Source organism: Oncorhynchus mykiss, chromosome 5, assembly GCF_057628025.1.
Source record: "Oncorhynchus mykiss isolate SJ-2025 chromosome 5, ASM5762802v1, whole genome shotgun sequence".
NCBI lineage: Eukaryota > Metazoa > Chordata > Actinopteri > Salmoniformes > Salmonidae > Oncorhynchus > Oncorhynchus mykiss.
This window is the reverse complement of record NC_143026.1, coordinates 23,788,260-23,932,438: the sequence shown is the minus strand read 5'-3', so window position 1 is coordinate 23,932,438 and position 144,179 is coordinate 23,788,260. Positions and strand designations below refer to the sequence as shown.

The window sequence follows — 144,179 nt, the reverse complement described above, 5'->3', positions numbered from 1 at the left end:
CATCAACTCACCAGGCATCGCTACGCAAAGTCGAAGATACAGTTGCAGTCCAGCTGTGCGCATATGACTGTGCCTGCTTGTGTATGCCTGCCCGTTTGTATGCTGCTGACCCCCAAGCCAGGGAGGTTACACAGCGGTTTGTGTGTGCTTTTTAACTGTCTGTTGTGCGGTGTGGCCTGAGTTCCTCTGTTTCAGACCCAATCTTAATTAAATGACTTAGCAGAGGACACAAGACTGACGACCAAAAAGCCAGGAGAAGACAGCTTGACGATGTCCCACCAGACCGTTAGACGAGGCAGTAAATCCAGACACTGTATAGGAGCAGGACAGGCTCAGAGGTTAACTGTCTGTGGTGACCTGGTCTGGGGAAAGAACTACTGTATACCACCAGAGGGGCCTTAAACTTTTTACATAGCTAAATAAATCATGAGTCACACATTTGTCTAGTAGTTTGGTCATGTTATGGTTACCACTGATCACTGCCCTAGCGACAGACACTAGACCCTTGTTCTAACTAAAACCAAAGATTTTCTTCTCCAAGTCTAAACAATGCTAAGCCCTAATGTGGGCAGCGTGGAGCTAGTACGGGATATGGCTCGAAATCGTTCCTTAATCCTGTAACAAGTGCGCTGAGAGTTGGGAAGTAAGTTCAGGGAGTGAGTGATTTAATTAAAAAAATAAAACACGAATCACAAACAACTCATCGACATGAACACAGAGTCAATAACACCTGAGGAAAGAACCAAGGGGAGTGACCGATATAGAGAAGATAATCAAGGAGGTGATGGAGTCCAGGTGAGTATCATGAGGCGCAGGTGCGCGAGACTATGGTGACAGGTGTGCGAGATAATCAGCAGCCTGATGACCTAGAGGCCGGAGAGGGAGTATACGTGACAAATCCAGGGATGGAATATGTTGCTGTACTCCTAATTATCCCATTATCCGAACTAACAAATCGATAAGATTGAAATACGGCTCGTTTTTTATTAAACTGCCTTTTTTGTCCTCATGCTATGCTAGCTAGGCTAAAGCAGCCCATTGGATTCCATGAAAATCTGAAGTGTTGGGGTGAGTGGCTATCAGAAGTGTTGTGCAATCAAATTAGTTGCTTTTACATACATTTTGTGCTAATTAAACTCATGATACTATTACTATTTTAGGCTATTTGTTGATGTAAAACAAATCTTAATTGCATCCCCTTTTGTGGTGTATGTTTAATTCTTGTGTGGTCGGATCCATCGGTTGTTGGTAGGCCTATGTGTCCTATGGGACCATTTCCTGTTTCAAGCTATTTAACCAAAGATTCTCTTCCTCTCTGATTTAACCCATTTGCTCAGATCAATCGGGTCGGTTGATCCATAGTAGGCCTACTACTTACAGTGCCTTGTGAAATTATTTACCCCCTTGGCATTTTTCCTATTTTGTTGCCTTACAACCTGGAATTAGGGTTTGTATCATTTGATTTACACAACATGCCTACTACTTTGAAGATGCTAAATATTTTTTCTTGTGAAGCAAACAAGAAATAATACAAAAAAACTGAACTTGAGCGTGCATAAGTATTAACCCCCCAAAGTCAATACTTTGTAGAACCACCTTTTTCAGCAATTACAGCTGCAAGTCTCATGGGATATGTCTCTATAAGCTTGACACATCTAGCCACTGGGATTTTTGCCCATTCTTCAAGGCAAAACTGCTCCAGCTCCTTCAAGTTGGATGGTTCCTGCTGATGTACAGCAATCTTTAAGTCATACCACATATTCTCAATTGGATTGAGGTCTGGGCTTTGACTAGGCCATTCCAAGACATTTAAAGGTTTCCCCTTAAACCACTTGAGTGTTGCTTTAGCAGTATGCTTAGGGTCATTGTCCTGCTGGAAGGTGAACCTCCGTCCCAGTCTCAAATCTCTGGAAGACTGAAACAGGTTTCCCTCAAGAATTTCCCTGTATTTAGCACAATCCATCATTCCTTCAATTCTGACCAGTTTCCCAGTACCTGCCGATGGAAAACATCCCCACCGCATGATGCTGCCACCACCATGCTTCACTGTGGGGATTGTGTTCTCGGGGTGATGGGAGGTGTTGTGTTTGTGCCACAGCATTTTCTTTGATGGCCAAAAAGCTCAATTTTAGTCTCATCTGACCAGAGTACCTTCTTCCATATGTTTGGGGAGTCTCCCACATGCCTTTTGGCAAACACCAAACATGTTTGCTTATTTTTTTCTTTAAGCAATGGCTTTTTTTCTGTCCGCTTCAGTAAAGCCCAGCTCTGTGGAGTGTGCAGCTTAAAGTGGTCCTATGGACCGATACTCCAATCTCCGCTGTGGAGCTTTGCAGCTCCTCCAAGGTTATCTTTGGTCTCTTTGTTGCCTCTCTGATTAAATGCCCTCCTTGCCTGGTCTGTGAGCTTTGGTGGGCGGCCCACTCTTGGCAGGCTTGTTGTGGTGCCATATTCTTTCCATTTTTTAATCATGCATTTAATGGTGCTCTGGGATGTTGAAAGTTTCTGATATTTTTTTATAACCCAACCCTGATTTGTACTTCTGTACTTCTCCACAACTTTGGCCCTGACCTGTTTGGAGAGCTCCTTGGTCTTCTTGGTGCCCCTTGCTTAGTGGTATTGCAGACTCTGGGGCCTATCAGAACAGGTGTGTATATATACTTGTTAGATTAATTTAGTTCTTATGTGTTCATTAACCAATTCAATTTAAAACACTCTGTCCGTTTCTAAGAATTTGTAAGATCCTTAATTGCATAAAATAGACAGAGACCAGTCAACTGAAATTAGCCAATATAGTTTATTCTCGAGAGCTCTGGTCATAATACAATATACTGTACATTGGTTTATATACCACACATTTCGTCATAGAGTCTTGAAGACTCCTCCTACTCTCCGACAAGGACAAAGCAGATTCAAAAGTCCATTGCAACCCACTAACGCACAGATTATATCTGGATTATCTCCTGAAGTCTCACCACAGTTTATTACCACTTAGCTGACAGTTCCAGTCCCCCCCCAGATACGGAAAACCTGGAGGGGCTCTCGCTGTCTTATTTTATCGCCACAGAGTTATAGCCAGGTCGGTTCAAACATAGGTTAAGGATTCTCTTTTCTTACTTTAGGCACACACATGCCTTCCTCCCTCCCTGTAAGGTCCTGGGTGTCGTGAGGGTGAAATCAGGCGCAGGAAAGCAGAGTTCAATAAAGTGCTTTCTTTTTTTAATGCACACACGGTGAACTACGGTCACCCCACTTACGGGTGCTCAAACCAAATGCCCCAGACACAGGGAAACGAAAACAGTCTAGCACTAAATACACGAACATGTACATCTAATGCAAACACCAGGGTTACAATAATCAATCCCGCACAAAGAACCAGGCGGGCCGGCTGACTAATAAAGCCTCACTAATTATAACCAACTCAAAACAGGTGACCTCAATAAACACATAAGGAGGGGGAGAAAATAATCAGTGGCAGCTAGTAGGCCGGCGACGACGAACGCCGAGCGCCACCCGAACGGGAAGGGGAGCCACCTTCGGTCGGAGTCGTGACACTCCCCCCCTCCAACCTAGTTGGAGCTGTGTTTATTATTTTTAATTACTCCTTGTTCATGCTACATAACCTCTAATCCTAATGGTTAAGTTTCTGGGTAGAATTATTTAATCATTTATCTTAAACCTTGATAAAATATCTTAACAATACTGAGATCATGTGACACTTAGATTGCACACAGGTGGACTTGAATTAATTATGTGACTTTTGAAGGTAATTGGTTGCACCAGAGCTTATCTAGGGGCTTCTTAGCAAAGGGGGTGAATACATATGGACGTACTACTTCTCCGTATTAATCATTTAGAATTTTCAGAAACAAGTTATTTTTTTCACTTCACCAATTTGGACTATTTTGTGTATGTCCATTACATGAAATCCAAATAAAAATAAATTTAAATTACAGGTTGTAATGCAACAAAATAGTAAAAATGGCAAGGTGGGTGAATACTTCTGCAAGGCACTGTGAGCTCTCAGGTATTATCTTGAGCTTCATGCTACTTACGGTCAATTAGGCAGGCAATGGGAATAGGGCTACACACATTCATTTGAACTTGAATTGAAAAGTGTGGCATTCAATTCTAATTGAATACGACTAGCTAGCTATTTCAAGCGTTTAAAAGGCCATTTTCGGCCCGTCATTGGACACTGTGCTATCTAACCTCCAAACAAGCTTCAATGCCATACAACACTCCTTCCGTGGCCTCCGACTGCTCTTAAACGCTAGTAAAACCAAATGCATGCTTTTCAACCGATCGCTGCCTGCACCCGCATGCCCGCCTAGCATCACCACCCTGGATGGTTCCGACCTAGAATATGTGGACATCTATAAGTACCTAGGTGTCTGGCTAGACTGCAAACTCTCCTTCCAGACTCATATCAAACATCTCCAATCGAAAATCAAATCAAGAGTCGGCTTTCTATTCCGCAACAAAGCCTCCTTCACTCACGCCGCCAAGCTTACCCTAGTAAAACTGACTATCCTACCGATCCTCGACTTTGGCGATGTCATCTACAAAATGGCTTCCAACACTCTACTCAGCAAACTGGATGCAGTCTATCACAGTGCCATCCGTTTTGTCACTAAAGCACCTTATACCACCCACCACTGCGACTTGTATGCTCTAGTCGGCTGGCCCTCGCTACATATTCGTCGCCAGACCCACTGGCTCCAGGTCATCTATAAATCTATGCTAGGTAAAGCTCCGCCTTATCTCAGCTCACTGGTCACGATGGCAACACCCATCCGTAGCACGTGCTCCAGCAGGTGTATCTCACTGATCATCCCTAAAGCCAACACCTCATTTGGCCGCCTTTCGTTCCAGTACTCTGCTGCCTGTGACTGGAACGAATTGCAAAAATCGCTGAAGTTGGAGACTTATCTCCCTCACCAACTTCAAACATCAGCTATCTGAGCAGCTAACCGATCGCTGCAGCTGTACATAGTCTATTGGTAAATAGCCCACCCATTTTCACCTACCTCATCCCCATACTGCTTTTATTTATTTACTTTTCTGCTCTTTTGCACACCAATATCTCTACCTGTACATGACCATCTGATCATTTATCACTCCAGTGTTAATCTTCAAAATTGTAATTATTCGCCTACCTCATGCCTTTTGCACACATTGTATATAGACTCCCCCTTTGTTTTCTACTGTGTTATTGACTTGTTAATTGTTTACTCCATGTGTAACTCTGTGTTGTCTGCTCATACTGCTATGCTTTATCTTGGCCAGGTCGCAGTTGCAAATGAGAACTTGTTCTCAACTAGCCTACCTGGTTAAATAAAGGTGAAATAAAATAAAAAAAAAAAAAAAACATTTTCATTCAAATAGCGAACAGCACTTGTCCCTGGCCTGTTCGGTGAAATTGACGGTTACCAGCTGAGTGTTGTGGGCCAATGTTGTCTTTTGACGTTGAGAATCTGTCAGCAGCGATAGACGGTTGGGGCTTGATTGTCACAGTCAAGCATTGTTGCCTCTCCTCCTCGCACTCGTTCTGTCAAAACATAAATTACTGCCGAAGATGTGACACAAAGCCTAGTCAAATATTTTTACTAACCCATTGTTCTATCTGTGGCTTAGTTATAGCAGGCCTAGCTAAAATGTTGTTGGCAATGCTGTTTACCAAAAAAAATCTAAATCCATGGCAATATGAGTTTTACAGATGATCACGTGCTGTCCTATCAAAAACATTTGCATTCATTAACCAGGTCCTGGCAGAGTTTTGCAGACTCAGGACAACTGAGCTTTGGAGGAATACGCAGATTTAAAGAGGAGTCTGTAATTTGCTTTCTAATGATCATGATCTTTTCATCAAAGAAGTTCATGAATTTATCACTGCTGAAGTGAAAGCTATCTTCTCTTGGGGAATGCTGCTTTTTAGTTAGCTTTGCGACAGTATCAAAAATACATTTTGGATTCTCAATTAAGTTGGAAAAATAGGATGATCGAGCAGCAGTGAGGGCTCTTCGATACTGCATGGTACTGTCTTTCCAAGCTAGTCGGAAGACTTCCAGTTTGGTGTGGCGCCATTTCCGTTCCAATTTTCTGGAAGCTGGCTTCAGAGCTGGGGTATTTTCTGTATACCAGGGAGCTAGTTTCTTATGACAAATGTTTTTAGGGGTGCGTCTACATCTAGGGTATTACACATGGTTAAATTGAGTTCCTCAGTTAGGTGGTTAACTGATGTTTGTACTCTGACATCCTTGGGTAAGTGGCGGGAGTCTGGAAGGGCATCTAGGAATCTTTGGGTTGTCCGAGAATTTATAGCACGGCTTTTGATGATCCTTGGTTGGGGTCTGAGCCGATTATTTGTTGCGATTGCAAGCATAATAAAATGGTGGTCCGATAGTCCAGGATTATGAGGAAAAACATTAAGCTCCACAACATTTATTCCACGGGACAAAACTAGGTCCAGAGTATGACTGTGGCAGTGAGTAGGTCCGGAGACATGTTGGACAAAACCCACTGAGTCGATGATGGCTCCGACTTTTCCATGTGAATATTAAAGTCACCAAAAATGTGAATATTTTCTGCCATGACTACAAGGTCCGATAGGAATTCAGGGAACTCATTGAGGAACGCTTTATATTGCCCAGGAGGCCTGTAAACTGTAGCTATAAAAAGTGATTCAGTAGGTATTGTGAATTTTCCAGTACGTATGTGGCAATTATTTATTTCAGAAGGAGTCAGCAAAACTAGTATGAATTTATGATTAGTTCATTGACTATAACTGTCTTGGAAGTGAGGGATTTAACATTAAGTAGCCCTATTTTGAGATGTGAGATATCACAATCTCTTTCAATAATGACAGGAATGGAGGAGGTCTTTATTCCAGTGAGATTGCTAAAATGAACACCGCCATGTTTAGTTTTGCCCAACCTAAATTGAGGCACAGACGCGGTCTCAATGGGGATAGCTGAGCTGACTACACTGACTGTGCTAGTGTCACACTCCACTAAGCTGGCAGGCTGGCTAACAACAGCTTGCTGCCTGGCCTGTACCCTATCTCATTGTGAAGCTGGGGGAGTTACAGCCCTGTCTGTGTTCATAGATAAGATGAGAGCACCCCTCCAGCTAGGATGGAGTCCGTCACTCCTCAGCAGGCCAGACTCGGTCCTGTTTGTGGTTGAGTCCCAGAAAGAGGACCATTTATCTGCAAATTCTATCTTTCGGGAGTCAGAAAACAGTTTTCAACCAGCAATTGAGTTGTGAGACTCAAAAAAAACTGCCTGAGACAATTACTCGATGCTGACACATCTTTCTCGCTGATTTACATGCTGAAGCTATGTTGCGCTTGGTGACCTCTGACTGTTTGATCCTAACATTGTTGGTGCTGATGTGCATAACAATATCTCTATACTCTCTACACTCACCAGTTTTAGCTTTAGCCAGCACCATATTCAGATTAGCCTTAACATCGGTAGCCCTGCCCCCTGGTAAACAGTGTATGATCTCTGGATGATTAATTTTTAGTCTAATACTGCGCTAATGGAGTCGCCAATGACTAGGGTTTTCAATTTGTCAGAGTTAATGGTGGGAGGCTTTGGCATCTCAGACCCCATAATGGGAGGAGGATAGACCCGAGAAGGCTCGGCCTCTGACTCCGACCCGTTGATTAATGGGGAGAACTGGTTGAAAGTTTGGCTGAATGAGCGACACCAGTTGAGCATTCCTACAGCATTTCCTTCCAGAAGCCATGTGAAAATTGTCCGGCTGCGGGGATTGTGAGAGGGGATTTATACTACTATCTGTACGTATTGGTGGCACAGATGCTGTTTCATCCTTTCCTACACTTAAATTACCCTTGCCTAACGATTACGTCTGAAGCTGGGCTTGCAGCACAGCTATCCGTGCCATAAGGCGATCGTTCTCCTGTATATTATGAGTACTGCAATTAGAAGGCACAATGTTACTACTTAGCTTTGGCTGGTGAAGGCCCTGACGAACCACGTCCAGATAAAGCGTCCTGAGTGAAAAAGTTTAATGAAACTACAAGAAATGTATCCACCCCTTCTATCCCTCTGTGTGTGTGTGTGTGCACTTCTGTCCGTGTGTGTGGAAACAAATTGAGTGAGTAATGCAGAGAGACAATGTTTCGCTAAGCTGTTGAGTAGATTTGTCATGCTGGTGTTTAGCAGTGGCGTTAATATGACCATATTTTCTATTCTCCCCCTGCTAGACCTCCCTCGTTCATCATGACAGGAATCTCTTTCAAAAGAGATTAGATGATAGTACTGTATCTAAACACTATAACCTGGATGAAAAATAAAACGGGGCTAATCTTAGAACTAAGACATGGACAAAAGTGTGAATCACTTGACTATTTCAGGTCCAGGCATACCATCAACTGAATAAGTACACAGGTATTTTTCCTGACATCATAGGCCATTTATTTTTGGACTTCATTGGTTTGACGCACCAAACAGAGAGTGTTGGGTTGCGTGATTGTAGGGGAGAGTGGGGTAAGTTGACAATTCATGTAGACATAACAGTTTTGAAAACAGCTTGTCCCTGGTATGGGGTAAGTTGAGCATAGTAAGTTGAGCAACCCTTGTCGGGAGTTGTCTGACAGTAATTCCCCGGTTCTCAGGCATTACTGCTTGTTTCTTTATCTTAAGTGAATGCCTACATTCAGATATAGATCTCTCTGTTCAATATCACTTACCCTTGCATTTCTTTATCCTACCGGTTGAATCTACTACACCGGCTGTGACACTCGTCGGATGTGGCAGGGCTTGCAAACTATTACGGACTACAAAGGGAAGCCCAGTGACGCGAGCCTAACAGATGAGCTAAATGCCTTTGCATGCTCGCTTCGAGGCAAGCAACACTGAAGCATGCATGAGAGCACCAGCTGTTCCCGGACGATGGTGTGATCATTCTCTCCGTAGCCGATGTGAGCAAGACTTTTAAACAGGTCAACATTCACAAGGCCATGGGGCCAGATGGATTACCAGGGTGTGTACTCCGAGCATGCCCAAACTAACTGGAAAGTGTCTTCGATGCCATTTTCACCCATGTTTCAAGCAGACCACAATAGTGCCCAAAAAAGTGAAGGTAATCTGCCTAAATGACTAACGTTGGTAGCCGTGAAGTGCTTTGAAAGGCTGGTCATTGGTCACATCAACACCATCATCCCGGAAACCCTAGACCCACTCCAATTTGCATACTGCCCCAACAGATCCACAGATGACGCAATATCAATCGCAATCCACACTGCCCTTTCCCACCTGGACAAAAGGAACACCTACAGTATGTGAGAATGCTGTTCATTGATTACAGCTCAGCGATCAACACCATAGTGCCCACAAAGTTCATCACTAAGCTAAAGACCCTGGGAGTAAACCTCTCCCTCTGCAACTGCATCCTGGACTTCCTGATGAGCTGCCCCCCTAGGTTGTAAGTGTAGGCAACAGCACATCTGCCACGCTGATCCTTAACACCGGGGCCCCCCAGGGGTTCATGCTTAGTCCCCTCCTGTACTCTCTGTTCACCCACGACTGCGTGGCCAAGCACAACTCCAACACCATTAAGTTTGATGACACAACAGTGGTAGGCTTGATCACCGACAACGATGAGGCAACCTATAGGGAGGAGGTCAGAGACCTGGCAGTGTGGTGCCAGGACAATAACCTCTCCCTCAATGTGACAAAGGAGATGATCATGGACTACAGGAAAATAAACGGACATATTGGTTGATAAACTGACACCCTGTAAGCAGTCTATGGACAAGGAAGGACATGATGCACAAAAAATGCTAAGATCGGTCCCATGAGTTGAATGGGATTTGTGCAAAAAATGCAAACCTTTAGCATGTGGAAACGGTGCCAGAAAAACTAAACCATAGCATGGATTGTTATATCTTGTCTGTAGACTGCTTACAGGGTAAAGAAACCAATGTGTCATTTTGTAATTTGGGTGCCTTTAATTATCTTCAATTGCACACTTTCATTCAAGCTCACATCACTTCAACAAAGTGCTTAAGGTCCAATTTGAGCAGCCAAACAAGTTGGTCTGACACTTTTTCTGAGTGTTTTTCTGAATCTCCTATTCTTCTTGACAGCAGTGTCTGACAGTGTGTGTTTTTCTGTCTTGATGTGCAGTAATTGTGTGTGACAATGATGGACCAGTGGTGACTGCGGCAGGCTATAAGGAGGCCTTGAAACTAGATTAAGGAGGCCTTGAAACCAGACCTGCTGTAAGAGGTGACTGTTTACTTCTGCCTTCCAGACAGCCATGGTAAAATAAGCCAATCTACACACAGGTTTTCATTCCAACCCTGTTTGATTATGTTCACTGCTAATTGACTAATGATCTGTTAGTTAGTAGACTTGTGGTGTGGTAACAGCGTAGACAACTTTACTCATACACAGTAGTAGTTAGAACCTGTTACACAATGAATGGCTTTCATTATTTCAGTAGTATAGACTGGGATACAGAGTATTCCTAATTCAGTCACACATGGTAGTAGATAAATGCGGGAAATACTTTCTGAATAGCACAGTGAGAAAGATGAATAGGATCTCGGAGAAGGAGAGCAGGGAAAAGGGGTAGGGAATTGACAGAAAGAGGGATATTCTTTCATTGCACTGTGTTAATGAACAGTCCATTTCCCTGTGGAAAGAGAATGAGCTTGATAAGTTGTTAGAAAGGATTCTCTGTGAGAGGGGACTCCCTCTCTCTCTCCGGGCCGTCATTACACAGCGACGTGGTGATCATCGCTGATTTGCATATCACTGAGGATTTTTCCTCCGAGCAATATGGAGAAAGGGGGAGGAGAGGGAATGAGAGGGAGTGGAAGCCTGACGCATAATGGCACACACGACGGAAATGAAACGCGCTCTGCAATTTCCATCTTGTGATTCTCGCAGGTCAGATCCTCCCACCCACTCCACTCACGACGCACAGGGACCATGTTGGGTCACATCTCACCACAGGAGATGGACACACACACACACACACACAACTTGACCCTACAGAGAGAATTCCATTGGAAAATCTCACTATTTTAATATGGCTTCCTCTTCTGATCTCCTCTAGTTCACCTGCTCTGACCTGAAGACTCACCTCCTGACCTCACATATAACATTTATCAGACATGACATCTGTCCCTAATGCTCTTTACAAGGCATTATTTCATTGACTATGACGATGAAGATGATGAATATCATAACGACTGCCATTATTCTCATTAGAGCGTCTTGGGAGATGACTCAACCAAAGACACACGGAAGCACACACACACAGTCGCCATGACAACATTGAGGTTAAAGTCACCTCGACACTCATCGGTAGCAATTGATCAATGCCAGGAGCTAAATATGGCAGTAGACTCTTTTTCTTGTCTGTCTGTCTGTCTGTCTCAAGACAATGTCATACCTTGTCTGTCTGTCTGTCTCAAGACAATGTCATACCTTGTCTGTCTGTCTGTCTGTCTGTCTGTCTGTCTGTCTCAATGTCATACCTTGTCTGTCTGTCTGTCTGTCTGTCTGTCTGTCTGTCTGTCTGTCTGTCTGTCTGTCTCAATGTCATACCTTGTCTGTCTGTCTGTCTGTCTGTCTCAATGTCATACCTTGTCTGTCTGTCTGTCTGTCTGTCTGTCTGTCTGTCTGTCTGTCTGTCTGTCTGTCTGTCTGTCTGTCTCAATGTCATACCTCTGTCTGTCTGTCTGTCTGTCTGTCTGTCTGTCTGTCTGTCTGTCTGTCTGTCTGTCTGTCTGTCTGTCTCAAGACAATGTCTGTCTGTCTGTCTCAAGACAATGTCTGTCTGTCTGTCTCAAGACAATGTCTGTCTGTCTGTCTGTCTCAAGACAATGTCTCTCTGTCTGTCTCTCTGTCTGTCTGTCTCAAGACAATGTCTCTCTGTCTGTCTCTCTGTCTGTCTGTCTCAAGACAATGTCATACCTTGTCTGTCTCTCTGTCTGTCTGTCTCAAGACAATGTCATACCTTGTCTGTCTCTCTGTCTGTCTGTCTCAAGACAATGTCATACCTTGTCTGTCTCTCTGTCTGTCTGTCTCAAGACAATGTCATACCTTGTCTGTCTCTCTGTCTGTCTGTCTCAAGACAATGTCATACCTTGTCTGTCTGTCTGTCTCAAGACAATGTCATACCTTGTCTGTCTCTCTGTCTGTCTGTCTCAAGACAATGTCATACCTTTTCTTTCTGTCTGTCTGCCTTATGACAATTTGACAATGTCAGGTCAAGGAGGCTGTTATAAAGAGCGGGAGTGGCATGGTGTGTGTGAGTGTCTATGTGGCGATTGGGCTGTGTTAGAAGAGCTGGATTAGCAACGTAATCAGATTAGTCATGTCAGGATGAATGCACCTTTCCAGAGAGCTCTCTACAGGTTGCACATCCATGCATGTATGCTCACACGAACACACACTGATTGCTCTCTGCTCTTCAATCTGATAAGACACACACACTCTGACTCATTTCCTGAGCAGGAAATGGAGCTAATTGATGACAACAGCTCTCTCCTCTTCCCTGTCCTTCTTTCACCTCTCTCTCTCTCGCCTTCATTTCTCTCTGAAGATTAATATTGTACCTCACTACGGCACTCCCTATCTATCATCAGCTGATCTTTCTCCTCATCCACCTTCTCCTCAGTCCCCCCACCACCACCACTCTCCTCCCCCACCATGTCTCCCCCCTCCACCGCCACCTATATGTCTCAGTGTGTAAATCAGGTGTGAGTCTCAGTGAGGACTGAGGAGTGGTGAATACCTCATACAGCTGCTGACATCCTGCTGCTAGCCAAATCAAATGTATTTATATAGCCCTTCATACATTAGCTGATATCTCAAAGTGCTGTACAGAAACCCAGCCTAAAACCCCAAACAGCAAGCAATGCAGGTGTAGAAGCATGGTGGCTAGGAATAACTGCCCAGAAAGGCCAAAACCTAGGAAGAAACCTAGAGCGGAACCAGGCTATGTGGGGTGGCCAGTCCTCTTCTGGCTGTGCCGGGTGGAGATTATAACAGAATATGGCCATGTTAAAATGTTCATACATGACCAGCATGGTCAAATAATAATAATCACAGGCAGAACAGTTGAAACTGGAGCAGCAGCACGGCCAGGTGGACTGGAGACAGCAAGGAGTCATCATGTCAGGTAGTCCTGAGGCATGGTCCTAGGGCTCAGGTCCTCCGAGAGAAAGAAAGAGAGTATTAGAGAGAGCATACTTAAATTCACACAGGACACAGAATAGGACAGGAGAAGTACTCCAGACATAACAAACTGACCCTAGCCACCCGACACAAACTACTGCAGCATAAATACTGGAGGCTGAGACAGGACAGACATATACAGTATCAACCCTGGGCTTGCAGTGTTCTTAACCTCTCTCTCTCTGCCTCTTTTTGGCAATGCACTACTACGGCATGTTCTATAAATAGGCCTAACACCCAGCTAATGTGTTGCTGTCCATCTGTATACAAAATGTTGGAAATTCCAGCCTAAAGGTAAATCATATGTTGTTCCTGGGCCAATTTGATGTGAGTATGCTGTTTTCAAGTTTACTACCCTGAAATGTAATATTCTATGGGTCGTGAATTTACACACCAGGACCTCTGTGAGAGGTACACCTGCCCCAATGCATAGTGCCAACTGTAAAGTTTGGTTGAGGATGAATAATGGTCTCGGGCTGTTTTTTATGGTTCCAGCTAATCTTAACGCCACAGCGTACAATGACATTCTAGACGATTCTGTGCTTCCAACTTTGTGGCAATAGTTTGGGGAAGGCCCTTTCCTGTTTCAGCATTACAATACCCCCGTGAGTAAGAGCTGTTTGAAAACATCACCTGAAATTTCAGGTGTAGTTTTCGCCAGCCTCCCAGACAGTCCTATCAAACTTCTTACTCGAGAAATTGCTCTTTGCTAAGAAGTCATTTTTTAGTGTATTGAGGGCTGGATGATTAGTTGACAAGTTGAATCAGGTGTTCTTTTCCAGGGTTACAGTAAAAATGTGTACTGTTGGGGGTACTGGAGGACCAGGGTTACAGTAAAAATGTGTACTGTTGGGGGTACTGGAGGACCAGGGTTACAGTAAAAATGTGTACTGTTGGGGGTACTGGAGGACCAGGGTTACAGTAAAAATGTGTACTGTTGGGGGTACTGGAGGACCAGGGTTACAGTAAAAATGTGTACTGTTGGGGGTACTGGATGACCAGGGTTGGGAGACACTGCAGTAAGATACTTCATTGTTACCCAGAAATGTTTTGATATTGAGAAAACATTTGCATTGGACCTTAAAGGAAAAAAGCCTTTGATTAATGGTCTGTTTCTGTCATACATCCTGTATCTGATAATTCCCAATTCACTCAAGTCTCCCCATGGCTGTCTGGTTTCATTACCCACAGCTCAGTCAGAAAGGCAGGCAGAGCCACTGAAAGATGGGCGCAGCCACCACTGGGTCCATTATGGCTCAAAAAGGCTGCAGTGCACCATTGGATTTGCAGCCATGTCCTATCAATGACAACAGCGGGGAGATTCACTGTGCTCTGTCATGTTGACAGCCCTTAGAACTGTAAGGAAGAGGGGAGCAACTGAGAAATCCATGTGACCGTGGCTGGGTCCATTTCGGCTCAAACAGGTGCAGTGTCATGTTGGGTGCTGTTTAGAGCCGACATACGCAATGACCCAATAACAGTCCTCCTCATTATATTTGTCAACAGGCCCCAGACAGAGAGGTGAGGTGCTCTGAAGCCACCACTACTGTACCTCACCAACTACAGCCAACCACGCTAAACTCTCTCCCAAGACAACGATGGAGACCCATACCATTGGCATAGCAACCCGACATCCAGACAGCAGCTACACATAAAGGAACTGATTTTAGATCTGTGCCTAAGGCGCATGAGCACTCACACACACTCATACAGCCATTCACAGACTTAGAGGGGTACTTCATGATTTTATCTACTTCTCCACAGTCAGATGAACTCATGGATACCATTATTATGTCTCTGCGTTCAGTTTGAAGGAAGTTGCTATATCACGTTAGCATAATGTTTGATCCAGCCAACAAGGTGAAGGAGCGTGCGTGAGTGTGATTATGTCGGCTTCAGTGTAAGGTTGAGTGACAGGATCTAACCACATCATAGTTGTGTTGTCATAAATCAAGTAGACACTCTTGGAAGCAGGTTTGATGTGCTTTAGAAACAAGTAAAACTGTCACATCAACCACCACCTTCTGGTAGTTGCAAAAATCATGACCTGAATCTACAGTAGGAATTGTGTAGGAATTGTATGTGTTTTAGTGACTGTACAGTCCTCCCATTGACTGTCCCAAGTAGCACCCTATTCCCTATGTAGTGCAAAAGTAGTGCAAGTAGACCAAAAGTAGTGCACTACATAGGGAGTAGGGTGCCATATAGGATGTAACCATGGTCTCCCCCTTCCTGTCTAGCTCCCTGACACAGGAAGCATCACTCCTTAAGGTCAAGTGAAGAGATCTAATGTGATGAATGATGTGTGCCTCGTAGTACTAGAAGCCACACCGCCCACTCCTGCCTCAGTGCATTACATTTCACATGACAACACTCACTACTCTACACCCACACACATTATATTGTGGTGCTGACTGGGAAACCCTGGGGGAATCACACATGTACAGGCATGGATGGGCACACACACGTATACACACACACACACACACTGCAGCAGTAGTTTTCTACCTGTAGGTCATACATTAAGATAAGTGCTTCCCGTGGTTATTGGAGTTTGTAAAGGCAGACTGGACAGCCTGAGGTAGATTCTTCTCCTTTCCTCTTCCATCCTCTTTTCCATCCCTCCTTCCATCCCCCCTCTCTCCATGTTCCCTCTACTCCCTTCCTCTCGACTTGCCTCCTCTTTTTTATCCCCTCTCCTCCAACCTCTCACTGGTGAAAAGGTGGAGAAAGGAAGCAAGTGGAAGAGAGCGAAGGGAAGAAGAGAAAGGATGAGAGGGGAAGACAGTGAAATAGGGGATGCGAGAAGAAGAGAGGGTGATGGGATGATATGGAATAGAGAAATAAAGGAGAGGGGGAGAGGGGAGACAAGAGGGAGAGAGAGAGATGTTATCCCCTGGGGAGATGTTTGCGCATCATCAGGTTTGTGTCGCAGTGAGAGATGGTCCTTTCACAGATCACAGTACAATCCCTAATAGTCTTCCATTGGGATAACATTAGAAAGGACAGGCACATTATAGGCTACATTAGTTGATATACATCATACTGTAGCTATAGAACAAGACTGACAAGCCAGCACTGTTATTTCATAGTTTTGATGTATTCACTATTATTGTACAATGTAGAAAATAGTAAAAATAAAGAAAAACTCCTGAATGAGTAGGTGTGTCCAAACTTTTGACTTGTACTGTGCTGTAGGTTCTTTGGATACTGTGTTAACTAACCTCCAGACGAGCTTCAATGCCATACAACTCGCCTTCCGTGGCCTCCAACTGCTCTTAAATGCAAGTATAACTAAATGCATGCTCTTCAACTGATCGCTGCCCTCACTTGCCCGCCCGTCCAGCATCACTACTCTGGACGGCTCTGACTTAGATTATGTGGACAACTACAAATACCTAGGTGTCTGGTTAGACTGTAAACTCTCCTTCCAGACTCATATTAAGCATCTCCAATCCAAAATTAAATCTAGAATTGGCTTCCTATTTCACAAACAAAGCATCCTTCACTCATGCTGCCAAACATACCCTCGTAAAACTGACTATCCTACCGATCCTCGACTTCGGCGACGTCATTTACAAAATAGCCTCCAACACTCTACTCAGCAAATTGGATGCAGTCTATCACAGTGCCATCTGTTTGGTCACCAAAGCTCCATATACTACCCACCACTGTGACATGCACGCTCTTGTTGGCTGGCCCTCGCGTCATACTCATCGCCAAACCCACTGGCTCCAGGTCATCTACAAGTCTCTGCTAGGTAAAGCCCCGCCTTATCTCAGCTCACTGGTCACCATAGCAGCACCCACCCGTAGCACGCGCTCCAGAAGGTATATCTCACTGGTCATCCCCAAAGCCAATTCTTCCTTTGGCCACCTTTCCTTCCAGTTCTCTGCTGCCAATGACTGGAACGAACTGCAAAAATGACTGAATCTGGAGACTCATATCTCCCTCACTAGCTTTAAACACCAGCTGTCAGAGCAGCTCACAGATCACTGCACCTGTACATAGCCCATCCAACCACCTCATTCTGTACTGTATTTATTTATTTATCTTGCTCCTTTGCACCCCAGTATCTCTACTTGCACATTAATCTTCTGCTCATCTGATGTGAGCCAGCCTTTCAAAGCGCTTCATGGCTACCAACGTGAGTGCTACGGAGCGGTAGTCATTTAGGCAGGTTACCTCCGCTTTCTTGGGCACACTGGTCTGCGTGAAACATGTAGGCATTACAGGGAGAGGTTGAAAATGTCAGTGAAGACACTTGCCAGTTGGTCTGGGAATGCTCTGAGTACACGTCCTGGTAATCCGTCTGACCCTGTGGCCTTGTGACCTGTTTAAAGGTCTTGCTCACATCGGCTATGGAGAGCGTGATCACACAGTTGTCCAGAACAGCCGGTGCTCTCATGCATACTTCAGTGTTGCTTGCCTCGAAGCGAGCATAAAAGGCATTTAGCCCGTCCCATGATATTATTCAGGAGTGTGCAACATCACAATTGTTAGATAGAAATAGATTCACCCATGTTATTGTTGATCATGCAGGACACTGTAATTTATGACGCTCATTCTAAAATACATATGGGATTTCTGTCCCAGGGGATTGCACTCTATGCAAGTCTTCAATTTAGACCACAATTAGGTGTTAGTGAAGGGCTGGAACAAAAACCTGGGGCTGTTATAACTAAATTTGCCCTCATGTACTGAACAGGCTTATGAATGTTGGAGCTTAATCTTCTTGATATCCCTCACTTGGGAATTACTTTTTTTGTACAATGCACAATGCTTTGACATGCACAAATACAGGAAAACCAATAACACTTGAACATTTATTCAAAATTACAAGTGTTGATATCTCCACATGTTTTGAGGTTTGGGTATCTGGTGACTGCAGCTCATCTGTCCCTGCAGTGAGCTAGAAAGGCATCAATAATATGACAATGCTGAATTAATTTCATAAAATATACAGACAACTGTGCTACAGAAGTTCACAATGCTCCAGCAACCGTGATAATACTTGATGATACTTGATGGTATGAGGTTGGTTGGTTTGCAGAGCCTTACCCATACGATAACCCGCTAGGTACGGTACTGCATTGAATAGCCTACAAACACCGCTTCCAGCTGCCCCTTGGCTGCGATTCTAAATATTCATTCAAATCCTCCTGCTGCAGGATCATTTTCCTCCTGCATTGAAATGGGTAATTTTAAGATCTGACATCTGTATGTAAATGTCTTTAAGAGAGTATGGTTATCGACCACCTCACATTTGGGTGTGATGTTTTTGTGTATATCCTGCTATTTTAGGCAATGATGGATAATTAATAGAGGAAGATGTTCAGTTCTCTCTTTGGTGAGTAAAATAAACAAAGACAACGAACCTGCCACCTTGACCTTAACTTACTGCAGCTCACACACTCACACACGCATACACGCATACACACACACATACACACATATACATGTATATATATATATATATATGTGTGTGTGTGTGTGTGTGTATATATATATATATATATACGTGTGTATGTATGTATGTGTGTATGTATATATATATATATATATATATATATATATATATATATATATATATATATATATATATATATATATATATATATATATATATATACATACATACAGTGCCTTGCGAAAGTATTCGGCCCCCTTGAACTTTGCGACCTTTTGCCACATTTCAGGCTTCAAACATAAAGATATAAAACTGTATTTTTTTGTGAAGAATCAACAACAAGTGGGACACAATCATGAAGTGGAACGACATTTATTGGATATTTCAAACTTTTTTAACATATCAAAAACTGAAAAATTGGGCGTGCAAAATTATTCAGCCCCTTTACTTTCAGTGCAGCAAACTCTCTCCAGAAGTTCAGTGAGGATCTCTGAATGATCCAATGTTGAGCTAAATGACTAATGATGATAAATACAATCCACCTGTGTGTAATCAAGTCTCCGTATAAATGCACCTGCACTGTGATAGTCTCAGAGGTCCGTTAAAAGCGCAGAGAGCATCATGAAGAACAAGGAACACACCAGGCAGGTCCGAGATACTGTTGTGAAGAAGTTTAAAGCCGGATTTGGATACAAAAAGATTTCCCAAGCTTTAAACATCCCAAGGAGCACTGTGCAAGCGATAATATTGAAATGGAAGGAGTATCAGACCACTGCAAATCTACCAAGACCTGGCCGTCCCTCTAAACTTTCAGCTCATACAAGGAGAAGACTGATCAGAGATGCAGCCAAGAGGCCCATGATCACTCTGGATGAACTGCAGAGATCTACAGCTGAGGTGGGAGACTGTCCATAGGACAACAATCAGTCGTATATTGCACAAATCTGGCCTTTATGGAAGAGTGGCAAGAAGAAAGCCATTTCTTAAAGATATCCATAAAAAGTGTCGTTTAAAGTTTGCCACAAGCCACCTGGGAGACACACCAAACATGTGGAAGAAGGTGCTCTGGTCAGATGAAACCAAAATTGAACTTTTTGGCAACAATGCCAAACGTTATGTTTGGCGTAAAAGCAACACAGCTCATCACTCTGAACACACCATCCCCACTGTCAAACAGGGTGGCAGCAGCATCATGGTTTGGGCCTTCTTTTCTTCAGCAGGGACAGGGAAGATGGTTAAAATTGATGGGAAGATGAATGGAGCCAAATACAGGACCATTCTGGAAGAAAACCTGATGGAGTCTGCAAAAGACCTGAGACTGGGACGGAGATTTGTCTTCCAACAAGACAATGATCCAAAACATAAAGCAAAATCTACAATGGAATGGTTCAAAAATAAACATATCCAGGTGTTAGAATGGCCAAGTCAAAGTCCAGACCTGAATCCAATTGAGAATCTGTGGAAAGAACTGAAAACTGCTGTTCACAAATGCTCTCCATCCAACCTCACTGAGCTCGAGCTGTTTTGAAAGGAGGAATGGGAAAAAATGTCAGTCTCTCGATGTGCAAAACTGATAGAGACATACCCCAAGCGACTTACAGCTGTAATCGCAGAAAAAGGTGGCGCTACAAAGTATTAACTTAAGGGGGCTGAATAATTTTGCACGCCCAATTTTTCAGTTTTTGATTTGTTAAAAAAGTTTGAAATATCCAATAAATGTCGTTCCACTTCATGATTGTGTCCCACTTGTTGTTGATTCTTCACAAAAAAAATACAGTTTTATATCTTTATGTTTGAAGCCTGAAATGTGGCAAAAGGTCGCAAAGTTCAAGGGGACCGAATACTTTCGCAAGGCACTGTATATGTGTATATACATGTATGTGTGTGTATATGTATATATATATATATACACATATAGTCCTCAGTGAAATTTCATACAAATTAAAATAGTGAAACACTAAGTTATTCTTTTCAGATAAAACTACTAAATATATTCATGTCACCAAATAATTGATTTAAATCACACTGTTTTTCAATGAAGGTCTATAGTAACTTCAACAACACTCTCTGGGGTAGCACCATGGTCTAGCCTGAGGACAGCTAACTTCTGTCCTCCTCTGGGTACTTTAATACAAAACCAATACAAAACCTAGGAGGCTCTTAGGCCTCACCCCCTTCCATAGACCTACATGGTAATTATGACCACTTCCAGAGGACGACCTCCAAACAATCAAAGCCTTTTCAGTATGAACCGACATGTTGTCCATCCAATCATAGGATTAGGATCAGAGAATGAACCTAGTGTGTTGTATTGGGGTTGTGCCACAGATCGTAATGGGGGGCGGGGGGGGTTCTATGTGTTGAGAAGTTTGGCGAGTTGGTGACATTGGATAGAGATTGAAAAGTGATAATTAAGCATTTAAAAAAAATATTATTCCATAAAAATTAGTTTCTTCAAATTACAGGAGACAGAGGAGGTAGATGATACATTGTTTTCTTGGTTTTAGAATTTTATTTTTGTGTCCAGTTAATGCAATTTATTTCAATTTGCCTTGCTAACTTCAGTAGCTAGCTACCAGCTCGAGTGAAAACTGCTACCAGCAGTTTTCGCCACCAAGGCTACCGCAAATGTAGTTTTACTTTTTGTTGAAGAACCCCTTTCATTTTTGGGGTACACGGAAAAGTTGCGAATTAAAACTTGAGGGTCAACTTCTGCCTGAGGTCAGTCTCATGAAGAAGGATGAAAAGGTGAGGGAGTTCAATACCAACTGATATCAAAAGTATAGCTGTTTAACAGGGAGCCTTTCATCAAAATATGATGAAAAGTCTGAGCCTTAAAGTCTGAGCCTTGGGGCGAAGAGGGGTACAGTGACCTGAAGAACATTGATCGTTCAGCTAAACGGCAAAACAAAAGCAGGGAGCATATAAATGTCCACACCAGATTAAACTTTCTGAGAAAAAGCTGCATTGATCATGACAAAAGGTCTGCGTATTCAAACTGAGCAACACAACAAGGAAGTAAGAAGAAACAGGGATGTTCTCAAGCGGCTTATCAACACCACTGCGTTTTTTTAGAGGACACGACCATCCTCCTCAATTTTTCAAGTCCCCAGCCTCCATTGATGTTTATATAACAGTATAGTGGCCATAAGATTAGCCAATTATTCTAAGCAACACATACAATTAGGCAGGTTTATCCTTGCATCTGTTAAAGTATATTTGTTTTTATTTCTGGACCAGTAGCTGCTGACATCAATCTCTCTGTCTGGAGGGCAACCTCTGGGAGTGGTGTGACATTTTGGCATTTGAAGAGCCAGGAGGCTCTTGGGCAAAAGTATTCTCTCTCGTCCACGTTTAGAAAATGCGGTGATGCTAAATATCACAGGGTTGGATATGAATCGGAGTGAATTATTTGTTGTCATGGAACTTTCCTGAAGGAGCGTGAATAAGCATTTTTCTTCAAGATTCACATCCAAATTAATATTTTATCCAGCCTCACAGGCGTTCAATGACAAGTATATGCGGGGAGACTGTGTATATCAACCATTGTAATCTTTCGCTGTCTCTGTAAGTCTGTGTAAGTTCTCTGTGTCTTAATTCATAGCATGTCCTCAACATAGGAGGTTGGTGACACCTTAATTTGGGAGAACAGGCTTGTGGTAATGAATGGAGCTTGGTTAGTGGAATGGCATTGTGATGACCGGTTAGTGACAGTATCAAATACATCAAATACATGGTTTCCAGATGTTTGATGCCATTCCATTTGCTCTGTTCCGGCCATTATTATGACCTGTTCTCCCCTCAGCAGCCTCCTGTGGTCCTTAAATGTAAAGGGTTAGAGAGAGTTACAAACACACACGCGCACACACACACTTTGACTATATTAAAGAGCAGAGCTACTTTGTGTTGTGTAGTGAGGCTGCCCCTTAAGTCTGTTTTTTAAAAGACCTGTGTTCTCTGTGGGAGAGAGAAAGTGTGAGAGAGAGAGATTCTCCAGATCTTCCTCCCTCCTCCACAGTCCTCCTTTCTTTCCCCCTCCTCACTCCTCCTCCTCTCCTCACTTCTCACACATGACCCTCACCCCTCCTTTTCTTCTCTCCCTACTCCCCCCTTCCTCCCACTCCTCTCCCCTCCTCCTCCGTGACTCTGGACCTCTGTGTGTTAACAGATGTAATTAACCTTGCTGTAAACGCCCCCCCCCCCCCCCCCCCCCCCCCCCCCCCGATAGTGCCGCTTGTCTCGCTACTTTAGGCCCTGTTCTGGGAACTGTTGAAGGAGGATAGGGAATGACAATGTCAAACAATGTTTTCTTTATGATTTAAATGAAATATCCTTGGAATGTTCTGACATTCACTAAAACATCTGTAACAACCACCATAGAACATTTCCCTAGGTTTCCAAGTAATGTAAAAACACAATGTCCCAGGAATGTTTTTAGAACAACAAAATGTGGGAGCAACAGAAATGGTTCTGAGGGAAAACATTACAAGAATCTTCTCCTAACGTTCCCACAACGTTGGAACCTTTAAATAACAGACTAAATGTGTTCGGAACGTTCTTGCAACATCAGATGGTGGTCTCATCCCAAGAGGCCTGTGTCTGTCAGTTTAGTGCACACATTACAGTATCACAGAGTCAGAGGTGACCTGCTGGAAGCCTCCTCTTCGCATTAAGTGGAAGGAAAACCCCATTCACAGATGAACAGAGATCAAACACATTGGCAATATTAACATATGGAGAGCTGATATATGGACGTATTAAAGAATGGAGAGCTCTATATACATGAACTGGTTTTCATGAAGGATATAGGATTTCTGAAGGCTGCAGTTATGATGAAGCTAATGGTATTGATGACCTGGAACTTTTTAGTTTGATGGATTGAGAGTTGTGTGAGTTTTCCATTGTTATTTGTTTATTATGCGCAGTGACTATGTGAGTGTGGTGGGTTGGAAGTAAAGAGAGACATGAAGAAAGTTTTTGGCAAACGAGGACCAACAATGTATAATTATTGCCCACTCTTTTTACACCCACAGGTGTGTGTGTGTGTGCGTGTCAGCATCCCTTTTAAAAAATGGCCTCCTATGCAGCATTTCAAGCCTACTCTCTCACACTCACACACACACACATACGGCCTGATCGGGAGGGGAGAAGAGAGATGATTGGAGTGTGTAATTATTGTGAAGAATAAAGAGATGCATGCTAAAGCTGACCTTGTTAAACAACCTTTTGTTTTCAGACTTATCTGAATGGAATGATTTGCCCACTAAACCATGTAATTAGTCATCAATTCAATTCCATAGCACACATCCACCTCCACGGATGAAGCAGCTTTAAGACTATCACCTACACAAGCTGGCCTCAGGGCCTCCAGGAACCACTTTGGAAATGTCAATGTTCTATTGTAATAATGGAATTTTAACTACTGGAAAATAAAAGTGAGTTGTTGGAAAGAAAATGCTTTTGTTAATATCATCCACTTCTGGCCCTTCTTTGGACACTATGTTAACAACCCTCCAGACGAGCTTCAATGCCATACAACTCTCCTTCCGTGGCCTCCAATTACTCTTAAATACAAGTAAAACTAAATCCATGCTCTTCAACCGATTGTTGCCTGCACCTGCCCGCCCGCCCGTCCAACATCACTACTCTGGACGGCTCTGACTTAGAATATGTGGACACCTACAAATACCTAGGTGTTTGGTTAGACTGTAAACTCTCCTTCCAGACTCATATCAAACATCTCCAATCCAAAGTTAAATCTAGAATTGGCTTCCTATGTCGCAACAAAGCATCCTTAACTCATGCTGCCAAACATACCCTTGTAAAACTGACCATCCTACCGATCCTCGACTTCGGCGATGTCATTTACAAAATAGCCTCCAACACCCTACTCAATAAATTGGATGCAGTCTATCACAGTGCCATCCGTTTTGTCACCAATGCCCCATATATTACCCATCACTGCGACCTGTACGCTCTCGTTGGCTGGCCCTTGCTTCATACTCCTTGCCAAACCCACTGGCTCCAGGTCATCTACAAGACCCTGCTAGGTAAAGTCCCCTCTTATCTCAGCTTATCTCAGCTCAGGCCCCATGTCATTCTGGATGCACAAGAAATGCCTCTCTCTTTCTCTCTCTCTCTCTCTCTCTCTCTGTCTTTCTCTCTCTGTGTCTTTCTCTCTTTCCATCTCTATTTGTATCTCTATGGACTACAACTCTCTATCTGTATCTCTGTATAATCTAGATTTATGGGCTATAGCTGGCAATATTGCTGCATAGGCATGTATTGTATGTGTTCATGGCCATGTGCCATAGGAAGGGGGGTGGTGGTGGATGAGGTAGGACAGTGGGGGGGGGGGGGGGGGGGGGGGGGGGTGATGATCAAATCAAAAGGAGCAGGATGTCTAATAAAGATGCTGTGAAACACACCAGCAGCCCAGAGCCTGACTTCTAACATGGACACATTACACAGCTCGTATTATTTTAATGATACTGGAGCAATTAGTGGCAGGAGATGTGTGTGTGCGTGTGTGCGTGTGTGTGTGTGTGTGTGTGTTTGTGCATGGCATGCGTGTATGAGAGAGTTTGTGTGTGTACACATGGTGTGTGTGTGTGTGCGCGCATCTGTGCATAGTGTGTGGATTCATTTCAAACCGTGGATGAAACAGCAGCTGGTGCATATAAATGCAAATGTATTAGCATTTTCATTTGAGTTTGAAAAAAAAGGGAGGACCTTCCGGGCTCCCTTCCTCTACTTGAGATTTCTCCCTCTAATGGTTATTTCTGAGAGGAGAAAAACAGTGGAAAAAAATATGATAAAAGAGGAGAGGGGGATCCATTCAGCAGAGTTGATAATGGCTGTTGTTCAGCCAAGCACACAATAGGATGGTGCTTTTTGGGGATGATGGGATTTTTTACCTACAAGTCTCTGGGGACCTCTTCAGGCCCTAAAAAAATATAAAAAAGAAACACACACACACACACACACACACACACACACACACACACACAGAGAGAGTTTGTCTGTTCATTCTCAATTGCCAAATGATGAAGGATAAACCTATTATGTATGGCAGGGCAAGTAGACCAGTGGTTTGATTGTTGGGCCAGTAATCAAAAGGTTGCTGAATCGAATCCCTGAGCTGACAAGGAGAAAATCTGCCGTTCTACCCTTGAACAAGGCAGTTCACCCACTGTTCCCCAGTAGGCGTCATTGTAAATAAGAATTTGTTCTTAACTGACTTGCCTAGTTAAATAAAGGTACAAAGAAAAATGTGTCATTAAGGGTACAATATATTTGTTTTGTTTCTCTGGGACAGCCCTCTTCGGCCCTTCTGAATAAAACCCTCACTAGGGTTTTCGATCAGCAGACCAAGCTTACCTCAATTACGAGATGGCTATAGGTTGCAGACCATGTTTTTCTCCATTAGGAGGGGGACAAAGGTTGTAGACCATTGCTGAATCTTTTAACCATACCACGTGGTTAAACTCTTAGACGATCGATACCGACCAAAATACAGTGCCTTGCGAAAGTATTCGGCCCCCTTGAACTTTGCGACCTTTTGCCACATTTCAGGCTTCAAACATAAAGATATAAAACTGTATTTTTTTGTGAAGAATCAACAACAAGTGGGACACAATCATGAAGAGGAACGACAATTATTGGATATTTCAAACTTTTTTAACAAATCAAAAACTGAAAAATTGGGCGTGCAAAATTATTCAGCCCCCTTACTTTCAGTGCAGCAAACTCTCTCCAGAAGTTCAGTGAGGATCTCTGAATGATCCAATGTTGACCTAAATGACTAATGATGATAAATACAATCCACCTGTGTGTAATCAAGTCTCCGTATAAATGCACCTGCACTGTGATAGTCTCAGAGGTCCGTCAAAAGCGCAGAGAGCATCATGAAGAACAAGGAACACACCAGGCAAGTCCGAGATACTGTTGTGAAGAAGTTTAAAGCCAGATTTGGATACAAAAAGATTTCCCAAGCTTTAAACATCCCAAAGAGCACTGTGCAAGCGATAATATTGAAATGGAAGGAGTATCAGACCACTGCAAATCTACCAAGACCTGGCCGTCCCTCTAAACTTTCAGCTCATACAAGGAGAAGACTGATCAGAGATGCAGCCAAGAGGCCCATGATCACTCTGGATGAACTGCAGAGATCTACAGCTGAGGTGGGAGACTCTGTCCATAGGACAACAATCAGTCGTATATTGCACAAATCTGGCCTTTATGGAAGAGTGGCAAGAAGAAAGCCATTTCTTAAAGATATCCATAAAAAGTGTTGTTTAAAGTTTGCCACAAGCCACCTGGGAGACACACCAAACATGTGGAAGAAGGTGCTCTGGTCAGATGAAACCAAAATGAAACTTTTTGGCAACAATGCAAAACGTTATGTTTGGCGTAAAAGCAACACAGCTCATCACCCTGAACACACCATGCCCACAGTCAAACATGGTGGTGGCAGGATCATGGTTTGGGCCTGCTTTTCTTCAGCAGGGACAGGGAAGATGGTTAAAATTGATGGGAAGATGGATGGAGCCAAATACAGGACCATTCTGGAAGAAAACCTGATGGAGTCTGCAAAAGACCTGAGACAGGGAAGGAGATTTGTCTTCCAACAAGACAATGATCCAAAACATAAAGCAACATCTACAATGGAATGGTTCAATAATAAACATATCCAGGTGTTAGAATGGCCAAGTCAAAGTCCAGACCTGAATCCAATCGAGAATCTGTGGAAAGAACTGAAAACTGCTGTTCACAAATGCTCTCCATCCAACCTCACTGAGCTCGAGCTGTTTTGCAAGGAGGAATGGGAAAAAAATTCAGTCTCTCGATGTGCAAAACTGATAGACATACCCCAAGCGACTTACAGCTGTAATCGCAGCAAAAGGTGGCGCTACAAAGTATTAACTTAAGGGGGCTGAATAATTTTGCACGCCCAATTTTTCAGTTTTTGATTTGTTAAAAAAGTTTGAAATATCCAATAAATGTCGTTACACTTCATGATTGTGTCCCACTTGTTGTTGATTCTTCACAAAAAAATACAGTTTTATATCTTTGTTTGAAGCCTGAAATGTGGCAAAAGGTCGCAAAGTTCAAGGGGCCCCGAATACTTTCGCAAGGCACTGTAAGAACAAGTCTTTGATATTGATTACTAGTCTGCAGCTAGGAATTCGGTATCATCGAATGAAAAGAACAACAACCGCCGAAACATCCATTTTATAACAAATGAATTAATGTCACTTTGAACTATTCCCTCTAACCACAACCGAGAGAGAGAGGGAGAGAGACGGACAATTCTACAAAAGACACAAACTTTTCACCAGCGATCAAGATGACACACTGAGCGTAAATATATATATTGATTGCAATTGTTCCTGAAAGAGTGAGCGTTCATGTGGAAAGGATTAGCATTTCAATTGTTATAATCATTAACTGTAGTGACTTCTTAGTCGACCCCCACTTCACCTTTTGTCTAACAAGCCGCCATGCCGGTTTAGCCCACTAGGGCACATTCTCCTATCATTACATTTACCTTGTTTGTTTGTTTGTTTATGCATTTCTGTGAATTAGTTAGTTAGTAATAAATAAATGATTTAAGACAATTGATGTATGGATGACTCATAGGGAAGACTGGATTCGTGCAGATAACCAACAATATATGACGTTTGGAATGAGACTTACGTGAGGTAAAGTAAATAATTCATTAATTCGAAGACTAATTGATCAGATAAAATATCTGAAAAGTTATTTTAGGAAATTATAACTTTGTAATCTGAATATTTTTCCTTGGTGCCCCGACTTCCTAGTTAATTAGTTACGTGATGAATCAGTTGATCGCTTAATAACTAATTACAGAGAATGTTTGATAAAAACTATCCGTCTTCAGTTAATGATAGTAAAGACACGACACCTATGTGTTCCTCAGTGTTGTCCCTCAGTATTCTCAGAAACCTTGAGTCAAAACGTGACAGAAGGACATGTCAGGGCAAGGATGAAGCGGGTTAGTCTATGAAATATAATTCAACAGTGTTAGCTAGCCCACTGAATAGCATTTCAAGACTATTACACCACACAGTCTTAGAAAATAGGTGCTGAACAAAAATATGAATGCAACATGCAACAATTTCAAAGATTTGACTGAGTTACAGTTCCTATAAGGAAATTAATTAATTAATAAGTCCTTAATCTATGGATTTCACATGACTGTCGGTTACAGATATCTGTGTGCTCGTCCAACACCACGGTCTTGACCTGACTGCTGTTTGGCCTTGCAACCCACTTCTGTGGGCAAATGCTTACCTTCGATGCCCACTGGCACACTGGAGAAGTGTGCTCTTCACAGATGAATCCCGGTTTTAACTGTACTTGGCAGATGGCAGACAGCATGTATGGAGTCATGTGGGCGAGCGGTTTTTCTGATGTCAACGTTGTGAACAGAGTGCCCCATGGTGGCGGTGGGGTTGTGGTATGGGTAGGCATAAGCTACAAACAATGAACACAATTGCATTTTATTGATGGCATGTAGCAAGGATCTGTACACAATTCTTGGAAGCTGAAAATGTCCCAGTTCTTCTATGGCCTGCATACGCACCAGACATGTCACCCATTGAACATGTTTGGGATGCTCTAGATCGCTGTGTACACCAGCGTTTTCCAGTTCCAGCCAATATCCAGCAACTTCACACAGCCTTTGAAGAGGAATGGGACAACATTCCACAGGCCACAATCAACAGCCTGATCAACTCTATGCGAGGGAGATGTGTCCCGCTGCATGAGGCAAATGGTGTTCAAACCAGATAAGGACTGTTTTTCTGGTCCACGCCCATTTTTTAAGGTATCTGTGACCAGCAGATGCAAATCTGTATTCCCATTCATATGAAATCCATATATTAGGGCCTCTATCAGCATAGTAGTGGCCAAGCTGCTGGAGTGACTTCTCTCAAAATATATTTGTATACATTTCGCAAGTTGTATGATTCAGATTGAGTTTCAGCCAACTTGAATAGGTCTACTTAAACAAATTGTAAAAAGGAATGCACAACCAGTCTGATAGTTTATGCAGTTATCATTTGACCTCAAGACCAACTGTTCGATGTTGCAGCCTATCCTCTTATTTATCTGCCTCATTATATTTCTTTATTTTTTTAATATACTCGCAACGTAACCGACAGTGTTCCCTCCAACACTCAACCCTCCCCAGCATCAGATACCATACAGATTGTTCCATTACACGGTATTACCCATTTCACTGGTATACGATTATTGATTTCATTCTTCCTAGTCCCTCATATACAGCACACCCCCATCCCCTCTCTCTTTCTCTCTCATGGTCCTCTCCTCTTTCTTTGAGTACTGCAGAGGAACGGTTGCATCTCGGAAGAGAGGAGAGCGGGAGAAAAGAGAGAGAACCCTCAGCGCGCGGGCGCTAACTACCGACATTGCTGTGTCGCGAGGGAAACTAGGGCATATCGACTGGAAAAGCACACAGCTGGCTCCCTGCGATGATGTAACGAACTGCCCGTTTTCTGTAGTCGGTGAGTATCTCCCCCCGTCTATATACTTTAATTTGACTTAATCTCTTTGATGCAAACCCTGTGTATTGTGAGTGGGCTATCCCCGTGATCTTTGCTCGGTTTACAGTAGGATAAATGTAGATTTGAAATGTGTATCGAACCGTACTCACATTAGATTAGCTCATCAATAACTATACATATTTGCTATGTATACTACGACATGTATAGAATACGATATCATTAATAAACAGGCTTCGCGTTTGCATATTTGAGGGAAACTTAAAAGGTGTCACGTCTCTGAACTTCAAGCGTTGTAGGTATTTGCGCATGCTGTGCCCTCGATGTAACTGCTGTTGGAGTGGGACACCTGATCAACAAGTTTCATCCAGTTGAGATCACATCACCGCGCATGAATGAATTAGATATTTAGCTGTACTCATGTAGGCTACTCTAGGATACATGGAATACTTAATTAAATTTATTCAGTAGGATTATATTTATGTTGATTAGACTAACGGTTCTACAAAAATGTAGTTGATCAATTAACGAATGCGCACAACCCTTTCAAATAAATACACTTTTTGACTGAAAGATAAAGAGTTAAAAAACACAACACATACAGTGCCTTGCGAAAGTATTCGGCCCCCTTGAACTTTGCGACCTTTTGCCACATTTCAGGCTTCAAACATAAAGATATAAAACTGTATTTTTTTGTGAAGAATCAACAACAAGTGGGACACAATCATGAAGTGGAACGACATTTATTGGATATTTCAAACTTTTTTAACAAATCAAAAACTGAAAATTGGGCGTACCCCAAATGACACCCTATTCCCCATATAGTGCCCTACTTTTGACCAGAGCCCTATGTGCTCTGGTCAAAAGTAGTACACTACAGTACATAGGGATCAGGGTGCTTTGGGACAGAACCAACCTTAACTCAATGTTGACTTCAGGTTGGAATAAAGGGAATGTGTATTTTCACCTGCTTATCTTTGGAGTTCATGCATCATAAAAGAAAATCTTATCCAGCTCATTTATTTTATTTCAACAAAGCCTTAATAGCAGTAAATTATCAATAGCCTATCGGTAGCTAGATGTAACAGCCTGCAATTTATTGGTTTGAAAAATGTGTAATTTATCAACTCATGAGTAGATTGTTCCATTGATATAGTCACATTTAATGTAATTACTTTTGCAAACTGATATAAAAGCCATATGTCATGGTCTTTATGTCAGTATACTGATTGCATAACAGAACTACAAGCCCAAAAAATAAATAAATAAATAAATATTTCAGGCATTGGGAGTTCTCCCAAATTCATGTCATCCAACCCACAACATGTTTTTTTAATGTAGAATAATCTGTATACATACAAGTGTACAGATAGACAATGATAACATATGCTAGGGGGTACAACAAATTACAGATTATACAAATACCTTAAAAGAAATACACACATGGATTGTTTTAACAGCTTTCTTATTAGAAGAATGTTGAATGGTCTTAATGTACTGCTCAAATTCCTTATAGAAAACACAGAGGAGTGTTTTTTTATTACTGAATTTACATTTATGAATATGATAATTTGACCTTAGCACAATTAGATTAATGAGGTAAAATTGTTTTTATTTATCTTTGTTATACTTAAGGAAACCGAGCAGCACATTCTCCCATAACAAACAAAAGTTATCAAGAATATTAACAATTATAAAACTGTGAATATCTTTCCATAATTGTTTTACATGTAGACAATGCCAAAATAAATACGAAACTGTTTCTGGATGCTCATCACAAAATGTACAGTTAATGTTAATGTCTTTTTTGAGTTTCTTCAAGTAATGATTCGCAGGGTAATACTTATGGATCATTCTGAAAGAGACCTCTTTGACCTGGTTAACTAGCAGGTATTTGTGTGGTAATAACCAGACTTTTTTCCAACAGATATTAGCGACCAATGTATTCCAGTAAGTTGTGACATAAGGAATGGATACAATATCCCTTTGAAATAAAGCACGTTGTAATGGCTGTCTTCGGGTGAAGTAGAGGCGGACCAAAACGCAGCGTGGCGATGATTCATGTTTGTTTAATAAAGGAAAACTATACATGAATAAACTACAAAACAATGAAATGTGAAAACCTAAACAGTCCTATCTGGTGCAAACACAGAGACAGGAACAATCACCCACGAAACACTCAAAGAATATGGCTGCCTAAATATGGTTCCCAATCAGAGACAACGATAAACACCTGCCTCTGATTGAGAACCACTCCAGACAGCCATAGACTATGCTAGAAAACCCTACTATAATACAAACCCAATACCTAACAAAAACCCCAAGACAAAACACACCACACACACAAAACCCATGTCACACCCTGGCCTGACCAAATTAATAAAGAAAACACCAAATACTAAGACCAGGGCGTGACACACGTATAGATCTGTTGTTCTGAGGGAGCAAGGAGAAACATATTTTCCCTATTGGAGAGTCAACTGGATTAAGCGAGGGTAGGTCAAGAAGGTGAGGTCTGGCTACACCTCTAAATAACATGAGAGTTCCAGATGGAATAGCGTCAAGGACTATGGCGAACTCTCTAGGTGTTACAAGGATATTGTAACGAGATAAAAATTCCTCATAATTAATTGAGTAACAATCCTTCTGCATTAAAATATTGACTCACCAGCAGGATATGATTATTGAACCAGTTCTTGAAAAATAAAGACTTGTTTCTATACAAAATGTCCTTATTGTTCCAAATGAAATGTGGGGAAAAATTATGTTTATATATTAATGACCACGCTAAGAATACTTGTCTATGAAAAGGAGATCATTTAGCAGGAATTTTATCAATGTTATAGTTACAAAGTAACATAAAATTGAGGCCACCAAGACAGGAGAAGATATGAGGGATGAAATTCCAAATTGAAGTTGGATTCTTTAAGAAATATTTAGCCCAATTTATCTTAAAAGTATTATTCAAAGTAGGAAAATCAAATAAATGGAGACCACCATATTCATATGAGTTCATAACGACAGATTTTCGAATAAAATGTGTACGATTTTTCCAGATGAAAAGCACCTGGTCAACCGCTTTACCTATTTTGTTGTCAAGATATAGGGACTGGGCTGCATAAGAAAGTCTGGCGATACCTTCAGCTTTAGAAAGCAATACTCAACCTTTCAAGGATAAATCCCTCTGCAACCAATGGTTCAACTTCTTTTTGATTTTTTCAATAATAGGTATAACATTTTATGAGCATCTTTCCTGTTGATCCTTACATCCCAAGGTATCCTAAGTAATCCCAAGGGATGTTACTTTTTCCTTGACTGGAATATTGCACATAGAGGGTATCACATGCATGATGTCTTTAACAGCAAACAATTCATACTTATTAATGTTACGGTGCGTGAATGAGGACCCAAAAGCGAATTAACTTAAACAGAGCTTCTTTAATTACCAAACATAGGTAGGCTCAGACGGACCGGCAGATTCCGACAGGACAAGACAAGGTTACAGCAAACATGACGACAGTCTGGTTCAGGCATGAAACACAACAAACAAGAATCCGACAAGGACAGGAACAAAAACAGAGAGAGATATAGGGGACTAATCAGAGGGAAAAGGGGAACAGGTGGGAGAAGGGGTGACGAGGTAGTCAAGAGGAGACAAGGAACAGCTGGGGGAAAGCGGGGGAGAAAAGGTAACCTAATACGACCAGCAGAGGGAGACAGGGTGAAAGGAAAGGACAGAAAGACACAACATGACAGTACCCCCCCACTCACCGAGCGCCTCCTGGCGCACTCGAGGAGGAAACCTGGCGGCAACGGAGGAAATCCTCGATCAGCGCACGGTCCAGCACGTCCCGAGAGGGAACCCAACTCCTCTCCTCAGGACCGTACCCCTCCCAATCTACGAGGTACTGGTGACCACGGCCCCGAGGACGCATGTCCAAAATTCTACGGACCCTGTAGATGGGTGCGCCCTCGACAAGGATGGGGGGGGGGGAGACGAGCGGGGGCGCGAAGGACGGGCTTGATGCAGGAGACATGGAAGACCGGGTGGACGCGACGAAGGTATCGCGGAAGAAGAAGTCGAACTGCGACAGGATTAATGACCCGAGAAATACGGAACGGACCAATGAACCGCGGGGTCAACTTGCGAGAAGCCGTCTTAAGGGGAAGGTTCTGAGTGGAGAGCCAAACTCTCTGACCGCGACAATATCTAGGACTCTTAGTTCTACGCTTATTAGCAGCCCTCACAGTCTGCGTCCTATAACGGCAAAGTGCAGACCTGACCCTCTTCCAGGTGCGCTCGCAACGTTGGACAAAAGCCTGAGCGGAGGGGACGCTGGACTCGGCGAACTGAGATGAGAACAGCGGAGGCTGGTACCCGAGGCTACTCTGAAAAGGAGATAGCCCGGTCGCAGACGAAGGAAGCGAGTTGTGGGCGTATTCTGCCCAGGGGAGCTGTTCTGACCAAGACGCAGGGTTGCGAAAAGAAAGACTGCGTAAGATGCGACCAATAGTCTGATTGGCCCGTTCTGCTTGACCGTTAGACTGGGGGTGAAAGCCGGAAGAGAGACTGACGGAAGCCCCAATCAAACGGCAAAACTCCCTCCAAAATTGAGACGTGAATTGCGGACCTCTGTCCGAAACGACGTCTGACGGAAGGCCATGAATTCTGAAAACATTCTCGATGATGATTTGTGCCGTCTCTTTAGCAGAAGGAAGCTTAGCAAGGGGAATGAAATGAGCCGCCTTAGAGAACCTATCGACAACCGTAAGAATAACAGTCTTCCCCGCTGACGAAGGCAGTCCGGTGACAAAATCTAAGGCGATGTGAGACCACGGTCGAGAGGGAATAGGAAGCGGCCTGAGACGGCCGGCAGGAGGGGAGTTACCGGACTTAGTCTGCGCGCAGACCGAACAAGCAGCCACGAAACGACGCGTGTCATGCTCCCGGGTGGGCCACCAAAAACGCTGGCGAATGGAAGCAAGCGTACCCCGAACGCCAGGGTGGCCGGCTAACTTGGCAGAGTGAGCCCACTGAAGAACGGCCAGACGAGTAGGAACGGGAACGAAAAGAAGGTTCCTAGGACAAGCGCGCGGCGACGGAGTGTGAGTGAGCGCTTGCTTTACCTGCCTCTCAATTCCCCAGACAGTCAACCCGACAACACGCCCCTCAGGGAGAATCCCCTCGGGGTCAGTGGAGGCTACTGAAGAACTGAAGAGACGAGACAAAGCATCAGGCTTGGTGTTCTTAGAGCCCGGACGATAAGAAATCACGAACTCGAAACGAGCGAAAAACAGCGCCCAACGCGCCTGACGCGCATTAAGTCGTTTGGCAGAACGGATGTACTCAAGGTTCCTATGGTCAGTCCAAACGACAAAAGGAACGGTCGCCCCCTCCAACCACTGTCGCCATTCGCCTAGGGCTAACCGGATGGCGAGCAGTTCGCGGTTACCCACATCATAGTTACGTTCCGACGGCGACAGGCGATGAGAAAAATACGCGCATGGGTGGACCTTGTCGTCAGAGAGGGAGCGCTGAGAAAGAATGGCTCCCACGCCCACCTCTGACGCGTCAACCTCGACAACAAACTGTCTAGAGACGTCAGGTGTAACAAGGATAGGAGCGGATGTAAAACGATTCTTGAGGAGATCAAAAGCTCCCTGGGCGGAAACGGACCACTTAAAGCACGTCTTGACAGAAGTAAGGGCTGTGAGAGGAGCTGCCACCTGACCGAAATTACGGATGAAACGACGATAGAAGTTCGCGAAGCCGAGAAAGCGCTGCAGCTCGACGCGTGACTTAGGGACGGGCCAATCAATGACAGCTTGGACCTTAGCGGGATCCATCTTAATGCCTTCAGCGGAAATAACAGAACCGAGAAATGTGACGGAGGAGGCATGAAAAGTGCACTTCTCAGCCTTCACAAAAAGACAATTCTCTAAAAGGCGCTGGAGGACACGTCGAACGTGCTGAACATGAATCTGGAGTGACGGTGAAAAAATCAGGATATCGTCAAGGTAAACGAAAACAAAGATGTTCAGCATGTCTCTCAGGACATCATTGACTAATGCCTGAAAGACAGCTGGAGCGTTAGCGAGGCCGAAAGGAAGAACCCGGTATTCAAAGTGCCCTAACGGAGTGTTAAACGCCGTCTTCCACTCGTCCCCCTCCCTGATGCGCACGAGATGGTAAGCGTTACGAAGGTCCAACTTAGTGAAAAACCTGGCTCCCTGCAGGATCTCGAAGGCTGAAGACATAAGAGGAAGCGGATAACGATTCTTCACTGTTATGTCATTCAGCCCTCGATAATCTATGCAGGGGCGCAGAGACCCGTCCTTCTTCTTGACAAAAAAAAACCCCGCTCTGGCGGGAGAGGAGGAGGGGACTATGGTACCGGCGTCAAGAGCTACAGACAAATAATCTTCGAGAGCCTTACGTTCGGGAGCCGACAGAGAGTATAGTCTACCCCGGGGGGGGGTGGTTCCCGGAAGGAGATCAATACTACAATCATACGACCGGTGTGGAGGAAGAGAGGTGGCCCTGGACCGACTGAACACCGTGCGCAGATCGTGATATTCCTCCGGCACCCCTGTCAAATCACCAGGCTCCTCCTGTGAAGAAGAGACAGAGGAAACAGGAGGGATAGCAGACATTAAACATTTCACATGACAAGAGACGTTCCAGGAGAGGATAGAATTACTAGACCAATTAATGGAAGGATTATGACAAACTAGCCAGGGATGGCCCAAAACAACAGGTGTAAAAGGTGAACGAAAAATTAAAAAAGAAATGGTTTCACTATGATTACCAGAAACAGTGAGGGTTAAAGGTAGCGTCTCACGCTGAATCCTGGGGAGAGGACTACCATCCAGGGCGAACAAGGCCGTGGGCTCCTTTAACTGTCTGAGAGGAATGTCATGTTCCCGAGCCCAGGTCTCGTCCATAAAACAGCCCTCCGCCCCAGAGTCTATTAAGGCACTGCAGGAAGCTGACGAACCGGTCCAGCGTAGATGGACCGACAAGGTAGTGCAGGATCTTGAAGGAGAGACAGGAGTAGTAGCGCTCACCAGTAGCCCTCCGCTTACTGACGAGCTCTGGCCTTTTACTGGACATGAAGTGACAAAATGACCAGCGGAACCGCAATAGAGACAGAGGCGGTTGGTGATTCTCCGTTCCCTCTCCTTAGTCGAGATGCGGATACCTCCCAGCTGCATGGGCTCAGCACCCGAGCCGGCAGAGGAAGATGGTAGTGATGCGGAGAGGGGGGCGACGGAGAGCGCGAGCTCCTTTCCACGAGCTCGGTGACGAAGATCAACCCGTCGCTCAATGCGAATAGCGAGTTCAATCAAGGAATCCACGCTGGAAGGAACCTCCCGGGAGAGAATCTCATCCTTTACCTCTGCGCGGAGACCCTCCAGAAGACGAGCGAGCAAGGCCGGCTCGTTCCAGCCACTGGAGACAGCAAGAGTGCGAAACTCAATAGAGTAGTCTGTTATGGATCGATTGCCTTGACATAGGGAAGACAGGGCCCTGGAAGCCTCCTCCCCAAAAACAGATCGATCAAAAACCCGTATCATCTCCTCCTTAAAGTCCTGATACTGGTTAGTACACTCAGCCCTTGCCTCCCAGATTGCCGTGCCCCACTCACGAGCCCGTCCAATAAGGAGAGATATGACGTAGGCGACACGAGCAGTGCTCCTGGAGTAAGTGTTGGGCTGGAGAGAAAACACAATATCACACTGGGTGAGGAACGAGCGGCATTCAGTGGGCTCCCCAGAGTAACACGGCGGGTTATTGATTCTGGGCTCCGGAGATTCGAAAGCCCTGGAAGTGGCCGGTGGATCGAGGCGGAGATGGTGAACCTGTTCTGTGAGGTTGGAGACTTGGGTGGCCAGGGTCTCAACGGCATGTCGAGCAGCAGACACTTCCTGCTCGTGTCTGCCTAGCATCGCTCCCTGGATCCCGACGGCTGAGTGGAGAGGATCCGAAGTCGCTGGGTCCATTCTTGGTCGGATTCTTCTGTTACGGTGCGTGAATGAGGACCCAAAAGCGAATTAACTTAAACAGAGCTTCTTTAATTACCAAACATAGGTAGGCTCAGACGGACCGGCAGATTCCGACAGGACAAGACAAGGTTACAGCAAACATGACGACAGTCTGGTTCAGGCATGAAACACAACAAACAAGAATCCGACAAGGACAGGAACAAAAACAGAGAGAGATATAGGGGACTAATCAGAGGGAAAAGGGGAACAGGTGGGAGAAGGGGTGACGAGGTAGTCAAGAGGAGACAAGGAACAGCTGGGGGAAAGCGGGGGAGAAAAGGTAACCTAATACGACCAGCAGAGGGAGACAGGGTGAAAGGAAAGGACAGAAAGACACAACATGACAATTAAGGTTTAGGCAAAGACCAGATGCTTTGGAAAATATATTTATCACACCGACTGCTCTAGGAATCTGGTCAGCATCTTTCAAAAAGAGGGTTGTGTCATCTGCAAGCTGATTTATGATAATATCTCTGTCAGCAATAGAGATCCCTTTATATCGCTGGATTTAACAGAACTTGTAAGAAGTTGGGTTGCAAGCAGGAAGAGGTAATTTTCAAATCAAATCTAGAAGTGCCATGCTTTAATTGATTTGAACTGTTCCCATTCATATAGAGCTTTAATGGTACTACAAAATAATTCCCCAAAACCAAATTTCTCAAGGGAGAGAAATAGAAACTCATGTTCCACTGTATCGAAGTTCTTAGGCTTTATAAAAGTCTAAGAAGACAATCTTTGAAGATTAGATTAGATCATAATAGTCAATAAGGTCTAAAAACCAGTTGGATATTATTAGATATGTCTATTCCTCATGAATCCAGATTGGGTCTCTTCTATAATTGAGTCACTAGAGGTTTTAACTGACTTGCCTAGTTAAATAAAGGTATAAAAATTATTATATATATTTTTTTAAATCGGAAATCGGCCGATTTCCGATTGTTATGAAAACTTGAAATCGGCCCTAATTAATCAGCCATTCCGATTAATCGGTCGACCTCTACTTTGTTCCAAAAGTGTGTAATTAAATTGTTTATCTCCATCTTGACCAACTCATGTTTTAATATAGAGTTATTAAGCTTCCAGTAGGATGCTCTGCCAAGGCCATTATTGGAGAAAAGTTTAATGTCAATATAAATAGCTCTAAGGGGAGTGTCAAGGATGTTAACAGAAATACCCTGTTAATCAAAACATTTAGACACCAGCCAAAAATCTATGCGTGATTGTGTGGAGCTGCCTTATTACTCCAAGTGAAAGACTTGTCATTAGGAAACTTTACTCTCCAAAGATCTATAATATCAAACCTTTCCATAACCTGCCTCAAACTTGTATTCATAGCAGTGGACTGTCCCGGAGGCCATCTATCAATTAAATTATTCGGCAAAATATTAAAATCCCCACCTACTATAAGTAAAGCATTCGGGAACTTGGTTAGCCAAGCAAAGTGATCATTTTCAAGTTTGGAATTGTAACCATAAATGTTGGTAATAATAAGGATGATGTTGTTACAGTTGATAACAAGACAAAGTAAGTGACCAAAAGGGTCACAGTCGGAGTGCAAAATACTTCCATTGAAATGATTCTTTAGAGTGATAACTCCAGCAAAGCGTTCAGAGCCATGAGAGAGCCATACATCATTACCCCACTGAGACCTCCAGAAGTTGACGTCGGTAGCAACTAAATGAGACTCTTGAAAAAAACATAAATCTGTTACTATGAGCTAAACAGCAATCGCAAATCGAAAAAGAATGAAACGAAACCAGCGTTGCACACCAAATAGATATAAATAATTGAGTGAGAATAGTTTAGCATAACAAAGCTAACTGCCAGAACAAGAAACAACAAAGAGCTTGCTCACTGCCTATACTACAGGTAAAAATATCAGAAGTGAGAGAACAAATAAAATAGTAAATATCCATTACTCCAGTAGTCCTGTGCAGTTAGAGCGAAGGTTAAATCACCTTAGAGCCGGGAGTGGGATCTGCTCACATCAGAGGTAGCTATCTAGGTAGCCTATGTTGACCACCAAGCACAGCCTATGACAGTCCTCAAGGAGGAAGGTTGATTTCGGATCCTTTGATGAAGGCGCGCCCTCCGATGAAGTAAGCCGCTTTCCCTTCTTTCGTGCTTTTTCCACAGCTGGCCACAGTTTCTCTTTCCATTCTCTATTCTGCTTTCGAGAGGTATTCAGCAAACCGCAGGTTGTTGTCACGTAGGAAAGTAGATTTCTTGGCTGCTTTCCAAATGGCTTCCCTGTAGATCTGTGATGTGAACTGGAGAATGACACATCTGGGCTTGGAGTCACCCTGCCTTCTCGTGCCGAGACGATGTACAGTGTCGACAAACTCTGCTAGCTTAGACTTCTCCACAGGTAGGATAGCTTGGCAGACTTTGATGGCCTCTTGCCGGAACGTTCTCCCCATCTGCTTTGGGAACTCCATACAGTCTCAGATTCCTCCATCTGGAGTAGCTTTCGATTTCCGCGATTCTTCTTTGGCACAAGTCTATCTTTCCCTCCTCCTTTTCGACACGCTTTTCGATGTGGGCGACCTTCTTCTTAACAGCCCTGATTTCCATGCATGCAAAGTCAACTGTTTTTTTTAAGCCCTCGATTTTCATTGCGTTGTCGCCAACCATTTTCTCTATGGCATCGGACCTTGCATTGATGAGCCTGGAAAGAGTGGCGATAACATCATTATTGTCAGTGGCATCTGGGCCCAGTTCAAACATGCCTTTCTTGGAAGCTGGAGGTTTGCTTGGGGTTATAGGCAAAGAAGGAAAATCCTCGTCTGATACTTTAAGTGTCATAGAGTCTGTCAGACCAGTATAGTTGTGTCAATCAAAGCATTTGCCTCCTGTGTAACGACATTGGATGATTCCTGAGCATTGCTAGCTGACGAGGAAGCCATAAGATTTCTCTTCTGTCAGAGCGCTGTGACATTTTGGAAAATCTAATCTTAAATCATCAATAACCTGGTGTTTTTAGCAAGCAAAGTATTAGTTTGGTAGTTCAAAACAATACACTTTTCACTATCTTTCAAAAGTTGGTATGCAGCTCCAGGATCACGACCTCATGATGTCACAACCTGCCAGCTGACCACTGGACTGGAACCAAGATGTCTCTCCCCTGCTGATAGAGAGGTCATGAACTCTGAGACACACACACGCACACGCGCGCACACACACACACACACACACACACACACACACAGACACACACGGTCCTCAGTGCCTCTATGAAACCGGCTAGGGCATCCGTGCTGGGTCTCCTACAGTCAACCCACACAGCCATCCATCACTAAATTGTTGCACTTAGCCAGGCAGCTGGGTGGGTTTGTCTGTGTGTGTTTGTTTGGGTGTGTGCGCACTTGCGTGTGTACAATTAGGACTTACAATAAATGTTATACTGGTGTGCGTTTCTGTGTGAGACTGCGTGTTTTTGTCAACAGAGGGACTTGTCAGTGTGTGTGTGTGTCTGTGCCTGTCTATAGCAGAACGTAAATTATAAACTGCTGCATGTGTATGTGTGTGTCCGTGCGTGAGTGGAGTTCGGAGTTGGCAGCTCGAGCGGGAGCGGTTAGCACGGGGAAACCATTTCGGATGCTACTGCCGTATCCTGCAGCTACCTAGATTAGAGGATGGTGTCGTTCCTTCCTGAAACATCCTTATAAGGAAATATCTCCCCCTTGCACACACACACCACATTCTCTCCCTGAGGAATACCTGGGTAGTGTTCAGAAAGCACCAAACAGGAGAAAATGTTTTTAAATGGAGGAGGTAATACATTGCCACTCCTGATTTTTTATTTAAAATAAATAAATACGTTTTTTTATCATGCTCCGTTTTCGTGTTTACTGATCATGCTATGTTTTCCTGTTTACTGATCATGCTATGTTTTCCTGTTTACTGATCATGCTATGTTTTCCTGTTTACTGATCATGCTATGTTTTCCTGTTTACTGATCATGCTATGTTTTCCTGTTTACTGATCATGCTATGTTTTCCTGTTTACTGATCATGCTATGTTTTCCTGTTTACTGATCACAACCCTGGTTGGATCTGGAAATATGTCATGCCCGTACCACCTGTCCTGAACTGTTGTCTGTTCTATATCACAGTGCAGATGAAGGCCTTTTTATTTTTATTCAGCTTTACATTTTATGACCCATAAATGGGACAAATCTCTCCTTCTCTGTGATTCACTGTGTGTGTGTGTGTGTGTGTGTGCGCGAGCTTGTGCTTTTGTGCATGCACGTGTGTGATTAATGAAGATGGCTGTGTGGCGTCAGCGGGCCATGACAGCCCCACTAGGGGGAAATCATTTGTACCTCTTAGCAGGCTCCTGATTCCAGCCAGCAGGAAATTTGCATATTGCGGAAAACGCACCGTGAGCCTATAATAACCATAATCACTGTGCTAGGCACAGCAGCTACGCTACGCAGGGACAGAAATGTGGAAAGGCATTTGACTGGATTTGTGGGTGGATGTGTGTGTGAAATCTGCATAAGTGATTTTGTGACCATAACTTTGTCAGTGTGTGTGTTTATGCTGATGTACCATATACAGTACATTCACAGTGTTATCTGTGAATCTCAAGGTGCACAGCGGCGACTTATGTCAACATTAAGGGCCATTAGCATATTAACTATGTGTAGGAAGGGATGGATCCACCATCATACAGTGAAATTAAATGAAATGCCAACAGACCAAGGCCTTTTAAGTTGCGGGTCGCCTTCTGAGCAGCTAACCGATCGCTTTATACGGAGACTTGATTACACACAGGTGGAGGTTAGCACAAACACCCTGGTGGAGGTTAGACCCCCAGCCCTGGGGGTCTAGACCAAACTCAACCAGCCCTGGGGTCTAGACCAAACTCATTTAGGTCAACATTGGATCATTCAGAGATCCTCACTGAACTTCTGGAGAGAGTTTGCTGCACTGAAAGTAAAGGGGCTGAATAATTTTGCACGCCCAATTTTTCAGTTTTTGATTTGTTAAAAAAGTTTGAAATATCCAATAAATGTCGTTCCACTTCATGATTGTGTCCCACTTGTTGTTGATTCTTCACAAAAAAATACAGTTTTAGATCTTTATGTTTGAAGCCTGAAATGTGGCAAAAGGTCGCAAAGTTCAAGGGGGCCGAATACTTTCGCAAGGCACTGTATAGCGTGCACTGAAGGCCTCAAGGGTTCCTCACTAACTACCGGCAGAAATAGAACACTCTGCAGAAAACCTGATTGTGGAAACTTATATTGACAAAGGGAACCTGAACACTGCTGTATCCAAATCATTGTCCAGTTCAAAGAAGGTGATATGGGTTCAGTTTAGGGTATTAAGGTAAGTCTTAAATGTATTACTCTCTCTCCACAGACAGATGAGCTGTGACCAGATCTAACCACAGTCTGCATGGTGATCTCTGTTACTGGAACTCAGCTGTCTTCACTGCTCAACCTTGTGACTGCTCCCATCCCACTGCCATAGAGATCTGCTCTCCCTCACCACAGCAGCAACAGCTAGCGACCCAACGCTAGCAGCATTTGAACCACCTCCAAACTAACTGTGGTTTGCTGCAACTGAATTGCCATTCAGTAACTTACACTGATACGTCAGAAGAAAGTAAGCAAGTAGGCTAACGTAAGTTAAGTCTCTGACAGTTAAGTTGTCCTCTACTGCAGTTTTTGGCAGAAATTCTTGCCAATGAGAATTGGTTCCCAACTGACCTAGCAGGTTAGATAAAGGACAAATAAAGACAAATAGATAGATAGATAACTAATCAGAGTTAGTGAGATGGATGAGTCGTACAACAACAGGATGTCGCTGGTGAAGGGCGCCAAGGACATCGCCAAAGAGGCCAAACGCCACGCCGCCAAGAAGGTCAGCAAGATTGTGAACCGCGCCACGGAAGAGTACTCCTCCCAACGCAACTACAGCCAGTTCCAGAACGAGGACAAAGACAATGACTACACGTTCTACACACAGCCCGACAGCAATGGCCACTTTCCCTGCAGCCGCACCGCCAACGACGAAGATGGCGAACACTACGCCAGTGACGCCACAGAGGGTCACGATGATGAAGATGAGATCTACGAGGGGGAGTACCAGGGGGTGCCTGCTTACACTGACAGGAAGCCCAGGGATGGGCAGGATTCTCTGGGTCAACCTGTCTCAGACAGCCTGAGGGACCATAAGGAGCTGGAGCTGGAGAGGCAGGCGGACGAGGAGGAGCTGGCCCAGCAGTATGAGCTGATCATGCAGGAGTGTGGCCACGGCAGGTTCCAGTGGCAGTTGTTCTTCGTGCTGGGCATGGCGCTGATGTCAGACGGTGTTGAGGTGTTTGTGGTGGGTTTCGTCCTGCCCAGCGCCGAGACTGACATGTGTGTTCCCAACTCTGGAGCTGGGTGGCTAGGTAAGTGTGTGTGTGTGTGTGTGTGTGTGCGTGCGTGCGTGCGTGCGTGTGTGCGTGCGTTTGTGTTGGTAGAAATAGGGGCAGTGAGGACGTTGGATGACATTTACAAATGTACTCTCATTACGTTAGAACAGGTTGGGTTGTCATGGCACCAGGTATTTGGATGCCTGAGAAGAGAGCTGTGTGTCCTCTAAGTGTTTACAGAACCAGAAATTCCAAGGCCACACAAACCCATATGCAGTTAACATGTTTTCTTGCTCACTTTTACTGTCTGTCACCGTCATCATTCTGAGGTAGTGGTGACTCACCCTAAAGAAACAGAGAAACCATTTGCAGGCTTTGGAACCCTGAAATAGCCTTCTGGTGCAGTGTAGGTCTGATTGTCTTGCCTCATCAGGGCTCTGTATGAAGGTCATCCACACTGTTAGTGGAGAAGAGCTCCTAATTGACTGTCTGGTTAAGGGGAAAGAGAAAGAGAGAGGGAACAATAGAGAGAGAGAGAGAGAGAGAGGGGGAATGATAGAGAGAGTCAGAGAGAGAGAGAGGGGGAATGAGAGAGAGGGAACGATAGAAAGAGAGGGAACGATAGAGAAAGAGAGGGAACGATAGAGTCAGAGAGAGAGGGAACGATAGTCAGAGAGAGAGAGAAAGAGAGAGAGAGTGAAAGAGAGAGAGAAAGAGAGAGAGGGAACGATAGAGAGATTCAGAGAGAGTGAAAGAGCGAGGGAACAATAGTCAGAGAGAGGGAACGATAGAGATTCAGAGATAGAAAGAGAGAGGGAATGATAGTCAGAGAGAGAGAAAGAAAGAGAAAACAGTCAGGTTTATATAGTTCTGAAATGGCTTGAGACAAAGAGAGGCATAATGACTGACACCTGCAGGAAAACACTTTTCTTTACCTGCTATTCTTCATTCTTTCCATCCATTCCCATCCCTCTCTCTTTGTTTCCTCCCTCTCTCTTCCTATCTCATTACCTCTTTATTACATCTCCTCTCTATGTTTTTCATTGCTTTGGGATATGATTGTGAGGTAGTATAATCTCTGCAGCATTATGCCTCTCTGCAGTTTAACCATGCTAAACTGTCTCAGGACACCCACAGCAGGGTATGTGTAAGGGGGTATGGAAAGCCACTGGGGCAGTTGACTCCTTTGGGTTTCCATAAAAACGGGAAAAAATGCTTCTCATCTCTGTCATAGGCTAAGTGAATAATGTGAGGGGGGCCTGCAGGAGTGTCTGCCCTATGATGGGGTGTGTGAGGTTTTCATCCCGTTATTGACTGACACTGAATTGATTATGACCGGAGGTATCATGTGTAGATTGATGAGGGGAAAAAAAATATTTTATAATAATCCAAGGAGTCTGAATACTTTCCGAATGCACTGTAATTCAAATGCAAGAAAACCAAAAATGTTTGCCCCCTCTCCGATTTCAACTGCCCCCTTAGTCACTTCTTCCTGGCACCGGGTCAGGGGCATGAAAAGCTGATAATTTAAATTGGCACCGGCCAATTGTCTGGGAGAAGAAAAAAAATCCCATTATGAAATAATGCATTTTAGCCTATTCATTGATTGAAATACCAGTCGACGTAGCTGCTGGATGGAGTGCTTTTACAAGGACATGTTAAAAACTAAAAGACACAATTAAAAAGAGCTACTATTTTTTTTTTCTCAACTGGTAATTGAAGCATGCTTCCCATTCGCCATTCAAGTGTATAGGAAACTAGGCAGGCTTCAGCGCCTCACACACCACTTTGCAATGAGCTGGAGGCATTAACATTTTGGAAACATATAGTTAATTATTTGAAACCTGAACCTCTTACTACATATTATGAGGCATGTCTTACCATGCTTCAAAGTATTTTAGCCATAATCCAACCAAATGTGCAGGCAATTATTGTATTATTTCATATGCCACTGAAACCAGTAGCCTGTTTCTCTCATTTTCAAATAAACTTTATTTCATTGTCCAGTAGCCAAAGGCACAATCCTAGTCATATTAGCAGCCCATGCTAGTTGTTGCATATGTAGATCACCACTTTTTCGAAATATCGAAGGATATTTTAATCTCGGTCTCATGAAATGCTTGCGATGTTTTCTGCTTATTGCGTTATGAATCTGACATTTGCGTGCAGCCTACTGCCTTGTGCACATTGCTGTGTTAGAATTTGAAGAAATAATAGTTGATCAACATTTTAAGTTAAATGTTTTGATCTGTTGTTTGAGCCGCCCCCTTTTTGACGTCTTTGGAAGTAGCCAGGTTTACTGGTTGTATGAATGTGGAATGTATCGTCCCACAACTGTCCCAGGGTCTGTTTGGAATAGGCTATTTCTTTCTCGCACAGAACGACTATCTAACCAATAGAATAGGTTCACTTTTGGGGGACAGTAGATTGACAGGCTAGTGATTTAGCTGTTTGTTACTCGTCTTTTTGGCTGAGGAAAAGTACACGTGGACAGTTATTCTAACATCTTCAAACTGGGATCGGAATTCAGTAAGAAGGACAAATGCCGTTGTATTCTTCAGTTGCATGTTCTGTTAAGATCAATTACCATCGTCTACAGTGAGCTCCGAAATTATTGGGACAGTGATATTACAAAAAATAAATCTCAACAGTTTACCGATATGGATGAAAATACCCTCATATTAGAGCAGTCTGCACTTTAACCTCATAGTCATTGTATCATTTAAATTTCAAAGTGCTGGAGTACAGAGCCAAAACAATAAAAAATGTGTCACTGTCCCAATACCTTTGGAGCTCACTGTAAATGGGATTTCTGTCATCCTGAGCACTGTGGGTGGACGTCCTAAACGGGTTAAGAACTCAATGCAGGCCTCCCGGGTGGCGCAGTGGTTAAGGGCGCTGTACTGCAGCGCCAGCTGTGCCATCAGAGACTCTGGGTTCGCGCCCAGGCTCTGTCGTAACCGGCCGCGACCGGGAGGTCAATAGGGCGACGCACAATTGGCCTAGCGTCGTTAGGGAGGGCTTGGTCGGTAGGGATGTCCTTGTCTCATCGCTCACCAGTGACTCCTGTGGCGGGCCGGGCGCAGTGCGCGCTAGCCAAGGTTGCCGGGTGCACGGTGTTGGATGCGCGCTGTGTTAAGAAGCAGTGCGGCTAGGTTGGGTTGTGTATCGGAGGACGCATGACTTTCAACCTTCGTCCGGTACATTTTGTAAATGCTCAGTGAATTAAAATGCTGCTGGTCAAATGTCCAGCGCAAAATTTTCCAAAACGGAAACCCTGACCCACAGGACCAAGGAGAGCAGAGGATAGAGAGGAGGAGGAGAGAGAGAGAGAAGACAACAGTTGAGTCTGCCTCCCTATAAAACACTCCCCCACACACTGTTTTAACTCGGGGTCAGGGATGGAAGCAGAGAGCATGTTTGGAGGAGTGTGTGTGTGTGTGTGTGTGTGTGTGTGTGCGTTGCTACAAACACATGGGCAGCTAAGTTTAATCAACACAATGGGCTGATAGATTGGCTGAGCTGGAGCTTGAGGTCAGCTAATTAAAACACTGTCAGTGTGTGTTTGGTTTTACTAATCAAAAGTGAACCATGTTGCTCTCCTAAAAGCTTGGCTGGTGCATAAAACCTGCAAATTCAGACAAACAAAGAGGTGTACTGGGTTCACACTAAAGAAATATGTGGCATCAAGCATACTTCTTATTCAATGTTAGAATTTTTTTGGTTTTACTAAGTAAAATCAATTCAAATCAAATTTAATTAGTCACATGCGCCGAATTCAACTGGTGTAGCCTTTACCGGGAAATACATGCTTAACGAACCCTTCTCTTAAAAAAACAAAACATATTCAAATAAAATAGTTAGGGCATAGGGTTAGGGGTTAAGGGTAGGGTTAGGGGTTAGGGTTAGGGTTAGGGGTTAGGGTTAGTGTTAGGGGTTAGGGATTAGGGGTTAGGGGTTAGGGTTAGGGGTTAGGGGTTAGGGATTGGGTTAGGGTTAGGGGTTAGGGTTAGGGGTTAGGGGTTGGGGTTAGGGGTTAGGGTTAGGGTTTAGGGGTTAGGGTTAGGGTTAGGGGTTAGGGAAAATACCATTTTGAATGGGAATCAATTGTTTGGTCCCTACAAGGATAGTAAATAAACATTGTGTGTGTGTGTGTGTGTGTGTGTGTGTGTCTGTGCCCTTTCCCAGTCTCCAAACACACACTTGTCTTTTCCCAGTCCCTCCTTTTGTCCCACAGTCTGATATCAAGTGTTCTGTCCCCCCTGGCATGCCCTCTACTGTCAGAAGAGTGGTGAAGACTGCAAGCAAGCAGGAGGCAGGCTGCTAATACAAGTGTCTGCCTCAACATGATCATTGACTGCTTTGTCCTCTGACAGTCCTACTGTCTCTGGCCTACAGCTGGAGTTTCTGTGTGTGTGTATGTGCGTGTGTGTGTGTGTGTGTGTGTGTGTGTGTGTGTGTGGTATGTGCGCGTACGTGTGCTACTGTGTGCGTGCGATTGTGAAACTGCCATTTGCTCAAATGAATAGAAATAGTTGTAATTAGTCTACTAAAATGAGAGGTCTGTATTCCTGTTGTACATCAGTGTTACTGTAATTTAATGATGCCAATGTGTTTTCATTAATTGAAAACCCTTAATCTATTTTATGAGAATTTGTAAGATTCTTGTTTGGATAAAATAGATGGAGACCAGTCTTTTCAATAATAGGTAACAGAATGTATTCTCGGAGCACGCTCCCATTTCACCACGAGCAACAGTTTATATACAAATTATGACGTCATTTCATTGCTTTAACAGAATCCTCTCCTCTCGACGGGGACAAAGTGAGGTGAAAAGTTCATTCTAACTTACTAACACACTCCCAGGTAACTTTTGACCCCTCAACATTATCAATCACCACTGAGCTGACAGTTCTAATTAACAGAAAACTCAGGAATGCACTCACTGTCTTATCTAAAAACCCCAGAGCTCAGTTCTGTAGGTTCAACCATAGGTTAACGACCTTATGTGTTTACACAGTCTACAACCCATTTGTTTCTTCCTAGTTGGAATGGTGTTCATTAACTTTAATTACTCCTTGTCTGTGTCACACAATCCCATCGTATGAACTCATATTGTTAATCAGATATAATAAAACAGAGTATAAGTTTACTTAGTTACAGTTCCATTTAAAATGATTTGTTCAGTCATTTAATCATAATTTTACCAACAATCCACCCTAAAAATGACTTAACAACTCCTACCATCATTAAACACTACATGGAAATATCAATAATATACTAGAAGAAGACAACCCAATACATGTACGTACACAATCATCTTCAATGACTGTTCTAACCTACATCAGAATCTTAATTCTACTTATCAGGATTTTCTGTTAATCTTCATGAAAAAACAGTCTATACATTGAAACAAGAAACCATCTAAATTTCCTAAACATCAAATATGGTCTCCTCGCGAGTGAAAGGATCTGGATTCTTCTATTACGTCCAAGCCATGTATTTTGTATTCCACTGGTCAGAGCTTAGGATTGGTCCATGTATCACCATCTGAAGTGTCATTGATTTCTCCAGAGTCCTGGAAATGATAACTTTCATACACGCAATCAAACACATCCGCACAAAACTAACACAGTCACACAGGTGAAGGTAGCCCATAACACAGTAATCATAAAAATTTTCCATCTTCCAAACACACTGTCAACCCAATAAGTCAGAGAAGTATCCACCCCTGAGTTTACTGCCAACTCGTGAACTAGGCTGTGTAAACCAGATAAGGCCTTGGTCACTGATCCATCCGAAACTGTATCCTCCGCGTCCAAATCAAATCAAATCAAATGTATTTATATAGCCCTTCGTACATCAGCTGATATCTCAAAGTGCTGTACAGAAACCCAGCCTAAAACCCCAAACAGCAAGCAATGCAGGTGTAGAAGCACAGTAGGTTGGAAAAAACTCCCTAGAAAGGCCAAAACCTAGGAAGAAACCTAGAGAGGAACCAGGCTATGTGGGGTGGCCAGTCCTCTTCTGGCTGTGCCGGGTGGAGATTATAACAAAACATGGTCAAGATGTTCAAATGTTCATAAATGACCAACATGGTCGAATAATAAGGCAGAATAGTTGAAACTGGAGCAGCAGCACAGTCAGGTGGACTGGGGACAGCAAGGAGTCATCATGTCAGGTATTCCTGGGGCATGGTCCTAGGGCTCAGGTCCTCGAGAGAGAGAAAGAAAGAGAGAATTAGAGAGAGCATATGTGGGATGGCCAGTCCTCTTCTGGCTGTGCCGGGTGGAGATTATAACAGAACATGGCCAAGATGTTCAAATGTTCATAAATGACCAGCATGGTCGAATAATAATAAGGCAGAACAGTTGAAACTGGAGCAGCAGCACAGCCAGGTGGACTGGGGACAGCAAGGAGTCATCATGTCAGGTAGTCCTGGGGCATGGTCCTAGGGCTCAGGTCCTCCTAGAGAGAGAAAGAGAGAAGGAGAGAATTAGAGAACGCACACTTAGATTCACACAGGACACCAAATAGGACAGGAGAAGTACTCCAGATATAACAAACTGACCCTAGCCCCCCGACACATAAACTACTGCAGCATAAATACTGGAGGCTGAGACAGGAGGGGTCAGGAGACACTGTGGCCCACTCCGAGGACACCCCCGGACAGGGCCAAACAGGAAGGATATAACCCCACCCACTTTGCCAAAGCACAGCCCCCACACCACTAGAGGGATATCTTCAACCACCAACTTACCATCCTGAGACAAGGCTGAGTATAGCCCACAAAGACCTCCGCCACGGCACAACCCAAGGGGGGGGGGGGGGGCGCCAACCCAGACAGGATGACCACATCAGTGACTCAACCCACTCAGGTGACGCACCCCCTCCAGGGACGGCATGAGAGAGCCCCAGTAAAGCCAGTGACTCAGCCCCTGTAATAGGGTTAGAGGCAGAGAATCCCAGTGGAAAGAGGGGAACCGGCCAGGCAACGACAGCAAGGGCGGTTCGTTGCTCCAGAGCCTTTCCGTTCACCCTCCCACTCCTGGGCCAGACTACACTCAATCATATGACCCACTGAAGAGATGAGTCTTCAGTAGAGACTTAAAGGTTGAGACCGAGTTTGCGTCTCTGACATGGGTAGGCAGACCGTTCCATAAAAATGGAGCTCTATAGGAGAAAGCCCTGCCTCCAGCTGTTTGCTTAAAAATTCTAGGGCCAATTAGGAGGCCTGCGTCTTGTGACCGTAGCGTACGTGTAGGTATGTACGGCAGGACCAAATCAGAGAGATAGGTAGGAGCAAGCCCATGTAATGCTTTGTAGGTTAGCAGTAAAACCTTGAAATCAGCCCTTGCTTTGACAGGAAGCCAGTGTAGAGAGGCTAGCACTGGAGTAATATGATCAAATTTTTTGGTTCTAGTCAGGATTCTAGCAGCCGTATTTAGCACTAACTGAAGTTTATTTAGTGCTTTATCCGGGTAGCCGGAAAGTAGAGCATTGCAGTAGTCTAACCTAGAAGTGACAAAAGCATGGATTAATTTTTCTGCATCATTTTTGGACAGAAAGTTTCTGATTTTTGCAATGTTACGTAGATGGAAAAAAGCTGTCCTTGAAATGGTCTTGATATGTTCTTCAAAAGAGAGATCAGGGTCCAGAGTAACGCCGAGGTCCTTCACAGTTTTATTTGAGACGACTGTACAACCATTAAGATTAATTGTCAGATTCAACAGAAGATCTCTTTGTTTCTTGGGACCTAGAACAAGCATCTCTGTTTTGTCCGAGTTTAAAAGTAGAAAGTTTGCAGCCATCCACTTCCTTATGTCTGAAACACATTCTTCTAGCAAGGGCAATTTTGGGGCTTCACCATGTTTAATTGAGATGTACAGCTGTGTGTCATCCGCATAGCAGTGAAAGTTAACATTATGTTTTCGAATAACATCCCCAAGAGGTAAAATATATAGTGAAAACAATAGTGGTCCTAAAACGGAACCTTGAGGAACACCGAAATTTACAGTTGATTTGTCAGAGGACAAACCATTCACAGAGACAAACTGATATCTTTCCGACAGATAAGATCTAAACCAGGCCAGAACTTGTCCGTGTAGACCAATTTGGGTTTCCAATCTCTCCAAAAGAATGTGGTGATCGATGGTATCAAAAGCAGCACTAAGGTCTAGGAGCACGAGGACAGATGCAGAGCCTCGGTCCGATGCCATTAAAATGTAATTTACCACCTTCACAAGTGCCGTCTCAGTGCTATGATGGGGTCTAAAACCAGACTGAAGCATTTCGTATACATTGTTTGTCTTCAGGAAGGCAGTGAGTTGTTGCGCAACAGCCTTTTCTAAAATTTTTGAGAGGAATGGAAGATTCGATATAGGCCGATAGTTTTTTATATTTTCTGGGTCAAGGTTTGGCTTTTTCAAGAGAGGCTTTATTACTGCCACTTTTAGTGAGTTTGGTACACATCCGGTGGATAGAGAGCTGTTTATTATGTTCAACATAGGAATTCAGGGAACTCAGTGAGGAACGCTGTATATGGCCCAGGAGGCCTGTAAACAGTAGCTATAAAAAGTGATTGAGTAGGCTGCATAGATTTCATGACTAGAAGCTCAAAAGACGAAAACGTCATTTTTTTTTTTGTAAATTGAAATTTGCTATCGTAAATGTTAGCAACACCTCCGCCTTTGCGGGATGCACGGGGGATATGGTCACTAGTGTAGCCAGGAGGTGAGGCCTCATTTAACACAGTAAATTCATCATGCTTAAGCCATGTTTCAGTCAGGCCAATCACATCAAGATTATGATCAGTGATTAGTTCATTGACTATAATTGCCTTTGAAGTAAGGGATCTAACATTAAGTAGCCCTATTTTGAGATGTGAGGTATCATGATCTCTTTCAATAATGACAGGAATGGAGGTGGTCTTTATCCTAGTGAGATTGCTAAGGCGAACACCGCCATGTTTAGTTTTGCCCAACCTAGGTCGAGGCACAGACACGGTCTCAATGGTGATAGCTGAGCTGACTACACTGACTGTGCTAGTGGCAGACTCCACTATGCTGGCAGGCTGGCTAACAGCCTGCTGCCTGGCCTGCACCCTATTTCATTGTGGAGCTAGAGGAGTTAGAGCCCTGTCTATGTTGGTAGATAAAATGAGAGCACCCCTCCAGCTAGGATGGAGTCCGTCACTCCTCAGCAGGTCAGGCTTGGTCCTGTTTGTGGGTGAGTCCCAGAAAGAGGGCCAATTATCTACAAATTCTATATTTTGGGAGGGGCAGAAAACAGTTTTCAACCAGCGATTGAGTTGTGAGACTCTGCTGTAGAGCTCATCACTCCCCCTAACTGGGAGGGGGCCAGAGACAATTACTCGATGCCGACACATCTTTCTAGCTGATTTACACGCAGAAGCTATGTTGCGCTTGGTGATCTCTGACTGTTTCATCCTAACATCGTTGGTGCCGACGTGGATAACAATATCTCTATACTCTCTACACTCGCCAGTTTTAGCGTTAGCCAGCACCATCTTCAGATTAGCCTTAACGTCGGTAGCCCTGCCCCCCGGTAAACAGTGTATGATCGCTGGATGATTCGTTTTAAGTCTAATACTGCGGGTAATGGAGTCGCCAATGACTAGAGTTTTCAATTTGTCAGAGCTAATGGTGGGAAGCTTCGGCGTCTCAGACCCCGTAACGGGAGGAGTAGAGACCAGAGAAGACTCGGCCTCTGACTCCGACCCGCTGCTTAATGGGGAAAACCGGTTGAAAGTTTCTGTCGGCTGAATGAGCGACACCGGTTGAGCGTTCCTACAGCATTTCCTTACAGAAACCGTGAGAAAGTTGTCCGGCTGCGGGGACTGTGCCAGGGGATTTATACTACTATCTGTACTTACTGGTGGCACAGACGCGGTTTCATCCTTTCCTACACTGAAATTACCCTTGCCTAGCGATTGCGTCTGAAGCTGGGCTTGTAGCACAGCTATCCTCGCCGTAAGGCGAGTACAGCGACTGCAATTAGAAGGCATCATGTTAATGTTACTACTTAGCTTCGGCTGTTGGAGATCCTGACGAACCGTGTCCAGATAAAGCGTCCGGAGTGAAAAAGTTGAGTAGGAAAAAACACAAATATAAACGGTAATTAAAAAGTAAAAACCGTAAATTTGTCAGGTAGCAAAACAGGTTGGCAACAAAACGCACAGCAACTCGAAAACAAGTCTGCAAGTCGTGACCGGAAATGACGTCAACTTTCGGACTGAGCAGTTTGACACCACCCCCGTCTCTCTAGGACATGGAAGTTATCTCCATACACTCCCACCCTTTTCAGCCAGCAAACATCCAAGACTATTCTATTCTGCCAAGTCATTCATTACATCTCTGATATAATTGGTGAAGCGCTGTTGATTTTTAATAGATATAATTGATCCAATCCACATTCTCATTGAGAGTGGACCACCAAAAAATACTTGACTCCAATCCTGCCAGGATCTAATTTAAAGCTTTGATCTCATCTGCCCCCCCGTGGAACCACAATGTTATTAATACAAACCCTATCATCAGAAGACCCAGACTGCGTACTTCTTTTCTCCCGTTTAGTCAACATCATGTCATGGTGTTGAATGAGTATGAAAGGCATTCTCAAATGTACCAGTACACATACCCCTGTCCAATTAGCCAATAATGCTCGGCCATAACGTCGTTCCCCCACACAACCAACAGATGTGAACCCTGGGCCTCCTTATCTTACTGAAATCCCCAGATCTCAACCAGCCTGCCAAATCACTCATTGGTCGCATCAGAAGTAACATTATATGTCCTATTGCAAGTACTGATTTCCCCCACATATTTCCCAGAAGTACTATACTGAATCAAACAGTAAACAGTCTCCCCTTGCCTCTGTGAAAGGAGGAAGCTCAGATTTCAGAGGAACATGTGGATATAAATAGTACAAATCCATACAACTGTCATTATCTGGCTTTCCTGCTTCCATGAATAGCTTTACCATACAGGCCATTCCCTTAAGTGAATTAATTCCATTTAATGGAAAAGGGATGGTTGTCAACTGAGGTTTGCTGTGGCACCCGCATAGCGTTTTTCTTTAGATATTGATCTGGCCGTATATTGAATTCACTCTAACCAGATGTTAGAATCCTCATAACCAGTTTCCCTTTCCTTAAGATCGTTCATCTAAACTATCCACACCGGCTCTTGGCTCTGGACAACTCCACAGTCAGTATCTGCTTTGTCAGGGACTCTGCTTGTAGTCTGCTGACTATAGAGCAATCAGCTGCTTTAACTCTTTCTACCTGGAATGCACTAGGTTATCAACTGAAACCCTTACTTTCACTACACTCCATCTTCTTCCATGCTGGGTATGTAGATTTATGTAGCCCTCTCACATGATGTGAGCTATAACCTGTTTCCATGAACTACACAGCGACTTGCATAGATGTCTTCCATAATAGCCACTCTTAGTCCTGAACTGCCAAGGAGTCAGAGGCCCCACTTGGTCTACATAGAACTCCACTGAGACATCCTTCCCAATCCCACTCTCACTTCCTGTTTATCTAGATCAAGTGATCTCTTATGCTTGGTTAATACTAAATCCTCATTGTTTAACTATGTCAATATTACCCCCTTCTCGGTGTTCATGGTGTATCAGGAATATGGTCAGGAATTAGGTCCCCCAACCATACAGTTTAGGATGGACAGCTCACCTATAAAGCCCCACCCTCTTCCAGAAAACACATCATTAGCAAGAGTCAGACACACTTTCACTTCTATGAACAAGATCAGGGAGGAAATTACAGAAAGGGAATCTTCATTCGAGAGATGGCCCCCAGAATTCTGTTAATTCCAGTTCTCCTCTCGAACACTGTTATTGTTCGACAGTGCCAATGTGTCTTACCCTCCCGCAGTGTGATATGAATCCGGGTAGTTCTTTCAGCTACCTGTCACCAGGAGTCCTTGGTACGGTCCCCCCACCAGGCCTCAGGGACTGGATTGAGTGACTTCACCTGTAATTCACCTGTAGTGCATAAAATCTTGGACATACAGGTTTGGTAACAAACAGCTTCTCATTTGTTCTATCTGATTATATCTTTAACTTCTATACCTACTTGTTAGCAATTTCTTTAATTTTATTAGTTAATTATCCCGTAGGTCACATCCTATCCTAGAACACAATTTACCCATCCCCCCTTTGTTACCTGGCTCTGCCCAGGTAACAACCTTGCCTACTCTAAACAATGACTTAGGTAAGATTAGTAAATTATCCTTATGTCTGACATCATCATGTAGGAGCGCCCGTTTCATTTTCCACATGTCCAATTCTCCCTTGGGCGTCCATGCATGTCAATCCTGTACCAATTCTCTGTCAAGTGTCTTATCTACTTTAAGAAGTATCTGTGCTACTTATATACTTTATTAAATATATATATTTACTGATTTAAACAGTAACCCTTTTCTCTCCTATCTCTCAAATACCACTAAGCGTCTCACTGTTTGACTTTATCTAAAATCATTGATTTTAGAAAAAACATGTCTATAAGTAGCAATCTCTAAAGTCCTTACATTTCCTTAATCAATCTATCTTAATCCTAACAATAATCCTAAATCATCACAGATGTCCTATATTCCTGTTAAATGTAATACTATTTAAAAAAACCTCCTAATAGTCAAACAAAGCCAAAACAAATGCTAACCATATCAAAATCCTTCCTAGCTCTTTCCTTCAGGGATCCTCAGTATTCTATCTGACAATAACATGAATTTAATATATGTTGCATAGTGTGGAATACCTACAGTAATATATCACCCCTAAGAACTGAAACTTATTTTTCTATGTAATTCCCTGCCCTATCGGCTTAATATATCTCCTATCCAAACCTCAATGTATTTTATCTCCCCCTATTTATTCTCAATGATAAATAGGATTTTTTTTCTGTTGTAATACCAAATCAATAATAGCCAATTCAAAAACTTCACAGCTAATATTGTAAAACAGAATCCTGAAACACTTTCTCATCAGTGATTCAAACAATAATTCTAACCCCAAACTAAAACTCCATTATAATTAATTTACCTTAAAACTAGTAACCCAAATGACCACAAATTCATTATACAAATGGCTCTCCCCTGAGGCTGATCAGACCCCAAAATCAAATCAAATCAAATTTTATTTGTCACATACACATGGTTAGCAGATGTTAATGTGAGTGTAGCGAAATGCTTGTGCTTCTAGTTCCGACAATGCAGTAATAACCAACAAGTAATCTAACTAACAATTCCAAAACTACTGTCTTATACACAGTGTAAGGGGATAAAGAATATGTACATAAGGATATATGAATGAGTGATGGTACAGAGCAGCATAGGCAAGATACAGTAGATGGTATCGAGTACAGTATATACATATGAGATGAGTATGTAAACAAAGTGGCATAGTTAAAGTGGCTAGTGATACATGTATTACATAAGGATACAGTCGATGATATAGAGTACAGTATATACCTATGCATATGAGATGAATAATGTAGGGTAAGTAACATTATATAAGGTAGCATTGTTTAAAGTGGCTAGTGATATATTTACCTCATTTCCCATCAATTCCCATTATTAAAGTGGCTGGAGTTGAGTCAGTGTCAGTGTGTTGGCAGCAGCCACTCAATGTTAGTGGTGGCTGTTTAACAGTCTGATGGCCTTGAGATAGAAGCTGTTTTTCAGTCTCTCGGTCCCAGCTTTGATGCACCTGTACTGACCTCGCCTTCTGGATGATAGCGGGGTGAACAGGCAGTGGCTCGGGTGGTTGATGTCCTTGATGATCTTTATGGCCTTCCTGTAACATCGGGTGGTGTAGGTGTCCTGGAGGGCAGGTAGTTTGCCCCCGGTGATGCGTTGTGCAGACCTCACTACCCTCTGGAGAGACTTACGGTTGAGGGCGAAGCAGTTGCCGTACCAGGCGGTGATACAGCCCGCCAGGATGCTCTCGATTGTGCATCTGTAGAAGTTTGTGAGTGCTTTTGGTGACAAGCCAAATTTCTTCAGCCTCCTGAGGTTGAAGAGGCGCTGCTGCGCCTTCTTCACAATGCTGTCTGTGTGAGTGGACCAATTCAGTTTGTCTGTGATGTGTATGCCGAGGAACTTAAAACTTGCTACCCTCTCCACTACTGTTCCATCGATGTGGATAGGGGGGTGTTCCCTCTGCTGTTTCCTGAAGTCCACAATCATCTCCTTAGTTTTGTTGACGTTGAGTGTGAGGTTATTTTCCTGACACCACACTCTGAGGGCCCTCACCTCCTCCCTGTAGGCCATCTCGTCGTTGTTGGTAATCAAGCCTACCACTGTTGTGTCGTCCGCAAACTTGATGATTGAGTTGGAGGCGTGCGTGGCCACGCAGTCGTGGGTGAACAGGGAGTACAGGAGAGGGCTCAGAACGCACCCTTGTGGGGCCCCAGTGTTGAGGATCAGCGGGGAGGAGATGTTGTTGCCTACCCTCACCACCTGGGGGCGGCCCGTCAGGAAGTCCAGTACCCAGTTGCACAGGGCGGGGTCGAGACCCAGGGTCTCGAGCTTGATGACGAGCTTGGAGGGTACTATGGTGTTGAATGCCGAGCTGTAGTCAATGAACAGCATTCTCACATAGGTATTCCTCTTGTCCAGATGGGTTAGGGCAGTGTGCAGTGTGGTTGAGATTGCATCGTCTGTGGACCTATTTGGGCGGTAAGCAAATTGGAGTGGGTCTAGGGTGTCAGGTAGGGTGGAGGTGATATGGTCCTTGACTAGTCTCTCAAAGCACTTCATGATGACGGAAGTGAGTGCTACGGGGCGGTAGTCGTTTAGCTCAGTTACCTTAGCTTTCTTGGGAACAGGAACAATGGTGGCCCTCTTGAAGCATGTGGGAACAGCAGACTGGTATAGGGATTGATTGAATATGTCCGTAAACACACCGGCCAGCTGGTCTGCGCATGCTCTGAGGGCGCGGCTGGGGATGCCGTCTGGGCCTGCAGCCTTGCGAGGGTTAACACGTTTAAATGTCTTACTCACCTCGGCTGCAGTGAAGGAGAGACCGCATGTTTTCGTTGCAGGCCGTGTCAGTGGCACTGTATTGTCCTCAAAGCGGGCAAAAAAGTTATTTAGTCTGCCTGGGAGCAAGACATCCTGGTCCGTGACTGGGCTGGCGAAAAAGGGGTAAAAAAAAGAAAGAAAAAAAAAGAACCAAAATGCATAGGGGTCCGGTACATTTTGTAAATGCTCAGTGAATTAAAATGCTGCTGGTCAAATGTCCAGCGCAAAATTTTCCAAAACGGAAACCCTGACCCACAGGACCAAGGAGAGCAGAGGATAGAGAGGAGGAGGAGAGAGAGAGAGAAGACAACAGTTGAGTCTGCCTCCCTATAAAACACTCCCCCACACACTGTTTTAACTCGGGGTCAGGGATGGAAGCAGAGAGCATGTTTGGAGGAGTGTGTGTGTGTGTGTGTGTGTGTGTGTGTGTGTGTGTGTGTGTGCGTTGCTACAAACACATGGGCAGCTAAGTTTAATCAACACAATGGGCTGATAGATTGGCTGAGCTGGAGCTTGAGGTCAGCTAATTAAAACACTGTCAGTGTGTGTTTGGTTTTACTAATCAAAAGAGAACCATGTTGCTCTCCTAAAAGCTTGGCTGGTGCATAAAACCTGCAAATTCAGACAAACAAAGAGGTGTACTGGGTTCACACTAAAGAAATATGTGGCATCAAGCATACTTCTTATTCAATGTTAGAATTTTTTTGGTTTTACTAAGTAAAATCAATTCAAATCAAATTTAATTTGTCACATGCGCCGAATTCAACTGGTGTAGCCTTTACCGGGAAATACATGCTTAACGAACCCTTCTCTTAAAAAAACAAAACATATTAAAATAAAATATTTAGGGCATAGGGTTAGGGGTTAAGGGTAGGTTTAGGGGTTAGGGGTTAGGGTTAGGGGTTAGGGTTAGTGTTAGGGGTTTAGGGTTAGGGGTTAGGGGTTAGGGATTGGGGTTAGGGTTAGGGGTTAGGGGTTAGGGTTAGGGGTTAGGGGTTAGGGTTAGCGTTAGGGTTTAGGGTTAGGGGTTAGGGGTTAGGGTTAGGGTTAGGGGTTAGGGGTTAGGGAAAATACCATTTTGAATGGGAATCAATTGTTTGGTCCCTACAAGGATAGTAAATAAACATTGTGTGTGTGTGTGTGTGTGTGTGTGTGTGTGTGTGTGTGTCTGTGCCCTTTCCCAGTCTCCAAACACACACTTGTCTTTTCCCAGTCCCTCCTTTGGTCCCACAGTCTGATATCAAGTGTTCTGTCCCCCCTGGCATGCCCTCTACTGTCAGAAGAGTGGTGAAGACTGCAAGCAAGCAGGAGGCAGGCTGCTAATACAAGTGTCTGCCTCAACATGATCATTGACTGCTTTGTCCTCTGACAGTCCTACTGTCTCTGGCCTACAGCTGGAGTTTCTGTGTGTGTGTATGTGCGTGTGTGTGTGTGTGTGTGTGTGGTATGTGCGCGTACGTGTGCTACTGTGTGCGTGCGATTGTGAAACTGCCATTTGCTCAAATGAATAGAAATAGTTGTAATTAGTCTACTAAAATGAGAGGTCTGTATTCCTGTTGTACATCAGTGTTACTGTAATTTAATGATGCCAATGTGTTTTCATTAATTGAAAACCCTTAATCTATTTTATGAGAATTTGTAAGATTCTTGTTTGGATAAAATAGATGGAGACCAGTCTTTTCAATAATAGGTAACAGAATGTATTCTCGGAGCACGCTCCCATTTCACCACGAGCAACAGTTTATATACAAATTATGACGTCATTTCATTGCTTTAACAGAATCCTCTCCTCTCGACGGGGACAAAGTGAGGTGAAAAGTTCATTCTAACTTACTAACACACTCCCAGGTAACTTTTGACCCCTCAACATTATCAATCACCACTGAGCTGACGGTTCTAATTAACAGAAAACTTAGGAATGCACTCACTGTCTTATCTAAAAACCCCAGAGCTCAGTTCTGTAGGTTCAACCATAGGTTAACGACCTTATGTGTGAGAAAGTTGTCCGGCTGCGGGGACTGTGCCAGGGGATATATACTACTATCTGTACTTACTGGTGGCACAGACGCGGTTTCATCCTTTCCTACACTGAAATTACCCTTGCCTAGCGATTGCGTCTGAAGCTGGGCTTGTAGCACAGCTATCCTCGCCGTAAGGCGAGTACAGCGACTGCAATTAGAAGGCATCATGTTAATGTTACTACTTAGCTTCGGCTGTTGGAGATCCTGACGAACCGTGTCCAGATAAAGCGTCCGGAGTGAAAAAGTTGAGTAGGAAAAAACACAAATATAAACGGTAATTAAAAAGTAAAAACCGTAAATTTGTCAGGTAGCAAAACAGGTTGGCAACAAAACGCACAGCAACTCGAAAACAAGTCTGCAAGTCGTGACCGGAAATGACGTCAACTTTCGGACTGAGCAGTTTGACACCACCCCCGTCTCTCTAGGACATGGAAGTTACCTCCATACACTCCCACCCTTTTCAGCCAGCAAACATCCAAGACTATTCTATTCTGCCAAGTCATTCATTACATCTCTGATATAATTGGTGAAGCGCTGTTGATTTTTAATAGATATAATTGATCCAATCCACATTCTCATTGAGAGTGGACCACCAAAAAATACTTGACTCCAATCCTGCCAGGATCTAATTTAAAGCTTTGATCTCATCTGCCCCCCCCGTGGAACCACAATGTTATTAATACAAACCCTATCATCAGAAGACCCAGACTGCGTACTTCTTTTCTCCCGTTTAGTCAACATCATGTCATGGTGTTGAATGAGTATGAAAGGCATTCTCAAATGTACCAGTAGACATACCCCTGTCCAATTAGCCAGTAATGCTCGGCCATAACGTCGTTCCCCCACACAACCAACAGATGTGAACCCTGGGCCTCCTTATCTTACTGAAATCCCCAGATCTCAACCAGCCTGCCAAATCACTCATTGGTCGCATCAGAAGTAACATTATATGTCCTATTGCAAGTACTGATTTCCCCCACATATTTCCCAGAAGTACTATACTGAATCAAACAGTAAACAGTCTCCCCTTGCCTCTGTGAAAGGAGGAAGCTCAGATTTCAGAGGAACATGTGGATATAAATAGTACAAATCCATACAACTGTCATTATCTGGCTTTCCTGCTTCCATGAATAGCTTTACCATACAGGCCATTCCCTTAAGTGAATTAATTCCATTTAATGGAAAAGGGATGGTTGTCAACTGAGGTTTGCTGTGGCACCCGCATAGCGTTTTTCTTTAGATATTGATCTGGCCGTATATTGAATTCACTCTAACCAGATGTTAGAATCCTCATAACCAGTTTCCCTTTCCTTAAGATCGTTCATCTAAACTATCCACACCGGCTCTTGGCTCTGGACAACTCCACAGTCAGTATCTGCTTTGTCAGGGACTCTGCTTGTAGTCTGCTGACTATAGAGCAATCAGCTGCTTTAACTCTTTCTACCTGGAATGCACTAGGTTATCAACTGAAACCCTTACTTTCACTACACTCCATCTTCTTCCATGCTGGGTATGTAGATTTATGTAGCCCTCTCACATGATGTGAGCTATAACCTGTTTCCATGAACTACACAGCGACTTGCATAGATGTCTTCCATAATAGCCACTCTTAGTCCTGAACTGCCAAGGAGTCAGAGGCCCCACTTGGTCTACATAGAACTCCACTGAGACATCCTTCCCAATCCCACTCTCACTTCCTGTTTATCTAGATCAAGTGATCTCTTATGCTTGGTTAATACTAAATCCTCATTGTTTAACTATGTCAATATTACCCCCTTCTCGGTGTTCATGGTGTATCAGGAATATGGTCAGGAATTAGGTCCCCCAACCATACAGTTTAGGATGGACAGCTCACCTATAAAGCCCCACCCTCTTCCAGAAAACACATCATTAGCAAGAGTCAGACACACTTTCACTTCTATGAACAAGATCAGGGAGGAAATTACAGAAAGGGAATCTTCATTCGAGAGATGGCCCCCAGAATTCTGTTAATTCCAGTTCTCCTCTCGAACACTGTTATTGTTCGACAGTGCCAATGTGTCTTACCCTCCCGCAGTGTGATATGAATCCGGGTAGTTCTTTCAGCTACCTGTCACCAGGAGTCCTTGGTACGGTCCCCCCACCAGGCCTCAGGGACTGGATTGAGTGACTTCACCTGTAATTCACCTGTAGTGCATAAAATCTTGGACATACAGGTTTGGTAACAAACAGCTTCTCATTTGTTCTATCTGATTATATCTTTAACTTCTATACCTACTTGTTAGCAATTTCTTTAATTTTATTAGTTAATTATCCCGTAGGTCACATCCTATCCTAGAACACAATTTACCCATCCCCCCTTTGTTACCTGGCTCTGCCCAGGTAACAACCTTGCCTACTCTAAACAATGACTTAGGTAAGATTAGTAAATTATCCTTATGTCTGACATCATCATGTAGGAGCGCCCGTTTCATTTTCCACATGTCCAATTCTCCCTTGGGCGTCCATGCATGTCAATCCTGTACCAATTCTCTGTCAAGTGTCTTATCTACTTTAAGAAGTATCTGTGCTACTTATATACTTTATTAAATATATATATTTACTGATTTAAACAGTAACCCTTTTCTCTCCTATCTCTCAAATACCACTAAGCGTCTCACTGTTTGACTTTATCTAAAATCATTGATTTTAGAAAAAACATGTCTATAAGTGGCAATCTCTAAAGTCCTTACATTTCCTTAATCAATCTATCTTAATCCTAACAATAATCCTAAATCATCACAGATGTCCTATATTCCTGTTAAATGTAATACTATTTAAAAAAACCTCCTAATAGTCAAACAAAGCCAAAACAAATGCTAACCATATCAAAATCCTTCCTAGCTCTTTCCTTCAGGGATCCTCAGTATTCTATCTGACAATAACATGAATTTAATATATGTTGCATAGTGTGGAATACCTACAGTAATATATCACCCCTAAGAACTGAAACTTATTTTTCTATGTAATTCCCTGCCCTATCGGCTTAATATATCTCCTATCCAAACCTCAATGTATTTTATCTCCCCCTATTTATTCTCAATGATAAATAGGATTTTTTTTCTGTTGTAATACCAAATCAATAATAGCCAATTCAAAAACTTCACAGCTAATATTGTAAAACAGAATCCTGAAACACTTTCTCATCAGTGATTCAAACAATAATTCTAACCCCAAACTAAAACTCCATTATAATTAATTTACCTTAAAACTAGTAACCCAAATGACCACAAATTCATTATACAAATGGCTCTCCCCTGAGGCTGATCAGACCCCAAAATCAAATCAAATAAAATTTTATTTGTCACATACACATGGTTAGCAGATGTTAATGTGAGTGTAGCGAAATGCTTGTGCTTCTAGTTCCGACAATGCAGTAATAACCAACAAGTAATCTAACTAACAATTCCAAAACTACTGTCTTATACACAGTGTAAGGGGATAAAGAATATGTACATAAGGATATATGAATGAGTGATGGTACAGAGCAGCATAGGCAAGATACAGTAGATGGTATCGAGTACAGTATATACATATGAGATGAGTATGTAAACAAAGTGGCATAGTTAAAGTGGCTAGTGATACATGTATTACATAAGGATACAGTCGATGATATAGAGTACAGTATATACCTATGCATATGAGATGAATAATGTAGGGTAAGTAACATTATATAAGGTAGCATTGTTTAAAGTGGCTAGTGATATATTTACCTCATTTCCCATCAATTCCCATTATTAAAGTGGCTGGAGTTGAGTCAGTGTCAGTGTGTTGGCAGCAGCCACTCAATGTTAGTGGTGGCTGTTTAACAGTCTGATGGCCTTGAGATAGAAGCTGTTTTTCAGTCTCTCGGTCCCAGCTTTGATGCACCTGTACTGACCTCGCCTTCTGGATGATAGCGGGGTGAACAGGCAGTGGCTCGGGTGGTTGATGTCCTTGATGATCTTTATGGCCTTCCTGTAACATCGGGTGGTGTAGGTGTCCTGGAGGGCAGGTAGTTTGCCCCCGGTGATGCGTTGTGCAGACCTCACTACCCTCTGGAGAGACTTACGGTTGAGGGCGAAGCAGTTGCCGTACCAGGCGGTGATACAGCCCGCCAGGATGCTCTCGATTGTGCATCTGTAGAAGTTTGTGAGTGCTTTTGGTGACAAGCCAAATTTCTTCAGCCTCCTGAGGTTGAAGAGGCGCTGCTGCGCCTTCTTCACAATGCTGTCTGTGTGAGTGGACCAATTCAGTTTGTCTGTGATGTGTATGCCGAGGAACTTAAAACTTGCTACCCTCTCCACTACTGTTCCATCGATGTGGATAGGGGGGTGTTCCCTCTGCTGTTTCCTGAAGTCCACAATCATCTCCTTAGTTTTGTTGACGTTGAGTGTGAGGTTATTTTCCTGACACCACACTCCGAGGGCCCTCACCTCCTCCCTGTAGGCCATCTCGTCGTTGTTGGTAATCAAGCCTACCACTGTTGTGTCGTCCGCAAACTTGATGATTGAGTTGGAGGCGTGCGTGGCCACGCAGTCGTGGGTGAACAGGGAGTACAGGAGAGGGCTCAGAACGCACCCTTGTGGGGCCCCAGTGTTGAGGATCAGCGGGGAGGAGATGTTGTTGCCTACCCTCACCACCTGGGGGCGGCCCGTCAGGAAGTCCAGTACCCAGTTGCACAGGGCGGGGTCGAGACCCAGGGTCTTGGAGGGTACTATGGTGTTGAATGCCGAGCTGTAGTCAATGAACAGCATTCTCACATAGGTATTCCTCTTGTCCAGATGGGTTAGGGCAGTGGGCAGTGTGGTTGAGATTGCATCGTCTGTGGACCTATTTGGGCGGTAAGCAAATTGGAGTGGGTCTAGGGTGTCAGGTAGGGTGGAGGTGATATGGTCCTTGACTAGTCTCTCAAAGCACTTCATGATGACGGAAGTGAGTGCTACGGGGCGGTAGTCGTTTAGCTCAGTTACCTTAGCTTTCTTGGGAACAGGAACAATGGTGGCCCTCTTGAAGCATGTGGGAACAGCAGACTGGTATAGGGATTGATTGAATATGTCCGTAAACACACCGGCCAGCTGGTCTGCGCATGCTCTGAGGGCGCGGCTGGGGATGCCGTCTGGGCCTGCAGCCTTGCGAGGGTTAACACGTTTAAATGTCTTACTCACCTCGGCTGCAGTGAAGGAGAGACCGCATGTTTTCGTTGCAGGCCGTGTCAGTGGCACTGTATTGTCCTCAAAACGGGCAAAAAAGTTATTTAGTCTGCCTGGGAGCAAGACATCCTGGTCCGTGACTGGGCTGGATTTCTTCCTGTAGTACGTGATTGACTGTAGACCCTGCCACATACCTCTTGTGTCTGAGCCGTTGAATTGAGATTCTACTTTGTCTCTGTACTGACGCTTAGCTTGTTTGATTGCCTTGCGGAGGGAATAGCTGCACTGTTTGTATTCGGTCATGTTACCAGACACCTTGCCCTGATTAAAAGCAGTGGTTTGCGCTTTCAGTTTCACGCGAATGCTGCCATCAATCCACGGTTTCTGGTTAGGGAATGTTTTAATCGTTGCTATGGGAACGACATCTTCAACGCACGTTCTAATGAACTCGCACACCGAATCAGCGTATTCGTCAATATTGTTATCTGACGCAATACGAAACATATCCCAGTCCACGTGATGGAAGCAGTCTTGGAGTGTGGAGTCAGCTTGGTCGGACCAGCGTTGGACAGACCTCAGCGTGGGAGCCTCTTGTTTTAGTTTCTGTCTGTAGGCAGGGATCAACAAAATGGAGTCGTGGTCAGCTAGCCATGGTCAATAGGTCATACCACCCTTTTATAGTCATGTTCCATACTACATTAGACATACATTAGACATATTAAAGGACCCGTTATCCTTAAAATTAAAATAAAATCACTTGCGTAATTAAAACTCATAAAATAAAAACTCATAAAGTTCCATGTGTGAGCGTGCCTCTTTAAAATACCTTTGCACTAAAACAAATAGTCCTAACAAATGTTTTATGTGTATATATTTGCAAACCTTAATGAATAAACAAAACTTCCAGGCCTTTTTTAATTTGGTCGTTTATGGCCTCAATCTCACCCACTCTCCCCAAGATTATAATCCCAGGAAACATCTGAAAGTGAGACACCTAAACATCAATTTTCCCAGAAGAACACAAAACTTCTAACTAGCATTCACTATGCTACTTCGATTCAGAAACTCAAAAGTGAACTATAAACTAAACCTAATGATAATTCCCCTTTACCTAAAATCATTAATCATAAGTTTTAAACAACGTCAATGTATATGTTTACTTAAATGAACATGCTACCCTTACTTATTACTTTTTCCCTCTGCCGCAAATGTCGTACATTTCTCAGTGTAAGAAATCCGTAATTTAATCCCAGATATTTAATAAAAATGTAAACGTATTTTCCCATGGCTCCTTCAACTCACATATAGATAACTTCCATCCATCCCGGAATAAAGAATCCTACTTAAACACACCAGAACAAATGCTTAATTAAGTTAAATCAACTCCTAGAATAAACAATCATCAGTAACCAAATAAACAAACCACTTTTATCAGCAAAAAACAAACTATTCAAAAACTCACTACTATAATGCTTCAGATGACAAAATTACTCAGAGACTCATGTTTACATCTCAATAAAACAAAACACCATCTGCATGTTCCTCAAGAAAAAACAACTATCCCCTGTTACAGATGTCTACGTATCAGGGGAAAAGCTCAAATAACCACATTCAACCTAGCGAATCTGCTGCTAGTTTTTAGCATCTTTCCTGACCTCCCTGACGACTTACTACTACTTTTAGAAATGTATTTGGACATTTTCATTTTCAACTTCTGAAAAGTGACTCAAAACAATAATGCACGCATTTTCCTTCTAAATGACACAAACATTTTCTCCGATACCCCCAGTCACGACATCATTTCCATGGCGACAAAAGTGCCTTGCGAGTGATGTCATCAACAAGCGCTCAACCTAGAGCCGAGCCGCAACAACTTTCAATGAATTATAAACAATTGTTGGCTGGCTGCAGCAACAGTAGTACGGGTTCGATAAACCAAACCTAATTTATCACATCTGTTGAATCCTGAATTAGAATTTACAACATCAATCAACATCTCTCATCTCCCAATTCGCTAAATTTATAAGAACATTTCGATGGGCACAAATCTATCGTAATTGTCTCTTCGGTATTATTTAGAATTCATTTGATTTAAGTAACTGTCTCGTCTTTGATTTAGCATTTTATTACAACTCTATTCCCAATACCTTATTCAAACAGATCATTTAGTGAACAGACATCGTCTTGCATCAAAATTCGCTTCGTTATTACTTGAAGTTGAATGAATTAGTCTTTCAATTTGAACCAAACAAACTATTTAAAACGTTCAGTTTATATCTTATACCAATAGTAGTGACTATAACTTTCTATGCAATACAATTAGCTTAATCACAACCAACCAACTCAGATTTTTTTTTTTAGTTAATGCCTCGGCGGGGAACCGAACCCTAGACTGCAGTTTGTAAGACTGCTACGTTCACCACTATACCACCAACGCGATGGAACTGACTGAGATTCTCCGCAAATAGACCCATTTTACAATTGTCTGTATTTGTAACTCTGGCATCTGGACAACAGAAAATAGCCCTAATTTAAAAGCCCAAAGTTTTCCCTCAGTGAGGATTCTCATTAATCTCGCTCTCCTCTATCAGAAATTAGGAATAGTTACTATCGTGACTCTTAATAAGTTATTAGGTCTCACACGTGAGAGAATTATCGTTCCTTCTTTAAACCATGTCGGGCCAAAATAGATGTTTCTCTTATCTCTTCCCTGCATTATTTCTCATCTCCCGTTAATTCCGGGACCTCCTTTGAGGATTTACTCTCCATGTTCGTTAAATCCTTACCAGTAGCTATGGTATTTAATCACTTATCTAATGACTTTCTATTTTTTTTACCTTCTATGTGCGTGTATTTCTATGAATCTGCTATTTACCGTTACTTAGTTACTTTAGTTGCTTTTCTGTCTGACTATGTGTGTGTCTCTTTAATGATAATCAGTATGTATTTCTCCTTTCTGGAAACCTCATCTATAGATGACTTTTGATCGGACATTACATTTCATCCGTATACAATTATAAGCTCATTATAAACTATTGTTCCTTGGGATTTTCAACGTTAATATCTCATATCTCACTACTCTAGAATCGGTTTCCCTCTCCACCCCTTAGATATTCATTTATTTCAGTACTGAATGGGTTCAGTTATTATGTTCGCCTAGAATTGCCTTGCCTTCTCACCAAGCCTAATTTATCCTCACCTGTTTTAATATATCTATCTGCTACTTTTCATAGTCAGACTACTTCCCATATACAGAAAGACTACTTAGGTTAAAACTTTATTTAGGTATGTCTTTTGAATTAATGGCTATCCTATTTGTACAGAACGACCGTCCCGTCCAACAATACGTACTATGTCTCACCCTTAAAAAATCTTTTGGCTTGCAAGACCAAGATTTATTAAGTCCTAGTTTAGTTTTGGTAGTGCACGTTACCACGAGTCAGTTCAGACCCGTTTCCTTCCTATCGATTTTGGTTAAAACACAAAGTAGAAACCCATTGTATTTGTTCAGAATATTCAAGCACCTATCATTGATTAAATCCAAACTCCTTTAGCACATTCAATCAAAAATATCTTAAATAATTCCTCCCAAATTCGAGAATAAAGACTATTTACCTTCGTCCTGTAGACTGGGAAAAGCAATGCCGGTTCGATTCCGTTACCTTCCCTGTCGCCTTCAGATCAATACCAGCCTGTTTTTTAAAACCTCAATCCAGTGGTCAGGTCGAGGTCCAGTGGTCATAACGAGTCAGACCCGTCCGTGCACGGCTTTCGGCTTTCCCTTCGGACGACAGAGGCAAGTTTGTGGAATCCACTCGAAGGACCAATTGTTACTGTAATTTAATGATGCCAATGTGTTTTCATTCATTGAAAACCCTTAATCTATTTTATGAGAATTTGTAAGATTCTCATTCTTGTTTGCATATAATAGATGGAGACCAGTCTTTTCAATAATAGGTAACAGAATTTATTCTCGGAGCACGCTCCCATTTTACCACGAGCAACAGTTTATATACAAATCGTGACGTCATTTCATTGCTTTAAGAGAATCCCCTCCTCTCGACCGGGACAGTGAGTTCATTTTAACTTACTAACACACTCCCAGGTAACTTTTGACCCCTCAACATTATCAATCACCACTGAGCTGACAGTTCTAATTAACAGAAAACTCAGGAATGCCCTCACTGTCTTATCTAAAAACCCCAGAGCTCAGTTCTGTAGGTTCAACCATAGGTTAACGACCTTATGTGTTTACACAGTCTACAACCCATTTGTTTCTTCCTAGTTGGAATGGTGTTCATTAACTTTAATTACTCCTTGTCTGTGTCACACAATCCCATCGTATGAACTCATATTGTTAATCAGATATAATAAAACAGAGTATAAGTTTACTTAGTTACAGTTCCATTTAAAATGATTTGTTCAGTCATTTAATCATAATTTTACCAACAACTAGTCTGTCTGATAGCTGCTCTCAGACAGACCTGTTGCTCAGACATCATCCTCAGGGGATTCCCTGGTGCTGGGGGAATCCCCAAAGATCATCCGGAATGTTCCCAATTTTCCAGATCCCTAATTAGTCAGCTGTTTCTCTCTGCTGTCTGCCTTCCTTCTCCTCTCCTCTCATCCGTTCCTCTCATCTTCTCATCCATCCTCAGAACAGAGTAATGAGGAGCGTAGCGTGGAAGGGGAATTATGCTTACACATAAGAGCTAATTATCATCCAGACAAACTCACCACGCCTCCCCGCTCGGCGTGCTCATCTTGTCTGGTGGAGATAACAGCAGCAGCTAGCATTGAGTTAGTTAAGTAGTCCCCCTGGGCTTAAGGCAGAGCTGCCCGCTGTACCGTACCGTTGAAGAGGAGAGAGCAGATGGACAGTCTGCAGAAATATCTCTAAAGCGTAGGATTTTCTTTACATTCAATTAGACTAAATGCAGCTTCATTTGAATAATGCTTATTACGCAGTCATTTGTTGTGGAAGTGAAAGTCCCTTCCAGCAATTCTCAGAAAAATGTGTGTGAATCCCATTATTTCATAGCAGGTGTTGTGGTAAGAAGTAAAGACTGAATTGCACCCTTTGTAGATCCCCTGTCATCAATGACTGGGAATTGAAGAACCCTTTTTGGTTCCAGTTAGAACCCTTTTGGTTTCCATGTAGAACCGTCCTGTAGTCTCTGCTATAGAGTCCAGTGTCTGTTGTCACTTATAATGAATATGTGTCTCTCATGGTCCTGTTTGTACGTCTCAATAAGGCCATCACCAACATTCAAAGAAGGGAAAACAGAAGTGAAGAAAACAGGGAGGGTCTGGGTTGTGGGCTCTGGCCTTCCCGGCAGTGATGAGGCACAGTGTCGGTAAACGATCACCTCTCCCCAGAAACACTGATTATAATTTGTATTAACATTTCTCGATTCTGGAGTGAAGTGGGTTATTTACTGCCCCCTTTTCCCCTCCACTTCCCAGTGTCCCTTGGGACTTGAAGAGAGATCACACTCCCTTCCTGCGGAAGAACAAGACTTGACATTTTCTGTTAGCTCACTCAGACAGTTGTTTTCAGGTCAGTGTTGTGGTATGAAACTCTCCCCTATCAATTGCTGCTGTCAGAACACAATATTTGTGAGGTTCAGTTAGTGTTGTGATACTCCATAGTGAGGTTCAGTTAGTGTTGTGATATGAAGTGATACTTCATGGTGAGGTTCAGTTAGTGTTGTGATATGAAGTGATACTCCATGGTGAGGTTCAGTTAGTGTTGTGATATGAAGTGATACTCCATGGTGAGGTTCAGTTAGTGTTGTGATATGAAGTGATACTCCATGGTGAGGTTCAGTTAGTGTTGTGATATGAAGTGATACTCCATGGTGAGGTTCAGTTAGTGTTGTGATATGAAGTGATACTCCATGGTGAGGTTCAGTTAGTGTTGTGATATGAAGTGATACTTCATGGTGAGGTTCAGTTAGTGTTGTGATATGAAGTGATACTCCATAGTGAGGTTCAGTTAGTGTTGTGATATGAAGTGATACTCCATAGTGAGGTTCAGTTAGTGTTGTGATACTCCATAGTGAGGTTCAGTTAGTGTTGTGATATGAAGTGATACTCCATGGTGAGGTTCAGTTAGTGTTGTGATATGAAGTGATACTCCATAGTGAGGTTCAGTTAGTGTTGTGATATGAAGTGATACTCCATAGTGAGGTTCAGTTAGTGTTGTGATATGAAGTGATACTCCATGGTGAGGTTCAGTTAGTGTTGTGGCTTCATGGTTGCCTGTAGGTTCTTTATTACTGTAGGTCGGTCTGTCTGCAGGTCCCCAGGCACTGTCCAATCAGATTGACCAGATCTCTGTGACCCCTCATAGGTTTGTCAATGACTGGGAATTGACAGGCCTGGTTAAATCACACCACGTGACCTTGTCTGCTCTGGACTGTACTAATAGTCAGACATGCAGCAATTTTGACACAGTTTATGCGTGTGACACACCTGCTTCTATGTGTGTGTGTCTTCTCCCTAGTCAGCAGTTTGCCTTAAAAATGTTTGGTCCAGATGGATCAGATCATTCTCAAGTGCTGCAAAATATAAAAGGGCCACTTAAAAAGGCAACACTGTGTAAATTAATATTTTCTCACTCCCTCTTATCCATTCTCCTCCCTCCCTCCCTCCCTCCCTCCCTCCCTCCCTCCCTCCCTCCCTCCCTCCCTCTATTTTAGTCTTTCTGTCTTTCTTTCTCTTTCTCTCTCCCATCCTCTCCTCTCCCTCCCCTCCCTTCTCTTACTTTCTCCCACTCTCTTTTTCTTTGTCTGTCTTGACCCCCTCTTTCTCTCCCTCCCTCGCTCTCTGCAGGTAGCATAGTGTACCTGGGGATGATGGTGGGGGCGTTCTTCTGGGGGGGTCTGTCAGACAAGGTGGGCCGTAAACAGTGCCTGCTCATCGCTATGTCTGTCAACGGCTTCTTCTCCTTCCTCTCCTCCTTTGTCCAGGGGTACGGCATGTTCCTCTTCTGCCGCATGTTTTCGGGCTTCGGGTGAGTGGTGTCCGTTATGTTCTATTCTACTATATTCTAGTCTCCTCTACTCTAATTTACTCTTCTATACTGTACTATACTATACAATAATATACTGTACTGTGCACTATTCTGTTATTCTATTCTACTCTATTATAGTACTTTATAATGTGTCATGTCTTGTAGAACATTTCCTTCCACTAAAACTCTACTAGAACACTTCAAAAGTTCCATTATGTTCTCTTCCTCTAAACCTCTTCTAGAACATTTCATAAGTTCCATTAAGTTCTCTTCCTCTAAACCTCTTCTAGAACACGTCATAAGTTCTCTTCCACTAAAACTCTCCTAGAACACTTCATAAGTTGTCTTCCACTAAAACTCTCCTAGAACACTTCATAAGTTCTCTTCCACTAAAACTCTCCTAGAACACTTCATAAGTTCCATTAAGTTCTCTTCCACTAAACCTCTCCTAGAACACTTCATAAGTTCTCTTCCTCTAAACCTCTTCTAGAACACTTCATAAGTTCCATTAAGTTCTCTTCCACTAAACCTCTCCTAGAACACTTCATAAGTTCTCTTCCTCTAAACCTCTTCTAGAACACTTCATAAGTTCCATTAAGTTCTCTTCCACTAAAACTCTCCTAGAACACTTCATAAGTTCCATTAAGTTCTCTTCCACATAGCTCTCCTAGAACACTTCATAAGTTCTCTTCCTCTAAACCTCTCCTAGAACACTTCATAAGTTCTCTTCCACTAAAACTCTCCTAGAACACGTCATAAGTTCTCTTCCACTAAAACTCTCCTAGAACACTTCATAAGTTCTCTTCCACTAAAACTCTCCTAGAACACGTCATAAGTTCTCTTCCACTAAAACTCTCCTAGAACACGTCATAAGTTCTCTTCCACTAAAACTCTCCTAGAACACTTCATAAGTTCTCTTCCACTAAAACTCTCCTAGAACACTTCATAAGTTCTCTTCCACTAAAACTCTCCTAGAACACTTCATAAGTTCTCTTCCACTAAAACTCTCCTAGAACACTTCATAAGTTCTCTTCCACTAAAACTCTCCTAGAACACGTCATAAGTTCTCTTCCACTAAAACTCTCCTAGAACACTTCATAAGTTCTCTTCCACTAAAACTCTCCTAGAACACTTCATAAGTTCTCTTCCACTAAAACTCTCCTAGAACACTTCATAAGTTCTCTTCCACTAAAATTCTCCTAGAACACTTCATAAGTTCTCTTCCACTAAAACTCTCCTAGAACACTTCATAAGTTCCATTAAGTTCTCTTCCACATAGCTCTCATATAACACTTCATAAGTTATCTTCCACTAAAACTCTCCTAGAACACTTCATAAGTTCTCTTCCACTAAAACTCTCCTAGAACACTTCATAAGTTCTCTTCCACTAAAACTCTCCTAGAACACGTCATAAGTTCCATTAAGTTCTCTTCCACATAGCTCTCATATAACACGTCATAAGTTCTCTTCCACTAAAACTCTCCTAGAACACTTCATAAGTTCTCTTCCACTAAAACTCTCCTAGAACACTTCATAAGTTCCATTAAGTTCTCTTCCACATAGCTCTCATATAACACTTCATAAGTTCTCTTCCACTAAAACTCTCCTAGAACACTTCATAAGTTCTCTTCCACTAAAACTCTCCTAGAACACTTCATAAGTTCTCTTCCACTAAAACGCTCATAGTGTCACGCCCTGACCTTAGAGATCCTTATTTATTCTCTATGCTTGGTTAGGTCAGGGTGTGACTCGGGTGGGAAAATCTATGTTTTCTATTTCTTTGTTGTTTTGCCGAGTGTGGTTCCCAATCAGAGGCAGCTGTCTATCGTTGTCTCTGATTGTGGATCATATATAAGTTGTGATTTTCCGTTTGGGTTTTGTTGGATGTTATTTTCTGTTTAGTGTCTGTGCCCGACGGCACTGGTCGCTTTCGTTTTTGGATTTGTTATTTTTGTTTGAGTGTTTCTTGTAAATAAATATCATGAACACTTTCCACGCTGCGCTTTGGTCCACTCTTCCTTCCACCGACGACGAGAGCCATTACACCAACAACACTTCATAAGTTCCATTAAGTTCTCTTCCTATAAAACTCTCCTAAAACACTTCATAAGTTCCATTAAGTTCTCTTCCTCTAAACCTCTCCTAGAACACTTCATAAGTTCCATTAAGTTCTCTTCCTCTAAACCTCTCCTAGGACACTTCATAAGTTCCATTAAGTTCTCTTCCTCTAAACCTCTCTTAGAACACTTCATAAGTTCTCTTCCTATAAAACTCTCCTAGAACACTTCATAAGTTCCATTAAGTTCTCTTCCTCTAAACCTCTCCTAGGACACTTCATAAGTTCCATTAAGTTCTCTTCCTCTAAACCTCTCTTAGAACACTTAATAAGTTCTCTTCCTATAAAACTCTCCTAGAACACTTCATAAGTTCCATTAAGTTCTCTTCCTCTAAACCTCTCTTAGAACACTTCATAAGTTCTCTTCCTCTAAACCTCTCTTAGAACACTTCATAAGTTCCATTAAGTTCTCTTCCTCTAAACCTCTCCTAGAACACTTCATAAGTTCCATTAAGTTCTCTTCCTCTAAACCTCTCCTAAAACACTTCATAAGTTCCATTAAGTTCTCTTCCTCTAAACCTCTCCTAGGACACTTCATAAGTTCCATTAAGTTCTCTTCCTCTAAACCTCTCCTAGAACACTTCATAAGTTCCATTAAGTTCTCTTCCTCTAAACCTCTCCTAGAACACTTCATAAGTTCCATTAAGTTCTCTTCCTCTAAACCTCTCCTAGGACACTTCATAAGTTCCATTAAGTTCTCTTCCTCTAAACCTCTCCTAGAACACTTCATAAGTTCCATTAAGTTCTCTTCCTCTAAACCTCTCCTAGAACACTTCATAAGTTCCATTAAGTTCTCTTCCTCTAAACCTCTCCTAGAACACTTCATAAGTTCCTGTCACGCTGGTATGAAGAGATTTGGGAGACAGGTTTTTTTTATACCCCAAAATTACGGCGTGCCGTGTAAAGGCACGGGGACGAAGACCAAACAAACACTATACAAAACACAGGGTTGAAACCCAAACAAAAAAGCGAGGAGTACGTTGAGTAAATAACACACGTGCACAATGATTTACTCACGGGACGAGACCCGTAATCATCTGCACGATCCACAAGGGCACGAAAACCCCAAACACACAGCACAGGTACTCACACCCACCAACGGACATAGTAACAATAATCTACCCCCAATGGAAACCAAAGGGCACATATCATATACACAAATACTAATCAGTGGGAATAGGGGCCAGGTGTGCGTGATGAAAGTTCTGGAGGGATCCGTGACAGTCCCATATAGTTTCTTTGACCATGCAGTACTCTTCCAGACAGAGCTCTACTCCCACGTCTCTCTCTCTCTCTCTCTCTCTCTCTCTCCACTCCTCCAAGGCTCTCTCTCTCTCTCTAGCTATTCTCCACTTCTCCAAGGCTCTCTCTCCCTCTCCAGATATTCTCCATTCCTCCAAGGCTCCAGATATTCTCCACTCTTCCAAGGCTCTCTCTCTCTCGTCTCCACAGCTGTCTCTCAATTCAATTCATATGAATTCAATTTAAGGGCTTTATTGGCATGGGAAACATGATAACATTGCCAAAGCAAGTTAACTAGATTATTTACAGTAAACATTACACTGAGAAGAAATAATAAAGACAGTTAAAATGTCATTATGTCTATATACAGTGTTGGAATGATGCGCAAATAGTTAAAGTTCAAAAGGGGAAATAAATAAACATAAATATGGGTTGTATTTACATTGGTGTTTGTACTTCGGTGGTTGCCCTTTTCTTGTGGCAACAGGTCACAAATCTTGCATACTGTGGTATTTCACCCAGTAGATATGGGAGTTTATTTAAATTGGGTTTGTTTTCAAATTATTTGTGGATCTGTGTAATCTGAGGGGAATATGTGTCTCTAGTATGGTCATACATTTGGCAGGAGGTTAGGGAGTGCAGCTCAGTTTCCACCTCATTTTGTGGGCAGTGTGCACCTAGCCTCTTGAGAGCCAGGTCTACCTACGGCGGCCTTTCTCATTAGCAAGGCTATGCTCACTGAGTCTGTACATAGTCAATGTTTTCCTCAAGTTTGGGTCAGTCACAGTGGTCAGGTATTCTGCCACTGTGTACTCTCTGTTTAGGGCCAAGTAGCATTCTAGTTTGCTCAGATTTTTTGTTAATTCTTTCCAATGTGTCAAGTAATTATCTTTTTGTTTTCTCATGATTTGGTTGGGTCTAATTGTGTTGCTGTCCCGGGGCTCTGTGAGGTCTGTTTGTGAACAGAGCCACCGGACTAGCTTGCTTAGGGGACTCTTCTCCAGGTTCATCTCTCTGTAGGTGATGGCTTTGTTATGGAAGGTTTGGGAATTGCTTCCTTTTAGGTGGTTGTAGAATTTAACAGCTCCTTTCTTGATTTTGATAATTAGTGGGTATCGGCCTAATTCTGCTCTGCATGCATTATTTGGTGTTTTACGTTGTACACAGAGGATATTTTTTGCAAGATTCTGCATGCAGTCTTAATTTGATGTTTGTCCCATTTTGTGAATTCTTGGTTGGTGAGTGGACCCCAGATCTCACATCCATAAAAGGCAATGGGTTCTAAAACTGATTAAAGTATTTTTAGCCAGATCCTAATTGGTATGTCGAATTTTATGTTCCTTTTGATGGCATAGAAGGCCTTCTTGCCTTGTCTCTCAGCTCGTTCACAGCGTTGTGGAAGTTACCCGTGGTGCTGATGTTTAGGCCAAGGTATGTATGTTTTTTGTGTGCTCTAGGGTAATGGTGTCTAGATGGCGCCTGGACTTTTTTGGAACACCATTATTTTTGTCTTACTGAGATTTACTGTCAGGGCCCAGGTCTGACAGAATCTGTGCAGAAGATCTAGGTACTGCTGTAGGCCCTCCTTGGTTGGTGACAGAAGCACCAGATCATCAGCAAACAGTAGACATTTGACTTCATATTCTAGTATGGTGAGGCCGGGTGCTGCAGACTGTTCTAGTGCCCTCGCCAATTCATTGATATATACAGTGCCTTGCGAAAGTATTCGGCCCCCTTGAACTTTGCGACCTTTTGCCACTTTCAGGCTTCAAACATAAAGATATAAAACTGTATTTTTTTGTGAAGAATCAATAACAAGTGGGACACAATCATGAAGTGGAACGACATTTATTGGATATTTCAAACTTTTTTAACAAATCAAAAATTGAAAAATTGGGCGTGCAAAATTATTCAGCCCCCTTAAGTTAATACTTTGTAGCGTCACCTTTTGCTGCGATTACAGCTGTAAGTCGCTTGGGGTATGTCTCTATCAGTTTTGCACATCGAGAGACTGACATTTTTTTCCCATTCCTCCTTGCAAAACAGCTCGAGCTCAGTGAGGTTGGATGGAGAGCATTTGTGAACAGCAGTTTTCAGTTCTTTCCACAGATTCTCGATTGGATTCAGGTCTGGACTTTGACTTGGCCATTCTAACACCTGGATATGTTTATTTTTGAACCATTCCATTGTAGATTTTGCTTTATGTTTTGGATCATTGTCTTGTTGGAAGACAAATCTCCGTCCCAGTCTCAGGTCTTTTGCAGACTCCATCAGGTTTTCTTCCAGAATGGTCCTGTATTTGGCTCCATCCATCTTCCCATCAATTTTAACCATCTTCCCTGTCCCTGCTGAAGAAAAGCAGGCCCAAACCATGATGCTGCCACCACCATGTTTGACAGTGGGGATGGTGTGTTCAGGGTGATGAGCTGTGTTGCTTTTACGCCAAACATAACGTTTTGTATTGTTGCCAAAAAGTTCAATTTTGGTTTCATCTGACCAGAGCACCTTCTTCCACATGTTTGGTGTGTCTCCCAGGTGGCTTGTGGCAAACTTTAAACAACACTTTTTATGGATATCTTTAAGAAATGGCTTTCTTCTTGCCACTCTTCCATAAAGGCCAGATTTGTGCAATATACGACTGATTGTTGTCCTATGGACAGAGTCTCCCACCTCAGCTGTAGATCTCTGCAATTCATCCAGAGTGATCATGGGCCTCTTGGCTGCATCTCTGATCAGTCTTCTCCTTGTATGAGCTGAAAGTTTAGAGGGACGGCCAGGTCTTGGTAGATTTGCAGTGGTCTGATACTCCTTCCATTTCAATATTATCGCTTGCACAGTGCTCCTTGGGATGTTTAAAGCTTGGGAAATCTTTTTGTATCCAAATCCGGCTTTAAACTTCTTCACAACAGTATCTCGGACCTGCCTGGTGTGTTCCTTGTTCTTCATGATGCTCTCTGCGCTTTTAACGGACCTCTGAGACTATCACAGTGCAGGTGCATTTATACGGAGACTTGATTACACACAGGTGGATTGTATTTATCATCATTAGTCATTTAGGTCAACATTGGATCATTCAGAGATCCTCACTGAACTTCTGGAGAGTTTGCTGCACTGAAAGTAAAGGGGCTGAATAATTTTGCACGCCCAATTTTCAGTTTTTAAATTGTTAAAAAAGTTTGAAATATCCAATAAATGTCGTTCCACTTCATGATTGTGTCCCACTTGTTGTTGATTCTTCACAAAAAAATACAGTTTTATATCTTTATGTTTGAAGCCTGAAATGTGGCAAAAGGTCGCAAAGTTCAAGGGGGCCGAATACTTTCGCAAGGCACTGTATGTTAAAGATGGTGGGGCTTAAGCTGCATCCCTGTCTCACCCCATGGCCCTGTGGAAAGTAATGTGTGTGTTTTTTGCAAATTTTAACCACACACTTGTTGTTTGTGTACATGGATTTTATAATGTCGTATGTCCCCCCCAACACCACTTTCCATCAAAATGCCAAATTGAGTCAAAAACTGTTTTGAAATCAACAAATTTGTTTTGGTTTGTTTTGTTTGTCAATTAGGGTGTGCTGGGTGAACACATGGTCTGTTGTATGGTAATTTGGTAAAAAGCCAATTTGACATTTGCTCAGTACATTGTTTTCACTGAGGAAATGTAGGAGTCTGCTGTTAGTGATAATGCAGAGGATTTTCCCAAGGTTGATGTCTCTCTCTTTCGCTCCCTCTAGTCTCCACTCCACAGTCAGAGAACAGCACAGGAGGTTATACAAGCTGCCTGACATCAGCCCTTCCCCTGAGTGGGAGAGAGGAAGAACAGAGAGAAACACAAATGTTAGCTAAACATTCACAGCAGACTAAATGTCCTTATTTTTCTGTTTAATGACTGATTCAAAGTCTGCTAGTATAATCACAAGATGTCACTGACTTTGACAGTGAAAAGAAAACCTTTTTTTGTAATAAAAGACTAAACAATAGGTAGAAACATTGATACAAGCTTCGGCAAAATAGAATAAAACATTCTGCTAAAAGATTAATAAACAGATGAGACTGACAGAATATTTGCCCCCCACTCTTAGATAATACACTATCTGCACAATTGATTACCTGGTGATTGTTGCACATGATTGTTATTCATAGCATGACTTGGCTATGGCTCTATGGTGCGTTTGCATTAACAAGTAAATGTAATTTAATCTGAGACAGCCTGTTTTGGCCCGAGGGGATTCATAAACCACAGGACTGTTTCTAAAGCAAGGTTTCAGTTGGACAGAGCTGTCAAAATCAATCTGCAACAACACAATGGATTTACACTCAGCTGTGGTATTAGTAAGTGTGTGTTGTGTATGTGTGTGTTGTGTGTGTGTGTGTGACTCAGACTACACCTCATTGCAGTTCCACTCTACCAGTCCTACATACTGCCAGCGCACTCCATCTAATACAATGCCTGTCTTACTTTTATTTCCATGTCGATTTAAAGACTCTTCTCATCTCTTTGATAGCCACCAGCTAGCTGGTGGTTTCCACTGGCTGTCAGACAAATGATATAATTTGCATTGAATTGCTACAATTAGCATAAATTTGCTTCTCAATGAGAAAAGGCATCGTTCAAGCTTCCTACAGATGTAGGATCTAATTTGATCACTGTTTTGTTGATGATAATTTTCTTCTATATATATATATATATATATATATATATATATATATACATACATACATACATACATACATACATACATACATACATACATACATACAGTATATGGAAATGAAAATAGAAGAAGATTGAGGCTCTTCCACCTAAAACCAAGCCTTGGGCACCAATATGGATTCACACATATCTCAGCCTGGGCTATAGTGGCAGTTACTTTAGCAAGAAAAATAATGAAGATAGGAATATTACTGAACCGGAGCACGTGAGAACTCACACTACTGTTTCATGATCAGATTCAAATTCAAATGAAAAAGTTATCCAATGCTGCGGAGGTGCAGCTTAAAGTTATTTACCCGAGAGAGTCAAAAAACGCAGCAGCCTCTTCAGGTGTGTAGAGTTCTTTAGGTGATCCGTTGACCATAATCTTCAATGTGGCCGGGTACAACAGTGCGTAGTCCATCTTCATTCTCTTGAGTCGAGCCTTCTCCTCATCAAACACTTTGCGTCTTCGTACAACCGCAGTGGAATAATCATTGAAGAATGAGACCTTTACGTTGACTACCGTCAGAGCCGATGTTTCTAGCCGCATCCATGACGCGCTGCTTGTCGGTGAAGGTGCTGGTTGGGACCGGGTACCGGTGCTTGAGAGCGATGAGCTCTGTCCAGCTTCGCACAACCAGCCTTTGTAGGTAGCCAGGGATCCATTCCTCAAAAAAATTTACTGAACGTGTCCCTTCAAAATTTTCCGGGAGTCCCACAACACGAATATTGCATCTGCGTCCTCGATTATCCAAGTCGTCAATGTGCTCCGCCATTTTGCACACCTGTTTCTCAAGTGCTTTTATCTTAGTGTTCATAGATGTAGTTGAAGTTTCCACTGTAGCAATTCTTCCTTCCGCCTCATCAACACGTTCCACAACCCTCTGTAGTTCAGCTGAATGGCCTGCTATTGCTTCCAAGACCATTCTTATCTTATCATCGATCACTTTAGTAATATTTTCAGTCATCCTTTGAATCACCAGGTCCATTGTGCCTGGATCCGCAATGGTGTTAGCTTCGCTAACGTTAGCTAGCTCCTCATGCACATCTACAGGGATGGTGGTTTTGGTCGAGTTCTTAGTAGTTCTGTTGGGCATGTTGTCGGAGATTTTTGAGAAATAGCCGTCAAGACTCATTGTAAGATAACTTATTTAGCCAATTCTACCACTTTTTCAAACTAGGAGATTAATGTAAAAATATAAATCACAAATGCCATGGGAGCTCGCTGAAACACAGTGTTCTCTCTACGGCGCCATTTTGTCAACCCTGTAATTTCTACTTAAAAATGTTAGACTTGATTTGCCCTGACATAAAATGTATTAGCCCCTACAAAAAAAAGCCCATTAATGATAATCCACAGTCATTCACATTTCCTGTTGCTGCAGGATTATTTTCCTGCTGTAGCAAACTGTCAATATTTTGTTCCCTTCCCAAACAAACCCATCAGCAGAGATCCTAACAACAAAAGCAGCAGAAATAGACAGATAATCATCTATTAATAGTTTGATGTCTGTCCTACTGTGTTGCCAGTGGGACCAGAAGAAAGGCTTTTAGGCTACTGACTGCTGGTTCCTCTGGTGGGCTATTGATTTTTATCATCCACCAGATCAGACCAAGATGGACCTCTCTCTCTCTCTCTCTCTGGAGGTATGGGGGCTTAGGGGAGCTGTCTGTACGGCTGGAGAGGAGGGGTTGGTTGTACAGTTGTAATGTGGTGCTGGAGGTTGCGGTGGCATGCAGTGCGTTTTTATTGGGGTGGGGGGTTCTGGTGGTTTTAGTGTAATGAGGATGTCTCATTTAAGTAAGACAAAAAGTCAAGTCTCTCTCTACCTCTCTCTTTCTGTTTCTCTCTCCAGACTCATTACGCCAGATCAGAGCTGCCATATTGTTTCTCCAGCTGTCGAAAGACCACACAAACAGTGATGTTTTGAAAGTGACCTGACAAAAAGGACAAACAGGGCACTCAAGATCTTTACCCTGTTTGTCAGTTAATTTGTCCATATACATGTATTTCTGACATTTCCCATGTCCCCATGCAGGATTGGTGGGGTGGTCCCCATCGTGTTCCCCTACTTTGCGGAGTTCCTGGCGAGGGAGAAGAGAGGAGAGCACCTGAGCTGGCTCTGCATGTTCTGGATGATAGGAGGGATCTATGCCTCGGCAATGGCCTGGCTCATCATACCACACTACGGTGAATGACTGACAGCCCTGTCCTATCACGCTGCAGGATTATTTGTGCCACACCTAGGTCACCAATCATAGTAATTGATATCAGCAGCCTAGGCCTGAACCCTCAACCTGTATCCAGGGATTACCCGTGTTTACTGTCTGTCTGTCTGCTACTGTCTATTGTCTGTCTGTCTGTCTGCTACTGTCTACTATCTGTCTGTCTGTCTGCTACTGTCTGTCTGTCTGCTACTCTCTACTATCTGTCTGTCTGCTACTGTGTCTGTCTGGCACTGTCTACTGTCTGTCTGCTACTGTCTACTATCTGTCTCTCTGCTACTGTCTGTCTGTCTGCTACTGTCTACTATCTGTCTGTCTGTTACTGTCTGTCTGCTACTGTCTACTGTCTGTCTGCTACTGTCTGTCTGCTACTGTCAACTGTCTGTATGTCTGTTACTGTTTACTGTCTGTCTGCTACTGTCTGTCTGCTACTGTCTGCTACTGTCTGTCTGTCTGCTACTGTCTGTTTGTCTAATACTGTCTATTGTCTGTCTGTCTGCTACTGTCTACTGTCTGTCTGTCTGCTACTATCGTCTGTCTGTCTGTCTGCTACTATCGTCTGTCTGTCTGTCTAATACTGTCTATTGTCTGTCTGTCTAATACTGTCTATTGTCTGTCTGTCTAATACTGTCTATTGTCTGTCTGTCTGCTGTCTGTCTGTCTGCTACTATCTACTGTCTGTCTGTCTGTCTGCTACTGTCTGCCGTCTGTATGTCTGCTACTGTCTGTCTGTCTGCTACTGTCTACTGTTTGCTACTGTCTGTCTATCTACTCTCTGCTGTTTGTCTGATACTGTGTGTCTGTCTGCTACAGTCTACTGTCTGTCTGCTACAGTATACTGTCTGTCTGCTACAGTCTACTGTCTGTCTGCTACTGTCTATTGTCTGTCTGCTACTGTCTACTGCCTATGTCTGCTACTGTCTGTATGTCTGCTACAGTCTACTGGCTGTCTGTCTGCTACAGTCTATTGTCTGTCTGCTACTGTCTATTGTCTGTCTGCTACTGTCTACTGCCTCTGTCTGCTACTGTATGTATGTATGCTGCTGTTTACTGTCTGTCTGCTACTGTCTGTCTGCTACTGTCTACTGTCTGTCTGTCTGCTACTGTCTGTCTGCTACTTTCTGCTACTGTCTGTCTGTCTGCTACTGTCTGTTTGTCTAATACTGTCTATTGTCTGTCTGTCTGCTACTGTCTACTGTCTGTCTGTCTGCTACTATCGTCTGTCTGTCTGTTTGCTACTATCGTCTGTCTGTCTGTCTAATACTGTCTATTGTCTGTCTGTCTAATACTGTCTATTGTCTGTCTGTCTAATACTGTCTATTGTCTGTCTGTCTGCTACTGTCTGCTGTCTGTCTGTCTGCTACTATCTACTGTCTGTCTGTCTGCTACTGTCTTCCGTCTGTATGTCTGCTACTGTCTGTCTGTCTGCTACTGTCTACTGTCTGTCTGCTACTGTCTGTCTATCTACTCTCTGCTGTTTGTCTGATACTGTGTGTCTGTCTGCTACAGTCTACTGTCTGTCTGCTACAGTCTACTGTCTGTCTGCTACTGTCTATTGTCTGTCTGCTACTGTCTACTGCCTCTGTCTGCTACTGTATGTATGTCTGCTACAGTCTACTGGCTGTCTGTCTGCTACAGTCTACTGTCTGTCTGCTACTGTCTATTGTCTGTCTGCTACTGTCTACTGCCTATGTCTGCTACTGTATGTATGTATGCTGCTGTTTACTGTCTGTCTGCTACTGTCTACTGTCTGTCTGTCTGCTACTGTCTACTATCTGTCTGTCTGTTACTGTCTGTCTGCTCCTGTCTATTGTCTGTCTGCTACTGTCTACTGTCTGTCTGCTACTGTCTGTCTGCTATTGTCTACTGTCTGTACGTCTGTTACTGTTTACTGTCTGTCTGCTACTGTATGTCTGCTACTGTCTAATACTGTCTATTGGCTGTCTGTCTGCTACTATCGTCTGTCTGTCTGCTACTATCGTCTGTCTATCTGTCTAATACTGTCTATTGTCTGTCTGTCTAATACTGTCTACGGTCTGTATGTCTGTTACTGTTTACTGTCTGTCTGCTACTGTCTGTCTGCTACTGTCCGCTACTGTATACTGTCTTGTCTGTCTGTCTGTCTGTCTGTCTGCTACTGTCTAATACTGTCTATTGGCTGTCTGTCTTCTACTATCGTCTGTCTGTCTGCTACTATCGTCTGTCTATCTTTCTAATACTGTCTATCGTCTGTCTGTCTAATACTGTCTATTGTCTGTCTGTCTGCTACTGTCTACTGTCTGTCTGTCTGCTACTATCTACTGCCTGTCTGTCTGTTTGCTACTGTCTGCCGTCTGTATGTCTGCTACTGTCTGTCTGTCTGCTACTGTCTACTGTCTGTCTGCTACTGTCTGTCTGTCTACTCTCTGCTGTTTGTCTGATACTATCTGTCTGTCTGCTATAGTCTACTGTCTGTCTGCTACAGTCTACTGTCTGTCTGCTACAGTCTACTGTCTGTCTGCTACTGTCTATTGTCTGTCTGCTACTGTCTGCTGCCTCTGTCTGCTACTGTCTGTATGTCTGCTACTGTCTACTGTCTGTATGTCTGCTACTGTTTACTGTCTGTCTGCTACTGTCTATTGTCTGTCTGCTACTGTCTACTGCCTCTGTCTGCTACTGTCTGTATGTCTGCTACTGTCTACTGTCTGTATGTCTGCTACTGTTTACTGTCTGTCTGCTACTGTCTGTCTGCTACTGTCTGCTATTGTCTTGTCTGTCTGTCTGCTACTGTCTTGTCTGTCTGTCTGTCTGTCTGCTACTGTCTGTCTATCTGTCTACTGTCTGTCTATCTGCTACCCTCTGTCTGCTACTGTCTACTGCCTCTGTCTGCTACTGTCTGTATGTCTGCTACTGTCTACTGTCTGTATGTCTGCTACTGTTTACTGTCTGCTACTGTCTACTGTCTGTCTGTCTGCTACTATCGTCTGCCTGTCTGTCTGCTACTATCGTCTGTCTGTCTGTCTAATACTGTCTATTGTCTGTCTGTCTAATACTGTCTATTGTCTGTCTGTCTAATACTGTCTATTGTCTGTCTGCTACTGTCTACTGTCTGTCTGTCTGCTACAGTATACTGTCTGTCTGCTACTGCCTATTGTCTGTCTGATACTGTCTACTGCCTCTGTCTGCTACTGTCTGTATGTCTGCTACTGTCTGTATGTCTGCTACTGTCTACTGTCTGTATGTCTGCTACTGTTTACTGTCTGTCTGCTACTGTCTTGTCTGTCTGTCTGTCTGTCTGTCTGCTACTGTCTGTCTGTCTATCTGCTACTCTCTACTCTGCCTGTCTGCTACTGTCTACTGTTGGGTCTGTCTGCTACTGTCTACTGTCTGTCTGTCTGCTACTGTCTGTCTGTCTATCTGCTACTGTTTACTGTCTGTCTGTCTGTCTGTCTGCTACTGTCTGTATGTCTGCTACTGTCTACTGTCTGTATGTCTGCTACTGTTTACTGTCTGTCTGCTACTGTCTTGTCTGTCTGTCTGTCTGTCTGTCTGTCTGTCTGCTACTGTCTGTCTGTCTATCTGCTACTCTCTACTCTGCCTGTCTGCTACTGTCTACTGTCGGTCTGTCTGCTACTGTCTACTGTCTGTCTGTCTGCTACTGTCTGTCTGTCTATCTGCTACTGTTTACTGTCTGTCTGTCTGTCTGTCTGCTACTGTCTGTCTGCTACTGTCTACTCTGTCTGTCTGTCTGCTACTGTCTACTGTTTGTCTGAAGCTGTCTGTCTGTCTGTCTGCTACAGTCTACTGTCTTGTCGGTCTGCCTGCTATTGTCTATTGTCAGTCTGTCTGCTACTGTCTACTGTCTGTCTGCTACTGTCTACTGTCTGTTTGTTGCTGTCTACGGTCTGTCTGCTACTGTCTGCTGTCTGTCTGTCTGCTATTGTCTACTGTCTGTCTGCTACAGTCTGTCTGCTACTGTATGCTGACTCTGTCTGTCTGCTACTGTCTGTCTGCTACTGTCTACTCTGTCTGTCTGCTACTGTCTACTGTTTGTCTGTCTGTCTGTCTGCTACTGTCTACTGTACGTCTGTCTGTCTGCTACTGTCTACTGTCTGTCTGCTACTGTCTGTCTATCTACTACTGTCTTCTGTCTGTCTGTTTGTCTGTCTGTCTGCTACTGTCTACTGTCTGTCTGTCACTGTCGGTCTGTCTACTACTGTCTTCTGTCTGTCTGTCTGTCTGTCTGCTACTGTCTGTCTGTGCTACTGTCTACTCTGTCTGTCTGTCTGCTACTGTCTACTGTCTGTCTGTCTGCTACTGTTTGTCTGTCTACTACTGTCTTCTGTCTGCTACTGTCTGTCTGTCACTGTCTGTCTGTCTACTACTGTCTGTCTGTCTGTCAGGGACATAAAAGCACTCGTCATAAAACACAAGGCATATCTTCACACACACACACACGTCTGTGAGAGAACGTGTGTGTAACAGGTTCCGCCGCAGTGGGCTCTTCATTGACTGCTGCTGGCCAGAGGCTGGAGGACTCCTCTTCTTACTGGAAAGCCTCAGTGTGTGTGTGTGTGTGTGTGTGTGTGTGTTCGAGGAATTAAGTGGAGGGGCGGTCGTAAATGTGTTGTGTAAGAAATGTGTATGTGTAGGTGTTAATGTCATGGGCATTGTGCTATGACCAAGGACACTGCAGGTGTGTGTGATACCGCCTTGTTCTAGGTAGTGCAGCTCCATAAATCTAGGTGTGTGTCAATCAGTCAGCCATACCCTCCAGTCCATTATAGCTGTAATCTCCCTAAAGTGATATGTACTGGTGGAGTCTAACACAGCCCCATGGGCATCACATACACAGAGAGAGAGCTCATTTCCTTCACCATATGGTGTTCTTCATCTCTAGATTCTCATTCCCATCATCACACTGCATCTCATGTGGAAACTAGAAGTGTGTTTTGGGATAATTCCTAATAAGAGAGACTATAATGAAATGGGTTGATGATTTTAAGGTACTTGGAGGCACTTTAAGATTTCAGGCCTTCGTACTTTTACTCTTATACAAAAACAACGCATAATATCAGACATGGAATGTGTATTGTTGTGCTCATTTCTCTTGTTTCTGATTGGTGGTTGTGTGTGCAGGATGGAGTTTCAGTATGGGCTCCGCCTACCAGTTCCACAGTTGGAGAGTGTTTGTGGTGGTGTGTGCTCTACCCTGTGTGTGTGCTGTCGTAGCACTCACCTTCATGCCCGAGAGCCCACGATTCTTCCTAGAGGTAAGGAGTATGTGTGTGTGTGTGTGTGTCTGCATACCGCCCCAACAGATTCACAGATGACACAATCTCCATTGCACTTCACACTGCCGTCTCCCACCTGGACAAGAGGGGAAATAACTATGTGAGAATGCTGTTGATGGACTACAGTTCAGCGTTCAACAACATAGTCCCCTGCAAGCTCATCACCAAGCTAGGGACCCTGAGACTGAACACCTCCCTCTGCAACTGGATCCTGGACTTCCTGATGGGACAGCCCCTATAGACTTAGAAGTGTGGTGCCAGGACAACAACAAGGAGCTGATCATGGACCACAGGAGAAAGAGGGGAGAGCACGCCCCCATCCACATCGACAGGACTTTTTGGAGCGGGTCGAGAGCTTCACGTTCCTTGGCATCCACATCACTAAAGACTTAACATGGTCCACACACACCCACACAGTCATGAAGAGATCACAAAGCGCTACAGAGGGTTGTGTGGACAGACCAGTACATCACTGGGGCCAAGATCCCTGCCATCCAGGACCTCTATATGAGGTGGTGTCAGCGGAAGTCCCGAAGAATCACCAGTCTCCAGCCACCCAAGCCATAGACTGTTCACTCTGCTACCGTCCGGCAAACGGTACCGGAGCATCGGCTCTCGGACCAACAGTCTTCGAGACAGCTTCTACCCCCAAGCCATAAGACTGCTAAATCAAATCAAACTTTATTTGTCACATGTGCTAAATACAACAGTGTAGACCTTACCGTGAAATGCTTACTTACAAGCCCCTAACCAACAGTGTAGACCTTACCGTGAAATACTTACTTACAAGCCCCTAACCAACAGTGTAGACCTCACCGTGAAATGCTTACTTACAAGCCCCTAACCAACAGTGTAGACCTTACCGTGAAATGCTTACTTACCAGCCCTTAACCAACAGTGTAGACCTTACCATGAAATGCTTACTTACAGACCCTTAACCGACAGTGTAGACCTTACCGTGAAATTCTTACTTACAGGCCCTTAACCAACAGTGCAGCTCAAGAAGAGTTAATAAAAGATTTACCAAATAAACTAAAGTAAAAAATTATGAAAAGTAACACAATAAAATGACAATAACGAGGCTATATACGGTGGGTACCGGTATCGAGTCAATGTGCGGGGGTACAGTTTAGTCGAGGTAATTTGTACATGTAGGTAGGGATGAAGTGACTATGCATAGATAATAAAGAGTGAGTAGCAGCAGTGTAAATAAATTGAAAAATAAATGGAGGGTGGGCGTCAATGTAAATAGTTATGTGGCCATTTGATTAATTGTTCAGCAGTCTTATGGCTTGGGGGTAGAAGCTGTGAGGAGCCTTTTGATCTTAGACTTGGCGCTCCGTTACCGCTTGCCGTGCGGTAGCAGAGAGACACGTCTATGACTTGCGTGACTGGAGTCTCTGACAATTTTTTGGGCCTTCCTCTGACAACGCCTAGTATATAGGTCCTGTTTCCTGGCAGGAAACTTGGCCCCAGTGATGTACTGGGCTGTACACACTACTCTCTGTAGCGCCTTAATGTCTGAAGCAGAGCAGTTGCCATACCAGGCGGTGATGCAACCGGTCAGGATGCTCTCGATGGTGCAGCTGTGGAACATTTTGAGGATCTGAGGACCCATGCCAAATCTTTTCAGTCTCCTGAGGGGGAAAGGTGTTGTCGTGCCCTCTTCACAACTGTCTTGGTGTGTTTGGACCATGATAGTTTGTTGGTGATGTGGTCACCAAGAAACTTGAAACTCTCGACCCGCTCCACTACAGCCCCATAAATGTTAATGGGGTTCTGTTCGGCCCGCCTTTTTCTATAGTCCACGATCAGCTCTTTTGTCTTGCTCACATTGAGGGAGAGGTTGTTGACCTGGCACCACACTGCCAGGTTTCTGACTTCCTCCCTATAGGCTGTCTCATTGTTGTCGGTGATAAGGCCCTGTTGTCGGTGATAAGGCCCTGTTGTGTCGTCAGCAAACTTAATGATGGTGTTGGAGTTGTGTTTGGCCACGCAGTTGTGAGTGAACAGGGAGTACAGGAGGGGACTAAGTACGCACCCCTGAGGGGCCCCAGTGTTGAGGATCAGCGTGACAGATGTGTTGTTGCCAACCCTTACCACCTGGGGGTGGCACGTCAGGAAGTCCAGGATCCAGTGGCAGAGGGAGGTGTTTAGTCTCAGGGTCCTTAGCTTAGTGATGATCTTTGTTGGCACTATGTTGAACGCTGAGCTGTAGTCAATGAACAGCACTCTCACATAGGTGTTCCTTTTGTCCAGGTGGGAAAGGGCAGTGTGGAGTGCGATTGAGATTGCGTCATCTGTGGATCTGTTGGGGCGGTATGTGAATTGGAGTGGGTCTAGGGTGTCCGGGAGGATGCTGTTGATGTGAGTGCTACGGGGCGGCAATCATTTAGGCAGGTTACCTTCACTTCCTTTGGCACAGGGACTATGGTGGTCTGCGTGAAACATGTAGGTATTACAGTGAGAGGTTGAAAATGTCAGTGAAGACACTTGCCAGGTGGTCCGCGCATGCTTTCAGTACACGTCCTGGTAATCTGTCTGGCCCCGCGGCTTTGTGAATGTTGACCTGTTTAAAGTTCTTACTCACATCGGCTACCGAGAGCGTTATCACACAGTCGTCCAGAACAACTAGTCCTCTCGTGCATGCTTCAGTGTTGCTTGCCTCTGTTAGGTTTTTATTTTTCAGAGTAAATAACTCAGACACTAGAGAAGCTTTAACCAAGTTTAATTCCTCCCAAAGGTTCTGTACAGCTGTTTTCAGACACTTCAACATTTGTCCCACTCAGATATATATATCCCACTTAAAACACTCCGCCTTCTCTACAATCCTTACATCTAATGGTTTAACAGGAAAAGAGTAACAAGATACCAAACCCTTATTACTCCCTTCAGGTGAACTGTCCTCACCTCCTGACCTCAACCCCTCCTTCATCTAATCCATAGAGTTCCATCTGTCTTCCCTGTATCAACACGGTGCTCTGCTCCCGTCCCCCAACACATTCCACAGCTATCTGTCTTTCTACAGAGGCCCAGTCTCTTTCTCCTTTGATTCTATGCTTCTTTCCTATCATTTATTTAATATCTCAATGTTCAAAATGTTGAGTCTAACACTGCAAAGCGAGCATAAAAGGCATTTAGCATATCTGGTAGGCTCATGTCACTGGGCAGCTCGCGTCTGGGTTTCCCTTTGTAGTCCGTAATAGTTTTCAAGTCCTGCCACATCCGACGAGCATCAGAGCCTGGTGTAGGATTCAATCTTAATCCTGTATTGACGCTCTGCTTGTTTGATGGTTCGTCTGAGGGCATAGCAGGATATCTTATAAGTGTCCGGATTAGTGTCCCGCTCCTTGAAAGCGGCAGCTCTAGCCTTTAGCCGATGCGGATGTTGCCTGTAATCCATGGCTTCTGGTTGGGAAATATACGTACGGTCACTGTGGGGACGATGTCATCGATGCACTTATTGATGAAGCCGGTGACTGAGGTGGTTTACTCCTCAATGCCATTGGATGAATCCCTGAACATATTCCAGTCTGTTCTAGCAAAACAGTCCTATAGTGTAGCATTTGCTTCATCTGACCTTCCATATTGAGCGAGTCACGGGTACTTCCTGCTTTAGTTGTTGCTTGTAAGCAGGAATTAGGAGGATAAAATTATGGTCAGATTTGCCAAATGGAGGGCGAGGGGGGAGAGCTTTGTATGCATCACTATGTGTGGAGTGAAGGTGGTCTAGAGTTTCTTTTCCTCTGGCTGCACATGTGACATAGCCATAATACTGCTAAATAGTTCATTAATGGTTACCTGGACTATCTGCATTGATCTACCTTGCACTGAATCTATACCCACTCACACACAGGACTATATACACACACTATGTACACAGTCACTCACACACACTACACTGACACACTCACACAAAACGACCTCACATTATACACTACGTACTGTACTTACACACACACATAACACACACACATGCATAATGACACCACACAAACACACATACATACATAAACACACACACACACCTATAGACACTAGGTCCAGGCGATATGGCATAAAAATCATATCTGGATTTTTTCAAACTTAATTGCCGATTCACAATATACATCTCAAGTTTTTAAATGTTCTCTCTAAATAAGCTTTTCTTTACAATTAAAGGTCAAAAGCACAGCATTTCAAACAGTCAGCAATAATCTAATGAATTCAGTTATACCTAGGATACATATAAGCCTTCCACAACCATAAGACCCACTTGTATTTAGTTTATCCAACTTAGATGTATCTGCTAGCTAACAAGGCAAAACAGTTGAATGGTTATAAACACACCCTGCTGTCCTTCTCCAACTGTTTGAACAGCATGCTAGTCTGTCCACTTTGTTCACATGTTGAAATCATGTGGCCTACATTATTACTCAAAATAAACACAAGTTGAGGAGTTGGAACATAAAAAGGGTATGAGGGTACCCCTCTAATCTTAGAGTAAAATAATGTCTCAATTGTGTTTCATAAACAGTTCACACACTTTTACACTCATCATATGCTGCTGCTATTCTGTTCTTTATTTTACTCTTATTATTATCTATCCTGATGCGTAGTCACTTTACCCTGCATTCATGTACATACAGTATCTACCTCAAATACCTTGTACCCCTGCACATTGATCTGGTACTGGTCCTCACTGTACTGTATCTCCATTCTTTATTCCTCATGTTACTATTTTAAAATGTTTTATTATTACTTTAAAACTCTGCATCGTTGGGAAGGGCTCGGTAAGCAAGCATTTCACAGTATTCGTTGTATTGTATTCGGGGGAATTTGATTTGTGTGTGTAACCCTCTCTGTGTCTAGATGGGTAAACATGACGAGGCATGGATGGTGCTGAAACAGATCCATGACACCAACATGAGGGCCCGCGGAGAACCAGAGAAAGTCTTCACCGTGAGTATACAGTACCTGTCTCTTTGGGACTCTCTCGCTCTCTTTCATCCTCTCTCTTTTCCTCTTTTTCTTTCTTTCTCTCTCTCTCTCCTTCACACAAAAACACACACATAGTGTATTGACTCTGAGTCTCCCCCTGTAGGTGAACAGAATAAAGCTCCCTACGCATCTGGATGAATTGGTAGAGATGCAGTCAGACTCATCCAACCCTGTTGGCCAAGTCCTCTTCATGATCAGGACTGAACTCAGAGGGGTAGGACTGTGGGTGTTAGTGATAGGTTGTAACAACAAATATTATATGAAATCATTATGAATAATGACTTTTTTTAGGTATTTATACCTGTCTCTGTCTCTTTCTCTTTCTCTAGATCTGGTTAACGTTCATGAGCTGTTTCAATTACCCAGTGAAAGACAACACCATCAAACTGGCCTTCGTGTGGTTCACACTGTCTTTTGGGTAAGCAGTGCCTATCCCAACTATCAGTGTGTTCATAATGAAGTACTCTAAGGTAGAGCCAGGGTCTCTCAAATAGCGCTAAGATGATGAATGCTAACACGCTAACTGGGAAAGAGACCACCCATCTAAATAAAGCACCATTAGGAACATCAATGCTAAATCCCAATGCTAAATCCCGTTGTCATTATGTGGCATTGTGTGTAGATTGAAGATTGGAAAAAACTATGTAATACATTTTCGAATAAGGCTGTAATGTCACAAAATGTGGAAAAAGTCAAGGGGTCTGAATGCACTGTGTATCCTAACTAGAGAATGTTAAGAATATTATTCCTGTGTGCGGTTACTAGTCTGTCAGTGACGCCATATCCTTTGCAGGTACTATGGCCTATCTGTGTGGTTCCCTGATGTCATCCATCACCTGCAGTCTGATGAGTATGCCTCTAGAGTGAAGACTCACAACAACGAACATACAGAAGACTTCACCTTTAACTTCACCCTGGAGAACCAGATACACACCAACGGAGTATTCGTCAACGACAGGTACTGTGTCTAAACGCACACACAAACACACCAATGTAGTCTTCACCAATGATGGTTATTGTAACCAACAAACTCACTTAAAGAGACTTTAATGAGTTAAACAGGCTCTATCAAACCCCCAGTTTATCCAGTTAACGTAGCCTGTCCCATTCCAGGATAGCAGTGTGATCCGTCATTCCTGTAAACAACACACCGCTCTCCGTAATGTTCTTCCTTTCCTTTATCTACACCGCCTCCGGGAAATAAAAAAACGTCTCTCTCTCTCTCTCTCTACTATGATCCTCCTCTCTAACATACAGTTGAAGTCGGAAGTTTACATACACCTTAGCCAAATATATTTAAACTCAGTTTCACAATTCCTGACATTTAATCCCTGTCTCAGGTCAGTTAGGATCACCACTTTATTTTAAGAATGTTAAATGTCAGAATAATAGTAGAAAGAATGATTTATTTCAGCTTTTATTTCTTTCATCACATTCTCAGTGGGTCAGAGGTTTACATACACTCAATTGGTATTTGGTAGCATTGCCTATCACAGGAACATATTGACGTACTACACCCCTTCCACTAGAAACCCCTGGTTAAAATGTGTGTGTGTGTTTGTATGCAACAATACTGGCCTGTGGACTTGCGTTTCATCTTTGTTTTGTAAAGTGTTTCATCAGTCATGTCCAGTACAGTATAACATATCCTTAGAGATAACGTATCCTATCTCTATTGGATAGAAAGGGCTGAGTCAGCGTACAGGCCAGGCTGTTCTCCCAGCTAGTGGTCTCACACCGCTGGGTACTGGAGGGGATATCATCAATCTTTTATTTGCTCGATCACTATCTCAACTCTGCTTTGTGTCGACCAAAAATAAGTGTTGATGGTACAATAGATTTTTCTTTACTGTATTTATTCTTATTTTCCTCTCCTCTTCTCCCTCTCTCTCTCCTCTCTCCACCTCCTTCTCCTCTCCTCTTCTCCCTCTCTCCTCTTCTCCCCCTCTCTCTCCTCTCTCCCCCTCCCTCTCCTCTCCCTCTCTCCTCTCCTCTTCTCCCCCTCTCTCTCCTCTCTCCACCTCCTTCTCCTCTCCCTCTCTCCTCTCCTCTTCTCCCTCTCTCCTCTTCTCCCTCTCCTCTCTCCCCCTCTCTCTCCTCTCTCCACCTCCTTCTCCTCTCCCTCTCTCCTCTCCTCTTCTCCCCCTCTCTCTCCTCTCTCCACCTCCTTCTCCTCTCCCTCTCTCCTCTCCTCTTCTCCCCCTCTCTCTCCTCTCTCCACCTCCTTCTCCTCTCCTCTTCTCCCTCTCTCCTCTTCTCCCTCTCCTCTCTCCCCCTCCCTCCCCTCTCCTCTTCTCCCTCTCCCTCCCTCTCCTCTCCTCCCTCTCCTCTTCCCTCTCCTCTTCTCCTCCCTCTCCTCTCCTCTCCCTCTCCCCCTCCCTCTCCTCTTCTCCTCCCTCTCCTCTCCTCTCCTCTCTCCCCCTCCCTCTCCTCCTCTCCTTTCTCCTCTCTCCTCCTCTCTAGGTTCATCAGTATGAAGTTGAAGTCCGTCACCTTTATAGACTCTACGTTTCAGAACTGTTACTTTGACGACGTGTCAACAGTGGGCTCATTATTCAAGAACTGCACCTTCGTAGAAGCCTTCTTTTATAACACAGGTGAGTCCACACACGCTCACACACACATGCATGTATGCGCCAGGGTGTCCATTAGCCGGTAATGGCTTTTGTCATAGCCGATAAAATTGAAGCCGGCCGAATGGCTGGGAGAAGGACAATCCCATTGTGAAATAATGATTTTTAGCCTGTTCTTTGATGGAAATACATTTGACTGGTCATGCTTATCGGTCTATTGGTTCATTTGCATAATTGAGTGTAATTAAATTGGCGCGTTTACAGTATATTTGTTATGCATCTTTTTTTATCACACTCGTACAGCATACAGATACAGAGCCTTTAAGTGGAAAATCTGTCGACGCTGCTAGAGCTGCTGCTGCAGCATCTTGTGGTGCTTTCAAGACATCTTGGAACTCTGAAAAATACGATGTGAAATCATGACGTCAGAGATCTTCAGGTCGGAAAGGCGGAACTTTAGGAAGAGGCCCAAGTTCCTGAGTTAGAATATTTTTCCAGTTGTCTTGAACCCACTGTCAGAAGTCTGAGATTTCCGAGTTCCCAGTTGTGTTGAACTTGGCATCAAACGGCAACGGGAGGCAGGCTTCATCAGAGCATCACACCACTTTGGTAGTATGCATTTTGAAAACATATACATGTTTTGAAACCTGAACGTTTTAATAGATATTATGAGGCATGTCTTAACTTGCTTAACTAGCCTATTAGATCTCCTCTCTTTCTAAACAGATATTTTCATCTCTTGTCACATCAAACCGCTCGCAATGGCAGTGTGCTTTTGACTGTATTTTCCCGATAATTGCATTATGGAAAGAACATTTGCGTGTAGCCTACTGCCTTGTTCGCATTGCTGCGCTTATAATGTGAATAAATCATATTTTAAACTGAAGCTTCTGATCTGTTGCATCAAAATGATTGCTTTTTAACATATTTGTTTTTGTATCCTAGGCCTACTGCTTGTTTGAATTTGGGATCTATTGTCCCACAACTGTCTGTTTGGAATATGACATGTCTTTCTCAAAGAACTGACCAATAGACTAGGTAGCCTAAACTTTTCTAATATAGTAGATTGACAAAGGCAAGTGATTTTGCTGTTCCTTACTTTTCATTTTGGCCGAGGAAAAGTAAATGTGGACAGTTATTTTAACATGTTGAAAATGCACATCAGAATTGGGTAAGAATGACCGCACATCGTTGCATCCTTGACATGCCTGTTCTGTTAAGATAAATTACCATAGATTTCTGTCATTCTGAGCGCTGTGGGTGTACGCCCTAATCAGGTTATACACTAAATGCATATGGGTCTGCAAATTTCTCAAATGTCCCTTAAATTACAATGTTGCCTTTCAAATGTCTGGCTCCACATTTTCCTAACAGAAACCCTGGTATGCGCGCGTGCTCGCATACACACACACTTGGTTGTTTACTTGAAATGTTACTCATTCTATTAATTCTGAGCACATCTCTTCCTCACAGCAACCATGTTATAGATGAGGTGTCCCCCTGCCTCTCACAAAACCCTTCAGACATAACTCTCTTACTCTCCTCTCTCTTCTTTTTCCTCTCTCTCTCTGCTCCCTCTATCTCTCTGCTCTCTCTATGTGTTCTCTCTGTCTCCCTCTCTGCTCTGACTCTCTCTCTCTCTCTCTCTCCCCCTTGCCCTCCCTCGCTCTCTCTCTCTCTCTGCTCTCTCTCTCTGCTCTCTCTCTCTGTTCTCTCTCTCTCTCTCTCTTCTCTGTCTCTCTCTCGCCCTCTCTGTCTCTCTCTCGCCCTCTCTGTCTCTCTCTCTCTGCTCTGTCTCTCTCTGCTCTGTCTCTCTGTTCTCTCTCGCTCTTCTCTGTCTCTCTCACTGCTCTCTCTCTCTGTTCTCTCTCTGTCTCCCTCTCTCCTGTCCCTCTCCTTCTCTCTCTCTCCTCTCCCTCCCTCTCCCCCTCTCTCTCCTGTCCCTCTCCCCCTCTCTCCCCCTCTCTCCCTCTCTCTACTCTCCCTCCCTCTCCCCCTCTCTCTCCTCTCCCTCCCTCTCCCCTCTCTCTCCTGTCCCTCTCCCCCTCTCTCTACTCTCCCTCCCTCTCCCCCTCTCTCCTCTCCCTCCCTCTCCCCTCTCTCTCCTGTACCTCTCTCCCTCCCTCTCCCCCTCTCTCTCTCCTGTCCCTCTCTCTCTCTCCTCTTGTCCCTCTCCCCCTCTCTCTCCTGTCCCTCTCCCCCTCTCTACTCTCCCTCCCCCTCTCTCCTCTCCCTCCTTCTCCCCCTCTCTCTCCTGCCCCTCTCCCTCTCTCCCCCTAGCTTTCCTTTACACCAGTGAATTACAGGTCAACCTCTCTTCCCCTGCAGAAATGGCCTCTATGTTCCTTGTTCACTGTGCTTGACAAAGAAATCGAGCCGTGCGTACGTCCATACGTACCACCTATAATAGCATTGCAATGATCGTTGCACACTCCTGCAGCAGTTCAATTGTATCTGATAGAAGATTAGGGATGGAAATACGATGCTCTAAAGTGAGGTGGAGGGAAGGAAAGATATTTTCTATTTTGGCTTGACATTACACAGACCAATGCACGCTGTAATATCATCTCAATGTACACTTTAGCACAGTTCTTGGTTAATGTTATCGTTCAATACTGTTTATGACATCTGTTATATTATTGTTACGACTGTGTTATCTAGCCCTTATGAAGGAGGGTTCATGTGGAGTACAATCTAATTATAAGAGGAGCTGACTAATAGTTGAACCAGGAAAGGCAGGGTCTCTGAGGGAGTAGTGAATTAGGGGGACTGCTAACGGCCACGGTGTGGTTCAGCTGACTCAGACCATGAGGGGTCGCAGGTTTAGAAACGGTTCCATCTCAGTATTTAGGAAACAGCTGAACATGAAAACAATCTGGGCGTGTGAACTTGGTGGCAAAGTCTCATGGGAGACGTAGTCTCATTGCCTCAAGCAGCAACACAGAGAGGAAGGGGGTGAGGGAGGGTGGAAGGGAGGGATAGAGAGAGAGAGAGAGAGCGAGAGAGGTATGAAAAGGGCATAGTGTTTGCTGCCTTTGCTCTTTCTCTGTGATGTCGTGTATAAATAGCGTTTCCATCAGGGGAGAGTTATGTAGTTATCCCTAAAAGACCTGGGATGTTTTGCAGACGGACCATATTTCTGACCCCCCGGCCCTGTTCTACCTTCCCTTCATCAAGAGAAGAGAACCTCACAAGAGGCAGGCTGAGTCCATGTCTGAACGATAGGGGACAAACATGAGTTAATAAAGAGAGTTAAAGGCCCATGGAAGCAGCATTAGATAATAAGTATAAACCCAGCACAGTGTCTATTCAGAAAGTTCACCTGCCAGACAAACAGAACATAAAGGAGTCAAAATAGTACACTTGTCTGATTCTCTATTTCTCTCTTTGTCTTTCTGCAGATATTGACGATTCTAAGCTGGTGGGGTCGAGGGTGATCAACAGTTCGTTCCACCACAACAAGACGGGCTGTCAGATGACCTTTGATGATGACTACAGTGCCTACTGGGTCTACTTTGTCAACTTCGTGGGCACGCTCGCCGTTTTGCCCGGCAACATAGTCTCCGCCCTTCTCATGGACAAGATAGGGCGCCTGAGCATGCTGGGTAAGTTTTTTAAATTCTACTTCATAGAGAGTATATATTTGATATTCAGACAAATGTTCAATTGTGTGACTGTCCCCCCTGGGGTTTTACATTATCGGTACCTATGAAATTAAATAAAAAATGTATCACCAAAAAGATAATGTGTTTGTAATCTGTTATCATGTCTTATGTTGTAATATGATGTGTAATAGCATGTTTTCTCCTCCAGGGGGCTCCATGGTGCTGTCAGGCATCAGTTGTTTCTTTCTGTGGTTTGGGACAAGTGAGTCTATGATGATCTTCATGCTGTGTCTCTATAACGGCCTCAGTATATCAGCCTGGAACTCCCTGGATGTTGTTACTGCTGAGCTCTACCCAACTGACAGGAGGTGGGTACAACAGGCAGGCAGGCAGGCAGGCACGACACACACCAACACACACACACACACACACACACACACACCCTCCATCCTTGACTCTCTCCTCTGCCCTCCTTTTCTTCTCCAGGGGTACAGGTTTTGGGTTCTGTAATGCCATGTGTAAGCTGGCAGCGGTGTTGGGGAACCTGATCTTCGGTTCTCTGGTTGGCATCACAAAGACCATCCCCATCCTGCTGGCGTCGGCTGTACTAGTGGGAGGAGGCCTGGTGGGACTACGACTGCCTGACACACGCGGCCACGTCTTGATGTAGAACTACACTACCCAGCAGTCTTCACTCATGTACCCATTAGGCTTTAGTTGAACACTTTAAGACAGTGGTATGTAGGCCTTATGATAGCGTGTTCAAGTAAAGGGCTACATATTGAAGTGCAAGTGCTAAAGTGCAATTAGTCCAACATTTTGTTAAGTTGTATTTGGAATAAAAGAGCCCTTGGCCATATTTATTTGAACCTTAGGTACTCTGTACCTGCGACCAGAGGGGTGGAGCTGGAATTCGGGGTGGAGTGTGTGGGAAGAGTTGAACCCTATTTCATTCACCTTCTGGAGGGCTCTGCCCAGGTAGAGAGATGATTGCTGTTTCTGCCCCAAGACCGGACTATCTTGCCTAACCTATTTTTCAACCTTGTCATTCCCAAACCAGCTGTTTGTTTTACGATTATTTCTTGTTGAATATCCAGGCATTTAGTTTGGGAAGTTGATCAAAATTCAGCTCTGTTTTTAGCAGAAAGCAGGAGGGTTTTAACTTGATGAGATATGAAAAAGCCATTCTAAACCTAGCCTAAGTTTAATCAAAGGTACCTATTGCTGCTGTCCTCAGTGCCACGGGTCTGACATGAATACAAGTTAGGTGATAAGATACGTTCTTTAGTCAGCCTGGGTACCATAGTTACTATACGTTACAACATAATCATTCTCTAAGGGCAGAATCCTAACTAGAGAAGCGTCAATTTAGGTTTCAGGCTTAAGCTGTTGTGAGCACATGACTCTGTTGGGATATTTAACCTATTTCACTGAAAGCTAAATGTATAGTTTGGAGTGAACTATGCCTTTAACATATTCATGACTTTGCAGTATCATAATGGCATCATTGCAGTACGTGCTTTTGCATTTGACCAGGTATGGATCATTTGTGTAAATGTACAGTGTGTGTGTGTGTGTGTGTGTATGTATGATATTGTGTGTGCGTGTATAATATATTGTATATATTCAAACGTTGTTAATTTCACATCCATGGGTTGGGGTCGATGTTAATGAGTTGACTTGACTCACTGAAGTGTCTTGACTGGTTTCAAATCAAATCAAACTTTATTTGGCACATGCGGCGAATACAAGTGTAGACCTTACCGTGAAATGCTTACTTACAAGCCCCTAACCAACAGTGTAGACCTCACCGTGAAATGCTTACTTACAAGCTGTTAACCAACAGTGTAGACCTTACCGTGAAATGCTTACTTACAAGCTGTTAACCAACAGTGTAGACCTTACCGTGAAATGCTTACTTACAAGCTGTTAACCAACAGTGTAGACCTTACCGTGAAATGCTTACTTACAAGCTGTTAACCAACAGTGTAGACCTTACCGTGAAATGCTTACTTACAAGCCCCTAACCAACAGTGTAGACCTTACCATGAAATGCTTACTTACAAGCCCCTAACCAACAGTGTAGACCTTACTGTGAAATGCTTACTTACAAGCCCCTAACCAACAGTGTAGACCTCACCATGAAATGCTTACTTACAAGCCCCTAACCAACAGTGTAGACCTTACCGTGAAATGCTTACTTACAAGCCCCTAACCAACAGTGTAGACCTTACCATGAAATGCTTACTTACAAGCCCCTAACCAACAGTGTAGACCTTACCGTGAAATGCTTACTTACAAGCCCCTAACCAACAGTGTAGACCTTACTGTGAAATGCTTACTTACAAGCCCCTAAGCAACAGTGTAGACCTCACCGTGAAATGCTTACTTACAAGCCCCTAAGCAACAGTGTAGACCTTACCGTGAAATGCTTAGTTACAAGCCCCTAACCAACAGTGTAGACCTTACCGTGAAATGCTTAGTTACAAGCCCCTAACCAACAGTGTAGACCTTACCGTGAAATGCTTACTTACAAGCCCCTAACCAACAGTGTAGACCTCACCGTGAAATGCTTACTTACAAGCCCCTAACCAACAGTGTAGACCTTACCGTGAAATGCTTACTTACAAGCCCCTAACCAACAGTGTAGACCTCACCGTAAAATGCTTACTTACAAGCACCTAACCAACAGTGTAGACCTTACCATGAAATGCTTACTTACAAGCCCCTTAACCAACAGTGTAGACCTTACCGTAAAATGCTTAGTTACAAGCCCCTAACCAACAGTGTAGACCTTACCGTAAAATGCTTAGTTACAAGCCCCTAACCAACAGTGTAGACCTTACCGTAAAATACTTAGTTACAAGCCCCTAACCAACAGTGTAGACCTTACCGTAAAATGCTTAGTTACAAGCCCCTAACCAACAGTGTAGACCTTACCGTAAAATGCTTACTTACAGGCCCTTAACCAACAGTGTAGACCTTACCTTGAAATGCTTAGTTACAAGCGCTTAACCAACAGTGCAGTTCAAGAAGAGTTAATGGTTAATGGTGTGTTAATGAGTTTGTCTTTCAGCTTGTCCAACTGCATCACTTGCAGCCATCCATCCCTCATCACGTCACACTCTGTATGAAACAAACTCTTTAACTACACTTCTGTTAAAATAGGAAACTTTGCATGTGTGTTACTAAAGTCTTTCTGTTGTGTGTTCTGTTTTTGTGTCTCTGCTACAGGGATGTAGTTGTAAAAAAACATGAAGGTGGCTAAACACTGTAGCTGGTTGAGATAACAGAGAGAGTAACATAAACACTACAGGTAACAATGCTAAGTTGGTGTAACAGCCAGGTGTGTTAACACTTTTCATTGAATAAACCAGTGGTGTAGTCCTTGTTTAGGTGTGCTTCCGCTCCACTACATCCCTGCTGCAGCCATTTTAATCTGGATCAAAGGTGACTGTGTCATTCTGGTGAGTTCCTTGTTCTGTGGGCATGGGTCCATCCGTTCTTCTGGGTAATTTTGACGGGGCATGCAGTGGGGAAATGTTCTGTTCTGTACGGAGCTACAGACATGCTATAGACCAGGACTATTCAACTCCAGCCCCTCCAGGTCCCTCTACAGTACTACTGGTTTCCTCTTCTCCCCTTCTGTCCCTCTTCTCACTGATCAATATATCAAAGTATAGTGCTTTTTACAAAAACATTTTTCACAAAGTGCTTAACCGTAACCTGGTCTAGACACAGAAATAACATGCATGTCATTGATTGGCCAGATAATCCACTGACCAGGTCTGAATCTGTCCCTGGTTAGAGGGGAAGGATGAAAACCAGCAGTTCTGTCACGAGTCCGACCGAGGGTGGTTCCCCTTCCTGGGCGGGTGGCGCTCGGCGGTCGTCGTCACCGGCCTATTAGCTGCCACTGATTGTCTTTCCTCCCCCTCCTTGTATGTTTATTGGTAGCACCTGTTTATGTATAATTAGTTTGTCTTTATTAGACAGCCGGCCCGCCTGGCTGTTGTGCGGGATTATTTCAGTGTAACCTTCGGCTCTGTTGTAGAGGTACGTGTTAGTGCCTGGTCGTGATTTTTCCGTTGTACATTTTCATTCCCTGTGTTTGGGAACGTAACTATTGTGAGCACCCTGTGGTGCGTTGGTGCTATTAAAGACGCACAGTATTGCACTCTCTGTCTCCTGCGTTTGACTCCACACCCACGACACCCGGAGCATTACAAGTTCTGTAGTTAGTAGATCTTGAGGCCCAGGTTTGAATAGCCCTGCTGTAGACAATACATGGAGGTGTGTGTTAAACCATTTGTCAAATACCTGTCCTTGGTCTGATTTACTTTGACTAGGGAAGGTTAACAGGTGCAATGTAAACTATGTCATGACTGTCTTGATCAGGTCAGGTTACAGGAGACCACAACCCTACAGATTATCTCTCCACCCAACAGAGGAGGGGAGAGCTAGGGGTCTGAAAATGTGGAGGGTTTTATGGCCCCTCACGGCCCTGGTAAATCTCAGGCCACAGACAAATTCCTATGTCCGATTACTATTGAGAACCAGCCTCAGAACATTAAACATGAACTAAAGGGACTTTGGAACAATGGTTTTCGTCAGCCACAATGGTGGTCATGACGATAGATGGAATATGAAAATGTATGTCATTTTTGTTCTGTTATTAAAGGTTAACAGATGACGTTATTACAAAAACATTGTAATGTGAAGGGTTTCCCTAGTATATGTTTGATGTTTATACATTGTACGTTGTATGGAAAATATCCAAATCAAAGAGAATGTTTTGGGGAAGATGAAATGGTAAGTTAGTTGTCTAAAATTGGATTTGAGTAAAACCTAGCCCTTGCCTCATTAACTTGGTACGCCCAGAGAAGGGCCCTAAAGGCGGCTACGCCCACTTCTGACCTGAGGGTATAAAACCTGTGAGTATAGAAATTACTATTTCAACCAGCACAGGCGTAACAAAATCACAAACTGCATTAAAATAAATTGTTTACCTTTGACGATCTTCGTCTGTTTGCAATCCCAATGCTCATTGTTACACATTGAATTATCTTTTGTTTGATAAAATCCGTTTTTTGTAGCCTAACACAAAACATTTTGTGAACCGCTTGTGTCGTGAATTCCGTCTCATTCCATTTTCGACGACACGTAATGACATCATTGTGCACCAATGATTTGACAGCTGTTTCGTTGATTGACTGTATTTTAACCGAATGACCACTAATCGTCTTGAAATCTAGCTGGGTAGATAGCCAATGAGCTGAGGTAAACGGCAATATGTAATGTTTATGTGTTGGAAGACCAAGTAGTAAACTCCGGCATAAAGAGAGTCATTCGCTATTGAAGTTTCATACCGGAAGGAGCAACGCATATTACGCACAGCGTTGTTTCGCATATTCAGCTGTTTATATAATAATCATTACGGCGACTAAATCAGGGAAAGCTAAATCTAAGTCTAGATATACAGATGTACACACAATTTTAGAAGAAATCGGGAAAGTGAGACAGATTGTTGGGAGGACGATTAATTTAGCGATTCCCAAATGGATGAATATTTTTTGAACGGAGAGTACATCGTTTTGGACTGGTAAGTTCTTCTCATGCTAATGCCCTTGTTTGAAATTAATAATATAAAATATTATTTATGATTTTTTTTACATTTAGTAGCAATATATAAAAATGTAATGTAATGAAATGTGAGATGCGTGTGTCTGCCGCCCCACCCCAACCCACATAAAATAGCCTATTTGAGGCTGTTGAGGGGAGGGCAGGCCCACAACAATGGCCAAAGTGAAATGGAGACAGTAGATACAGCTGGTCTGTTGTAATATAATAAAGACAGTAGATCTCGCTGGTCTGTCATAATATAATAGAGACAGTAGATCTAGCTGAAATGTCATAATATAAAAGAGACAGTAGATCTAGCAGGTCTATAATAATATATTCAATCTTATGTTCCCTGTACTCTATATATATATGTTTATTATACCTGTTGATACAGGGCTCATATGTGAAACTATTCTAACTGAACATTTTCTTTCACAGTGACACTGACTCCGAATGGGAGCCCCCAGTGCCAAGGTGTCCATCCCCCACTGAAGCTGGTTCATCCAGCTCCTGCTACAAGTGGTGTTCATCTGCCCAAATGTATTTCTGCAGGCATGGATGTGCCTCAGGGCCAAATAGGCACAGCATGGAGGCGTCGCTGTGTTCTTTGCAAAATTAAGTCCCCCATCACCTGCACCACATGCTTGGTGACCCTCTGCTTTACAGCAGAAAGAGACTGCTATGGCACCTGGCATCAGCAGCACAATATTGTGTAGAGCTTTGGCAAAGTGGGTGGGGTTATATCCTTCCTGTTTGGCCCTGTCCGGGGGTCTCATCAGATGGGGCCACAGTGTCTCCTGACCCCTCCTGTCTCAGCCTCCAGTAGTTATGTTGCAGTAGTTTGTGTCGGGGGGGCTAGGGTCAGTTTGTTATATCTGGAGTACTTCTGTCTTATCCGGTGTCCTGTGTGAATTTAAGTATGCTCTCTCTAATTCTCTCTTTCTCTCTCTCGGAGGACCTGAGGCATGCAAGTCCACCTGGCCTTGCTGCTGTTCCAGTTTCAACTGTTCTGCCTGTGGCTATGGAACCCTAAACTGTTCATATTTACTCTTGAGGTGCTGTCATGTTGCATCCTCTACAACTACTGTGATTATTATTATTTGACCCTGCTGGTCATCCATGACCGTTTGAAAATCTCGGCCATGTTCTGTTATAATCTCCACCCGGCACAGCCAGAAGAGGCCACCCCTCATAGCCTGGTTCCTCTCTAGGTTTCTTCCTAGATTTTGGCCTTTCTAGGGAGTTTTTCCTAGCCACCTTGCTTCTACACCTGCATTGCTTGCTGTTTTGGGTTTTAGGCTGGGTTTCTGTACAGCACTTTGAGATATTAGCCGATGTACGAAGGGCTTTATAAATAAATTTGATTTGATAGAGGACTGAGGGTCTTCCAAATATTGATAGTGTGTAAATAGTTACCCATGTTATTTTGTAAATGTATACATTTTTTTCTTCATATTTTTTTGTTCTTTTTTTTGGGGGGGGGGGGGGGGGGGGGGGGTGTTAGAATACCATTTTGGTATTTTGCATATAGTCATTTGTTTCAACATGTATACCTTCACCAATTTGGCCACTTGGGTACATTTGGGCTACTTGTGTGGGACACCTGGGTGACTTCATGATAAATGTCATGTAGCACACTCATTTTGGAAGTTATCATTCTGAAACGTTGCACAAGTACTGTTGCCCTCTTATGTGTTTCACTAAAATTGTCCCCATCATCCTATCTGAATGTTTGTTTTATCTTGTTCATTTTAAAGATGATACAACAATAAAAATAAAAAACATGTTTTTTTTCATTGTATTATCTAAACCAGATCTATTGCGTTATATTCTCCTACATTCAATTCACATTTACACAAACTTCAGAGTGTTTTCTTTCAAATGGTACCAAGAATATGCATATCCTTGGTTCTGGGCCTGAGCTACAGGCAGTTATATTTGGGTATGTCTTCAGGCGGAAATTGAAAAAAGTAGGGGGGTAGCTCTAAGAGGTAAACTAATACAACGTCACGACAACTATATAGAGGTAGGTTCCACTGGGATCTACACGTAATGTATTCAATAAAGAGTTACATTCTCTAACAACCATGGTACTTTGATTACAGACTTTACAATTGGTGTCATTTATCAAGATGGCCAGAAGATGGAACTGTTCATTCAGTGTGTGGGCGTGCATGTGGGCGAGTGTGTTCAGGTGATGAGCAAACTTGCATGAGACCTGAGGAGTTGCTTTGGCTAAGTGGGCTAATGCGCTCTTCTGTTGCGCAGGAGGCCCTGCTTTTGAACCCCCTCGCTCACAATCTAATCACTATAACTACTGAGCTTTAATAGGATCATAAATCAAAATCTAATGAAAATTGTATTGCTCGTGTACATGTATTTTGCAGGTGTAGCGAAATGCTTATGTTCCTAGCTCCGACAGTGCAGTAATACCGAACAAAGGAAATTAAGAAATATTATAACGAGTTATGTCAGAGTCTGGAATATAATATGAGGGTGTGTGTCATTATGGGCATTATCTGAATAAAAAGCATTGACTAGAATACAGTATATACATACAGTATGAAGTGGGTAAAACAGTATGTAAACATTAATAAAGTGATCCGTGTTCAATGACTATATACTGTTGTCATGATGTTAGCACTTTCTGTCAATTGGCTAGCAGAGATGTGAATAACCCCTTCTCCTGTTGGGAGGGGTGGGGGGCAGTTTTACAACTTAACCCCCATGTCATAAATTCCGTAAAGAGACTCTCCCTGGCCATGTAATATGGAGAGAGTAAAGGAACTTCTACTACATCACAGAATTTGAGAACTGAACAATATCCATATTTTGGAGAATGTGTAAACGGTCGGTGGAGAAGCCAGCTACGACCCGGTCCATTTTGTTTCATGATTGTGACCTCATGAAAGACATTACAGCCACATTACCCTAACTCTGTTTATACAGGTGCCTCCGTCATGAGGTTTGCATCATATTCTTGTATAAAATGAATGAGTAAAGTTGAAACTATTTGTGAAATTATGTAATGTGATGTTAATGTGAGAGAATTGTATTCCCTTTAAAGTTTAACTAAGTCATTGGCCTGCCCCCGTGAGCACAGAAATGATCTGGCGTCATGGAATAGCCCTTTCCTATTGTTACGAATAAAAGCCCACACAGACACAATATAGTTATAACAACCCTCTATTCTGTTGCATAAAATAACCATTTGATGCAAATACTATATGTTAACATAATCTTGCAATTTTGCTCTCACAGTTTCCACCCAATTGGCGACAGATTTTTATCTGAATATTCCAAAATCTGCACCAGAGATGTTGCCATCAAATTTACTTGTTGCAAATAAAAGGATGTGCACGATGACGTGTAGCACATCAACATTTATTTTGTGGTTAAATTCCCATGAACTGAATAAAAAATAGAAGTTAAATGGTTTTCCATCTTATTTTCAACTGTACTGATTGTTTGGTCACAAAAAATGTTGCATCAAATAGTAAATGTGACCACTCTGGTATTGGCATGTGTGCTCTTGTCACACCCTGATCTGTTTCACCTGTCCTCTTTATTTTCTCCACCTTGGCTGATTTCTTTTGATTTTCCCATGATGTCATGCAAAAAGGCACTGAGTTTGAAGGTAGGTCTTGAAACACCAGAGACCAGTGCTGTTGCCATGCCAATCAGTTGGTTTAGGTTTACAGAGTGTATTTATCTACAGTTGAAGTCGTAAGATTACATACACTTAGGTTGGAGTCATTAAAACTTGTTTTTCAACCACTCCACAAATTTCTTAAACTATAGTTTTGGCAAGTCGGTTAGGACATCTACTTTGTGCACGACACAAGTAATTTTTCCAACAATTGTTTAGACAGATTATTTAACTTATAATTCACTGTATCACAATTCCAGTGGGTCAGAAGTTTACATACACCAAGTTCACTGTGTCTTTCAACAGCTTGGAAAATTCCAGAAAAATGATGTCATGGCTTTAGAATCTTCTGATTGACTCAAATGATGTCAATTAGCCTATCGGAGGTGTACCTGTGGATGTATTTCAAGGCCTACCTTCAAACTTAGTGCCTTTCTGCATGACATCATGGGAAATTCAAAAGAAATCAGCCAAGACCTAAGAAAAACAATTGTAAACCTCCACAATTCTGGTTCATCCTTGGGAGAAATTTCCAAATGCCTGAAGGTACCACATTCATCTGTACAAACAATAGTACGCATGTCACGGGTGTCGTTGGAAGTCGACCAAAGCGGCTCTCTAATTGGTGCAACCAATTACCTTCATAAGTCACATACTTAGTTAAATAAAGTCCAACGGTGTGCAACTAAGTGTCACATGATCTGTCCCATGACCTGTTCTGAAAGGCCCCAGAGTCTACAACATCACTAAGCAAGCTGTCACGGCTATTGAAAGGAGAGGACCAAGGTGCAGCGTGGTGAACGTACATTTTCTTCTATTAATCAAAATGACGCCGAACAAATAAAACTACAAAAATAAACCGTGAAGTTCAAAGGCTATGTGCCCTAAACAAAGTCAACTTCCCACAAAGACAGGTGGGAAAAGGGCTACCTAAGTATGGTTCTCAATCAGAGACGACAGATAGCTGTCCCTGATTGAGAACCCTACCCGGCCAAAACATAGAAAAAAATACAAATTATAGAACATAGAATACCCACCTCAAATCACACCCTGACCAAACCAAATAGAGACATAAAAAGGTAAGCACGGGGAGTTGGCTCAGGTCTATAACCTGACTCCGCCAATCTCCCCGTGTGCCACCCGGGGGGGGGAAGCTGCCTCTCGTGCCTGCTTTGCTGCCTCCAGCTCCTCCTTGGGACGGCAATATTCCCCAGCCTGCCTCCAGAGTCCCTTACCGTCCAAGATTTCCTCCCAAGTCCATGAGTCCCCCATACCACACTGCTTGGTCCTTTTGTGGTGGGAAGTTCTGTCATGGGTGTCTTCGGAAGTAGACCAAAGTGCAGTGTGGTTAGCGTACATTTGATTTTTTATTAAATAATGTTGCCAACAATAAACAATACAAAACAACCGCAAAGCTTAACAGGGCATTAGTGCCACAAACAAAGTTACTACCCACACTGAAAGGAGGGAAAAACCTAAGTATGATTCCCAATCAGAGACAACGATAGACAGCTGTCCCTGATTGAGAACCATACCCGGCCAAAACATAGAAATAAAGAAACATAGAAAACAAAACATAGAATGCCCACCCCACATCACACCCTGACCTAACCAAATAGGGAAATAAAATGTCTCTCTAAGGTCAGGGTGTGACAACGCAAGTATAAACACCATGGGACCACGCAGCCATCATACTGCTCAGGAAGGAGAGTCTCCTATAGATGAACGTACTTTGGTGAGAAAAGTGCAAATCAAACCCAGAACAACAGCAAAGGACCTTGTGAAGATGCTGGAGGAAACAGGTACAAAAGTATCTATATCCACAGTAAAACAAGTCCTATATCGACATAACCTGAAAGGCCGCTCAGCAAGGAAGTAGCCACTGCTCCAAAACCGCCATAAAAAAGCCAGAGTACGGTTTGCAACTCCACATGGGGAGAAAGATAATTATTTTTTGAGAAATGTCCTCTGGTCTGATGAAACAAAAATAGAACAGTTTGGCCATAATGACCATAGTGGTGTTTGGAGGAAAAAGGGTTATGCTTGCAAGCTGAAGAACACCATCTCAACCGTGAAGCACGGGGGTGGCAGCATCATGTTGTGGGGATCCTTTGCTGCAGGAGGGACTGGTGCACTTCACAAAATAGATGGCATCATGAGGCAGGAAAATTATGTGGATATTTTGAAGCAACGTCTCAAGACATCAGTCAGGAAGTTGAAGCTTGGTCACAAATGGGTCTTCCAAATGGACAATGACCCCAAGCATACTTCCAAAGTTGTGGCAAAATGGCTTAAGGACAACAAAGTCAAGGTATTGGAGTGGCCATCACAAAGCCGTGACCTCAATCCTATAGAAAATTTGTAGGCAGAACTGAAAAGGTGTGTGCGAGCAAGGAGGCCTACAAACCTGACTCAGTTATACCAGCTCTGTCAGGAGTAATGGGCCAAAATTCACCCAATTTATTGGGGGAAGCTTGTGGAAGGCTACCTGAAACGTTTGACCCAAGTTAAAATATTTAAAGGCTACCAAATACTAACCGATTGTATGTACACTTCTGACCCACTGGGAATGTGATGAAAGGAATAAAAGCTGAAATAAATTATTCTCTACTATTATTCTGACATTTCACATTCTTAAAATAAAGTGGTGATCCTAACTGACCTAAGACAGGGAATTTTTACCAGGATTAAATGTCAGGAATTGTGAAAAACTTAGTTTATATGTATTTGGCTAAGGTGTAAGGTGTAAACTTCCGACTTCAACTGTACACAACCATGTCTCAAGGCTTAAAAATCCTTCTTTAACCTGTCTCCTCCCCTTCATCTACAGTGACTGAAGTAGATTTAACAATAAGGGATAATAGCTTTCACCTGGATTCACCTGTTCAGTCTGTCATGGAAAGAGCAGGTATTCCTAATGCTCTTGTACACTTAGTGTAACTACATGGTACATTTAAAACATTCTCTTTAAATAACATGTACTGAAAGAATCAAGCATTGAACAACAAAGCTTGTTTTGTATGTAAATAATAATACACCTATACAAGTCCATACACACTCGCACACACACACACACAATATAATTCCAGTCTACTCGGAATACAGTGTACAGTTATTGATACAGTAGTTGACATTACTATCTGTTCGTTGTCAGAAAGGTCCTGTTTCTGCCGTCTGGTTTCCAGCTCAAACAGAAAAAAAACCAGCAAAGAGTCACATACAAATCCAAACAAATATCACATATGGAACTAGATCCTAAACCAGATGTTGTCCCATTTACACTGAGATCCATAACTGTCCTGATCCTGTTTGTGGCCTGTTTATGTTCCAAATCTTCATTCAGAATAAGTGAATAGGATACTCAGAAATAGAGAGGATGCTCTGATAGTCAGTCACATACATTCACAGTTTAGCTACAGGTTGAGATCTCTGACACAAATGTAGGCCTGTGATGCAGGTTCTAATCCAGATCATGTAAAATTCAGTTGGGGATGCTCAGGGACTTTTTCTGATTATTCTGATCACATTTTTAATCCAGATTCTAATCCAGATTAAGATTCAGGTGGAGATGTTCAGTGTCTTCCCATTGAGGGTCATGAAGTAGAGTTTAGATACATCTGATTTAGACATGAGGAGGAAGAGGAACGGGTCCAGGCATGCAGGCAGCACAGACACACTGCTACCTTGAAGTAGCCATAGAAGCTCTCCTCTCCGCCCTCCAACAGGCGTATGTAATGCAGGAAGTGGAGGGTCGCGGCGGGGCCGAAACATGCCACGAAGATCACAAACACCAGTGAGCTGGCCTTGACATACAGTGTCCAGTCGTGGTGCGAGCGGTTGAGTTCTCGGACGATCCGTGTGTAACACACAGCCATTGCCACCAGGGGGACTAATAGACCCAGGATTGTCAGGCCCATATTGTAGTAGAGCAGAGGAGCATGGGAGCTGTAGTCTCGGGGGAGTACATCATGGCAGGTGGTAAGGCCGAGCTGGGGTAGGCGGTAGCTCTGACGGACCAGTAGTTTAGGTATGACGGCAGCCCCAAACACCCCCCCACACAACCAAACTGGCCCAAACGGTGCACGCCATCTTGGGAAGGCTCTTGTAGAGGAAGGGGTGCACCACAGCCAGGTAGCGCTTGATGCTAAGGCAGGCTAGCGTGTGGGCCGAGCAGTAGAGGTTGCCGTAGAAACAGTGACAACGTGACAACTGTGACAACGCGGCAGGCAGTCTCGCCGAACATCCAGTGGTTGCCGTGGAGATGGTAGTGGGCCTTGAAGATGAGAGAGAGGAGGAGGAAGGGGTCGGAGACGGCCAGGCTGCAGTAGAGGATGGTTGATGACACTGTCCTGACTTTAGTGGCCCCGGCAGACAAGATGGCAACGTTGGCCGGGATCCCCACGACAACAGCCAGCACGTAAATGCAGGGTATGACCCGTGTGCTCAGAGGGCCGGCAAGATACGCCGCTGTGTCATTGCTTAGCAACCGCAGCGCCGGAGGGGTAAGGGCAGAGGGGCTGAGGAGGGGAGAAGAATGGGGTGCTTGTTGTGTCTGTGTCTGTTGGGTTGCATTAGGGAGAGAGACAGACTTTAAGAGGAGGAGTAAGGGCAGAGGGGCTGAGGAGGGGAGAAGAATGGGGTGCTTGTTGTGTCTGTGTCTGTTGGGTGGCATTAGGGAGAGAGACAGACTTTAAGAGGAGGGGTAAGGGCAGAGGGGTTGAGGAGGGGAGAAGAATGGGGTGCTTGTTGTGTCTGTGTCTGTTGGGTGGCATTAGGGAGAGAGACAGACTTTAAGAGGAGGAGTAAGGGCAGAGGGGCTGAGGAGGGGAGAAGAATGGGGTGCTTGTTGTGTCTGTGTCTGTTGGGTGGCATTAGGGAGAGAGACAGACTTTAAGAGGAGGAGTAAGGGCAGAGGGGCTGAGGAGGGGAGAAGAATGGGGTGCTTGTTGTGTCTGTGTCTGTTGGGTTGCATTAGGGAGAGAGACAGACTTTAAGAGGAGTGGTAGGGGCAGAGGGGCTGAGGAGGGGAGAAGAATGGGGTGCTTGTTGTGTCTGTGTCTGTTGGGTTGCATTAGGGAGAGAGACAGACTTTAAGAGGAGTGGTAGGGGCAGAGGGGCTGAGGAGGGGAGAAGAATGGGGTGCTTGTTGTGTCTGTGTCTGTTGGGTGGCATTAGGGAGAGAGACAGACTTTAAGAGGAGGGGTAAGGGCAGAGGGGCTGAGGAGGGGAGAAGAATGGGGTGCTTGTTGTGTCTGTGTCTGTTGGGTGGCATTAGGGAGAGAGACAGACTTTAAGAGGAGGAGTAAGGGCAGAGGGGCTGAGGAGGGGAGAAGAATGGGGTGCTTGTTGTGTCTGTGTCTGTTGGGTGGCATTAGGGAGAGAGACAGACTTTAAGAGGAGGAGTAAGGGCAGAGGGGCTGAGGAGGGGAGAAGAATGGGGTGCTTGTTGTGTCTGTGTCTGTTGGGTTGCATTAGGGAGAGAGACAGACTTTAAGAGGAGGAGTAAGGGCAGAGGGGCTGAGGAGGGGAGAAGAATGGGGTGCTTGTTGTGTCTGTGTCTGTTGGGTTGCATTAGGGAGAGAGACAGACTTTAAGAGGAGTGGTAGGGGCAGAGGGGCTGAGGAGGGGAGAAGAATGGGGTGCTTGTTGTGTCTGTGTCTGTTGGGTGGCATTAGGGAGAGAGACAGACTTTAAGAGGAGTGGTAGGGGCAGAGGGGCTGAGGAGGGGAGAAGAATGGGGTGCTTGTTGTGTCTGTGTCTGTTGGGTGGCATTAGGGAGAGAGACAGACTTTAAGAGGAGTGGTAGGGGCAGAGGGGCTGAGGAGGGGAGAAGAATGGGGTGCTTGTTGTGTCTGTGTCTGTTGGGTGGCATTAGGGAGAGAGACAGACTTTAAGAGGAGGGGTAAGGGCAGAGGGGCTGAGGAGGGGAGAAGAAAGGGGTCTGAATACTTTGCGATTGTACTGTAGATATTGATTGCCTGGAGTTCCGTCAACCTCTCAGATAAGTTTTATTGATGGGAATTAATTTTACAGCTGTTAAAGGAATAGGATTATGGCACCGAATTGAACCGCCACTCTTTTTGAATAGAGATCAGATTTTTTTTTATGGGTTAAGAGAACTACTCTATTGGTTTACTGATCAAGTCACTTGGGTTATTTAGTCAAATAGAGGGTACAATTCTAGTAAACTTTCTATTACGGAATCATATATAGTGAGGTGTATCCTCGTGAGACTTAGCAATTCATTTTTGTATATCCACTCTCTAGTGGATATCAGTTCTGGGTCCGTATCTCTGAGGCTATACAAGACACTGTATGAAGTCCTGTTGTCCCTTTGAGAGGACAGTATGGGCTTTTCAATGATATCACTTGTGGGAGTGTGACCTTATCTTCCTAGTTCTTAAAATAATGGCTGCCATCCCCTTGAATGAGTCGGTGCGTCCAAACTTTTGACTGCTACTGTATCTTCTGAGGAAACTGGCACAAATAATTATGTTTTTTCCGATCGCACAAATAAAATTATATAATGAGTCAGCTGTTCAACAGATTATTCATATTTCTAAATAAAAACGCTGTCTTTACATCTATGTATTGTGTGAGTGGGCGATGGTGCAGACGCACTCTCTCAAAAAAACACGTGTCCCATCATCTTTCCTGTAGCTCAAAGACGGGTTTACAAGAAATATCCCCACTTACGTCTTTGTCTGAAAACAAACAACATCCGCTCAAAAAGACACACTATGCCTGCTGTGTCCCTCATTTACTGGTAAATAATAAATGCTACATGTCCAACAGAACAACAACAATGGCACGTAAGCCGTTTTTTACCCCCCAAGCTTCCCCCTCATGTTCAAACAAAACTGATAACCTCAACTCCCATTTGTTTTATCAATTATATCTCAAACATTGTATTTATTTTTATCATCTCAGTTCCCGTCAGGCCCCAGCAGCTACCAGGTGTGACCCTGTGGCCTATCTTGTTCTTCCTGTGTCTCTGACGCACAGATGCTGGGACACAACAGAGAGTCTCATCTAAACATCTATGTGGACCCCTCTCACTAAAAACATTGTATTTGGTTCAAAACATTCTCTAAGACCTAAATCTCAACTGGAGTTGTGTATAAAGGGTGTGACCAGTTGAGGATCTCCTAAGTATAACATTGGATGGTCAATAATCATGGTCAAGTCCAATTCACAAAGTTAGGGGAGATGGAGAAACAATTTGGAGAAATTCTAGGTGTACCACCTTTAACTGCAAATAGAGTTCTACAATCAATGACATGCATGTCAGTCTTTCCTGGTTGAGGGTCAACGAGAGATGAACTGCTTCTCTTGTAGTTGTTTTGAGAAGTATTACAGTAATGAACATTACAGATTCTCTACATAAGCAAATAACATTCAGCTCAGACACACAAGACATGCAATCAGGTTTCTCTTCACAGTTACAATGTCCAAAACGAATTCACGGCAACACACAGTATTATATAGAGCCATGATCACAAATTACTTGAGCAAACCGTAAAATGACCTTTTAAAAAATGATTAAAATGTATCTCAGGGAATGGCTGGGACTGTGAGGGGACAAAAAAATGTGTTGTATTGTTTGTATTATTTGTTAGTTGTATTGTTTGTATATCATTGTATGTAAAAAATGTTGACTGTCCTTGTCTATCAGTGTATCAGTGTTTGTTAATTGTCATGTTTTTGTGTGGACTCCAGGAAGAGAAGCTGCTAACGGAGATCCAATTAAATAAACCAGAGAACCCTCACAGAGAGCCACCCAACCAGAGCGACTTGACTCACGCCGTCTGTCCGTAGAGGAGCACCTGTCGCGTCTGTGACGTCATGTTGCCGTTAACACCATTACTGGTGAGTCATCCAGAGATTAGGTACACTGTTAGACCATACGCTCTGAGGGTACACTCACTGAGCAACTGTGCAGTTACTTCCTCTTGTACATAGACTCTAGTATGTCTTTTCTATTTCTTTGCCATGTCCAGTCAGTGTGCCCCCTCTGTAAACCACCGCTGACAGATATTTTTTTTCTAAATAATTATGATAAAACGTGGGCAAAAAACATATGTTTAATAATGAATTTAACATTGACACTTTTACAACAGGACAATCTGAGGGGGCAGGTGCCTTTTTGCCCCTATGAGCATGAAGCCATTGTCACGAAAATAACAGTGTGTTACAACACAAGTATAAACAGCTGTATCAAAATGTACAAGCATTGCATAAACAACAACAGTTTGAGGGAATCGGTCCGTTCACCAACCAAATGTTTAATATCCATCATTTTTATGCTTATTTATTTGAATTGCGCGCCCTCCAGTTTCACCGGAAGTTGTCCCGCTAGCGGGATGCCTAGCCCTAAGTGAACACTTATTTGAACTTTTTTTTCTTAAATTCTTTTAGCATTGTTGGTTAAGGGCTTGTAAGTAAGCATTTCACTGTAAGGTTGTATTCGGTGCATGTGACAAATAACATTTGATTTGATGATTTGATGTGACAGCAGTCTACTGTCCTTTCTCATACAGTCCCATGGGCTGTTGCACTGTTTGTGTGTGAGTAGGCGTTTAGATTAGATCAGTGCGGTTTTGGGGTTGAGGTTCAGACTGTGGTTGTTTCCGCTGGTGGTTGTGGGGCTGTAGCCTACAGGATGAACTTTGCACCGCTGAACTTTTGGCACAAAAGCTAAATATACTTCATTCAAGATGTAAATGATGAAGCTGTTCATTTCATTTTTGAAACTTCATTTCAATTATAGTAACAGACTCTCACCTTGGTTGGTGAATGGACATGGGGGGCTACATGGGGGGCTACAGTGTAATTGACATGGGGGGGCTACAGTCAGGGTTCCAACAGATAATAAGTAATGTTCCTCACTTAATTTGTCAATTTGGATGTTTTCCCAGTACTGCCCCATTCCTGGTAGCCTGGCTGGTCATTCTGTGCCTGTTATATAAACTTGTTTAGATCTGGGCTGCATCTTAATCCAGCAAAGTTCTCTCCTAGAATCATCCCTAGCCAACTAAAGTAGGCCAGGGAGCTAAGCATGCTGGATACGTGGCAGCATTATTTATATCACTTACAGCTGTCCAAGTGTCTCACATCTGTAGAGGGTAGTGAGCAAGAACAGAACAGAAGGTATGGAACGCAGCCCTGATCCGATGCCATAGTTGAGACCTGGGCTCTGTGTTATTATAGTCAGTATCCTGCCTCCTCCCTTAACAGGAATGAGCTGATGTTAGTTTTGGATCAGCTAGTGGTCTTCTGAGCAACGTGACCCAACATAGGGTGCTGTTTTGAAGTCCAGCTGCATCTACAGTGGAGAGGACAGAATATGATGTGATATATAACACACACATGCAAGCACAACATGCATACTAAAAGACGCCCCCCCCCCCCCCCCCCCCCCCCCCCACACACACACACACACACTAAAACACAAACATACACATTAAAAACACACACACTTGCGTATGGGAGAGTATGGGAACTGAATACATAACATTACATAATAAATGATCAACGATCAAAGCATATTGGGGACAGTTTCATCAGATTGAAAATCCTAATGTTTCCCTAATGAGTGAAGTATGAGGGAGTTAAGAGAGCGAGAGACAGAGAGTTTGTTGTTTGAACCCAGGGAGTCTGGTTCTGTGTTTTCTCACTGAGTCATGCTTCCCCTCCCACCCACACACACTCCCACTAATTCCACACGCATGCACGCTCGCACGCACGCACACACACACATACACACTCCAACACTCCCACTAATTCCACACACAAACACACGTACACCCACACACAAACTCCTACTCAATTGTCCCGACACGGCAATAACATTTCCCTCTTCAGAGGGCCTCTGAGTCCCCCATACAGCCAAGCCCAGCTCAGCATAATCTAATAGATGACAGTGATGAATGCTCTGACCATTTACTTGTAAAATCAAAGTACAGGTGCAGTATTATTTGTGTTTTTGAGGAGTTTGTACAGTTTTAATATTTCAATATTTTCTGGGAGGAGGTGCTCTTGTTCTCCATGGACTTTACAGTGTCCCAAAACATTTTGGAGTTAGAGCTACAGGATGCGAATTTCTGTTTGAAAAAGCTAGCCTTTGCTTTCCTGACTGACTGCGTGTATTGGTTCCTAACTTCCCTGAATAGTTGCATATCGTGGGGACTATTCGATGCTATTGCAGTCCGCCACAGGATGTTTTTGTGCTGGTCAAGTGCAGTCAGGTCTGGAGTGAACCAAGGGCTATATCTGTTCTTAATTCTGCATTTTTTGAATGGGGCATGCTTATCTAAGATGGTGAGGAAATTACTTTTAAAGAATGACCAGGCATCCTCGACTGATGGGATGAGGTCAATATCCTTCCAGGATACCCGGGCCAGGTCGATTAGAAAGGCCTGCTCGCAGAAGTGTTTTAGGGAGCATTTTACAGTGATGAGGGGTGGTCGTTTGACCGCGGACCCATAGCAGATACAGGCAATGAGGCAGTGATCGCTGAGATCCTGATTGAAAACAGTTGAGGTGTATTTGGAGGGCAAGTTGGTCAGGATAATGTCAATGAGGGTGACCATGTTAACGGATTTAGGGTTCCTTGATGATTTGATGATTTTTTCCTTGATGAACTGGCCTTCCCACCTCATTCACTGGCTCTGGCACTGGCTAAATAATGTCATGTGATCTCCGGGAAAGAGAGGGGACCATAGCCAGACAGGGCCAGAGCTCTGTTAACTCAATCACAGGATTCAAAGACACCTTCCTATATACACATACACGCAGACACACAAGCACACACACCCAGACAGCCGGCTGGATACAATAGCATCATATTTAATGTGCCTCTCTAGACAGGAAAGACATGAACAGATAACGCATGGTGGATTTGCAGCTCTCTGGACTCTGGTGCTGCTTTATGTCAACATTAGATTATCCAGTCTCTTCCATAAACATGTCTTTCTTACGTGTTGTCTTTGTAACTGTCTCCTATGAACCTTTCCCGGCAGTTCGTGGCCGTTACCATTAAAATGTCTGATTTGGGAATCGTTAAACTGGAAGGCAGATCCCACCTAACCCAATTACAAGCCATCTGTATGAGTTACTTGACACTGTGAACCTGATTCCAGGTGGTGAATAGGTGTGTCAAAGTTCACAGTTATGTTCTGATACCGTTACATTCAATGTCATGTCATTAGATAGAGGTTGATAAACAGCAGGCACAATCAGTCTAGCTTGATTCTTTGTCAAGAACTGGCTTCCACTGGCTTCCCTGCTTTTTAAAGTCAGCTACAAACAATATGTTCCCACTGGGCACACACTGGTTGAATGAGTGTTTTGAAATTACGTTGAAATGAAATTACATTGAACCAACATGGGATAGACATTGAATTGACATCTGTGCCCAGTGGGTTATAGAATGAGGTTGACAGAGATGGTTCAGTGTTTCTGTGAATTCCTCTCCACACAGGAAGCTATTAGTTTTTTTCAATTGCTTACAAGCATCAGTCAATACTGAAGCCATTTTTTCAAAACTCTTCACACAGTTTGCATTACCAACATGCATCTTGGCCAAACAGTTATTCTCACCTCCAAAACTCACTCAAACCCCCAAAACACTTGATGCATGCTTCAAAACAAGCTTCTTCGACCATAACACAGGCAACAATTCTCACTCAGAAAGCATACGTTGTCACTCATAATACACTGACCTAAAACACACTAACAACAGGAAGCATTACATAAATGCTGAACTTCTCTTTAAAGTTCAAAAGATTTTTCACAAAAATCAGTATAGAATAAGAATCACACCTCACTTTATTGACTGTACTAAAGTATATGTAACAAGAATTAATAAAAAATGCAGCAATTTGCTTCAGTAGCCTTTATTTATTATATATATTTGCATATAGTAATTTACTTGTGAAAAATAAAAAGTTGAAACAAAAAGCAAATTCCTGAAATTCCAGGGATGCAATAATAATTACAACAACAAAAAACATCAACATTAAAGTATAATCACTCATACTGTACAGTACTGTGAGGGTTCTAGTTCTCCCTCTCTCCTGTATTTGGCCACAAGTTCTCATCAACATCATATCTTATGTCTTCTCTGGTGATGCATCTTGGAAAGTATCTTCTGGAATGTCTAACCCAACCCTGGCAGTCTTCAGGAGAAGTGTCTCCACACCCTGGCAGTCTTCAGTAGAAGTGTCTCCACACCACCCAGGCTGCTGGGTTCAGAGAGAGGTCGTAAATTCCTGGAGGAGGTTATCTCCTCATGGCCACAGTATAGAGACAGAGTGAATTTTCATAGAGAACAAAGGAATTTCTTCCACCTCACAGAACCTGAGGTCCGAAAAACATTTAAGTTCAGGAGAAGGAATAAAAGATTGGTGAAGAATCCGTTTGGTACAATTTTGTGAAACTCTTGGGAAACAATACGGCCACTTTACCATAACGCTGTTTATATAGTAGCCTCAGATATGAGGCTTACATCTAATTGTTGTATAAGATGAATGAGTGAGGATGATACTGTTTGTGAAATTGTATAATGTGATTTTGGACTGTTTAATGAAGGAAACTCCAATTCCCTTTTGAGTTTAACTAAATCAGAGGACCGCCCATGAGCACAGTTATGGTCGGGCATCCTGGAACAGGCCCTTTTCTGCAATTCCAAATAAAACCCCCACCTTGAGAATTTCTCAGCAGACCATGTTGCTCTCAATTATAATTATCAACTCTGTAGTGACTTCTCAGCTGACCCCCACTCCCCCACTCGTGCAGATAACCAACCATTTATGACGTTTGGAATGAGACTAATGTGAGGTAAAGAAGAATTCATTAATCAGAAGACTATTGATCAGATATGAAAATATCTGAAAAGTTATATTAGGAAAATTATAACTTTGTAATCTGAATATTTTCCTTGGTGCCCCGACTTCCTAGTTAATTACAGTTACATGATTAAGTTTAATCGCGTAACAATAACTACAGAGAGTCTTTTGATAAAAATTAATCTTCACTTTAATGATGCAAAAGACACAACAACTGACATCCTGGGATGTGCACACAAACCAGTCTGACAGCAACAGAGTGGTGGAATGCCACACAATCCCACACAACAACGAAGGTAGGGGAGTTTCTTGCCCCTCTCTCCTCTGCTTGCACAAGTCAATTATGCAGGTCATCCAGAAAATAAATGAGCCACTCTGTATTGTAGGGGCCAATGAGTGGTTTGTGTAACAGCGGGCCAATGAGTGGTTTGTGTAACAGCAAACCATTATTGGACAGAGCTGCACACTTTGATGTTCACTCTTCTCTGGCCTGGGACATCCACGGTTGCTCTCTGTCCAATCACATTTCTTCCCCTGCAGCGTGTTTTTGCCAAGTTGAATCCAGCTTCATCCACAAAGATGAATGTACAGTCGTGGCCAAAAGTTTTGAGAATGACACAAATATAAATTTTCACAAAGTTTGCTGCTTCATTGTCTTTAGATATTTTTTGTCAGGTGTTACTATGGAATACTGAAGTATAATTACAAGCATTTTATAAGTGTCAAATGCTTTTATTGACAATTACATGAAGTTGATGCAAAGAGTCAATATTTGCAGAGTTGACCCTTCTTTTTCAAGACCTCTGCAATCCGCCCTGGCATGCTGTCAATTAACTTCTGGGCCACATACTGACTGATGGCAGCCCATAATCCATGCTTGGAGTTTGTCAGAATTTGTGGGTTTTTGTTTGTCCATCTGTCTCTTGAGGCTTGACCACAAATTCTCAATGGGATTAAGGTCTGGGGAGTTTCCTGGCCATGGACCCAAAATATCGATGTTTTGCTCCCCGAGCCACTTACATATCACTTTTGCTTTATGGCAAGATACTCCATCATGCTGGAAAAGGCATTGTTCGTCACCAAACTGTTCCTGGATGGTTGGGAGAAGTTGCTCTCAGAGGATGTGTTGGTACCATTCTTTATTCAAGGCTGTGTTCTTAGGCAAAATTGTGAGTGAGACCACTCCCTTGGCTGAGAAACAAACCCTAATTCTTCAAGAGAGAGATACAAGATAAGTGTGAAAATATTAGTGTAAACTAACATCTCACAGTAAACAGCTGACTGTGTAATGGCAAACCATTGTTAATCCCACAGTAGGACAGTTACTTCATTGCATACAGTACTTTATTATTGTATTGCCTTGTGGGAATGGTATGCCACAGATGACCATAATAAGTACCGTGCTGAGAAATAATTTGTTAAATCTTCCCAAATCGCAGACTGAAGTTGCCCGAGAGGCTTTGACCAACTCCACTCCATCACCTTGGGGAATGTACAGCGACAATAACATGAACTTGACTTTGTCACAGTCAGAGGAATTCAGGCCTCTTTGAATGAACAGCATAGTAAGGTCCAGATGAAGGATTGTCCCCAGACACTTCAGTGGACCCAAGCCTTCATGGTCGGACTGTTACACAACTTTCCTGAGAGAAATAATGAGGAAGGCGAGAGAGAGTTGTTGTACTTCGCAATCAAAGTCTACATTCCAATGCACTAGCATACCAATGCACTAGCATACCAATGCACTGCTCCATCCTAACTAAGTGGTATGCTAGTAGTGTGAATATTCGGAGTAGAGCCTTATCACACTCTACCAGAGCCAATTAGACTTCTCCAAACAACAGGTTAACCACTAACCAGCGGCAAAATAAGTGTCACTAAACCACTCAAGTAACTTAGTCGCTGATTCACTCTGATATAATCAATGAAGTCTTCTGTCAGATTGGATCAGATGGGCTGGATAGAGTGGAGTCTGACCCATGGAGAGAGTAGAGGTGTCTGTTGACCTACAAGGAGACTTAGGTCATATCCAGTGCAAGGTGTGCTGCAGGGCAGTCAGATTAGCTTCTTAGCAACAGTTTTCCACAATTGTTTACACGTTTGCTGAATCTTTGGCCCAGTTTCACAAAACACAACCAAAAAATGCAAAACTCTACAAAGCTCTAGCAAAAGCAAACACTGCATTCAAAACCGTTTTTCTCTTTCCAAAATGTTTTTTGCATCAAAATGACACACATGCGTCATATGAATAGATCTGTCTACCAACCAACACACTTATGTGCTCAAAACACTACTGTGAATATCCCATCAGTAGGTTTATGCCGTTTGCATTTTCAGTGTTACACTGTAGCCTGTTTTGTAAAAGATTGTTACAGTAATGTATACCTACTAAAATATACATAAATGCAATACAGTAACAAAAACATTGTCATTAAAATGCAGTATTTTTGAATACTTGTGTTTTGTATGTAACACTTTCCATACTCAACAGCAGAAATCCAGGAAAATCATTCAGTAAGATAAAGGGTTTTCTGTACAAAAAAAAGGAATGGCTGTTTCTTTCAAAGAATCTTCTGGAGTGACGGATCCAGCCGCTGAAAGCCCCCCAGGAACATGCATCCTCTATTGCCTGGAGAAGAGGCATGCGTGCGAGGGGATGGAGGTCATGCACCTTCCTTCGCCATGCCGAAAAACTCTTCAGTTGGCTTTAGGAATGGGGAATATGGTGGGAGGTACAGAACAATAAACTGTGGGAGGTCGATGAACCAGTTGCGGACCAGAACAGCCCGGTGGAAACTCACGTTGTCTCAGATGACAACATACCTGGGCTGCTCTGGTCCACACCTCTGCTCCGCTGAAATGAGGATGCCATGTAGTGTGTCCAGGAATGTGATGAGAAGGGGGGGTGTTGTAGGGACCAAGGTTGGCATGGTGATGGAGGACACCTTGCTGGCTAACGGCTGCACACATGGTGATATTCCCTCAACACTGTCCAGGAACATTATTGGCCATTATGAATGTTCCGTCCCCTTCTTTTGGCTAGGTTGAAGCCAGCCTCATCAATGTGAATATAAATGTGCTGAATTACAACGGCATCCAGCTCCAAGACTCTCTGAAACAGACAAGACAATATGTGACATACCTAGAGCAGTCAATATGGTGAGGCACAATACACTGGATTACAGTACTGTAATGGGTCTATACAGTGCTGATATGATAGTAAATTCAAAGTACAGTACTTGCAAAATATTTATAGCGCTGTTCTTTAACAATGAGTTTTGCTCAAATGGCTCCCTGTAGACTTGTTTCATCCAGATTCGGTTGCTCTGTAATACACGGTCTAATGTAGACAAGCCCACCTGGTGAATGTTATTGAATATTGTGTTGTCTGCAATTATGTGGTTCTGGATTTCTCCTAGTCTAATGGTATTGTTTGCCACCACCATGTTTACAATACTGGTCTCCTGTTCTGGTGTGAACAGCCGGTGTCTTCCACCATGGCCTGGCCGTCTCACAGCATGGCAGAAGGTCCACAAATATGTTATGATTCGGATACAGTAAGCTAAAATAATCTATTTTCTTTCAATATGAAATGACATTACTATAACATTGGCCAACAATCACTGAGTAACATAGGCCTACTGATATGTCTGACTGCAGTATACATACATAAAGAGCATAGTGTAGATGGTAGGTAGTAACTTACTGGTTGTCATTTCTGAATGTACAGATGATAGATGCAACTGTGTAGTGGCTCAGGTTGGGCTGAACTCTCTGCCCAGCTTCCCTCATACTCAATCCCTGGTTGAGCACATGGTCAACCAATGTGGCCCTGATCTCATCTGAGACAACTGTCTTTCCTCATCCTCGTCCTCTAACTTCTTCACCTCTAGCTCTTGCTTCATTATTGACTTCCATTTTCCTCCAAAACAGGAGAGCTAATCTGTGGCCTTTTAAAGTGCTAAAGCTCTGATTTCTAAGTGAACAATTCAGCAACTAGTGTTTACACCTGTGAGGAGTGGGTGTTGCCAATTGATACATAGAGTTTGGCATTGTGATTGGCGTTGCTTTCCAAAGGGACTAAATATATTTTACATTTGTGCCTAATGTAGAGAACTTTTGCATATTTTTTTATTTAACTAGGCAAGTCAGTTAATGAAGAACCAATTCTTATTAACAATGACAGCCTACCGGGAAAGAGTGGGTTAACTGCCTTGTTCAGGGCAAGAATGACAGATTTTTACCTTGTCAGCGCAATTGCAAATTGAGAACTGAGTGTAAAGCAGGAATTGTGCTTGCAATTTTGCAGATTTGGTTTAGGGATTTGGTACATGAGTTTCAGGTTTCGGTGATTGCGTTTCAAGTTCCAATTTTAGTGTGTAAACAATTGGGAAAAACTCAAGGCATTAATCACAGAAGGTGATTGCAGAAAATCCAAACTTAGTTTTACACTAATTTAATAATCTAGAAACAATGTTCATCATGATTGTTGGAGGATTCTTTAAGCTGAATACTTTGTTCTGAACCTTGACAGGCAGACAGAACATTGGGATGGGGCTAGTTCTAAACAGCAAGGTCAGTTTACTTTCCTAAGGAAAACCAGCCTCTGGAAATAGACAGGAAACAGAGGGGTTTTTAAATGCTTGAGCGAGGTCAACATCAAATGCATTCCTCTTAAAGGGTTACATGGTCAATCTGCTGTCTGCATTGTCTATGCAGCATTTACAGCCTCTGCAGAAGTCTGGTCAGCCCTCCGTATTGTTACAAAATTTGAGGCGCACGGTGATGCGCTATGGAACTCAATGGCGCCTCCGACCACATTTTCGGATTAAGCATAAATTGGCTCTTACAAGAATCACACTAGACATTTTGATTTGTATAAATTATAGCGGCTTATAAATTACATTATCAAGTACATTATACAATAATGTGTTGTCCCACAGCTTTGGACCACTGATTTAATAATTGTTATAAATGTGCTCTGCAGTACCATAGGAGACTCAGCTGCAACTGTTGTCTTGAGGCCATTAGTAGTCTGCTTTTACAGAAAGTAATTCCTTGCCAAATTGCTTCCTGTCCATTCTTATACCCCCCCCCCCCCCCCCCCCCCTTCGCTCTTGAACATCACAATTGGCCATTTCCTGGAAACTCCTGATGCTGACCATTATCAAAGTCAGATCTGCACAAAATTGAGGAAATACATCTTTATATAATCATCAGCAAGCACAACCTCACTAAACAAAACATATCAAACTGACAAACAGCATTCTTCAATATTCATATCATCTCAAAAGCGTTTTAGTTTAATGAAATTGTTGAAAAATATGATTATCTCCTCTTGTCAGAAACTAGGAGTATAGGTGTACTGTGTACTGCACCTGTCTGTGTTCATATCGAACATTCATTTTAATGATAATAATACAAATAAAAAGTAGGCAATAACTGGAACCGCAAGTGTAAAAAAAAAAAAAGTTACATCTTCTATTTAACAGTTGTCCTAACAAGAAAACAGCATTGATCTCCATTCAGTAATTCCATTAAACGTTAACTGTCGACCCATGTGAAAGTTAGTCCAGTCGTTGACTCAAGTGATGACATCAGAAGATAGGAACGCGCGCCACGCTGGACAATTTCCATATTCTGCGTCACAGATGGACTGGGGAGGCGTAAACTGTCTGAAAGCGACAGTTAGTTCTCTATGCAGCAACAGAGAAGGAGACCAAACATACATACAGGTTGATAATAATACGTGTTCAGATCTAGAATAAACGCTTTAGGCTACATTAGTAAATCTGTTCATCTTTATTGGACTTCATTACAGTTCTGCGAGAATGTTTTTCAAAGCCGTTCTATTCCTGGCAGGCGTGCATGCGGTTTCAGGCGTTTTTAACGGTGAGTAGAATTCGCCTGATCCGTGATAAAAATGTATTACATACAACGAATGTGTAGCCTACACTTTTAGGCCCTACCTGAATTATAGCCATAGACTATTTTTTTGGAAAAGTTTCATTCTATGATAAGCGGGTCGGTGTGGCACGGTGACTTATAACCGTAGCAACATAAAGTATTATGTGTAATATTCATGAATCATTTACAGACAGTTACATATTCCAAAGTATACATTTTATCCTTTACTTTTCTTGTCTGAAATAACTCCTTTTTATGATGCAAGAAAACAGGTTGTATTGCGATAGGATTTTAGAAGTGGTCTTTCAATTTATTGACAGAAACAGCATTTTATCAACAACGAAAAGTAGATTTTAAAGAAAGTTGTTCCAATACCCATGTAGCGCCTCTCATTTTCAGGACACACATTATAGTCATCCCATTTTCAAAGGGATCCTATAGAAACTTCAAACAGTCTGTTTCAGGTCCTCCATAACACTGAGCTCCATGACTATTACAATGTAGACTGCAGTGCTACACACCTATTCCCATGTGTGACTGACTCTATTGTTTTTCTCCACAGGCACCTCCATCGTGAGGACCTTTGCCAGGAGGTTAGTCTCGGAAGGGTCCGTGGTCACAGACGAGCCAATAGATCTAGACCTACTGGACTACTACCCAGACATAGACAGTAATGGGACTGGAGTTGGACTAAACAATGTGTCCGGACCGGGAGAGAGAGTTGGGTTTATAAATGGGTCCAGACTGAGACCATTGGAACTGGGCTCTGCCAGGAATGCTACAGAAGTCTGGTCTTACACCATCTCTGTTATGGCCAACAACTTCCTCACAGGCCACCTCTCTACCATCTTCATCCCGACGCTTTACACCTTCATCTTCCTCATCAGCGTGCCTCTTAACATTGTTGCCATGGTGACCTTTGCCCAACGGATCCGGCCCATGAAGCCAGCAGTGATCTACATGCTGAACCTGGCAGCCGCCGACCTGCTGTTCGCCCTGCTGCTGCCCTTCAAGATCGTCTACCACTACAATGGCAATGACTGGGGCTTCGGCGAGGGGTTGTGCCGCCTGGTCACTGCGGCCTTCTACTGCAACATGTACTGCTCCATCCTCCTCATGACCTGTGTCAGCGTGGACCGCCTGCTGGCAGTGGCCTACCCCATCAACTCCCTGTCCTGGAGGAGCCCCCGCAACGCCGCCTTGGCCTGTAGCGCCATGTGGATCCTGGCTGTGGGTGGCTCGCTGCCTCTTGTCCTCTCACAGCAGACAGTCTACTACAACCCACTGGATATCACCACCTGCCATGACATCCAGGACCTGGAGCTGTTAGAGGAGCAATACGTCTTCTTCTTTCCTACACTCTCCTGCACCCTCTACTTCCTGCCGCTGTTCGTAATGGTGACCTGTTACTCCCGGGTGGTGCAGGTGCTCAACAAGGCTCCGTGCGGTGTTGTAGGTAAATACAAACCAGGGAAACCAGACATAATGTACTTAATTTGGCTAATCTGTTTCTTAATCTTGGTGCAGCAGGTCTGTTTAAAAAATACATCTCATTAGAGGATAATAATATTTTCCATTGTAATTTGATCTGATCTAGGCCGTTCAAGGCAGAAGGCGCGGGCTGTGGTGATGGCGGTCACCGTGCTTGTGGTGTTCGTGGTCTGTTTCACACCCACCAACTCCATTCTCCTCGCTCACTACCTCCAGATCGCTGGGCAGGTGGGTGGGGAGCCGGACGCTACCCACGTGGCCTACCTCGTGTCACTATGTTTGGGGAGCATCAGCTGCTGCCTGGACCCCCTGGTCTACTATTTTGGCTCGTCCCAGTGCCAGAGGCAGCTGGAGGGGGCGCTGGGATGCCAGGCGGTCGCTGAGGGAAGGAAGAGTCTGGCCTCGTCCTCTGGTTCCTCCAGGACCAGCACCAGGACCAGAATAAGCACGAGGACCAGCACTAGGATTACTAAGGTGGATACCTTCCAGGCCAGCCTCAGCAGCCAGTACAAGAAACTCCTGGTCTGATGGATGGATGGAGACACAGAGAGCTGTTTCTTTTTCACTGACAAAAATGTAAAAATATATATTTAGTATATGCTGTATTTCCACTGTTTCAGACAGTGCAAGATGCTTCTGGTCTGACAGATAGACATGGACCAAAGCTAGGCTATTTCTGAGGAGAAAGAATGGATTTGGCTTGTATGATGAATTCAGTCAGACATTCATCCATAGGTCTGGGTTAGCTATGCCCAGCTGTAAATATGAAGAAGAGATATACACATTGTTTCAGACAGTGCAAGAAGCTGCTGTCATGATTGTCATGGCCCAAAGTTGTTTCTGACCTGTACACCACTACAGTACCAATAATACAGTGCCTTGCGAAAGTTTTCGGCCCCCTTGAACTTTGCGACCTTTTGCCACATTTCAGGCTTCAAACATAAAGATATAAAACTGTATTTTTTTGTGAAGAATCAACAACAAGTGGGACACAATCATGAAGTGGAACGACATTTATTGGATATTTCAAACTTTTTTAACAAATCAAAAACTGAAAAATTGGGCGTGCAAAATTATTCAGCCCCCTTAAGTTAATACTTTGTAGTGCCACCTTTTGCTGTGATTACAGCTGTAAGTCGCTTGGGGTATGTCTCTATCAGTTTTGCACATCGAGACACTGACATTTTTTCCCATTCCTCCTTGCAAAACAGCTCGAGCTCAGTGAGGTTGGATTGAGAGCATTTGTGAACAGCAGTTTTCAGTTCTTTCCACAGATTCTCGATTGGATTCAGGTCTGGACTTTGACTTGGCCATTCTAACACCTGGATATGTTTATTTTTGAACCATTCCATTGTAGATTTTGCTTTATGTTTTGGATCATTGTCTTGTTGGAAGACAAATCTCCGTCCCAGTCTCAGGTCTTTTGCAGACTCCATCAGGTTTTCTTCCAGAATGGTCCTGTATTTGGCTCCATCCATCTTCCCATCAATTTTAACCATCTTCCCTGTCCCTGCTGAAGAAAAGCAGGCCCAAACCATGATGCTGCCACCACCATGTTTGACAGTGGGGATGGTGTGTTCAGCTGTGTTGCTTTTATGCCAAACATAACGTTTTGCATTGTTGCCAAAAAGTTCAATTTTGGTTTCATCTGACCAGAGCACCTTCTTCCACATGTTTGGTGTGTCTCCCAGGTGGCTTGTGGCAAACTTTAAACAACACTTTTTATGGATATCTTTAAGAAATGGCATTCTTCTTGCCACTCTTCCATAAAGGCCAGATTTGTGCAATATACGACTGATTGTTGTCCTATGGACAGAGTCTCCCACCTCAGCTGTAGATCTCTGCAGTTCATCCAGAGTGATCATGGGCCTCTTGGCTGCATCTCTGATCAGTCTTCTCCTTGTATGAGCTGAAAGTTTAGAGGGACGGCCAGGTCTTGGTAGATTTGCAGTGGTCTGATACTCCTTCCATTTCAATATTATCGCTTGCACAGTGCTCCTTGGGATGTTTAAAGCTTGGGAAATCTTTTTGTATCCAAATCCGGCTTTAAACTTCCTCACAACAGTATCTCGGACCTGCCTGGTGTGTTCCTTGTTCTTCATGATGCTCTCTGCGCTTTTAACGGACCTCTGAGACTATCACAGTGCAGGTGCATTTATACGGAGACTTGATTACACACAGGTGGATTGTATTTATCATCATTAGTCATTTAGGTCAACATTGGATCATTCAGAGATCCTCACTGAACTTCTGGAGAGAGTTTGCTGCACTGAAAGTAAAGGGGCTGAATAATTTTGCACGCCCAATTTTTCAGTTTTTGATTTGTTAAAAAAGTTTGAAATATCCAATAAATGTCGTTCCACTTCATGATTGTGTCCCACTTGTTGTTGATTCTTCACAAAAAAATACAGTTTTATATCTTTATGTTTGAAGCCTGAAATGTGGCAAAAGGTTGCAAAGTTCAAGGGGGCCGAATACTTTTGCAAGGCACTGTATATATTTAGGGTAAGAGAAAAGGAAAATGTAAGTTTTGTGAAAATGTAATGGATAATACAATTTTTAATCTTGAAGCAGGTTTAAATTCCCCAAAACGATTTATTTTAAGTTTGATGGTCTGCGATAAGGGAATAACAAAGGAGTCTTTATTCAATCCTGTATTGTACCATTTCTTAAACGCTCACTGAACAATACAAGGAAATGCTTTCGAAGCAAGCTGAGTGAGGTCACTGCTATGCCTGCTGGCCATAGAGATATTTACTCAGCATTGTGAAATGTATAGCCTATGCACTATGTTGTCAATGTTGTATAGAAATACCATAGAGTTTATTAGGTACACCCATTCTTGTACCAGGTCGGACCCCCCTAAGCCTCCAGAACAGCCTGAAATATTTGGGATATAGAAAGGTTGCACAATTTGTATAAAGGGACCTAACGTGTGCCAGGAAAACATTCCCCACACCATTACACCACAGTACCATTGACACCATACAGGATGGGGCCATGTACTTTTACTGCTTACGCCAAATCTGGACTTTGCCATCATCATGATACAACAGGAACCGGGATTCGTCGGCCCAGGTAATGTTTTTCCACTCATCAATATTCCAGAGTTGGTGATTACGTGCCCACTGAAGCCACTTCTTCTTGTTTTTAGCTGATAGGAGTGGAACCCAGTATGGTCGTCTGCTGCAATGTTTTTAGAAACTTTTACAAATGACATTTCATCTTTTCATTTTTAATTCAATAAGTATTCAATTATTTTGTATGGCAAGCCTAAAAATGTGCTTAACATGTCACATTACAAGTTGCATGGACTCACTGTGTGCAATGCCAGTGTTTAACATGAATTTTGAATGAGTACCTCATAGGGGGGTCCGACCTGGTACAAGATGGATGTACCTAATCTGTAAGGTCCCTCAGTCAAGCAGTGAATTTCAAACACAGATTCAACCACAAAGACCAGGGAGGTTTTTCAATACCTTGAAAAAGAAGGGCACCGATTGGTAGATGGGTAAACATAATAAAAGCAGACATTGAATGGTGTATCAATACACCCAGTGATACAAGCGTAGGAGCGAAGCCGAGGTGGTGTACCTTAATAAACTGACCACTGTGTGTATATTATCACTCAAATAACTTTAGCTCACACTCATTATTACTAAATATTCCATTTGTGTGAATGTATAATCTATGCATTCAGAATTGGAAGAGCTGCTTGACTACTCAAATACCCAGACAAGTCGAGCAAAACGCGTCAGAGCAGGTACTATGCTGCGTACAGACACTTGCGCACGCAACGATAGAAATATAACGTATTGCGGTACTAATTTGAGAGTAAGAAGTGCTGTGATGCCCCCTATTGGTGTGAATTACACATCAAGGCAAGTACATTTACCGCACTTTGTCACAGTCCTGCATGTTGCATTACGTACAGCAGGTGGCGCTACATATCTATTTAGTACAAACAAGTATTCAGTGGAATTTATATTTGGTCTGGAGGATACATTAAATCAACAAAAATATTAAATGGTCTTAAAGATGGTATTTGTGCCATACTGTTACAGAACATTACAAAAAACAACTGGTAAATGTTTCAAATAAAGCTATCTGATTTTTTGTGTGTGATGTATATTTTGTTTGTGGTTTAATTTCTTTAAAATGAATTTAAGGACTATAAATAATGGACACAGAGGCATTGTGAATAGCTGAAATATTGAGTAATACATGTTTATGCACACACTGGCAGTGACTCACCAATTTTGTCTCATAATTTAAGGTAGTTGACCAAATTAATTCCACATTAAACCTTTTCATTTAGATAATTCATTTCCATTATGATTTGAAGACAATAGGCCAGATAACATTGTTACTTCCTGTCCTTTCTTCCCATCACCACCATTCCTCTCCATTCCATTCCTCCGTTTCACCTGTACAAAGAAAGAGAAAAGCACCCGAGAGTCCTCAAGCAAATAGCCATCTGCTCTGTTTTATGGACCAAACAGAGATGCTAGTGACTAACTCAAACAAAAAGATCAAACTATTGTAACTTCCACTGAGCCTGTCCTGAGTACACTGGACCTGATGCAAGACACACCACTTTCTCGTTAGTCTCATAAACCTTTGCTCTGTGTTGCAACTGGGAACATAACGACAGAGAAGAGGGCAGGAGACATCAGCAGACAGGGAATCATATTCTTTAACTGTGAGGAAATATTCTTGATGCACTCCTCTTTTCCACTGAAATGCTATCCCACTATTAACTAGCCTACCTACTACACATGCTGTTAGACCTACTCTACCACAGTGCTGAGCTATACATTTCCTTAGGCCTATGCTTGTAAAGGAGGCACATTTGCACATCCGTTTTTCTGCAGTTGGTAGTGAAGGCACAGCTCTAGGATTAGTTTATACCTTCCTCAACTTCAAGCCTAGGTGGAAAAATATAAAACTGACCTTAGATCAGTGTCTGAGGGCAACATCTGGACATACTACATCTGCTCAGGCAGTCAGCCTGAACAACACAGGTGTGCATGGTCACGTGTCTTATAACATTACGCAGGTTTTTTTCTTCTCACCTGTTATGTAAGGAAGGGGTGTGGTACCCTTCCTCTTCCGTTTACTTCAACGTCGCACAGACAAAAGGAATACACAAACGCGTGTATAAGCATTCAACACCCTTCATACATCGCAGATAGATAGATCAATGTTGGAAAGTTTTGTGGAAGTTAACATGGGTTTTCAGCCACATTGGTTAAAACTTATATTTTTATTGACCTGCGTCGATCTCTGTCTGTCTCAGAAAAATGGTAAGAGAAGGCTTTCCCCCTCTATTTCTCGTTATTTGTTTTTTTCCACCGTTCAGATACACGTTAGGATATACTTTATTGCTTTGGACAATTTATTGTGTCGGATTCCCTCGATCTGATTGCTTTGAATGCAGAGTTTGTGAAATACCACAAAATGTGATGATATTTCCAATATCGGTGTGGTTACAAACCTCAAAGCATCAATGAGTGATGGCATCATCCCACATGGCAATGGGCTTGTTCAACATTGCTGCGACAAGTCAGTAAGCAGTCGCCTGCACTATCTACAAATCACCTTGCATTTTTTATTTAAAAAATGTTATTCCAAAATCATGGCATTAATATGGATTTGGTCCCCCTGAACTCATCTGGGAAGGCTTTCTACTCGATGTTGGAACATTGCTCTGGGGATTTGCTTCCATTCAGCCATGAGCATAGTGAGGTCGAGCACTGATGTTGGGCGATTAGGCCTGGCTCGCAGTCAGCGTCCCAAATTCATCCCAAAGGTGCTCGATGGGGTTGAGGTCAGGGCTCTGTGCGTGTGGGGCAGTCAAGTTCTTCCACCGATCTCGACAAAACAGGAAAGGGCCTTCCACAAACTGTTGAATGTTGGAAGCATATAATGGTCTAGAATGTCATTGAATGCTGTAGCGTTACGATTTCTCCTCACTGTACTTAAGGGGCATTAACCCGAACCATGAATAACAGCCCCAGACATTATTCCTCCTCCACCAAACATTACAGTTGGCACTATGCATCGGGGAGGGTAGAGTTCTCCAGGCATCCGCCAAATCCAGATTAGTTTTTCGGACTGCCAGATGGAGAACGCGTTTCCACTGCTCCCGTCCAATGTTGGCGAGCTTTACATCACTCCAGCCGACGCTTGGCATTGTGCATGGTGATCTTAGGTTTGTGTGCGGCTGCTCGGCCATGGAAACCCACTTCATGAAGCTCCCAACGAACAGTTCTTGTGCTAACGTTGCTTCCAGAGGCAGTTTGGAATTCGGTAGTGAGTGTTGCAACCGAGGACGGATGATTTTTGCGCTACAGCACTCGGCAGCCCCATTCTGTGAGCTTGTGTGGGCTACCACTTCGTGGATGAGCCGTTGTTGGTCCTAGATGTTTCCACTTCACAATAACAGCACATAGAGTTGACCGGTGCAGCTCTAACAGGCCAGAAATTTGACAAATTGACTTGTTGGAAAGGTGGCATCCTATGACGGTACCATGTTGAGTCACTGAGCTCTGCAGTAAGGCCATTCTGCTGCCAATGTTTGTATATGGAGATTGCATGGCTGTGTGATCAATTTTATACACCTGTCAGCAACTGGTGTGGCTGAAATGGCCGAATCCACAAATGTTAAGGGGTGTCCATAACTTTTTATATATGGGGTACTTCTACTGGTACATTTTTTTAAAGCTAGGACTCTGGTACACAGCAACAGCAGGGTCGCTCCAATACAGTAGGTAGCAGTAATGCACCATATCGTTGGATGCCAACGGTCAATAAACCCCACAGAAAAAGAGGCGGAGGCAACAACAGTTTATAGTTAGCTAGGACAATTGTAGATACTGTCCTCTGCCCCAGCCTGTCAGTCACTGTTTTCCAGCAGTCCTGTTAACAAGGGTGAGAGCAGGTGTTTAGGAACCTGGGTGCTAGCTAGCTAGTTAGCAAGCTAGTACTTGTTACACACCATGCGGGAGAGATAGCTAGCTAGCACACCGGTAGACTGTACTTTGCCCCCCGCCTGTCAGTCATTGTTTTCCCGCAGTTCTGTTAATGACGGCGAGGGTCAGTGTTGTAGGTGTTCGGCAGGTGTTTAGGACACTGGATGCTAGCTCGCTAGCTAGACTCTGGTACACAGCAGGTGGGATAGATAGTTAGCTGGCAATAACTAGGATACCGGTAGACCGTGACCTTCGCCCCTGCCTGTCGGTCACTGCTTTCCCGCAGTTCTGTTAACAGCGAGGGTAGATGTTCGGCAGGCGGGAGCGAAGGACACTGTGTGCTAGCTAGCTGGCAGACTGGGAGTGACAGTACCAGTGTCACTGGGAGTGACACCGGTAGCTAGCTAGGACACCGGTTGACTGTGTCATTTGCCCCCTGAAAAACTCAGATGGAGGAATGCCCACATGAAGGAACACCATCATATACACTATTGAGACTTTTTAAACTTAAAATTATCACTAAGGGGTATACTACAAAGCAGGATCAATGAGTTAGCCAGCTAACTTTGATGACCAGAAATAACTTTTTCTAGTTCATAAAGAAAGCTACACTTAAATACAGTATGTGTTTTTGGTTGTTGAGTTAAGTAGACATTGCCCATTTTAAGCTTATCCTTATTCTCCTTGTTCCTACTTTTTGTTTACCCATCTGGCGTCTTATTAGTTGATTTCAAATAAATGTTTACTTTTGATATAGTTTACATAAGTACAAAAAAAAGTAATAATTGAGGCATCTACCTGACAGCGAAGTAAATAAGTCACAAATGTCTATTGTATTCAAATGGCATACATTCTAACCTCATTGTTGGAAGTTCTTAAACAGCCCTGTTTATAATCCCCTCTTTCTCAGAGCGTAATGCTGCCGTTGACGACCGAGGATTCTCAGGGAACGAGACAATGGAGGGGGTAGGGGTCTCCCTGACGGCCCTCATGGTTCTGGACAGTCATTTGACCACGGTGTTCCTCCCCATCGTCTACATAGTGGTGTTTGCTGTGGGGCTGCCCACCAACGCCATGGCCATCTGGGTCTTCCTGTTCAGGACCAAGAAGAAGCACCCTTCCGCCATCTACATGGCCAACCTGGCTCTGTCTGACCTGCTCTTTGTCATCTGGACGCCTCTGAAGATCGCCTACCACTTCAACGGTAACGACTGGATCTATGGAGAGAGGCTGTGTAAAGTCCTGGTGGGCTTCTTCTATGGGAACATGTACTGCTCCATCCTCTTCATCACCTGTATCAGTGTCCAGCGCTACTGGGCCATTGTTTACCCCCTCTCCCAGGATTGTAGGAACAACCATGTAGCCATCGGTGTCTCGGTCGCAGTCTGGGTGGGGGTCTGGCTGCTGACCACCCCTCTCTACCTCTATGACCAGACAGTCAAGGTGACCAACCTCAACATCACCACCTGCCACGACGTTATCCGGCCCAGCCAGATTAGCATGGCCGTCGGCTACTTCCTGACCATGGGAACCCTGGGATTTGTAGTTCCCACTGTGGTGTGCGTGATGGCCTACGTTCTGATGCTCAAGTCCCTGAGGAACTCAATGACGGACAACAGCATCTCCAAGAATCGGCGCAAGGCTGTGGTGCTCATCATTACTGTGCTGGTCATGTTCCTGGTCTGTTTCACCCCCAGTAACATCATGCTGCTGGTGCACTACTCTCTCCTGCTGGCCGGAGTAGTGAACGATGGCTACGGCTTCTACATCACCACCCTGTGTCTGGCCGCCCTCAACAGCTGTGTGGATCCATTCATCTACTACTTCATCTCAGAGGAGTTCAGGGAGCACGTGAAGAACACGCTGAGGTGCCGAAGTGAGAGGACAGTGGCGAGGATGAGGGTCTCGTTCAGCGCTCTTAAGTACTCCAAGAAAAAAAGCACCTACACGTCAGACTCAGGGAAAACACAGAGCAGCTCCTGTTAAGGGGGTTGTCATGTGGAGATGGAAGTTGGCTGTACTGATGTTTTTAAAGTACTGGACAGGTGAAAGAGAAAGAGCTGGTGACCATCTGCCATGTTGCTTTCACCTGACTTGTTTCATCATTTTTAATGGAAAAGGCGCCATTTTAAACTGAGTTGCAACCCCAGACTACTTCATATTATGTGCTAGTGTTACATTGGCTTCTCTTCCCTCATACATGATATTTACATGGAGATTTTGTTGGTTTTATATAGAGGGCAAAATGAGTAAGAGTGATGAGGCAAATTGTTTTTATTCCGTGTTACTGATCCATCCTCCACGTTTAGACAATCAGATGTCCATTAAGTTTGGTCCAGCGCGGAGCTCTCCAAAACTTTCAACTGAGTTCTCAGTGCCCTGCACTGACCCTTCACTTATTTAAGTTAGCCATTCACATACAGTACCTAGTGAAAGTCTACACACCCCTTGCACAGTTATGGCATTTTCTACACCACCTGCTTGACAGTGAAAGAAAAAGGATAGATGTCTTGTTTGTATTCACACCCCATAGTTAACACTTAGTGGAAGCACCTTTGGCAGCAATTACAGCTGAAAGTCATTTTGAATAACATTCTACCTACTCTTAGCGTAACATTATATCCATTGTTTTTGTCAAAATTGCTCAAACTCAGTGCAGTTTGTTGGGAATCATTGATGAAGGCAAACATAGTCTTTGATTTTCAAGCAGATTTAAGTCGGGCTGGAAACTGGACTCCTCTGAAACACTCAACTCCTCTTGGGATGCCATTCTGGTGTGTTTTGTTATTCAAATTTCTGTAATTGTCCCTCTTGACTTTTTCCACATTTTGTTATGTTACAGCCTTATTCTAAAATTGATTAAATCGTTTTCCCCCCTCGTCAATCTACACACAATACCCCATAATGACAAAGCAAAAACAGTTTTTTAGACATTTTTGCTCAGTACTTTGTTGAAATCTTCTTGGGTATGACGCTACAAGCTTGGCACACCTGTATTTGGGGCGTTTCTCCCATTCTTCTCTGCAGATCCTCTCAAGCTCTGTCAGGTTGGATGGGGAGCATCACTGCACAGTTATTTTCAGGTCTCTCCAGAGATGCTCAATCGGGTTCAGGTCCGGGCTCTGGCTGGGCCATTCAAGGACATTCAGAGACTTGTCCCAAAGCCCCTCCCACATTGTTTTGGCTGTGTGCTTAGGGTCGTTGTCCTGTTGGAAGGTGACCCATCGCCCCAGTCTCTGAGGTCCTGAGTGGTCTGGAGCAGGTTTTCATCAAGGATCTCTCTGTACTTTGCTCCGTTCATCTTTCCCTCGATACTGACTAGTCTCCCACAGCATGATGCTGCCACCACCATGCTTCACCGTAGGGATGGTGCCAGTTTCCCTCCAGACGTGAGGCTTGGCATTGAGGCCAAAGAGTTTAATCTTGGTTTAATCAGACCAGAGAATCTTGTTTCTCTTGGTCTGTGAGTCCTTTAGGTACCTTTTGGCAAACTCCAAGCGTGCTATCATGTGCCTTTTACTGAGGAGTGACTTCTGTCTGCCCACTCTACCATAAAGGCCTGATTGGTAGAGTGCTGCAGAGATGGTTGTCCTTCTACAAGGTTCTCCCATCTCCACAGAGGAACTCTGGAGCTCTGTCAGAGTGACCATCGGGTTCTTAGTCACCTCCCTGACCAAGGCCCTTCTCCACCGACTGCTCAGTTTGGCCGGGCAGCCAGCTCTAGTAAGAAGTCTTGTTGGTTCCAAACTTTTTACATTTAAGAATGATGGAGGCCATTGTGTTCTTGGGGACCTTCAATGCTGCAGACTTTTTTTTTGGTACCCTTCCCCATTTCTGTGCCTTGACACAATTCTGTCTCGGAGCTCTATGGACAATTCCTTCGACCTCATGGCTTGGTTTTTGCTCTGACATGCACTGTCAACTGTAGGACCTTTTTTTATATAGACAGGTGTGTAACTTTCCATATAATGTCCAATCAATTGAATTTACCACAGGTGGACTCCAAAAAGGTTGTAGAAACATCTCAAGGATGATCAATGGAAACAGAATATACCTGAGCTCAATTTTAAGTCTCATAGCAAAATGTCTGTTTTTTTTTAAATATATAAATTGGAAAACAAAACTGTTTTTGCTTTGTCATTATGGGGTATTGTGTGTAGATTGAGGATTAAAATAAAAAAATAAAAATTTAGATAACCAAATGTGGAAAAAGGGAAGGGGTCTAAATACTTTCCGAATGCACTGTATTTACCTGGACATTTCTCCTTTATTTTTCTTTTGATCTTGACACACTCCCCAGTATCTGCCGGTGACAAGCATACCCATAATATGATGTTGCCACCACATTACTTGAAAATACAGAGGGTTGGTAGAATCGTATTTCAAATTATTTTCAGCTGTAATTGTGAAGACCTGCACAATCAAGACATCTTCATAATAAATGTTTTTACGTTGTCTTTCACTTTGAAAATGTGGAGCAGGTTGTGTAAATCGGTAGAAAAAAACTAGAATGTAATCCCTTTTTATAATTTTAAGTTTAAATGTGGAGCAGGTTGTGTAAATTGGTAGAAACTAGAATGTAATCCCTTTTTATAATTTTAAGTTTAAATGTGGAGCAGGTTGTGTAAATCGGTAGAAACTAGAATGTAATCCCTTTTTATAATTTTAAGTTTAAATGTGGAGCAGGTTGTGTAAATCGGTAGAAACTAGAATGTATTCCCTTTTTAGAAGTTTAAGGCAGAACCTTTTGAAGCTATTAGTGATGTGTAGATTTTCACTAAGCATTGTAAACCATGAATGTATGATATTTCTATCACCTATGCATATGCTCGTGAAGCTAATCTGATAAATAAAATGTAAATATTGTACATATTACATTTGTAATATTACATATTGTGTGTAATGTTTTATTTTTCGATAGAAATACATAAAACAAAAATGATATGGCCTTGGCTTTGTCAGCCGAGTGGCATTTAGCAATGGTTCCCTTTCTGTTGTGACATGAGTTTACATACACAACTACCAAGTAGAAAAGAGGAAATTCTGATCATTATCTTGAATGTATAGGAGAACTTTCGCCTACACCCTGAGATAATTTGCAGCCTTAACTAAAATGGCAAAGAGAGCCAATACTAGATTGGCATAGCTCTGATTTATTTAGAAATAGGTTTTCTCTATGCTATAAGATTTGTCTGGGTTATCCTTGGAGAAGACCAAGCAGATTAGAGCTGTGTAAAGTAGCATTCTCAGCCACAAGCATACCTTCCTTCCCTGTTCAGACTCGAGAGGTTGTGAAAGCCAAGGGGAACTACTTTTATGCTTATCAAATCAAAAATCTAATTTTACTGGTTGCATACATTTAGCAGATGTTATTAGTGAAGGAGTACAGATTTGTAAGCAGCATATAAATATGGTGTTTCATACATTGGCATTTTTCCTATTGGCTTAGTCACTCCCAAACCATATTACCCAGAGGTGTGTGGAAATTAACAGACACTCGAAACCATGTAATATGGGTGAGAGAGAGAGGCCCACTCAGGCAATGTGATCTGATTATGGCAAGTTTCCAGGGGGCGTTCCCAGACATTCATCCATAGCCAGTGACCATGGTACTCCTAAGTTTAGGTTAGCTATGCCCAACTCTAAATATGAAGAATGGACATACACTGAGTCTATGAAACATTAGGAACACCTTCCTAATATTGAGTTGCACCCCCTTTTGCCCTTAGAACAGCCTCAATTTGTCGTGGCATGGACTAGAAGGTGTCAAAAGCATTCCACTGGGATGCCTGCCCATGTTGACGCCAATTCTTCCCATAGTTGTGCCAAGTTGGCTGGTTGTCCTTTGGGTGGTGGACCATTATTGATACACACGGGAAACTGTTGAGTGTGAAAAACCCAGCAGCGTTGCAGTTCTTGACACACAAACCGGTGCACCTGGTACGTACTACTATTCCCCGTTCAAAGGCACTCTCATCCTTTGTCTTGCCCATTCACCCTCTGAATGGCACACATACACAATCCATGTCTCAATTGTCTCAAGACTCAAGACTTGTCTCAAGACTTGCAATACAGTCAACTTTGAGCACCTTTATCTCTTGAATGTTTTGGCATTCAGTTCCAAAAAGTTATTTTCTGAGCACTGGGAAAATAGGTATGGAGGTTTTCATTCAAATCAAAAAGGTTGCTGTCAAAAAGTTATTGAATTCAAATGGATTTACCTAATAACCAAATAGTCTTTGTTAATTCGTGTATTGTACCATTTCTTAAACGCTCACAGTGAACAATACAAGGAAATGCTTTTCTACGCAAGCTAAGTGTTCTCACTTCTATGCCTGTAGTGTAGAATTATTGTTTTGTTACCATTGTTCATATGTAGAGACATTTACTCAGCAATGTGAAATGTATAGCCTATGCACATTGTCAATGTTGTATAGAAACACCATGCACTATATCTTATCACTACAATAACGTTTTAGCTCATACTCATTATTACTGAAATGTCAATTTGTATGAATGTATAATCCATGGATTCAGCAATGGAAGAGCTGCTTGATTTCTCAAATTAGGGGTGCTAATGTAGAGTAAGTAGTTTTGGTGTGAATTATACATACTTCAAGTCAAGTACATTTACAGCACTTTGTCACAGTCCTGCATGTTGCATTACATACAGCAGGTGGCGCTACATATCTATTTAGTACAAACAAGTATTGCATTTACTAAATGGGACTTTTATTTGGTCTGGAGGATATCATGTTTTTATTTTATTTTTTAAGATCTTTAAAAAGGTATTTGTGCCATAAAGTTACAGAACATTACAAAAAAATGATGGTAAATGTTTCAAATAAGAAATCTAATTGTTTGTGTGTGATCTTGTATTGTTTGTGGTTTAATTAAGGACTTGCGATGCAAGAGTCGCAACTTTAAATCTTCAACATACTTCTGACTTATTGTTAGTGGGACTTACGAAAAACAAATGTCCAATTCTATATCTTCGTCATACTACTTGTTCTCAACGCTACTACTCCTACACGGTTTAAGCTAGAAATGTCATTCAAACTTTAAAACATACAGATTGGTCTGGAATAGTGTTTGTATACAACTTTGTATATTTTATACCTTTTTAAACT

At 43.2% G+C, this 144,179-nt stretch overlaps 3 protein-coding genes and 1 pseudogene across 3 annotated transcripts; 3 read left to right on the top strand and 1 right to left on the bottom strand.

Annotated features, from left to right (window-relative positions):
• The first annotated feature begins 29,862 nt into the window (after nucleotides 1–29,862).
• LOC110522831 (synaptic vesicle glycoprotein 2C) lies at nucleotides 29,863–104,735 on the top strand. Its single transcript, XM_036977081.2, has 13 exons — nucleotides 29,863–30,188; nucleotides 43,598–44,633; nucleotides 73,671–73,851; nucleotides 83,941–84,092; nucleotides 89,246–89,379; nucleotides 94,252–94,341; nucleotides 94,484–94,594; nucleotides 94,710–94,798; nucleotides 95,174–95,338; nucleotides 96,844–96,977; nucleotides 100,355–100,558; nucleotides 100,767–100,926; nucleotides 101,045–104,735. The coding sequence occupies exons 2-13, from the start codon at nucleotides 44,015–44,017 to the stop codon at nucleotides 101,226–101,228; spliced, it is 2,223 nt and encodes a 740-aa protein (XP_036832976.2). The 5' UTR covers nucleotides 29,863–30,188; nucleotides 43,598–44,014; the 3' UTR covers nucleotides 101,229–104,735.
• An 8,652-nt stretch (nucleotides 104,736–113,387) lies between these two features.
• LOC110522830 (proteinase-activated receptor 3-like) lies at nucleotides 113,388–117,676 on the bottom strand (annotated as a pseudogene).
• Nucleotides 117,677–128,312: 10,636 nt separating this feature from the next.
• Nucleotides 128,313–134,204, top strand: LOC110523459 (proteinase-activated receptor 1). The gene is made up of 3 exons (XM_021602156.3): nucleotides 128,313–128,569; nucleotides 129,147–130,040; nucleotides 130,182–134,204. The coding sequence occupies exons 1-3, from the start codon at nucleotides 128,509–128,511 to the stop codon at nucleotides 130,601–130,603; spliced, it is 1,377 nt and encodes a 458-aa protein (XP_021457831.3). The 5' UTR covers nucleotides 128,313–128,508; the 3' UTR covers nucleotides 130,604–134,204.
• Nucleotides 134,205–135,186: 982 nt separating this feature from the next.
• On the top strand, nucleotides 135,187–141,237 carry LOC110523458 (proteinase-activated receptor 2). The gene is made up of 2 exons (XM_021602155.3): nucleotides 135,187–135,381; nucleotides 137,960–141,237. The coding sequence occupies exons 1-2, from the start codon at nucleotides 135,279–135,281 to the stop codon at nucleotides 139,033–139,035; spliced, it is 1,179 nt and encodes a 392-aa protein (XP_021457830.3). The 5' UTR covers nucleotides 135,187–135,278; the 3' UTR covers nucleotides 139,036–141,237.
• The last annotated feature ends 2,942 nt before the right edge of the window (nucleotides 141,238–144,179 follow it).

Bases quoted from the DNA above. Each gene is read 5' to 3' on its own strand.
- LOC110522831 (XM_036977081.2), top strand. From the start codon at position 44,015: ATGGATGAGTCGTACAACAACAGGATGTCGCTGGTGAAGGGCGCCAAG. The intron at 89,380-94,251 runs GTAAGGAGTATG...CTCTGTGTCTAG, and splicing joins GCCCACGATTCTTCCTAGAG to ATGGGTAAACATGACGAGGC. The intron at 94,799-95,173 runs GTAAGCAGTGCC...TATCCTTTGCAG, and splicing joins TGGTTCACACTGTCTTTTGG to GTACTATGGCCTATCTGTGT.
- LOC110523458 (XM_021602155.3), top strand. From the start codon at position 135,279: ATGTTGGAAAGTTTTGTGGAAGTTAACATGGGTTTTCAGCCACATTGG. The intron at 135,382-137,959 runs GTAAGAGAAGGC...CCTCTTTCTCAG, and splicing joins CTGTCTGTCTCAGAAAAATG to AGCGTAATGCTGCCGTTGAC.
- LOC110523459 (XM_021602156.3), top strand. From the start codon at position 128,509: ATGTTTTTCAAAGCCGTTCTATTCCTGGCAGGCGTGCATGCGGTTTCA. The intron at 128,570-129,146 runs GTGAGTAGAATT...TTTTCTCCACAG, and splicing joins GGTTTCAGGCGTTTTTAACG to GCACCTCCATCGTGAGGACC. The intron at 130,041-130,181 runs GTAAATACAAAC...GATCTGATCTAG, and splicing joins GGCTCCGTGCGGTGTTGTAG to GCCGTTCAAGGCAGAAGGCG.